The sequence below is a fragment of the Xiphophorus maculatus genome, chromosome 13, assembly GCF_002775205.1.
Source record: "Xiphophorus maculatus strain JP 163 A chromosome 13, X_maculatus-5.0-male, whole genome shotgun sequence".
Classification (NCBI taxonomy): Eukaryota; Metazoa; Chordata; class Actinopteri; order Cyprinodontiformes; family Poeciliidae; genus Xiphophorus; species Xiphophorus maculatus.
Window position 1 is genome coordinate 14,492,295 of NC_036455.1, and position 120,842 is coordinate 14,613,136.

The 120,842-nt window shown below is 44.9% G+C and overlaps 6 protein-coding genes across 10 annotated transcripts; 4 read left to right on the forward strand and 2 right to left on the reverse strand.

Moving 5' to 3' along the window:
- The first annotated feature begins 8,078 nt into the window (after positions 1-8,078).
- Positions 8,079-16,625, forward strand: LOC102218576 (PR domain zinc finger protein 1-like). 2 transcript variants are annotated; one of them, XM_014474238.2, is made up of 7 exons: positions 8,079-8,527; positions 8,648-8,956; positions 11,087-11,206; positions 12,302-12,542; positions 13,712-14,613; positions 14,704-14,832; positions 15,129-16,625. In XM_014474238.2, the coding sequence occupies exons 2-7, from the start codon at positions 8,786-8,788 to the stop codon at positions 15,702-15,704; spliced, it is 2,139 nt and encodes a 712-aa protein (XP_014329724.1). In that variant the 5' UTR covers positions 8,079-8,527; positions 8,648-8,785; the 3' UTR covers positions 15,705-16,625. The 2 variants fall into 2 exon arrangements, with proteins under 2 accessions (XP_014329724.1, XP_023200718.1); XM_023344950.1 differs by lacking the exons at positions 8,079-8,527; positions 8,648-8,956; positions 11,087-11,206 and adding an exon at positions 11,954-12,078.
- Positions 16,626-26,857: 10,232 nt separating this feature from the next.
- LOC106700112 lies at positions 26,858-56,115 on the forward strand. 2 transcript variants are annotated; one of them, XM_023344940.1, is made up of 25 exons: positions 26,858-27,069; positions 33,297-33,372; positions 34,149-34,304; positions 34,511-36,294; positions 40,568-41,489; positions 42,489-43,140; positions 43,222-43,370; positions 46,155-46,202; positions 47,424-47,542; positions 48,164-48,371; positions 49,102-49,241; positions 49,321-49,447; positions 49,517-49,552; positions 49,643-49,782; positions 49,863-49,989; positions 50,845-50,999; positions 51,074-51,200; positions 51,272-51,304; positions 51,888-52,000; positions 52,591-52,720; positions 52,792-52,931; positions 53,184-53,307; positions 53,988-54,146; positions 54,238-54,397; positions 55,639-56,115. In XM_023344940.1, exons 1-25 carry the CDS (start codon positions 26,897-26,899, stop codon positions 55,725-55,727), a joined length of 6,087 nt encoding a protein of 2,028 aa, XP_023200708.1. In that variant the 5' UTR covers positions 26,858-26,896; the 3' UTR covers positions 55,728-56,115. The 2 variants fall into 2 exon arrangements, with proteins under 2 accessions (XP_023200708.1, XP_023200707.1); XM_023344939.1 differs by having other exon boundaries at positions 26,859-27,069; positions 42,489-43,370.
- A 1,479-nt stretch (positions 56,116-57,594) lies between these two features.
- On the forward strand, positions 57,595-64,924 carry LOC102217557 (annexin A2-like). Its single transcript, XM_005813368.3, has 12 exons — positions 57,595-57,776; positions 57,847-57,943; positions 58,024-58,112; positions 59,786-59,899; positions 59,981-60,071; positions 60,140-60,219; positions 61,358-61,396; positions 61,477-61,567; positions 61,632-61,727; positions 61,807-61,862; positions 64,501-64,608; positions 64,690-64,924. The coding sequence occupies exons 1-12, from the start codon at positions 57,759-57,761 to the stop codon at positions 64,747-64,749; spliced, it is 939 nt and encodes a 312-aa protein (XP_005813425.2). The 5' UTR covers positions 57,595-57,758; the 3' UTR covers positions 64,750-64,924.
- A 7-nt stretch (positions 64,925-64,931) lies between these two features.
- On the reverse strand, positions 64,932-69,674 carry LOC111610523 (probable GPI-anchored adhesin-like protein PGA18). Its single transcript, XM_023344964.1, has 2 exons — positions 69,548-69,674; positions 64,932-65,867 (listed from the first exon to the last, which is right to left on the reverse strand). Exons 1-2 carry the CDS (start codon positions 69,614-69,616, stop codon positions 65,178-65,180), a joined length of 759 nt encoding a protein of 252 aa, XP_023200732.1. The 5' UTR covers positions 69,617-69,674; the 3' UTR covers positions 64,932-65,177.
- A 17,503-nt stretch (positions 69,675-87,177) lies between these two features.
- Positions 87,178-89,888, forward strand: LOC102218321 (mediator of RNA polymerase II transcription subunit 30-like). Its single transcript, XM_005813371.2, has 4 exons — positions 87,178-87,472; positions 87,932-88,090; positions 88,171-88,260; positions 89,586-89,888. The coding sequence occupies exons 1-4, from the start codon at positions 87,326-87,328 to the stop codon at positions 89,679-89,681; spliced, it is 492 nt and encodes a 163-aa protein (XP_005813428.1). The 5' UTR covers positions 87,178-87,325; the 3' UTR covers positions 89,682-89,888.
- Positions 89,889-91,000: 1,112 nt separating this feature from the next.
- Positions 91,001-117,739, reverse strand: LOC102217307 (exostosin-1c). 3 transcript variants are annotated; one of them, XM_023344949.1, is made up of 12 exons: positions 117,224-117,739; positions 111,270-112,421; positions 98,272-98,365; positions 96,445-96,552; positions 94,496-94,615; positions 94,277-94,409; positions 93,438-93,556; positions 93,044-93,139; positions 92,891-92,977; positions 92,666-92,826; positions 91,535-91,709; positions 91,001-91,473 (listed from the first exon to the last, which is right to left on the reverse strand). In XM_023344949.1, exons 2-12 carry the CDS (start codon positions 112,214-112,216, stop codon positions 91,288-91,290), a joined length of 2,226 nt encoding a protein of 741 aa, XP_023200717.1. In that variant the 5' UTR covers positions 112,217-112,421; positions 117,224-117,739; the 3' UTR covers positions 91,001-91,287. The 3 variants fall into 3 exon arrangements, with proteins under 3 accessions (XP_023200717.1, XP_014329726.1, XP_005813424.1); XM_005813367.2 differs by having other exon boundaries at positions 91,002-91,473; positions 91,535-91,706; positions 117,224-117,737; XM_014474240.2 differs by having other exon boundaries at positions 91,535-91,706; positions 92,891-93,139.
- Positions 117,740-120,842: the final 3,103 nt, after the last annotated feature.

Consider the following 120,842-nt stretch of genomic DNA (forward strand, 5'->3'; position numbering starts at 1 on the left):
TTTTAATTTATTTTTACATTTTATTCTAAACCAGGGTGTCCAACGCGCGGCCCGCGGGCCACCGGCGGCCCTCAGGATGGCTTTGGACGGCCTGGTTCTGGTCTTCCAGTTTGGCTGGTTTGAAAGTTATGATGAAATTTTTAAACATGATTCACATCTTAAAATGAAAACTTCAAGTTTTTTGCTTTCAGTTTAACTTCTCAGTAAAAACATCCAGGAGTTTTTACAGAACCAGAACCAGAACCAGAACCAGTTCATGTAACCAGAAAGAAAATTAACCAATCTAAAGAAATAAAATGTGGGAAATGGTTTCATGTTTTTTGTTTTTGTTTAAAATGATTCCATTTTCCTCGTCAGAAACTCGACGTTATTAAAACTTTGTGCAAACATTTAAATTTCAAAAGAAAAATACTAAACATTTTTAGTATTAGTATTTATTTTTAGCTGGAGAATTTCAGCCTCACATTTTCAGATCAAACTGATTAAATCTCCTAAATGAGTTTAGATTTTGCTGAGGCTCCTGTCAGGAGAGAACTGGCTGTTTCCCAGTTTAACCAGTAAAACTCTGGTTTCCTCCATGTTGGTCCAACGTTTCCTGGACTTTGGCCCAGAAGTTCTGATTCAATGTTTCACTATAAAAAATGATTTATCTTCAGCTGGACATAAAACCATGAACCCTGCTGACCTTTGACCCGGAGGTATTTTTATCACTGCAGGTTTTTTCCTTCCTGCTCCATTTTCTCCAGACTGCAGGCTGTGCAGCTTCATGAGTCAGCAGGAAGGCCGGTTCCGACCCGGACCGGACCTTCGGGTCGCCGCTGTCGGCTTCATGCAGGGCGGCATGGGCGGGGGGGCGGCAGAGCAAAGGAAAACAGCTTCAGAGCAGTAATCTGTCTAATCCAGGAAGCCGAGAAAACGACTGGGGGGCGAAGGGGGCGGGGCTAATTCCAACTAATTTAGTTAAGATGATTAAGTTGATGGGAAACAAGCTGCTGAAGGTTCTGGACTGGTTCTGGACTGGGTCCAGTCCATATACCTCTGAGGCCCACACTGATGACATCATCAGTCTGTTACAAGTCCATTAACCGGGTCCAATTAGACCAGAACCAGAACCAGCTTCACTCTTCAGGTGAACAGAATGAAAATATAAAAACGAGGTTTTTATTTTAAGATGGCTGCAGCTCTGCTCAGCCTGCAGCACCACCTGAAGGTCAGTTTGTGTCCAGCATGTGTGGGGTCTGCAGAGAAACTAGCTGCCCCTTTCCTGACCCTTGACCTGGAGGAAAGGTCAGCCCTGATGGTTCCAGTGGACTGGACCGGTTCTACGGGCCACCGAGAGTAAAGCTACCGTCACAAATTAAGAGCAGAAAGAAAAACGTTTTACTAACTTCTGATTTCAGCCTCAAACTAAATATTTAATTAGAAAGATAAATATTTAGTTTACAAACTACACATTTAGCTTTAAACTAAATAATATCCCTGAAGTGTGTATATATTTACACGAGTTAAACATCTGCAAACAAAATATTTAAGCTGTTAACTGTCGAGTTTAAAACTAAAACTCACTAAATTCATGTTTAACTTTTAATATTAAGCTTCAATCTAAATATTTAACTCAGAGTTCGCTAAAAACGTAGCTTTGAGCTGAATATTTAGTTAGCATGCTACCTGTTTAGCTCGCTAACTAAACCAACGGATGACTGGAGAGAAATGTTTCTCTGTGGAGAACGACGACCCTGAACTGGTGAAAGACGACCTTTTGACCTCTTGATGGGCAGCAGCAGTTGCTCCTCTCAGGTGGTTGCTGGTTGCGTTGTGCTAACACACCTGGAGGCAACAAGCTGAAGATCTAACAGCAACACGGCCTCTGATTGGCTGACCGTCTGCAGAGCCGAAAGTGGACCAGGCCAAGCTGCAGGTAGTTGGACGGTACCGGGCCCAGGCGGGTCGAGCCGGGCCCCCGCCGGCCCCGCCCGCCTGCTGCAGATGGGCTCTGATTGGCCGAGAACGGCCAGGTGATTGAGATGAGATTATCATGTCAGATTACAGCAGAGAGTCAGACGGAGTCATCTGACTGCAGCCTCACCGTTACCATGACGATTCACCTGAAAAACAAAAAGGCGAGAGAAACCAAAGGTTGAGCTTCAGAACCTCACACACACACACACACACACACACACACGCACACACACACACACACACAGAAAGGAGCTGCGTTATTTACCGCAGCAGCAGATGGTGCAGAGCAGATCATAATCCTCATTGTGTAAAATGTTTTCACAGATCTGTCGTCATGGAGATGAAATGATTCAGACATGAAACCAGGTTTGAAGCGTTTACATGGTTTAATCCAGATCTGACAGCGTTTCTGCTCTGCCGCAGCTGGAGCTGCGATAATCAATCAGAGCTGCAGTATTGATCAGTTATTGATCTGTTATCGTTGGGTGGAATCCTGCAGACAATAAAAGACCAGCAGCCAGATTAAGACAATTAGGCTCCGTTTGTTTTCCAGAGAGCAGGAGAAGCTGCAGGAGAAGGAGATTAAACCAGCAGATTTAGGTCAAAGTGATGAAGTGTGGAGGAAGGAAGGAGGCGGGGCCGGGGAAAGGGGGGGATTGGGGTCAGAGAAACCGATCGGTGAGGAAGAGGAGGAGAGAGGAAGAGTCTGATCCCTGACTGATCATCATCTTCCTCACCTGCTTCCAGGAGCTTCCTGTCTGGGGATTTTCCTGATCTGTCTAGACTCCTGAATCAGCACTCACTGTTTGTTTTTCTTTCCTCTTCCTCCTCCTCCTCCTCCTCCTGGTCAGCCTAATTAGCAGATATTTTTATTGATCTGGTGGATTTGGTGCTGAAATCCCTTCTCTGTCTGCCAGACAGATCTGGACTAAAGTCCTCATGTTGAGCTGGGGGGCGTATGGGGGGCTAATGTGGGGGCTAACCCACCTGTTAGCATCGGTTCAACAGCATGCAGATCTGCTTCCAGCCTGAAAGTTTCTGTTTTCCTCCAGAACGATGAATAGGGAAAATGATTCCTGTGATATTTTTTAGAATCTATCTGAAAAGTGTGGAGTGTATTTGGTGTAGGTTCTGACGGGCCGAGCTGGACTTCACCTGCTGCCTGGTAAAAGCAGAAGCAGTAAATGCGGCGGCTGCAGCGTTCTGCTGCCATGAAGCTTCACAGCTCAGAGTGTCAGAATCTCAGCGGCTCCCAGATTTGCTGCTGCTGCTGATAACTGTGATATTTTCACGACACGTTTAATGAAGAGGAAAAAAGTTGTTTTGTTCTCAGAGGAAGCAGCAGCTGCAGAGAAAAGGCCGGCCGCGTCAGTTTGGACCTTTGCTCTCAGAGCCACCATGATGGCTGGAAGCCGTGAAACAGAGAAGTCAGATGAAAGGCGGCGCAGCGACACGTCTCCTGCTGCAGCCTCGCATGTCTCAGAGCCGGACGATAATGCTGCTGATAAGGATGTTGCTGCTGAGGCTCTGGCTCGTCCGGCTCCTTCCTTCCTCTTCTGTGATGGCATGCAACCTAGAGGAGGTGTGAAAACGTCGGGTTATTTTGGTCTGTCACGCTCAGACTCTGAGAAACTCTGACCTGCTGCCGCTGCTGGGAATCTGAGAATCGCTTCGCCTCGGCCTGGAGCGGCGGGCCCAAACGGGACGGTTCTGAGACGGCCGCAGTTTGAAACGCGGCGACGCCTCTGCAGCAGGTGCATCACCTGCACCTGCTGCAGGGGGGGTGGGCGGAGCCTGGAGCGGGCGAAGCTTCATGAAGCTCCAGGCGCAGCGGCGGCGAAGCTAACCTCAGGCAGCAGGCCGCCTGACGCAGACGGCTAAAAATATCTGCAGAGAACACAGAAAACCTCCGCGGTTCTGAGAACGCTGCACTAATCTGAGCAGAACCGGGCCGGATCACAGCCCAGAACCCTCCAGAACCCAACAGAACCCAGTAAAACCCGGTAGAGCCCGGCAGAACCCAGTAGAACCCAGTAAAACCCAGTAGAACCCAGTAGAACCTCCCAGCAGCAGATTACTGGCTGTTGTTGTTTCACCCCCTCCAGATTAAATGTCAGATTCTGTTTGTTCCAATCTAACCTGGATTATGGCTGATTTATAGATTACATATGTTATTCCCACATATGGAAACAGGATTGCTTTCATAATCCTCAGAGGGTCGAGTCGAGTTTAAGGTGGAAATGATTTCTTTAAGGTGGAAATGCTGCAGGTTTACTGCGGCTGTAAAACCACCAGAACCTCCTCACTGGTTCTGGTTCTGGTGAATCCAAGTCTAATATTTCTGAAAGTTTCTCTTCCTTCAGCCGAGACGTTTCCACGGGAAACCAGAACGACTTTCAGGATTTTGTGTTTTCAGTGTAGAAAAATATTGGCACCCCGACCCGGCCAGCCAGAACCGGTTCTGACCTCACTGGGTCTGAAGCCACAGAGAAAGGACGACACATCTGAAAAGTGTGGCATGCATCTGTATTCAGCCCGTCAGAACTCTGAGGTTTTTCTCCACCAACTTGCCAGAATCTCAGTTGGATTCTGGACTTTGACTAGGCCATTCCTCATGAAGCTCCAGTCTCTGCAGCCTCTAAATGATTTTCTTCCTGGATTTATCTCCATCCATCTTCCCACAGCATGATGCTGCCACCACCGTGAATCACTTTTACTTTCCTTCGTTCTTCCAGGCGTAATTCTCTACGTTACGTTTCAGATAAAATGCGATAAATCGTGTTTTACGTTCAGCTCTGTTAAAAACAGACACTTTGAGGAAAACAATCAGGAAGTGATTTCCGTGCTGCTGCTCAGATAATCCAGGGTTAAATGGATCTGATGTGGAAAGCGGGTCAGGCTCGGTAAACAACGCGCCGCCGTTCCTCTGATTGATCATCCACTTCCTGTTTGCTTCAGTTAATCCTCTGGAGCCACAGCTGGAAAACAAGCAGCCGTCAGCCAATCACACGCCAGCAGCTGTGACTCAGCTGTCCGGTCCGGTCCGGTCCAGACTGGACATCAGAACAGAGAGGAAAGGCCGCTCTGTGTTTGCAGGGCCGGTCCAGTCATTTCTGGGGCCTCGGGGGCCCCGCTTCCTGTTCAGATCATCACCATGAACAACATCCCATAATGAGACAAGAGCGCCGGACCCGCAGCATCAGGCTGTAACCATGGCAACACAATACTCAATAGCTGAAGACTATTCAGTTTTACAAAAATCCTTTAAATCTTAAATGTAAAACAATTTAAAATCTTTTAATTAATCTCTGTTGAAACCTTTAAATGAAATGGAATAACTTTAATTCTCTGTAAATGGGTCAGAACTCTGTGGAGCAGGTCCGGTGGGTTTTCTCTCTTCCAACTTTGAACATCTGCAAACTTACTTATGGATTCAGGTCTGGACTTTGACTAGGCCATTCTAACCCATCCCATAATATCTCTGTCTGGATGTTCAGGGTGGTTCTCCTCCAGGGCGGTCCTGGATTTATCACCACAGCATGATGCTGCCATCACCGTGTTTCACAGTGGAGTCAGGTGAGTTCAGAGATGCTAACCGAACCTTTCCTGGTTTTCCTTTCTGTCCGTCCATAAAGATTCCTGGGCGTATTTAGGGGTATCGGTGTACAGTTGGCTCAGCAGAAATCCAAACAAGCCAGAACAAAGTTAAGGTGTGAATACTTTTGTAGCCTGGTGGTGGAAGAAGGCAGGAAGAGAAACAGGATCAGGAAGTGATTCACGGTGGGACCGGCGTCTCTGGTTCTGGTCGCCATTCCAGAACTTTTATTTCTGCTCATTTACAGGCCGACCTGCTGGTGTTTTCTTGATATCAGCCTTTCTGAATTTTTCAAGAAAAAATCATGGTTGTCATGGAAAGTTGATTTTTGCACAAAAATCACCAATTAAATGAATGAGTTTGGCGTCAAATCAACCAAGTTATTCTGAACCATAGAAATGTGTCCTGTCTGTCTCTGTGTTGCCCTGCGATGGACTGGCCACCTGTCCAGGTGACCTGTCCAGGTGACCTGTCCAGGTGACCCGCCTCGCTGGAGACACCAGCACCTCCTGACCCAACCGGACCAGCTGGAAGAAAACGGATGGATGGAAATAATAGAGATTTTCTTGATCTTGTGTTTCCTTCTGGTGGATGTTTCTCAAAATGGTTGCCGTGATTGTAAAGGAGAAAGAATCTCTTTAGCTAAACTGTTAACCAAATACAAAATTAGCAGAAGCTAACGATTAAGACGTCTGTCTCTTCTCCTCCTTCCAGTTGACGCCTGGCCAAAGAGTCTAACAGCAAATCCTCAGTTTCTGATTCTTCCACATATTTGCTACTTTAAAGTTTTTTGAACAGGAAGTGAAAAACATGATGCAACATAAAGTTCATCCAAGTCATAAACTGGGGAACATTTGGTGGCAATAACTGGTTTAAAAAGCTGAAAAACTTCAGCCATCTTGAAAAATGGCCATTATTTTGATATTCAAGCAGTTAATGGGAAACATGAAAAATATCCAGCCTGAATTTTTCAGTTTTTATTTTTGTCTCCTGGAAGCCAACCTGCTCTCTACCTCCATGGCTGAGTTGTGTTGGAGATGCTGTGGCCTGCTTCCTGCTGTCAGACTGGTTCTGTTGGTTTCGCTGGTTTTTCCTCAGGTTCTGCTCGATGTGATGTGGAAGTGACACCATGAAAACGTGTTCATGCGTTAAACATGCAGTGACATCATTAGTCATATTTGTCCACAGCCAGCTCAGTCGGTTGGTCGTCACGACAACAAGCTTTATGAAAAGCAAAGAGCAGGTGGAGGTTTCACCTGAGTGCCTGAACCTGCCACAGTTTTCCAGCAAGGCGGAGCGGCTGCTGAGCAGCTGCTTCCTTTCTCCGGCCTCAAACGGACGTCGGGTCAGAACCTCTGCATGGCAACAGGTGCTGATTTGGAGCAGACTGTTATGAAACAGCCAGGTGTGTCAGGCGGCATCATTTGGTCTCAGACGGCTTCGGTAAGCTGACCTCAGGTCTTCTCTGATCCTGCCCGCTCATCTGCTCCCCTCCCTCCATCTCGGTACGGCGAGGATTCCCTTCGCCTGTCCTGGATGTGAGTCCAGGAGCGCCGAGCGTCGGCCAACCTGCTGTCCTGGAGCGACGGCTCTTTAGCCTCTGAGCCTGAGCCCAGACTGTCTGCAAATTAGAGAAATTAGCCCAGTCGGGCGCAGGTCAGTGAAAGAGCCTAAATCCTCTCCCCCCATCACACAAACAGCTCCAGGTTTAACCCCCAACACTGTGCAGTAAATCTGGCCCTTGGAAAGCAGCAGCACCATATGGCAGCCAATTTAGCATTTCACCGGCCAAGTTTAGAACGAAGGCGAGAAGAGTACGGTCCGTTTGTAAAGTTACACAGGCAAACATTAGCAGCAATAATTTGGGTTGTTTGGCCTGTCATAAGAAAAATGGAGCTTTATTTTTCTAAGTCATATTTTACCAAGTTATTCATCCGTTTATAAAAGTCACAGTTTCAAACTAAATATTTAGCTCCAAACTAAACACTGATCTAAACATTTAGCTAGCTAGCTAAATGTTTATTTAGAAGCTAAATTTGATGGTATAACTTTACAAACGGCTCACTGAGACACACTGAGTTTAAAGTCTATCAGCGGAACATGATTCCTCACATTTATCAGTTAATGAACAGTTGATTAATAACTGCTTTAATCAAACCTGCGTTCTCACATCTTCATTACTGCTTCTGGATGTTAATGTTTGCTGAACTGGAGCAAAGATCGGAGATGCTCCTGCAGGGACGAGTCGGACCAGGAGGACCAAGCAACAAGAAAGTTGACTTTCAACATCCCACCTGGTTCAGGTTCTCCTCTGTGAACTAGACCAACATCTGGACCTGCACAGGTTCTGATCCTGCTCCAACACATTTTCCAGACTGAATTAAAGTGGACTTAGAGAGGCGTGTGTGTGTGTGTGTGTGTGTGTGTGTGTGTGTGTGTGTGTGTGTGTGTGTGTGTGTGTGTGTGTGTGTGTGTGTGTGTGTGTGTGTGTGTGAGAGGGATGTAGGTCAAGGCGATACAGTGGCAGCAGATTGCTCATTAAGTGCCAAACCAAGCAAAAGTCTCTGTTTTCCAGTGGCACCGGGCCGGCCATCTGCTCCTCCTTTATTCATTCATTAAGACGTCTTCTTTGTGTGTGTGCGTGTGCACGTGTGCACATACGTGTGGAAGCATTCATCACAACAGCCACTTGCACGACGTCACCCCGTGTTGTTGTCCAAAAGCAGCAGTAGCGTGTCAGATGGCCGCATCACGTGACCGCGGCGGCAAGTGATTGGACGGCACACGCAGCTAAAACGGTTGGCGCTGTCCCGGCTAGGGACTTTCTGGTGAGGGTGATGCAGTGACCACAGACTGAAGGAAAACCTGGACTGGCTGGAGAAGAAGCCCAAAGAGAACGGAGAGAAGGCCGAGGAGTCAGGAGATGACGTAGCCAAAGACACGATGGTCCAGCAGCTGAATGAATGTGTGACGGTGAGTCTGAAGATGTTTTACTTCAACGCATTTATGGACTTCAGTGTCAGCTGTTTCCTCTCTTTACCCTCAGGTTAGTTTTACTTTAACTCAGTCCTCTCTTCTGTTTTGCTTCTCCAGAGTTTGAGCTTTAACTATCACACCTGAAAAAGGGCCTTCCTCAATAAAACCAAAGTAGTCCTGAACCAAAGCAACCAGATCCAAACCAAAAGGCCAAAGCCTGAATCTATCACCTGACGTCTGAGAATACCTTGAAGAATGAAGCTGGAGAGCAGCCTGTCGGACATGAGCGCCTGGAGGGAGGTGGACTTTGCTCTCAACTGCACCTACATTGTTCCGGACCAGGTGTCGGACCCGAGCTTCAGCCTCCCCAAAGCCATGACCTCCATCCCACGCAACCTCACCTTTGACTACAGCGCAGACAACGAGGTAACGTGTTGAGTTTCATCCTCCATCGCATCGATGTTTCTGAGTTACATTACGCTCTGTCGACCCGACTGGGTCTGCTGAGCTCTTCACAAACATCTGTGGTCAGGTGAGGTCATGATGATTGCATTTAGCTTGCAACTAGTTCACATGATCTCAGCCACTAACACCGGAACCAAACCCATCAAGACGATCAGAACCAGCAGCGTTTTCCTCTAAATGCCCTCTCTGTCTTCAGGTAGATCGTTTCTGCTGAATGCGTCTCACCTGGGAGGCCTTTAGCTGTTCTGTGATCAGTTATGACCTCTGACCTGCCTCTCAGTCAGAAGCCCCTGAGGTGGATAGGTGTATTGGGGGCATATTGCTGTGGCTGAAGACAGATTCATTATCTTTTAAGGAAGAGGGAGCAGTGTCACACTCACTTGTTTTGTAGTCAACACTCAGTTTGTGGTTGCTGCCCCCTTCCTTTTTTATCCTCAGCAAGGCGACACTTTCTGTGCTTGTTCCTCTTTTGCAGTTCTCAGACTCTCATCTGTTCCTCCTCCGCCTGCAGCCGCCGCCGCTGCAGATAAAATCAAACTGTGGCCTCATTGAAGGTCCCTCACCTTGTTTGGTGCTTTTACAGATGTGCACCTAATAATACTTGGTGTGCACGTTTAATGCAGCGCCACTGCATGCAGCAGGAGATTCAATACTATCTCTGCCGCTGCCCAAACTGCCTTTTTTCAGTTGCACAGTTTTCCTTCCTGTTCCTGTGGTGAGCGTATCCTGCAGCCGTTCTTTAGGGAGGGACCGTGAGCCGTCTTTTGGAAATGTGCCGTAGGAAAACTACGGTCAGACTCAGAGGTGTTTGCATGAGGAAATCAGTAAAAGGCACGTGGCAGATGGAGCGTCAGCAACGGGTGGCTGTAAGATGGGCAGGAGGGGTGCTTGGGGGGGGGGGGGGGGGGGGGGAACAGGATCTGGGTAGAGGAGGATGGGGGGGGTTTAGGATAAAACCAGATGATTAACTTTCATTGGGGTAAGGAGTCCGGCCGGGCAGCTTGTGGAGACAGAGGGCCTCAGGAGGGTGATCGCGTGGGTCCACATGGGACCCCCCCCCCACCCCACTGCCACCACCGGCCCATTATTTCACCCCCTGAAAGCCTAACATGGCTGGAACAAGCGGTTGAACAGTAGCGACAGTTCAGCAGGCGAAACAACTCATTAGTCACGCAACAGCTGCCAATCACAATGTCCCTGTCAAACTGGTTCACCTTATAATAACACAGCAATACACACACACATACACGCACACACGCCCACACAGACACACACACACACCCCCGCACACACACACATAAATCAGTGGCTAATTGCCCGAAAATCAGTCACTTCTCTTGTTTCTGACCGTTTCCCTGAAAAGGATCAGAAAGGTTTGAATTTCATTTCTGGATTGTAAGTGACCAGTGTGTGTGTGTTTGTTGGATGTGTGTGTGTTTGTTGGATGTGTGTGAACAAAACGCCTTCACACTTTGTCAACAAAACAAAAACAAAATAACAATCATAGACGCAGCTTTAAAGGTGTCAACAGTCCTCACAGGTCTACTGCTACCAAGAGGACAATGATCTGTCTGGTAATGTCCTCCAGGTTATCTTGACCCGGAAACTTAGATCTCTTCCTTAAATCACTGCGTCTTCCTGAGAAACCAGGTACATTCTGATTGTACATTGACAGGTACAGACAACAAACTGTCGGGGAATCTGCTTTTACATTCTGACTCATTCCCACATGAGGGGCATTTTGAAACCTTGGATTTCCAGTTGGCAAACCACAAACTGTTGGTTGTGTTGTTTCCTTTACGTATGAAATCTCTAGAGTAACACCTGCACCTGCAGTCAGGAGGCGGCGGGTCAGAGATCAGTGGAGTAGGTCAGAGAAAGCGGTAAGTCTCCTCATTGGTTTAGCTCGTCAGGAAGGAAAGTGGGTCATGTTGAGGCTTTAATTGGAGCGGTCCGATCCGACAGAAGAGCGTCGCGGGTCACTGACCTGAGCAATGTAAACACAATCTGTAATGGATCGAACTTGTTCAGGTTTCAGTTACACAATAAACATGAGGAACGTGTCTGATAATTATTTGCTCTCTTATCCAGGTGACAGGTGTGTTCAGCAAGGAGTACATTCCTCAGGGAACTCGCTTTGGCCCCCTGCAGGGAGACCTCTACACCAAAGACAGCGTACCAAAGGAGGCCAACAGGAAGTACTTCTGGAGGGTAAGAGCATGCTGGCTATGAAACCTTCTCACGTCAGGGAAATGAGCCTGGGAAAAGTTAAGGAACCACAGGTTTTCGTCTTCCTCTCTTTCACATCACGTCTGCTTCTGTGCGTCAGTAAGAAAACAAAATTGCTTTCTCACAGATGTCTGCGGCGCTCAGGGCTTTTGGTGTAAATTTTAGAGGAAGTTTGTGAACTCTGCTTACACGTAACGATGGATTCAGTTTTAGAGTCATCAGAGTTTTACTGGCACTGGCCTCATATTTCAGTCACAAAGGAAGAGCTTATTGTTTGCTGTGACGGGGCTCGGGTCTCCACCCCCTCTCAGGATCTGAGCCTTTCTCTCTGATATCCACGGTTCTTGTATCATTCAGGAAATTTTCTCTTCTGGTTGAGTCAATTCCCAAAAGGAGTTTCTGACACCATCCTGTGTAGCTTCCTTCCTGTAAACCTGGTAGGGGTGTTCCTTCCTCCTCTCTATAGTGAAAGTCAGCGCTCCATGGAACAGATTATATTATCAGGCGTGTGTCACAGGTAAGACGTGCTGCCACAGGCATGCCCTGCAGCCGTCTGGCTGCTGGCCAGCTGCGCTGACATTTCACTTTCATCTGCTTTGTTCCACACAATCCCTCTTTTGGTGTTTCATTTCAACAATTAATGACGGATGGCGTGCTGCCTATGAATCAGAGAAACAGAGAACTGAGAAAGGAATCAAAAAGAGGCAGCGCACAACAACACAGTTAGCCCCGCCCCAAACCTTAAGGCTCAACAAAACAGAGACGCTGAGAGAAAACACTCAGAACAAGGAGCTACCAGTCAGAACCCACAGCAGACTGACAGCTGAGCAGGACATTAACTGTACATGGCAGAGGTGATTATTCTCAACCTGTTAGCTTTTCTTCTCTAATCAATTCATTTATCATTTATCAATTTATCTTATCTTAATTCAACAATCTGCAGCACAAATTTAGTTTCTCTTTAAATTGATTACATTAATTTTGTGGCTTGGTGATTATTCCAGCAGATAAAAGACTATTTGACATTCCTGTGTGTTGCCATATTTCCAACCTTTTGCTCTTCTTCTTCTGCTGCAGATTTACAGCGGCGGTCAGCTTCAACACTTCATCGACGGCTATGATGTCCAAAAGAGCAACTGGATGCGTTACGTGAACCCGGCGCGCTGCCTGGCCGAGCAGAACCTGGTGGCCTGCCAGAACGGCCGAGACGTCTACTTCTACACCATCCGGCCCGTGGAGCCCAAGCAGGAGCTGCTGGTGTGGTACAGCCAGGAGTTTGCTCAGAGACTCTGCAGCCAGCAGGGTGACCTCCGACACAGTGAGTTTCACCTCCAAACACAGCAGCTACTGCAGGGATCTGTTTACGACTGTCTGAAGGTGTACAGTTACCTCCTGATTACGGAGAACAGTGTGAGATAAGCTGGTGCTGCTGAACTTCTTTGATTTCTCTAAAGAATGACTGAATGAGAAGCAGCGAAGGACAGATGACTATCAGTTACTTTTAGTTGCGACGCAGCACAATGACTCACCAAAATCCCTTTGCTTTTTCTTATGAGAGCTGAACAAGGAGCTGATTGGTATCTTTGCAGTGAATAAACATGTTTTGTCCTCTTCAAAGCGAAAGAGGACACATAATTCTTCAATCTTATCTTTTGCGGTACTAGGACTTTTCTTCCTGTCTGGTCTCCAGCGGTCACTCACATATCTCAATTTGATGCGTCACTAGGTGTGTTGTTCAACAGTCAGAGAAATCTGAGGGTAATAACGTCCGTTCAAAGTACTTGTGTGAGTCACTCGTTTCCAGCTATTTACAGAACATCGGGAGGTGAAGTCATGCCCTCGCCATCCGGAAAGATGAGGCTGAAACTCATAATTCATGTGTCCATTCATCCAGTCAACTGAGGCAAAGAATGACTATGTCTCTATTGAGCCTTGCATCGTGCAGCTGTGATCCTCTGATAGTCTGTGAATGTTATCTCCAGAAGGTCAGGAGGTGGTTCTGGGTTAGCATCACTGCCAGGTTCAGGTCGCTGCAGGAGGAAAGTATGGTGGCCTCTCTTTGGAAATGTAAGAACCAGAAACCTTTGAGGGTTAGAGTCAGTGAGAACAGAGAGGCGATTTTCTCAAACCAGAAGAGGAAAAGAAGGAGATGTGTTTTTTTCTCTTGTGGTCAGTACGGTAATGCAGCTTACCCAGAAACAGTTTCACAAACGAAACTCAGTATTTCTGTGTTGCAGCTCATATATGACATGACACATGGACTCCCACACACCTCATCACCAACTCTCCCTCCCACAGAAAATCACTTGTACAACAGAAACCTATAAACGTTGTGTCATGTCAAAACTGAAACTACTATCATTTACCATAAGAGGGCGTGCCTGGTGTGGGCGGCTGAGCCTTACTGTATGTCTGTAAACACAAAGAGCTCAGGGATGAGTGTTCTTCAGCCTTAATCTTAACACAAATGTCATTTTCTTGTTGCAGAGCACAGCGATGAAGAGCATCCCAAACAGCATCTACCTCAACAGACATTTCTTCAGGGCAGAACGAAGGAGGAGGTGAAGGAGCAGCTTGAAGACGGTGAGGAGAAGATTGACGTGGAGATGTTGGAGAGAGACACTCCTCCTGACACGCCTGACGATCAGATCATGGACTTCAGCAGAAAGATGGACAGGGAGGAAGATCCAGAAGGCCGAGGCGTCATTCCCTCCCCTCAGCCCGACCGCAGGGAAGCCCTGCTGGGCTTGAATCACCCCTACCTATCCGACCACCACCCCTCTCTGCCTGCTCCACACCGAGGTCTCCCGCTTCACCTCCATGGCCTCTACGGCCACAGGGAGGGCCTGGTCTCCTCTTACCCGCCGCTCTACTCCCACTCCAGACATCTTCAGCCTCCTTACCAGTTCCTCCCACCGTACGGTCCTCACTATCCTCGCCTCGTCCTCCCTCCCTACTCCCCTCCCTTCCCCAGCGTCATTCCTTCACGAGGATCCCTCCGGTACAGCAGCTACCTGGGCACTGACGGAGTGCCGTACCCCCCCATCGCTCCACCCAACCTGCTCCCAGTGTCCCTGCCATACGCTCCGTCGTCTCAAGGAGGCCTGAAAGAATTAACCCCAAACGTTTCACCACCAAGAGGCGCTCCAGCCACCCCGGAGCTGTCGCCGCCTGCCAAACCTGACAGCTATCATCCCTCTCCGGAGCAGTCTCCCTCCAGCTGTGAGGAGGCCATGAACCTCAGCCTGGCTTTGAACAAGAGCAGCACAGCGCCGCGGAACGGACCCGGACACAAATCCCTGCCCTACCCCCTGAAGAAGCAGAACGGAAAGATTAAATACGAATGTAACATCTGCTCCAAAACCTTCGGACAGCTCTCCAACCTAAAGGTGACGACTCTTCCTCCACAATACAGCCGCCAAACACTTCTAGTCATCGTCAGTGAACAGTTGAACTCATAGTTGTCTTCCTACCATCAGGTCCACCTCCGAGTGCACAGCGGTGAGAGACCCTTCCAGTGTCATTTGTGCAAGAAGAGTTTCACCCAGCTGGCCCACCTCCAGAAACATCACCTGGTCCACACCGGAGAGAAGCCCCATGAATGCCAGGTACGTTAAAAACAGATTACATCAGAGCACAGTGGTGAAAGGTCAAAGACAAACACAAGCTGTGACTCACACACCTTTCAGGTAACTCAGTGTGTTTTATTTTCACTGAGGCACACCTTACATTTTCATCTCTGAGTCTCTGAGGGTGCGAGTGATTCACCAAAACTAGTCCCACCTGTTTCATACCTGAAATACGCAGGAATGAGATACTGATAGTAGAAGTAACATCAAAGCACCTTATCACCTTTCTTCCTGTTCAGTACTTGAGCCTGAACTTTCCATTTCATTTCTTCCAGGTGTGCCACAAACGCTTCAGCAGCACCAGCAACTTGAAAACACACCTGCGACTGCACTCAGGGGAGAAACCTTATCAGTGCAAATTATGCAACACCAAGTTCACCCAGTACATCCACCTGAAGCTGCACCGGCGCCTCCACAGCAGCCGCGACCGGCCCTACCGCTGCGCGCTCTGCTCACAGACCTTCTTCCACCGATTCAGCCTCTTCGTCCACCAGCGCAGCTGCTGCCTGGCTAACTCCGCCTGTCCTGTCAACGTGCACATGAAGGAGATGGTGGAGCGCTTCGACGCCAGCCAGGAGGCAGACACGCTCACAGAAACCGCCTCCACCTCTCAGGTAGGGGAAGCTGTGGAGCACTGGCTGGCCCGTACGCTGGAAGGAGAGGGGAAGGAGGACCAGAAGGAGGCCACGGTTCTGCTGAAAGCCCTGACCGCCGCCATCAACGCACCGGTAACACCCATGGTCCCGTCGGCGGTGCCAGTGTCACACCACAGCCCTACTTTGGGCTTCCAGGAGCGGGCCAGCGTGGTTCACCTCCACAGACGGCCAACAGTAAAAACGGAGGGACAGTGAGGGCAGCGTCCTGAAGATTCACCAAAAAAATGTACAAAAGACGGGCGTGGCCAAAGTCAGTGGCTGATTTTGCTACAAAGTGTCAACAAGAATTTCTCCTGATCCAAAATAAGAGCATCCCAAAGAGAGAATGATGCTCGTCCCAGAGCTGACGATAAACTGTGACGTACTTAAAAACTTTCACTCAGGTAGAAAACTGTTTGCTTTGTTGTGCTTTAACTTATTATTTCTGTGACTGGTTTTATTGATATTTATTTAGATGTTGAATTTGTTGTTTTTGTTAGTTTTTGTGTTGAGAGATTTGATAACGTTTTGTCAGTGGACGGCGTTGGATCACCTGTGAACCTGCTTATTGAGGCAGAACGGATCCACCTGGCACCACAAAGCCAATCATTTATTTATTTACGTTGAAATGGAAAAGCCATTGCCAAAATATTAATGTGTTTGTGGATCGTTATTCACATTGTTCCAGCTCCAGAGGAGGAAGGACACAGATTCAGTCTAAGCATTATTCACCTTCCTGTCAACAAACCGAATCAGAAAATAATCACGTTTGAGTAAAACTGTTATGTTACTGTAAAGGTGTGTGAACAGAAGCTGCATCCAAATCTGACTTCAGACAGCAGAACCTCACATTCAGCAATATTCACGTTTTGTAGCTGTGGAATAAAAATCTGTTTCATTTTTGAGTTTTGGTGAAAACCTCCAGAACCTTCCTGTAAAAACTCTGCTGAGTCTGAAATGTAGTTTTGTTTTTGTTTGTTTTTTTACTTTATCTTTTGTACAGACTGTTATGTAGTTTATTTTTTACAAACAGGTTATAAGATACTCAGGATTTATACATGAGAGACTATTTTGATGATACTTTTATATATTTACCTGAAGTAGCACATTAAAGATATTGTTTCTATAAAATAAACAGTTGGTGTTTGTTTTTATTGCAGTTAAAGAGTACATGTAATAACTCCTGAAGCCATATGATTAACGCAGTAAATCATAAAAAAGATAACATGTTCCAACATGCCCACACTAATAAATGATGTTACCTTTTGCACCAAGATGGCAAACAGCTGACAAAAACAGAAACTAAAAACACAGCGTACTGTACACTTAAAAACCTGATATTTATAGTTATTTATTAAATCTTTTTGTGTGAGGGCTAGGTTAAATATTTTAGTACAGAGGCAGATTGCTAACGTTGGCTAGCTGTTAGCTAGCTATGCTAGCTAGCCAGCTAACACACAGCTTACCTGTTTTTCTAAACTCCTCAGCGGCTCTGAACGCTGCAGAGTTTCTGTTTTCTTTCCTCTGGGTTTTTATATCTTTATGATTTATGTAGCTGCACTTTGTATTAGTGAAGACTTTGCGGATATCTTCCCTGTTCTCAGACGATCACCGACAGCCGTAACAAAACTACATAATTATGAGTCACGTTATTGTTCCGATTAAAGCAAAGATGGAAATGAATATATTGGACGATATTCTATCAGTTTAGTGATATTTTCACATTTATGGTTTTAGTCTTGAAATAAAATCTGGAGTCTCCAATGTTTGAAATACAGAGTACAAATTGACCTTTTGTGTTTTAATTGTTTTTATACTTAGAATCAAACATTGAAAAATATTTTATTATTTTCACGAGATTCAAAAAAAATTTTTTTAACATCCTGTACAATATTCTGTTCCAAAACAAATATCAAAATCAAATGAGGTCACATGATGTTTTATAAATGTTTGATTTTTGGTATGAGGATAAAGTCAAATATCATAAAATGTTTGCTTCTCGCCCAGACTGGTTTCACCAGGACCCCAGCATGTTTTAACAGGCCCAGGCTTTTCTGTCAGGCATATATATGGACCACCATAAGCGCGTCTGCTCCACTTCTACAAGCAGCTGCACACTTCAACGTGAACACATTGTCACTAAATGTCTCATAGACGTGTAAAAACACAAAGTTCACACTTATGAGGCCAAAGTTTGTAGCTAGAGATATTTCAGGAATTCACTTCCTCTTTAGATTCTTGAGGAAAATGTTCGTCACGCTGAATTCTCTCCTGTCAGCTGCAGAGCTGAGGCATAAATCACAAACATCGACTCGAGTTTTAAATTCAGGCTCAAGTTTCACTCCAGTCACCAAAATAAAAGACTTAAGACTAAAGTTTGACTTCAGCCCAAAGACTTGACACCTGACTTGGACTTGTGATCCGAGTCTGGAGTCTCAGTCCCAGTTTTTATTTGATGTAATGAAGAAGCTCCAGGCTGCAGCTGCTGCAGATGAACCTGATGTTAGTGGGATGCTAACGGCTCCTAGCATCCAGTTCATGCTAGCTGTAGCTTCATAATAATGACTATATGAATGTATCTTCAACTGAACGCTGCACATTTCAAAACAAAGTAAACGTATGTGACCTTTGACCTTCTCTCGCTGCTAAGCTTGCTGTTACAGTAGAAGGACATTTCAAAGTAAAAGCTCTTCCTGTTCCGCTCATTTAGAAATTCACAAACTTTCTCCAGGCGATGCTGAAAAACATTAGCTGTTAGCTGCAGCTGCAGAGGAGGAACAACCAGTTATTCAGGTAGGGGTGTGATTACTTTTTGGTTTGGATCGAGTGAAAACGGCTTTGTAAAATGTATTTTTATTTGATAATAAACATGTTTTTCAGGGTTTAAAACATCTAAATGAGGAAAGTAAAACCTTTATGAAGTAATAAATGTTTGAGGAAGGATTTTTTTCCTGCACTCTGAATTGACCTTCCACCAGATTTTATTTGTTGTGATGTCATTTCATGAGCTGATCGCTGAGTCAGCTGTTGCCATGACTCAGCTGCAGCTTTATGGACAGAAATGCTAACGAGAAGCTTCTTCTATTCATTCACTGAACTAGTTCACTTTTTCAAGTTTAATACAAGAAATGAAACCAGAATGTTCTGAATGAAACTCGGAATTGGATCTGCTTCCAAGAGACGACAGAATCGGTTTCCTGTCTGAATGTCCGGCTCTGCAGCAGCAGAAGGATCCGAACGGATCCAGGAAGTCTGGGCCGGAAGAACCGGCTGAGTTTCCTCACAGAACCATTTCACCGGTTTGCAGCAGGAGCGTTAAGTCAGAGCAAAACATTCAGTTTTGAAGCAGAAACGATTCCCCAGGGGCCGATGCGACGCAGCTTTGTCGTCCATTGCTGCTGTTAGTGGATGTTGCTTGTGCATCAGATTAATGGGCGCACCAGAAACAAGTGAATACAAAGGTTCCAAGAAGAACCTTTGTATATATAATTTCAAAAATGCAATACATTTTGTTAATAAATTTTAAAGCAGGGGTCTCAAACTCCAGTCCTCCAGGGCCGCAGTCCTGCAACTGTTAGATGAGCCTCTGCTGCAGCACCTGAACAGAATAATTAGGTCATTAAGGTTCTGGAGAACCGATCTACACAGGAGGAGGTCATTAAGGTTCTGGAGAACCTGATCTACACCAGGAAGTGATGAAGCCATTTCATTCCAGTGTTTTGTACCTGTGGCTCATCTAAAACCTGCAGGACTGTGGCCCTGGAGGCCTGGAGTTTGAGACCCCTGATTTAAAGCATTAAAATTTATATAATCATTTAATTGATTAATGTATATGTTTTAAAATGTAACATACATTTTATTTTACTTTACCTTTATTTAAAGTGAAAACAGTCCAAGAACTATGTTTGGTTAAAAGAGAAGGAATTCAGAAAACTAGTCATTTTTTCTGATGTTTAGCTAAAATCAAACTTCATTTATGTGCTGTTGTTATTCTGACATGAATCATTTTCCGAGCTTTAATCAAATGAAAATCTCATCGTCATCTGAGTAAAACCAGAAAACGGTTTTAACCATAAACACTGAATCTGACTGAATGACTGGAAGTTCTGGTTTTCTATGAGTTTTCTATTTGAACTGGATCCGTCCTGAGATGATATTTGTTGTGACCATCAGACCCGACGCAGCGCTCAAACCTTCATCTTTAAAAGCTTCTCTGTTTCCTCTGGACAGATTTGTCATCTCTGCACCTGAACAAACACGAAACTCTGAAAAATGACTAACTTTTTCACTTTGATCCCCTTTCAGTGAAACTCTCAGTCAACAAAAACCTGAAGCAAAGTTACAGTAATCATGGTTCAGGTCTTACAGTAATTCTCTCAGCCTTTCTGCCTTTTGCCAATCTTTCAGTCGTAACCACTTTCTTTTTCTTCGAGCTGAGCTCTGACAGCTCTTTCTGTAACATTTCCTCTTGTGCTGCGCTGCGGGGGAGAACCCCACAGAAAACACCTACGCAGCGCTGACCAGAATGAAAACAGCGCAGAGCTTTAATGTGACAGGAAGCTCCTGGCAGTGACGCTGCTGGAGCAGCACAGCATGTGATTCACCTGCAGTTTACCTTACAGCTAGCATGTGGCAGAGCAGACTGAAGGTCAGCTGATGACTGACGATCAGAGTCTTTATCAGATTTACAGAAATGGAGCTGATTCAGAGCAGACGGATCAGAAAGAGTCTGAATCTCTTTTCTCTCAGACACAAATAATGATTAGAACCTTCCAACTCCTGATGGAGCCAAACTAACATCAGCTAACACCAGCTAACATCAGCTAATATCAGCTAACATCAGCTAATATCAGCTAACATCAGCTAACATCAGCTAATATCAGCTAACATCAGCTAACATCAGCTAACATCAGCTAACATCAGCTAATATCAGCTAACATCAGCTAATATCAGCTAACATCAGCTAATATCAGCTAACATCAGCTAATATCAGCTAACATCAGCTAACATCAGCTAACATCAGCTAACATCAGCTAATATCAGCTAACATCAGCTAATATCAGCTAATATCAGCTAACATCAGCTAATATCAGCTAATATCAGCTAATATCAGCTAATATCAGCTAATATCAGCTAACATCAGCTAATATCAGCTAATATCAGCTAATATCAGCTAACATAAGCTAACATCAGCCCTGCGAGCGGCCGGGTCATGAAGCAGCAGTCGGGTGTAGAAAGGAACAGCGCCGGTGAAGCTACATCCACAAGTTTAACCTGAGCAGGGAGTTAACAGCCAGACCAGGCGACTGCAGCTTCATGAGGAAAAATGATCAGCTGTTTCCTCTGAACAGCTGAGCCAAGAGGAGGAGAGAGTTCAAATCCCCTTCCAACCAAAATGTGATGAAGAGATGTTTTATTGCCCAACAGTGGTGGGCACACTTCTGCTAATCTGCTAATGTGCTAATAACTAAGCTAACTTTTCATTTAGCATTTTTGCTAACTTTCAAACATTTGGTGCTCTTAACTTCCTGTGAATAATATTTCTGGATGAATCTGATTCACTTGGCTTTCAGATGAATAAAGTTTGGTGTCTGTGTTGAAGTTTTATCGACTGTTAAGAATTCAAGAAGATGTTGATGTTCATGCTCTTATTTTGAAGTGGGTTTATGCAGAAGGTCCGTTTCCTCTCCTCAGGTTCGCTCTCTTTTTTCTTTATTTCAAAGACACAAAAGTACAACTCAGACAGCAGAGAACAAGATAAACACACACAACAGGTAAAAATGATGTCAAAATTAAATCGGTGCTCGAGGTTTGCAGCTTCATATCATTTGAATTTAACTGAACACATCAGTTCTTTAGCATTAGCTACTGCAGAATCCCAGAGAGATGTAGCACTTTAGCATTAGCGGAAACAGGAATTATTGTTATTGTTATATGTATGCAAATTAAACTTTTATTCTCTCCAAAACAAAATGTATTTATTTATTAAACAGGTGGATTTTGGATAATAGTTCAGTTTTTAATGTCTTCCATCCACAGATGAATAAAAATGGAAAAGAGAAAGAAGCTGCAGCTTCAGTCTGCTGCTGCTCCATGGGGATTTTTATGCATTTATGATATTGTTTTTATTGTTTGTATTTTTAGTATGCTGTAGTTTTTGCTGACTAGTTGTCAGAGAATCCCTGAAGGCTTCTGGAGAAAAGTCATAGTGATGTCAATAAAAGTCAAATTATTGCCTTGAGAGGAAACTTTATTCCTGGTTTGGAGTTCAGCAGCTTGTGGTGGTTTTTATGGTTTTAATCAATCATATTCTGAATATGATTGACTATCGATTTGACCAACCCTAGTTATGTAATCTTAGTTCATGTTTTCAGAAGGTAAACCAGAAAATAACTGAGACATGAGGAACAAAGTCAAATAAAAAAGTTTTTCCCAAAGAAGAGCATAAAAAATGTAATGTGCAAAATTTGATTGATTAAGTTTTTCTGGCTATAAAAATATATTTGTTTCATTTCTACAGCAAACAACCAACAGAGTAGGAAAGAAAAAAACTTTTGTTTCTCTTTTTGTTTATTTATTTTTAGTTTAGCATAAACCACGAAAGACAAGTAAAAAATTCATTTTCCTAAAACTTTTCTCCTTCTTATCCGACAAAATATTTACTTTAGCACAGAACTTTTAATGTCAGGAAAAAATAAAACATGATCAGGTTTAGAAAAACCCCCATCAATAAAACTAAATAAAATAAAAACTTTTTTTCTCGTGGCCCTTCAGGGCTTCCATACATCAGAACCAGGAAAGAGTTTCAGGTTTAATGAAACGTTTTGTCTCCAGGCAGAATCAGCTCAGAGTTTTAATAATGGAAACATGAAAGCGGCGCCCCAGTTGGGTTCTAACTGGTTCCCATCAGAACCGGTCCGTTCCCAACTGGAACAACAAACACATAAGGACGTGCAGAAATCCCCTGAATTAGACGGAGCCTTCAGGCCCGTTTGCTGCTTCCTGGTTGGGTTTTCTCCCGGCCAACCAGTCGGCCCACAGCTCCTGCTGCTTCATGCAGCTCCAGGAAGTTTCCTTCCCTGCTGCGGGGCCCAGCGGGCCCCAGCGGGCCCCAGCGGGCGGCTCCACCCAGTTTCACGTTGGGAACGGATTTTCCTCCGGGGGAAATGTAAACAAGTCCAATTAGTGCCGCTCCAGCAGGAATGATTGATTTATTTCCATAAATGTTCCAGAGTTATTAAAGCTTCTGGAAACTCCGAGCGGTCCGGACGGGAAACTGAACAGAACCAGAACCAACTGAAGACCCGAAGGACGCAGGATGTTTTTGATGATGGTATTTGACAAACTATAATGTTTATTTCTATTTCATAATTCATGACTGTTTGATATTTTTAGATGTGAAGCTCTTTGAACTGGTTTGAAATTTAATAAACATTAATAAACCTGAGATCAAAAAGCTCCGTCGCCATGGAAACAAAGAGCTGAGTCAGTAAGAAATAAGATTTTAAAAAGCATAAAATAAGGTGAAAAAGCTAAACACACAATAATGAATAAAAAATGAGTTGGGAGGAGCTGCGCCTCGAAGGCGGGGCTAGGACCACCCAGACGTTTCGGACAGCTGAATGGTTGCCATGGAAACTAAAGGATTTCTCAAACATTAAAGAATCAAATCAACACTCCAAGAAAAACATTTAACAATGGAAAGAGCAGAAATGTAGATTTTACACGACACCGGCCCTTTAAGGAGAATCAAGTCTCATGGTCAAAGTTTGCAGACGGCTTTAAAAATGGAATCTCTGACCTCTGACCCCTGGAGAATCAGAGCTGAGGGAGTTCAGCTTCCAGGAAGATTCGTGTGTCAGCGCCGATCCAGGAACCGAACAGTTGGACCTCTGGGACGGGACGAGAGAGAGAGAGAGAGAGAGACAGAGAGAGAGAGAGAGAGAGAAAAGAAACGATGATGAGAAGGAAAGAGGAACAGAAATCAGAAATTAGCTGAATAATCTGGAGGAGTTTATTCCAGTCTGTCCAGCCTTTATTAATCATCTATAAAAATGTTTTTATTATTTATTTATAAAAAATGTTGTAGTGTCAAATATTGGAGAACGTTTGAAAAAAAAAAAAGATAATTACGTCTACCTATTAAAATCAAATTCATCTTAATGTAACATTATGATATTGCTCTACCTGTAGTCATGTTTTATTTAGACCATTTATGTAAATGTGTAAATATTTATTATATTCATAAATCTCTTTTTATTCATTTATTTTATTCCGTTGTTGTTTTGAGTTGAGCTGTAGGAATAAAATGTCAAATTAAATTCTTGAATTTCTCAGAAAATGATTTGATTTATTTTTTGAAACAATCCATCATGAATCATAAAGTCAAAACTTTAGTTTTATATTCAAGGCTGGAAAATAAACTGATCAAACTTTAGATTTTATTATACAGTATTACATGTATAATACATTTATATCAGATATAAACATATTTAATCAGCACAGAATCAGTTTAAATTAAATCACCTGTGAAATTTACCACAGAAAATTTACAGTAATTGTTAAAGAACCAACATTTAATTTATTTATGTTTTTAGGTCTTAAAGCAAAGAAAAATACAAAATATTTACAAAAACTCAACTGTTACATTTTCTGTTGATGTTTGTGTGAAATTATTTTATTAATATTTATTAAAATACAAATGTAAGCAAAACATTCATAAAAAAATAGAAATAAATAAAAATGTGGGGGTGACCCCCAAAAGCTGGCGCCCTGAGCGACCGCCCCTTTAAGCGTCCAGATCAGAATCATCACAATATTACGTTAAACTCAGCAGTAAAGATGTTTATGTGATAATTTGACGTTTTATTCACATTATTCCAGTTTAACTCTCAAACTGAAACAGTTTCTTTCTGAAATTTCAGATTTTAAACAGATTAAATTTATAAATTAAACTCAGTAAATCGGCTTAATTTTCTAAAATTTTGGTTTTGTTGCATTTTAAAGCTGTCTGTTTTATTACGTTAATGAATTTTAATCATTTACATTTTGCAAACAGTTTTTTATAAATATATTATTATTCTCATTGCTTTTATGATATTGTTTATGCCTGCAATGTAGTTTTGCAACAGTTGGCCCAGATTTCTGCAGAGGAACTTAAACAGGTTAATATCTCAGGATGTTTTTATTTATTTTTATAAACTTTAATTTGGTCATCAAACCTGCAGATAATCTTCAGATTTATGAAAATAAAAGAGGATTTTAAGATTAAAGAGAAAATGTTTGATGTGTTAGACTGAAGGTTTCTCCTGAATGTTCCTGTCCACAGGTGCGCATTGGCCCCGCCTCCTCCTGCGTCTTTATCCTTGTTACTTGGAATAGGCCACAATTGGAAAATCACCAACTATCAGTTTAACCTCAGAGCTTCACGCTGCTTTCTGTTTGACTTCAGCAGAAAGATGTGAGGGCGATAATGTGTGTGTGTGTGTGTGTGTGTGTGTGTGTGTGTGTGTGTGTGTTCCCTTTCAGTTTAACTTCGCTGTTACAGCATCAACTGATCCATCAGATGTTCTGCTCGCTGCAGCTGATTTCTGCTCCCGGTGGGCGCGGTTGCGGACGGGTCCAAAGGTTCGGCTGTAAACACGAACCTGCAGCTTCTTTTAATGAGAGATGATAAAACTGCCCCGGTTCTGACGATCCAAACTCCTGACCCGGTTACAGGAAGCAGCAGAAAGTTTCAGTCACCTGCAGGAAAAAACCCGATGAGTTTCTTTAGTCAGACAGAACCGGTCCGGAACTGGACCGGTTCAGACTGGGTCCAGACTGGGTCCGAACCACTGAAGAACGGGATCTAAAGGTTTTGAAAAGAAGCCAGAACCGGGTGAAAACCTGTTTATAAAGAGGTTCGAACCGGGTCAAAAACAGTTCAGAACTAGGTCCAAAATGGTCCACAAACAGCTCCGGAATAGGTCCAAACGAAGTAAAAAAAAAAAAAAAAGAGAGGTCAGAACCGGGTCCAAAACAGGTGAGAAACGGACTTGTACAGTTCGGAAACAGGCCAAACGGGCCCCATAAGGTTCTGGACCGGGTCAGAAATATTTGGTGTTCAGACATGAACAGCTGTGGTTCTGGTTCTGGTGGTTTCTTGTGTAGCTGATTGGATCATTTCTGGTCCAACATCAGAACTTATAAATATTATAAATAAACATCATCATTTAATCATAAAGCTTTAAGGTTCTGTCCTGAACCAGTTCTGGTCGGTTTGGATCTTGGTTCTGCTGAGATTCGCTGAAAGGAAACCGAATCTGAACTGACGGGGTATTTTTACCGTTTATGTGCTGCGCGCATGCGCAGGGTTTTACTCTGCGGCTGTCAGGTCATCCTGAACTGAGCGGGAAGGAGGCGCCATCTTGAGGAGGAAAAGAGTTACTGCAGCCTGATGCAGAGAGAGGGCAGAGCAGCCGACAGAGGGCGCTGTGTGACCACTCAGCAGAGTGACCCCTAGAGGGCGCTGAACCACAGCTGCAGGAATTCACTAATTAAGTAATTTGAGACAAGAGCCTGATAATTTAGTGTTTTAAAAGTGGGAATGATTTAAGGAGATCAAATCAGAATAAATAATTTCTGGCACCAACTGGAAGGAAACCAGTGAAACCAGGAATGGATTTTTTATTTTGAATTAATTATAACGAGTTTTAATGAATCATTATTTGCTTAACGTTACTTTGCACGAGTCAGATCTTATATATGTAAAAAATATATTTAGGTTATTTTATTAGGATTATGACTAGTCAGAAAAAGCTACTGTAGATGTATCTCTTAAATTAAACCTTATGGTAAATCTGACGTCATTTATATCGATCCCAATATAATTAGAAATACATTAATTAACCTACAGTCATAAAGCAGGTTCAGATATAGGAGTGTGGTGAAGCTGATTCTATGTTAAATCGGCCTGCCATACATATTCAGTTAAACTAAAACCTTTTCTGTTAGACTCGTTTGTTTATCATTTACAGACGATAAAATTATTTCAATATTTATCTTCATGATAAACCAGCAGCTGGAGAGCTAGAGTGACGTCATGCCTGTGGCGGCTCTGATTGGTGGGTTTATGCAACCTTTAAAATGAATGAATATGAAAATAAATGCAGAAGATTCTGTTGGTGGTGCGGAACCAGAGGATCCTGATCCCGGGTCTAGATCCGGGTTTTTCAACTGCAGCTGTCTCTGCCAGGTGTGTATGTGTGTGTGTGTGTGTGTGTGTGTGTGTGTGTGTGTGTGTGTGAGGGAGGGGGGGATCCGGGTGGGGGGTGTGGCCCGCACCTGAGCGTCGGTTCTGGTCAAAGAGCAGCAGCAGCAGCAGCAGCAGCAGCTGTCATCTGCAGCAGCAGCCTGAAGCAGCCGACATGGAGGAGAAGAAGAAGAAGAAGTCCTCCAGGAAGTCTCTGAGAACTCTGTTCTCCAGAACCGAACCGAGTCCGGACGAGTCTGCGCAGAAGCAGCAGGACAGGAAGAAGTTCAAGTTCCCGAAGCTGAAGATGAAAACGAAGATGGAGGCAGAGAGGCAGCAGGAGGTCCGGTAGGTTCAGCTGGTTCGGACGGGTCCAGCGCCTGTAAACATGCTAGTGACGTCACGGCGCGACGTCACTAGCATGACAGCTGCTCCTGTCAGTCACGTTAAGTTTGACAGGAAGTGATAAGCTGGCTGACAGATGATGCTATTTCCGGTTCCGGCTCTGTTTGGGTCAGATTTTACCTCAGTAAGGCTGGAGGCCTTGTCCAGCAGAACCAGAACCAGAACCAATCAGTACAGAGATTCAGATTTTTAGAGTCTGAGCGGATCTGATGGACTTGGTTCTGCTCCAGAACCGGGCCGGGTTGCCTCAGCTGGTTTCTGAAGGTCTGGAAGGTTCTAAGATGATACCAGGTCCAGACGGAGTGCGGGGTCAAAGGTTCTGAGCCGTTTGGACTCCAAACGGTTCTGAATGAAGGTCAGTTAATGGAGATGACCTTTGACCTGTGGTCTGCCCTCCATCATGGAGGCCTCAGCTGCACCTTGTGTTTGTAAAATGAAGTTCAGATCTCAGATTATCTGTAATGCCACATCACTACTCTGCCTCTACCGTGCCTCCAGGAACTTACTGAGCTTCCTCTTCATCATGATGTCGGTTCTGGAGCCGCAGGCGGCCGTCCGCTCAGCTCGCCGCCGTCCGCTCAGCTCGCCGCCGTCCGCTCATTTAATTAATTTGCGTGTTTCTTTAAGCTCAGGAAATGTTTGGAAAGCTTCAGGAAACCAGAAACACCGGTTGCCATGGTGACCCCCACCTTTGTTTGGGCGACAGAGGGCCGGTTCTGATATGTAAACATTAAATATGAGGAACCGGAACCGGGCAGAACTTCTCTGAACCCTAAACTGGGGTTTTAATAAAAATGTTGAAGTTTATTTAAAGGCTGAATCTTAAAGAGACAGAGGCCCAATTTCAAGACGTTGAATCAGGAAGTAAAATTTCTCAAAGTTATATTTCATAGGCAGCATTTTTATAACTGAAGGTAACACAGTTACTGGACTGTTTTTTAAAATGGCCGCCGTATACCTGGAAGACACAACACTGTATCTCTATTTGTATCTCTAAAATTCTCTGCATTCAATCATATTTTCAGCCGTGTTCCAAATTATTATGCAAATTGGATTTAAGTGTCGTAAAGATGAAATTTTTTGTTGTTCTATTAAATTTATAGATGGTTTTGTGTGTCAGGGCTCTTTGAATCACTATAATTAATTTCAGAGAGCTGGTTGATTAGTTTGTCTGATGAGCTCAATTAAAGGAAATCTACTGAAGAAGGATGTTCCACATTATTAAACAGGCCACAGGTTTCAATCAATATGGAAAGAGAAAGAATCTCTGCTGATGAAAATCATCAGATAGTGTAGTGCCGTATGACAAGATATGAAAACATCAGATCCATCCATCCATCCATCCATTTTCTGTTCACCCTTGTCCCTAATGGGGTCGGGAGGGTTGCTGGTGCCCATCTCCAGCTACGTTCCAGGCGAGAGGCGGGGTACACCCTGGACAGGTCGCCAGTCTGTCGCAGGGCAACACAGAGACATACAGGACAAACAACCATGCACACACACACTCACACCTAGGGAGAATTTAGAGAAAACATCAGATATTTAATGAAAACTGAAGCGTCATCGTCGTCCTGTGAAGAGATTTATGGCTGATCCAGAACAAAGATGGTTTTACAGATGAAGGCAGAATGAGGAAAGTTTCTGTTCAACACATTCATGGGATTCAGAGATCAGCTGTTAAAATGTCCTTAAAGCAGCAAACAGTTATTAGAGGATCCTCCAGAGGCTTGTGGTGCAGGAACCTACTATTGGGCCCCTAACCAGAGCTCACAAGCAGAACCGGTCCCAGTGGGCCCAGCCGGACATGAAGATTCATTTTCAAACAGACTTGTTCACTGATGACTGCTGGGCAACCCTGGATGGTCCAGATCAGGGGTCTCAAACTCCAGGCCTCAAAGGCCGCAGTCCTGCAGGTTTTAGATGAGCCACAGGTACAAAACACTGGAATGAAACGGCTTCATTTCCTCCTCCTGGGGTAGATCGGTTCTCCAGAACCTTAATGACCTAATTATTCTGTTCAGGTGCTGCAGCAGAGGCTCATCTAAAAGTTGCAGGACTGCGGCCCTCGAGGACTGGAGTTTGAGACCCCTGGTCCAGATGGACGCAGTAGTGGATTGGTGGACGGCCACCACGTCCCAACACGGCTGTGACTTCAGCAAGGAGGTGGTGGAGTCATGCTGTGGGCCAAAATCATGGGGAGGGAGAGAGAGAGAGAGAGAGAGAGAGAGAGAGAGAGCTGGTCTCTCTGAAGGTGAAAATGACCTCAGCAAAGTATCTGGACTTTCTGACTGATCACTTTCTGTCATGGTTCTGAAAGAAGAGCCGAACCTTCAGTAGCAAAATCATCTTCATCATGACAATCCACCATCTGATGCTGCCAGGAAAACCACTGTGTCATCTATATTTTGTCTATGAAATTTTCTCTGATGAATTGTGGATCTGCAGAGATTTAATCTGTTGACAGTCAGAGCTCTGAGGTTAAGCTGCAGGATTAGCTGTAATCCCGGCTCTGGGCCTTACCTGCCGGACCGCATGCAGGCGGGGTGATGCTGCGGGCTGTTCCTGTGCCGACCCCACCCTGACGGAGGAACCTGCCTCTCTGCATGCCTGCTGTTTTCGTCACAGTTTCTGTCTTCTGCTGTCAGCTGTGAGTCACTTCCTCTGGAACGTGTCGCATAAACGGACCTTAGAAAGAACTCCTCATCATCCTCACCCAGCGATGATGAAGGCCGGCAGCCAGACATCAACCTGAGGAAGATTTCTCTGGTTTGCTCAGCTCCTCTGAGTCAGATCCTTCAAAACCAAACGGATCTATAAAGGAAATCTCTTCACTTATTTACTGTTTACAGAACCAGCTGGATCCAAAACGAACCAACTGGATCCAAAACGAACCAACTGGATCCAAAACGAACCAACTGGATCCAAAACGAACCAACTGGATCCAAAACGCTTCCAGCTTGTGAATCTAAAGAGTTAAACCTGAAGCTGGGAATGTGAACAACGGTTGGTCATTAACTTTATGACCTTCAACACCTGAGATGAGACGCAAACAGTGTTATCAGAGCAGAGCGGCTGCAGGTTGCTGCAACGGCTGCAGGTTGCTGCAACGGCTGCAGGTTGCTGTGGTTTGAGTCTGCTGAAGTTGTTCTGTCCAGTTGGTCTGGTTGGTTCTGGTTCTGGCAGCTTTCATGCATCGATCCTTTAACCAGGTGGATGCTGGTTTACTTTATCCTAAAATAAATCATATTCTGTTTAAAGGTTTCAATGTTCATCTCTGTGGTTACAGAGAATAATAAAGTCCTGATACTAAAAATCTCTGGACATGAATATTTAATAGAAATAATTCTCTGAGCCGTTGTTCCTCCAATGAAGACGAAACATGTCAGGTATTTCAGAAGAGACAAAATAACTGAGAGAAACAATGAGTTTCATTTATGTATCAGATATCGGTCCGAATTTTAATATGGTTCCATCCAGTATTACTATTTCTAATAACTGCTGCAGTATTTTCCCTTTGTCTTGTACACTATATTATATGTATTTCTTTATATTTAGTTTTAATGTGAACTTTTACATCTGTTGCTGCTGTAAGACCTTCTGTTTCCAATCTGTTCCTAATAATTTAGAATATTTACTTTTAACATTAAAAGTTCACATTTTAAGTCAACATGGACAAAAATGACAAAAATCTGAAATTATATTCAATGTAGTAATAAAATAAAAAGCCCGAATATGAATCTTTAGAGTATATTTTCAAAAACACCAACATGGCGTCGTGTTTGAGTCAACGTAAAGAATCCGAACTTTTCTACGAAACGACGCCTGGAGTTTTCACCAGGCAGACAGTCAGCATCTGTTTACCGTGATCCGATCCGGTTGTGACGCAGCACGGTGGTGGACGTGTCATGCTTTGTTTCAGCCAGATAAACAGAAGGTGTTTCACTAGAAAAGGGAGGAGAATAAAGAGGATTAAATTTTAATCCTGGAAGGAAACCACAGCGCCTTCAAATAAAACGAAGCAGAAAATATTTCAAGAGAAGAAGAGAAAACGATGCTGAGACGTTTGGTGAATGTTCAGGTCATCCAAAGGCTCCCTGATGTTTGGTTTCTGCTCCAACGCATCGTCACCTTTCACCGCGCCTGCAGAGAAAACACTTTCTCTCCACAGCCACTTCCTGTTGGACGGCCTTCACTCGCTCACATTCTTTCTGCGACAGTCAGCTGGTGAAAGTTCAAACATGGAAAGTTTGTCTTTCCTGCTTGTTGACATGTAAACACTCGGCAGCGGCAACAGATCTGTGACTCGTCCTGCTCTCTGGGGACGTGTGAGGACGTGTGAGGACGTCTCAGGACGTGTGAGGACGTGTGAGGACGTCTCAGGACGTGTGAGGACGTGTGAGGACGTCTCAGGACGTGTGAGGACGTCTCAGGACGTCCAGTCTCTAGGGACTCGCAGCAGCTGCAGAATGCGGCCCTGAACACTCGTCACCTTTACAGCCGCTGCAGACAGACAGGCTGCGCCGCTGGGTGTGTACTGAGCTATAAACTGTTGGGCTTTCATCAGACTTCCTGTTTGGTGTGAAAGGAGGTAAAAGGTCAGCCTTACAGACAGAGAGAAATCCTGGACAACAGAGAAGGAACTCGGCCTGGAAGAAGATTCCCGTTTGACGATCACATGATGATTTAATGCTGCAGATGATTGAATATCTCAACAATATATATTTATCACAGACGAATACTTTTGATGTCAAATCACACATAATTGGACTCATAAAAATTATGTTTACTATATATAAGAAAAATGTATATATATATATAAAATTTCATTTTTCTAAATGGCTGCTTTTGTTGTCATGGAAAATGTTTTTTTTTTTTTTTTTACTAAATTCACTAATTAAGTGAATGTGTTTGTTAAATCATTAACTACATATTCTGGGGTTGCTGTGGTGGCGCAGGGGAAAAGCACAACCCACGTATTGAGGCCTTAGTCCTCCTGACGGTGGTCGCAGGTTCGATTCCCGGCCTGGCGACATTTGCCTCATGTCTTCCCCCCCCTCTCATTATCCTGTTTCCTGTCAAACTACTTTCAAATAAAGGCCACTAGAGCCAACAAAACCTTAAAAACAAACAAAAAACCTACATATTCTGAACTATAGAAATCATATACATATTCTTGATCATGCGTTTCCTTTTTTTGGTGGACATTTTTCAAAATGGCCACCAAGGTTGTAACAGAGAATATATGTTTGCATTAAACTCAGCAGGAGTTATTAGCCACAGCTAACCAAACAGTTGGATTCACTTAGCAGTAAGTCACTAAACACAAATGTCAGCTCCACTAAACTGCTAAACAAATAAAACATTAGCATAAGCTAAAGCTAAACCACTAAACACATAAAACATTAGCATAAGCTAAAGCTAAACCACTAAACACATAACACATTAGCATAAGCTAAAGCTAAACCACTAAACACATACAAAAATCAAAGGAAGCTGAAACCGCTAAATACATTTAAAAAAATTAGCACAACAGCTAAATGCAGCAGCTAACACAAAACTGCTTAATATATAAAAATAGCAAAAACTATAGCTAAACTGCTAAACAAAAATATTTGAAGAAACTGACAGTAAACTGTTGAACACATTAAAAAAAATTAAAATAAGCTAATGCTAAAATTAGTAGCTCAGACTGAACTGCCCAATAAAAAAAAATTAGCAGAACTCATGCTACACTGCTAAAAGATGCAAAATCTAACGTTAAACCGCTAAGTGCAAACAAAATGTGCAACAGCTAACACAAAACTGCTTAATACATTTTAAAAGATTAGCAGAAACTATCGCTAAACTGCTAAACCAAAAAATTAGAAGAAGGTAACGTTAACAAGTTGCTCAGTTTCTGATTTTGCTGCATATTAAAGATGTTTGAACACGACGACCAAAGTGGAAAACATGATGCGGCATAAAGTTCATCCAAGCCATGAAAACAGGGAACATTTTATGGCAAGAATTTATTTAAAAGGATCAAAAATGGCGGCCATCTTGAAAAACGGTTGCCACCCTGAAATTCAAGTGGCTGATGGGAAAAATTAAAAACGTTATTTTTTATGTTTGTAATCAGATTATTGCAGTAATAATCTGCATTATTCAAACCTGACGTGTTTCTTCTCCAGGACTCCAGAGGACGAAGACCGGCCGGCCTCCCTGAAGAAGGCTTCCTCTGTCTGCGCCACCGAGTCCAGGTCAAAGGTCAGCGACGCTCGTTTCCTCCTGAACCGTCCTGCTAACATGCGACAGAAACTAGAACCGTTTTCTGAGGTCCAGATGGGCTTCAGCGATGTGTTTGGGTGCAGTGGGTGTTTCCGGCGCTGAGTGGCTCAGGGGGCCTTCAGGTGACCCGGGACGAATCAGAACCATCCTGATCCAGGATGTTCTCCATCCGGGCCGAACCAAGAACTTCTCCTAGTTCTGCTGGTTTCTGTGTTTTCAGTTTGACCAGCAGAGGGCGCCAGTGCTTTGCTCTGCGGCGTCCTGCCGTTGCAGCAGAACTTCTTTTCTGGGTCAAAAGGTTCTGCAAACAGAATCAGAACAGGCTTGGTTCTGCTGGTGGCGTGTGGTTCTGTCAGTCCGGTTCTGCTCAGAACTCAGCAGTCAGGTCCAAACTCAAACGGAGCAGAGAGAGAAAACTAGAATCTGGTGGTGAAACTGCAGGTTCTGAGAACCGGGCCGGGTCAGAACTGCAAGGAGGTTCTGGTGCCTCTGGAGTTATTTCTGCATCTGGATCCATCCATCCAACCATTTACTTCTCCTCCTTCTCTCCTCTCCTCCCTCCATCCTCTCCTCCTCCTCCCTCCATCCTCTCCTCCTCATCCCTCCATCCTCTCCTCCTCATCCCTCCATCCTCTCCTCCTCATCCCTCCATCCTCTCCTCCTCATCCCTCCATCCTCTCCTCCTCATCCCTCCATCCTCTCCTCCTCCTCCCTCCATCCTCTCCTCCTCATCCCTCCATCCTCTCCTCCTCCAGGTTCGTCTCCTCAGTTACTCGGACTTGGATCTCTCGTCTCCACGTCGTTTTGCTTCGTTCTCTTTCGGCCTGAGGAAGAGGAGGAAGAGGGATGAAGAGCACCTCTCCAGGAGCGCCTTTGGTCTCCATAGCAACCAGCAGGAGGAGGAGGAGGAGGTAGCACCTTGACCCGGTCTGATGGTTCAGGTCCATCCGAACAGAACCTGTGGTTCTGAACTTTCTGAAACGATTTTACAATTTTAAAAAATCAGAAAGTTCTGGTTCTGGTCCAGAACAGCTGGTTCTGCTGGGATGGGCTCTGTGGTTCTGGTTCTGTTTCCCTCCAGATGTTTTAATCCAAACCTCTCCCTCCTCTCCCCCAGAATCCCGACTCCCGCCTGGATCTGGACCGGGCCGACCCAAAGACCCGGTTCAGTTTGTCTCAACCCGAACTCGATACCAGCGGAACCTTCGACATCCCGTCTCCCCCTCCCCCGTCCTCCAACCGGGCCGAACCGTTCTCCTTCACTGCAGGGTCATTAACCAGAACCCGACCAGAACCGGAGGAGCTTCTCTCCAACAGAACCTCCAGAACTCTGATCGCCTCCATCCCGGAGCTTCCGGTTCCGACGGCCCGAACAGAAACCCCGGCTGTTCCCGGCCTCCGGTCCAATCAGGCAGAACCAGGTGCGGACCAGAACCTCACCTCATCCACTGCATCGGGAAACGGGGACGGTTCTGATGGTCCGAGTCCGGATCCAGAACCTCTCGGTACCTCAGGACCCGGGACTGTGGTTCTGGAGCAGCGGACCGGTTCCTCCAGGTGGGACTCGGGTTCAACTCTGGGCGAACCAGAACCTGAAGAAGCTTCAACACTCTCTATGATCCCAGAACCGGAACCGAGCAGCTCCGAACCGAACCCGACGGTACCAGGTGAAGGTACCAAGCTGGACCTGAAAGTACCAGTTGAACTTTCTGAACTGGACCCAGCGGTACCCGCTGAAGGTTTTGACCCAGAACCGAATTCGACAGTCCCAGCAAAATGTTCTGATCCAGAACAGGACCCGGCGGTACCAGCTGAAAGTTCTGCACTGGACCTGATGGTACCTGCTGTCTCAGCTGCAGGTTCTGACCCTGAGTCGGACGCGGCGGTACCGCCTGCCAGCCCCGGTCCCGGTTCGGGTCGGGATTCGGTGTTCGGAACTCTATATAATTCTCTGTTTCCTCCTCGGTTCTTCCCGGTTCGGTCTCCAGGCCGGGTCCCAGAACCAGAACCGCCTGGGGTCCAGACCCTCCCTCTACTGCCACCTGACCCCGCCGCAGGTTTTTCCGGTTCTGCTGAAACCAAACCGAGCCGTGTGATTCGGGTTCGGACCGCTTCCCACAGCGGAGGCCTGGTTCCCGCTTCTCCGGTTACCGCAGCGTCTCCAGGGACGGACTCTCGGGTTTCCGGCTCTGAACCCAGACTGGTTCCGGTCGGACTGCCGATCGCAGCAGACTGCTTGCCTCCGGATCGCGGAATGAACGTTCAGGACTTCTCCGAACCTCCCGAACCGGACCGGGCTCTGAGTCCGGCCTACCTGAGCGTCGGTTCGGACGACGGCGGAGAGCTTTACTTCAGCGCCCCGGAGGAAACCCCGGAGAGCGGAGAGGAGGCGGACCTGCGGGACGGCGGGGGGGAGGTAGAGACCCCCAGAGGTCAGAGGTCAGAGGAGAAAGCAGAAACAGCCTCGGCACAGGTGAGAGTGTGGGAGGAGCCGGCGCCACCGGTTCCCCAGGTAAACAGGCTGCAGGAATGCGGCTCGGCCCCGCCCGCCGCCGGTGCGCCGGCGGAGGGAAACCAGGCCGCAGAAACCGAAGATCCCGCTCAGAAAGCCCCGAACCTGCCGGGACCGGTTCTGGTTTCTGACCCCAGGAGAACCGAGGAAACCCGAGAGGAAGAGGAGGAGGAAGAGGACGAAGAGGAGCGCACCTTCACGCGTCCTGCAGCGGAAGGGACGCCTGACGCCGCCGCCGGCCGTCCCGAGGGGGCGGAGACCAGGACGCGCCGAGTTAACGGAGCCGCCGCCACGCAGCGACAGGTGCCAGACCTGACGTCGGCTCTGGACGCACGCAGACCGCCTGGCGACCAGCATCCTGCCCGCGCCGCGGCTCACCTGGACCGCAGGTGAGTCTGATCCATTCAGCAGAGCCGAGACTGCCAGGATTTAAACATCCCGGTCCGGTTCACACTCAGGCCGGTTCTGTTAACCAGCGGGGAAACACCTAAACCTGAGCAGCAGGCCGCTTATTAGCCGCTGAAACACAAAACTGCTAAAACCCGAACATGCTGTTCTGGTCTGGGCTCAGTCTGACGAATCTGCGTTGGGTTTTGGTTTTACTGACGGTTCGTTCAGAAAATCCGGTTCTGATCCGAGATTCAGGCTGCAGGATGATTCTTCCCTTAAAACTGAAATCAGGAAAATCATTAAAAACCAAAATGTTTGTTTTGTTTCTGGTTCTGCTGCTGCTGTTCTGATCATCAGTGGAGGTAAAATGTGTTTTTCCATCATTTCGATGAAAAAGTTCTGGATTTTCCTGGAGGAGATGTGGCCCTGAAGGCAGCAGGCGTTGCTTTAGAATCTGGACTTTTTGCATCAGAAGTGTCCCGGTATCCTGGTCCAGATCATGATACTTCTCCTACCAGCTGGTTCTGGGTGGTTTTCCTGCATTTGGACCTGAACATCCTTCGCATCTTTCCGGTTTGAACTCCGTGCTGGTCCCGGGTCGGTTCCGTCTTTCGGAACATCGTAGACTTCATGGCTGCAGCTGTTCTGCTCCTACCTGCAGCTCATTTGCATGTAGTTTGGAGTAAAGCTGCGCTGAGTGACGCGCCGCTGCAGGAATGCGGCTCCGGGCGGCGGCTGTCAGGAAGACCCGCTGGTTCCCACAGCCGAACATCTGCGGCCGCGGAGCCGAGTCCGCTTTAACTACCCACTCAAACGTCTCTGTTCTCGGCCTAAAACTGAAACCTTCAGGCGGTAGGGATCACTGACGGTCCGGTAAAGTTCTGATAAATCAGTGAAAGTCATGAAATGCCCTGAGGCTGAAGCTCCAGCCGTTTATCGGCTCTGATGTTTCATGAAGCTTCTGTGTTCTGGGAGACATTTTGTTCAGAGAGTCAACAGAGAGAGCGACATCTACCTTCAGGTGAGGAGGAGGTCAGGTAGGGGACGGGATGTTCCTGGGAAGAACCGAAATGGGAATAGTAGGGGCGCCGCGGTACAGGGGGCGCCAAAACAATATCATCAAAATGACTGCTAGTCAACATTTTCTGTATTTAACAGAGAAACGACTGTAATGTGTTGAACACATCAGAAAGAACCTGAAACAGCAGGAGTGACGGAGCGATAAATCAATTTAAATCGATTTAATCACATTTGTGAAGTTTGAATTTGTTTCCTCCCCTCCTTGTGTCTCCATAGTTCCAAGAGAAGCCAGCTTTTATTTATTTGGACTTTGAATTCAGCTCAACTCTACAACTAATATTAGGGCCAGGCTGCGATTTTACTTTTTGAATTATGACAATAAAGACATAATATTAGAAGAATATGGTCGTTATATTGCCAGACATATTTTATGAGAACTTGAACACAAAAAATAGAAAATTGAAATGATGAATTTTGAGCATCTTGTTCATTTATACTTTGGTATAAGTTTTACAGATGATTCTTAATACTTAATAGAAACGATTCATATTTTAACAACATCAAATGATCAGCAGCCAGAAACAATCTTTGAAACAATCATGCAAACAACTGAGTGTTTCTGAGAAATAATAAACGCTTTATTTGACGCGGTGTGCAGAAGACTGACATGACTGTCAAGAAAGCGAAGGAGTCTTTATGAATGTCTGTTAAAACTTTGTATTATTTTGTAAATAATGACACTTTAATGGCAACTTTTAGAGCAACTTTGCATTAAAGTGTCATTACTTACCGAATGACACTTCAGTCAGACATTCATGAAGATTCCTTCGTGTTCATGTCTTATACACACTGCGTCAAATAAAGTGTTACCAAAACAACAATTCCTCAAGCTGAGCTGCTCATGGCAGATCTGTATAAATCTGTCAAAGCTTTTTTCTTTTCTGGTAAAATTGTGTTTTTATTCTGCTAATATTACTTTATTCTCATAATTAAGTAAAGATTCTCACAGTCCGCCCCTGGAACAACTCAGAATGGTTGACTGAAATAAAAGCAGTCATTTGTTTTCTAGAAAAATGAGTTAAAAATAGATTAAAATCACAAATATTCAGAAAACAGCCATATTTTATTTTTAAGTTGTATTGCCGAGCCTTATTTGTGACTAAAAAACAAAACTTTAATTGCATATAAAATAATTCAGCATTTTGACTTCAGAGGAGCAGTTTGTTTGGCAGCCACTAGATGGCAGCATTTGGTGCTGTTGCAGCCTTGAGACCGTTCAGAAACTCCTTGTGGCTGGTTTCTGTTCGGACCAGAACCGATGTTCTGGTTCTGCCTCCAAGCTGAGTGGTTCATCCATCATCTGCTTGTTTTCTGACTGATCCTGACCCTCCACCCTGTCATGGCTCCTTGCACCTGAAACAACAGCTTTATGCTTTAGCTGCCTGGATGAGGAGGAGGTATTCAGAGCCACACCTGGTCCACATTCCTCCTCACTGCAGGAGCCTCAGACCAGATCCTTCATCTTCTCATCCTCCAAACCTGCTTCACTGAAAGCGTCACAGTTCTCAGATGGCTCAGTTTGGGTTGGCTTCATGCAGCTGAAGGAGTTTCTCCACTTTTCCATCAGCTGCTGGCTTCATGGTGAAACGTCTCCAGTCCTCCAGACTCAGCAGGATCAATAAACTTCTTCTGATTCAGAAGATGATTGATGCCGCTGCCGCTCCAGCAAACAGTCCAGGCGTTAGGCGGGTTGACCTGGACAGGTCGCCAGTCTGTCGCAGGGCAACACAGAGACAGACAGGACAAACAACACACACACACACACACACACTAATTACAGTCATGTTGTTGCCGTGTGCTGGAGAACCCGGAGAGAACCCACCATGCACAGGGAGAACATGAAAACTCCATGCAGAAAGACCTCAGGTTGGGAATCGAACCCAGAACCTTCTGGCTGCAACAGTGCTACCAACTGCGCCACTGTGCAGCCCCAATTTTATCATCAATTTGGTAATTGATGAATCATTAACTGGAGAATGCAGACAGAAAAGAACACATTGAGAGCAAGTCTGATCTACCCAGAACTCCTCAGGTTGCAGTTTTAGCTTCACCTGGTTCAAATTCTGCAGAAGAAAATCTATTAAACACATTTTGCTCTCCAGTTATCAGTTAATCTAATAAATAATCCCAGATTACACTGTATTGATGCTCAGTGCAGCAGAAAGGCCTCTGCTTCTCTCATTTTATTAGGATTTTTGTTTTTCCCTGCAGATGAATCCCTGAAGGATCAGCTGCTATTGCATTTTAGGCAATAAAATGTTGATTTTTTTCTTTCATCTTTTGATGCATTTCTAGTATTGTATATAAAAACGGCTCAAGTTATTACATGAGAAATCTGCAGAACGCCCTAATTTTTAAAAATCCAATTAATCGATGAATCGTCAGAATAATTGATTAAACGGGGCTGAAAACAGAAAAAGCGTTAATGAAGATATGATGTGATCCGAGCCAACAGGAAGTAGAACCTCCTTCTGCATCACTGTGGAGGAATAAAGGTCCAATCCCTGTTCAGCTTTCTGAAGAGAAGAGGTCATGACCTTTAACCTTTAACTGAGGCTGAGATGGAGCTCTGGGGGCTCACCTGTTCAGAGAGGTGGTTCTGTTGGGAACCAGAACCACTGGAAACCAACTCCTGTTTGGTTCTGGACCCCCACCCCAAAAAACCCCACAAGAAATCTGATTTATTTTTACTTTATAATATTTTAATTTAATATGTTTTCAGTCATTTTAAAAGTTCTCATTTGGGTCAGAACCGCCAGTTCCTGCAGCTCAGTAATTTATTTATAGATTCATTTGTTTTCCAGAAGTTCTGAGTCAGAACATTTGGACCCAACACAAACTAAACAGTGTTGGTTCTGCTAGAGAAATGAAACCTGACAGGAGGAGACAGAACCTCCCACAGATCCAGTCGTGACAGTCTGAGCTCAGGTTCTGGTCCGGTTCTGTTCGGGTTCTTCCTGAGGTCCATGTGGGAGGGGTTGTTTGCTTAAAGCTTCCCGGTTCTGTCAGCTGGCTGAGTTTTGCTTATCTAACCAATCCTCCCAGCTGCTGCTCCCTGCTGGTTCTGTTCCTTGGACCGGGTCAGGATGCAGAACCCGAGCCTTATAGGAATGGTTCTGAATGGGGAACTCTGGACTAGTCTGATCATGTGACCACTGTGTCATCACTTCCTTTCTCTCTGTGTCCCTCCAGCTGCCAGCCTCCAGAACCAGAACCAGAACCAGATGACAGGATGAGTTCAGTCTACAGCAACCTGAGTACCAAGCTGACCCTGAAGAACCCGTCTCCTCCCAGAGAGGAGGAACCCAAACCCCGCTTCCACAAAGTGTCCCTGGTTACCATGGAAACCAGTAGCACGCCCGAGCCAGACAATCCGGAACCAGAGTACAAGTGGAAGAACCGTTTTCAGGGCGTGACTCAGTTTAAATCCAGCAGGGCCCCTCTCCCTGAAGACGATGAACCTTCCTCACATTTCAGCTCCTCAGACAGCTCTGTGTACCTGAGCCCCGCTGGAGGCGGGGAGTGGAGGCGGAGCCTGCTGGAGGAGGGGGAGGAGTCAGCTGCTCCTGCAGGTGAAGAGGACGAGCGGCTGAAAGGAGAGACTGAGTGGAGGAAGCCGAGGTGGGAGCTGGAGCCGCTCTCTACGTCCTCCTGCAGCACCGAAGACAACGACTCCTCCTTCTTCACCGGAGTCTTCAAGGCCACCCTGGTGGACCTGACCCCTGACCCCCCAACGTCCCCCGACGTCGACTCCCCCGTCAACGACATGGACAACCTGGTGGACACCCTGAGGAGCATGGGGCCCTCTCAGAGGCCCCGGAGCACCGGCGTGCGAGCAGCTCCTCCTCCACTGGTCTCCACCCTGTCCCCCATCAGAGAGGACTCGGTGAACCCCGTCATCTCCACCCTGTCCCCCATCAGAGAGGACTCGGGGAACCCCATCATCTCCACCCTGTCCCCCATCAGAGAGGACATGGGCAGTCCCTTTGTCCGTAGCACCCCCCAGAATACAGAGGAGCCCCAGAACCAGCTGTACACCCTGCCATTGGACCTGGGCCTGAAGAGGAACATCTCCAGAGACGCCCGCTCCCCAATGGAGCTGATGAAGAGCCAGGTACCCCATACTCTCCCTCAAACTCTATCTGCTCAGTTTATCTAGCTGAGGCTCATTTCTGATGCTTTCATCTGGTTCTGTGGGAAATATCCGAGCTTTGACTTTACAACCCGTCTTTTGTTTTCTTTGCATATGTTGCAGTTGGAATCTATTAGAAACTGCCACAATGGTAAATTTCATTGTTATGCAGCCGACCTACAAATTTACCCACCAATAAGGCCAGGATGTGGCAAGCCTCTGCTTTCTCTCCTTATTTGCATCCCTGCAATCAAACAGTGGTTGAACCAGAACTTTCTGTTCCTAATGACCAAAGAACAGAGTGGATCCTGTTTGTTGATGAAGCTGCTACTGGTCTGGGAAATTTGACTACTACTATAGTGACCACGCGAAAAACCTGAGTTGCCTTTGACAATCAAATTGCATCTATTGTCCATTCTAGACTTTTGTCTACTTTTAAGGAAGGTTAAGCCTTTCTTAAATCATTGCGACTTGGAGAAAGCTGTTAATGATTTTATTGTGTTGGTGTACCCCAGACATCTTTGAACCGCCTTGTGCAGAATGCAGTGGTTTGCCTTTCAACCAACACTTTCAGACCACTTTACACCCGTCTTGTCGTCTTTACATTGTCTTCCTTTTGTTTTAGAATCGATTTTAAGCTCTTATTTGCTTTTAAAGCCCTTGAAGGCTTTGCTCCTTCTCATTTTTCAGAGTCAAAGAGCTTTTCATCCGCATTCGGTCTCTGAGAACTGATAATCATTTCCTTCTTAGTGTTCCACGTACTAAACGCAAATGTTGGGGCGATCGCACTTTCTCCATAGCAGCACCTTGACTGTGGAACCAGAAGACATCTGACTTAATCTTTGATAAAATGATTGAAACTGATCTTGATTCCTGCTCTAGAATTCAGGAAACTTTAGATCAACAGGCGGTCGGAGTCTGGAGGTAAATGTTGGGACTGTTTCCGATCCGATCTCAGATCTTGTCCTCTTCCTTCCCCAGGAACTGACTTCCTCGCTGCACAACGGGAACGGCGCTCCTTTGTCTCCCACCACCGGCTCCCGCCTCGACAACAGTGTCCTCTTTGGCTCTTACCGCTCCTCAAACTCTGACCTGAAGCTGGAAAACGGGACCGCCCACCGGCCGCTGTTCAGCTCCCTGCCGGACACGGGAACCCTGGGAATGAGACTGAGCGAGACTGGTGAGGCGGGGCCTGTTGGGGACGCAGCGGGGTCCCGACTGGAGCGCCTCTCCTTCCTTGTCAACTCCTCTTCATCCCTGAACGGAGACGCCGGCTCCTCCAGGATCAGCCGATCGTCCTCCTTGATCCTGGGCTCTCCCACCTCCAACAGTCCCACCCGTTTGCTCAGCCCCACCGGCTCCATTGACCCTCACTGGACCCCCACCATCTCAGAGCCCCACCTGTTCAGCCAGGGGCCCGGGGTCCTACGGAGGAGCATCAGCTATGAGGGGCTATCACAGGCATCCCTGTTCAGCAGTTTGTCTGGAGGGCCACAGTTCAGCAGTTTGTCTGGAGGGCCACAATTTAGCAGTTTGTCTGGAGGGTCACAGTTCAGCAGTTTGTCTGGAGGGCCACAGTTCAGCAGTTTGTCTGGAGGGCCACAGTTCAGCAGTTTGTCTGGAGGGCCACAATTTAGCAGTTTGTCTGGAGGGCCACAGTTCAGCAGTTTGTCTGGAGGGCCACAGTTCAGCAGTTTGTCTGGAGGGCCACAATTTAGCAGTTTGTCTGGAGGGCCACAGTTTAGCAGCGTTCAGGCAGGGTCCCAATTCAACAGCGTTCCCAGAGGGTCCCAGCTCCAGAACCAGCAAGATGAACCAGACAGCAACCTGATGTCCAAGTATCGAGCCTTCCCAGACGCCTATGTGAGTACTGCAGCATGAGTGAATGTGAATTATTGGTCTGCACAGGAAAGTTAGAAGCAGGTGAAGCCTCTCTGAGTCAGATTTCAGTGAATTTCCGAAGCACGATCATTTCATTCTGCAGATTAAAACGTCCCTCAGCTCTTCACATCGCCACTCAGTGGGATGGGATCAAGTCCGTCGTTGGCTGTAAACAGTTTGTTCCCATCTGTGTTTATGACACAATTATGGAGCTTCTGTTGTGTTAAACAGAAATGTAAAAACAGGTTCCAGAAATGGCTGCAGCTTGATCCAAACTTCTTCTTCACTCCGAGCAACTCAGATGTAATTAGGCAGCTGAAGGTGTGTCTGCGTGTGGCGCACACGTCTGCACACGTCTGGGGCCAGGAAGGAACCTTCTGATCCAAAAATCATTTAACAGACAGTAATGATTACCCACCCTGACTGGAAATGTGTAGTTTCACTGCAACACAACCTGAGCAGAACCTGACCCAAAATCCGAATGTAAAACCTGAGCAGAACCTGCGCTCGGGTCAGACTAGAACTGCTCTGCAGTTGGACTCAGACAGGAGGGAGGTTCTGCTCCGTGGTTGATGGATGATCTATTCATAAAGCAGCATGTTACTGTAAAACTCTGTCAAGTCCCCAAACAAGCATAAAAATTCAGGTTGTATGTTTTTCATATTTCCCATCAGCCACTTGAACTTCAGGATGACAGCCATTTTTCAAGATGGCTGACCTTTTTGAGCCTTTGAACCAATTATTGCCATAAAATGTCACCCATTTTCATAATTTGGATGAACTTTATGTCACATTATGTTTTCCTGCTTTGGTCATCCTGTTCATACAACTTTAAAGTAATAATATGTAGCACAATCAGAAACTAAAGACTTTTCTGTTGGTGAGTCTCCCCACAGTCGTCAACTGGAAGGACATGAAGACTCGTGTCTTAACGGTTAGCCTTAGCATCCACTAACTTTTTCTTTTTCTCCGAAGAGTTTTTGCGGCGCTAGCGGCTCGTATCTTTCCGACAGTAGGCTGACAGGAAGGAGGGTGAGGAGAGGGGGGAAGACATGCGGTAACGGTCGTCGGGACCGGGAGCCGAACCCGCGACGTCCGCGACGAGGACCAAGGCCTCCAAACGTGGGGCGTGCTAACCCCCTGCGCCACCACAGCACGCCCCCTAACTTTTTTTTTTATGCATTTAGTGATTTAGCATTAGCTTCTGCTATTTTTCTATGTGATTAGAAAAATAATCACATCCCTAGTTTAGGGACTGGGAACCAGTGTGGGTTCCCAGTCACATTCATTTTTTTATGTGCTTAGTGTTAGCTTCTGCTAATTTATTTAATGCATTTTGCATTAGCTTCCAGTCATTTTTATGTTCAGCAGTGTATTGTTGGCTTCTGCTGTCTAGCTGTGGCCTTCACCATATCAAACATACATTCTCCATTATAACCATGGTAGCCATTTTGAAAAATGCCCACCAGAAGAAAAAAAAACTCTCCCTGGTTCAAAATATGTAGGCTATAATTTGACATCAGACACATTCATCTAATTTGTGATTTCAGAGCAAAAATTAATTTTCCAAATCAACCCTAGTCGGCATGCAAAATGTAAATATGGTTCCTATGGGTCCAATTGTACATAACTTGATGCCCAAAGTATTCATCAGTAATAAATGTTTGTAAATGTAGTGAAATAGTAAATTCTCCTTGTGGACCATCTTGAACTTTTCACTGACTAACGTTTTTTGTTTAAAAAACAAAAAGTAAAAATCAAACCTTGTGGGAACGTCTGTGGGTTCTTGTCTCCACATGTGAAAGATTTTCCTGAAATATTCAATTATCTGCACTCTATTATATGAAGACACTGGGAGGTTGCAGTGACATCGTTTTTATGAATGCTCTGAGGTCCCCGATGTGCAGCATGCAGCAGTGAAAGGCCGATATCAGAATGTAAAGCAGCTGCTGGGATCCTGCAGAGAGTTTCGTGCTTCAGGTCTAGATAAATATTGTCAGAGTCGTCCACACCCGCAGCAGCTATCTGCCTGATCCTGCAGAGACGCAGCCGCACCTCTCCTTCGCATTCATCCTCTGCTCTGCTCTGCTCTGCGAGGTGGAAGACGAGGTGACAGGGAGAGAATTCCTCGGAACCACGTGTCTTCATCACACCTCCGTTCGCCTAGTTCTGCTGAAGCAGCACTTTCTCTGGCCGCAGGCGGGAATAGTGCAGCTTCGCTATGCTGGTTTCAGCTCTGAAGCTGCTGCGCCGTTCCTCTGGACCCGGTCAGAATCCGAACCAGAAGCAGGTTGTGTCGTTTGGGTCCTGACGAGCGAGCCGTGAGACCGAGGAATGTGGAGGGAACTGCTCCATTGTCTGACCGTCTGTCAGTCAGCAGCTGAGATCCGGTTTTTCTACCAACATCAGCAGGTTGATTCTGATGGACGGCTCGGTCCAGGAAGCAGCTTTACAGCTTCACTTCCACTTCATGCATGAGCAGGAACGTGTTGAGCACGAAACCAGAGGAACCTCAGAGGCTGACAGATGAAAATGTCTCAGCCTCTTCAGATTAATCCAGATGAAGTCAGAGCAGCGAGAGTTGATACGGGAGCCGGGCCTCCGGGTCCGAAACCCAATCCCAATGACACCGGACCCTCTCACCTGAACAAACTGGACCCAGAAACACTCCTGCTGCTCCAGCTGAGCCTTAGGAACCTTCTTCCAGGCTCAGGCGGTTCGGATCAAACTGATGATTGATCCTGAAATATTTCTGTTTGTCTGCAGCTCACCAAGGAGAAGGAACACGGGAAGCTGAATCCGCGACCAGGAAAGGTGAGTTCCACCAGTTAGTCCAAATGGTTAGACTGGTTACAGAACAATAAAATGGTAAAGCTGATTGACAGGAAGAAAGTCAGTGGAAGGAAGACCTTCTCTGTCCCGTTCAGACTTTATCCACTAAAGAGAGACAAAATCTGCGACCAGTTCAGGCTCCCAGTCACTGAACCAGTTCAGGTTCTTTATAGAACCATCCAGCTGCTGGTTTGTGGTCTAGTTAAAGACCTCGCCTCATTATGGCCTCAGGTTGTACCCCTGGCAGTGCAGCAGGCCCACAGTATGATGCTGCCACCACCATGCTCCACAGCTGGTGCGGTGTAGTTAAAGGAACAGAGTGAGCTCCTCGTCTCCTCTGGACGCGTTTTCTTCAGGCTGCAGAAGTTTATCTGAATCTCTGGATGGTTTATGGCTCTGTTTTTAATTTATGACCCAGATTATTACAATGACGTCTGGAAACGTGGAACAAACTCGACCCAAGGTCAATCCTGATCAGAACGGTGAATACAAGATGGCCGCTTCGCAGATTCTGACTCCAGAAAACCTCCAGATAAAAACCATCAAATGTTTTCCCTGCAGACCTTTAGCTTCAGTCAGACTTTCCCACCGGGTGGAGGTGTTGGGTGGGAGGCGGGTCTTCATCAGAAGAACTGGTTCAACCAAATCATCTTCATCTGAAAACCACAGCGCTCGCAGAGCCGGGACCTGTTTCTGTTATTAAAGCATCAGGCCTGCTGGAGCATGCTGCTGCGACGCAGGCTGCTGCAGCTGAACACCAGCACAGCTGCTTCCCACCGAGTCACTTTAACTGACTCTGCTAAATAGAAGATCACATTCAGCAGCAGGTTCATGACTTCATCACGGCTACAGGACGATGATCCAAGGAACACCAGCAAGTCGGCCTTTAAATGGGCAGAAAGAAAGGATCTGGAGTGGCCTAGTCAAAGTCAGGACCTAAATCTGAGTGAGATGCTGACCTTCAACTCTCCAATGTGTGAATTAAATCAATTCAGCAATGCAGACCGGGTCAAAGGTCATCCAGGGTGACGTTAGAGAATCACTACCAGTTATTGGCAGCAGGTCGGGGATGAATACTTTTCAGGTTCTTCGTGTTTGATATTAAAGTTTTTGTCTTTTCCCAGCGCTGACGGGTCTCATAATGCCAGATCAGAACCGTCTCTGGAATATCAATGTCAGTGACCTCTGACCTCCTCTCAACAGATTTACATCTTCGACCGGCCGGGAATGTGCGGCCGCAGGATGGAGATCCGCGGAGACGTCATGGACGCCACGTCCTGGGAGCTGCAGGACACTATCTCCATCAGGGTGGTCCGAGGAGGGTGAGCCGCCACACACGGGTCCAAACGGGTTCGAACGGGTCCGACATGGGTCCAGACGTAGAGACATTTATTTGTTAACAGAAATATTTATTGATTGATTCAGTCTTGGATGAAACGGCTCTGCATCAGTTCAGGGGTCTTGGGGATGAAACTGAGGAGATTCGATTATTTGTCAGATTTTACTCGAACATCTCTTGGTTCTGAATCTATAACATTAATCTGTAATATTCTGTCATATCCAGGTTGGTATGGCGTCTGGTAATCCCAGGTGGTTCAGACAGTTATCTGGAAGATCAGGTTGACAGTCATAAAGATGATTGGCTATAATTAAACACCATCAAGCTGCTGGTCTTCCTCATTCCGGCGCCTCGTTTGGCTCCTGATTCACAAACTTCGTGCCGTGTAAACATGGAGGACGCGCCACGCCTCGTTTCTCCTGAACTGTGGGTGTGGAGCGTCCCCATGTCACTCAGCCAGGGGATTGTTCGATCCAATCCGACCTGTCACACTTCATTTTTACTCCGCCGGTTCACAGCTGATCGCTCGTTGATCCTGGAGTGATAACTGACATGTTAACCTTTGACCTCAGACACGTTCTAACAGCTGGCTGCTCTCCTGCAGGTGGGTTCTCTATGAAAAGCCCGACTTTAAAGGGGAGAAGATCGCCCTGGACGAGGGAGACGTGGAGCTCACCTGTCCCTTTAGCCCACTTGAGGAGGCGCTGCAGAACGGACAGGAAGAGGAGAAGAAGAACGGAGAAACGGAGGAGCAGAGCGAGGAGAAACCGACCCAGAAGTTCATCATCGGATCGATTCGCAGAGCGGTCAGGGTGAGACGGCTTCACTTCTCCTTCCAACACACAGACACGGAGGGGTGATGCTGTGGGCTGGGAGGACAGGCTGACTTAGAGCGCCATCTGCTGGTCATCAGGCTAAAGCTGAGCAGATAGCTGGAACATCTTCCTTTCAGACCTGTGAGGTGAGCAGCAGGGAGCTTTTATTCCCGTTTGTCCTCCTGCCGTCAGTCTGAGCCGCAGATGATCTTCATCCTTCAGTTTAAACAGAGGAAGAGGAGGAAGAGTAGGTCTGTGAGCTTCTGGTCTGATAACTCCAGTTAGTCTAGGAGCAGAACATCAGACCTGGCCCAGGCTGTGACGTGTTCTAGCACCATCTAGTGGCCCCATTGAGAACCTGCAGCCTGCAGATTTAAAGGAACTGTGACCGTCTGAACTATTGAGCTGATCGATTTGGAAGAGGATTATTTTTGTTCCACTAGGAATAAAAAAAATATTTAATCTCAGAATTACAAGTTTTCATGTCAGAATGGGAAAAAAAAATTGGAAAGCAGTTTTCATCAACCCGGTTCTACTAGAACCTTCTCAGACATTTTCCTACCTGTGGAAGGAAGGCGAAAACACTCTCCATCTTCCCTGACATCTATCAGACTTTGTTCATCTTCTCTAACCTCTGTGGGACGTTCGGTGACCTCTGTGGGACGTTCAGTGACCTCTGTGGGACGTTCGGTGACCTCTGTGGGATCTGCTTTGTGTGTCTCCTCAGGACTACAGCGTTCCAGAGATCTGTCTCTTCCCAGAGGAGAACGCGGAGGGGAAGAAGGTGGTTTTCCGGGACACGGCGGAGGACGCCAGGATCTTTGGGTTTCCCATCAAAGCCAACTCCATCATCGTGAACGCCGGGCTGTGAGTGAGCCGCCCTGAGAGGACAGGTAGGTTTCTGTCTTGTGACGGGTTCTGACCCAGATGTTGTTCCGCTCTTCAGCTGGCTGGTCTTCGCTCAGCCCTTCTTCCAGGGCGTCCCCCGCATCCTGGAGGTGGGGGGCTACTCTAACCCTGCGGCTTGGGGGGTGGAGCAGCCCTACGTGGGCTCAGTGCATCCCCTCAAAGTGGTGAGTACTCCTGCTGAAGCCCGGCCTTGTGCTGCTGACGATGATAACCTGAGCTCGGTTCTGTGACAGGGAGAACCTCGGGTGGAGAACATGAGCGAACCCAAGGTGAGAACCTGCAGCAGCATCTGGTTAGATCCTGCAGCTTCCAGCTAGCCGGCGTCCTGACTGTCCCCGTCGGTCCCCCTCTGTCCTCAGATGGTGATCTACGAGAAGCCGTACTTCTCTGGGAAGTCCAGGACCATCTCCTCCAACCTGAGGGACTTCATGAGCCGGACGGACCGCCAGCAGAACCTCTTCATGGCCAGCCTGGGCTCCCTGAAGGTCCTGGGAGGAATGTGAGTGAAGCGCTGATGGAACGTGGTAAGATCTGACCCCAAACCAGTCTGACCAGCTCTGTCCGCCTCTGCCGCTCCAGCTGGGTGGGATACGAGAAGGAGGGTTTCCGCGGTCACCAGTACCTGCTGGAGGAGGGCGAGTACCACGACTGGAGGGTGTGGGGGGGCTGCGACTCCGAGCTGCGCTCCGTCAGGATCATCCGGGCGGTAGGTCCATGTTTCCCATGTCTGCATTACGGATGTAAGTTATCGACTAATGAGTTCATCTAAAGTTTAACAATCTTACCGGTCAACTAATGACTAATTGATAAGTGACCATTTCCTTTAATTTTAACATAATTTTGTGTGAATTGTATTAAGCAGTTACTGAATAAACAGAGAATTGTGATTTTTTTTTCACATGATTAAACCTAAACGTATTTAAAATATAACAACACAGGAACCTCTTGAGTTGCTGAGTAGAAATATAAAAAGGATAAAATAATTGTACTGCCCGTGGTCGATCTTGAGTTAAAACTTTTCCCCATGAAGTGCATTAACTTACAACAGCCCTAAAAATTAGCCTTGCTTATTGATGTTACATTTTTTCCATCAGGTTTACATTTTTTCCAGTTATCTCCTCCTCTTTTCTGTCTGCCTTCATAGCAAATGAGTCGTTTCTGATGGAGTTGCTGACGCGGCGCCGCTGGATGATATTGCAGTGAAACATCAGAATGTTGTTCAGAGTTTATATTTCAAAACAGAATTGGATAAAAACTATTTTCCACTCCTTTTCTCTTTCCCCTTCTGGTGTGGCTGCCATCTTTGTTTCTGTATTAACTGGTTCGGCTTTAGAATGGCCAGCAGCTCCTGCTGGATGGAGGCCAAATTACAACACTGAGAAAAAGCGTGTAAGCAGATGTTATTATTTGAATGGAACTGATTAGTAGTTGACTAAAGGTTTATAGTATAAAAAACAACTAATCTTGATTACTTGATTGCTTGCATCCCTGGTTTCTATACGGTCGGCCATCTTAACATCTGTGTAGGAAGAGCTGCTCAGAATCCACTTCCTGTTTCCAGGACCTAGCGGACCCGGTGATGGTGATGTTCGAGCAGCCTGAGGAGGAGCAGGGCGTGACGGAGGAGAAGACCTTCGAGGTGACGGAGGCCATCCCTGACGTAGAGCTCTTCGACTATAAAACCTCCACCCGCTCTATACACGTCCTCAGCGGAGCGTAGGTTCTTCTTCTGCGGCTCCAGGCACCGAACTCGGCCGTCACCTGACTCGCCTGACTCTCTGACCCCCCAGGTGGATCGCCTACTCCCATGTGGACTTCTCAGGGAACCAATACATCCTGGAGAAAGGCTTCTACAACAACTGTGCTGACTGGGGCTCCCAGGACACCCGGGTCTGCTCGGTCCAGCCCATCTTACCGGTGAGAACCAGTCCAGCGACCCGGGTCGCTCACAGTGCCGCTGGTTTCACTCGTATGTCGTTGTGTTTCAGGCTCCAGCTGAATCCTCCGGCCCCAGAGACGAGGTGAGTGGTGGACGACGTCCATCTTCGGATCAGAACCGGGATGAGTCGCGTGTTTATGGCAGTTTTATCTCCATTTCACGAATGGATTGGTGTTAAAAGACATATTGGGAAGTAAATAAACTAAATATTTAGCTCCAATCTAAGTATTTAGTTGGGGATTGTAAACTAAATATTTAGTTAGTAAGTTGATTATCTGGGTTCAAACTACATATTTAATTTTCAAACTAAATATGTAGTCCTAAATTACATCTTTAATTAGCTTAGAGCTAAATATTGAGCTAAAATGTAAATTCACAGATAACCAGAAGTGGACTACCAAAATAAAAGCTGTTTCCTGGAAACTCGTTGTAGAGTTAGATTGCTCTATGCGACCAACTTTGTCAGTTCAAATATGAAAAGATGGAACTTTCCTCTGTGGAAATATTAATGAACTAAGCTACACATTTTCAACACAAACAAGCCTTAAAATCCTGATTTATTTAATATTTTAGTGTTCGGGCAATCTGCTCCTTTTTACAGCAACTTTCTGCTTCTTCACTCATTTCGGACTTTACAGGACCTAATCGATTCTCCTCTCCTCCAGATCATCCTCTACTCTGAACCAGACTTCCGGGGCGAATGCCTTGTGTTTCACCACAGCCAGGGGGCGCTGTCAGAAAAATTCCTCACCGGGTCATGTCGAGTGGTGAGAGGAAGGTGAGAAAGACAACAGTTAACCGGAGTATCGAGTTCAGGTCGCTGGTTCATCCCAGAGAATGAACTGGAAAAGCTAAAATTACATTTTAATAGACTAATCAATCTAAAGAGTGAAGAGCTGCAGACTCAGTGTTTCCCTCTTAAAGGGCCAGTATCATAATCTTTCAATTGTTCCCTCATCAAAAACAAACTCACTCAGCGCCTTCAGACTAGCCAGCAGCATTTAGCATTTAGCAGCAGCATTTAGCAAACTCCTGCTGAGCTCGTTATAGTATCTGCTGCTCAGAGTGACACTGGTAAAACGTTGTTAAAGGGTTAATAGAGGAGACTTTCTGGAGGCGGAGCTTCAGAAAGAGCAGGAGCTTTTAAAGAGACAGATGCCCAATTAAATTACAAATTAAATTCTTTCAAGTCATATTCAATATACAGCAATTTTATAACAGCTGAATTTAACATTCAAAATGTTAAATTCAGCACCGAATGTGCTATAAAATGGCACCTTGTGCCTGGAAAACATAATACTGGCCTTTAAAGTTCCCATTGACTGACAGTCAGTGGGAACAGCATCAAGGTGTCTCTCTGTCTTCCAGCTGGGTCCTCTGTGAGAACAAGCAGTTCTCTGGGAACATGTATGTCCTATCTGAGGAGGACTATCCCAGTCTGACCAGTATGGGCTGCCCCTCCAGCTGCTCGGTGCTCTCCATCAAGCTGGTGCCGATGGTGAGGAGCGTCTCCCGGTTAGAACCCGGCGCTCTGCCGGTCGTCCCGGTAACGTCCTCCTGTGTGTGCAGACGCTGTCGGTGCCGTCCGTGTCTCTGTTCGGACTCGAAGGTCTGGAGGGCCGGGAGATCACCACCGAGTCAGAGGTCACCAGTCTGGTCCAGGACGGCTTCAACGACCACATCCTGTCGGTCCGGGTCAACAGCGGCTGGTCAGTGTGTCGCAGTGTGTGTGTGTGTCAGGGTGTGTGTGCGCCACAGTGTGTGTATGTGTCGCAGTGTGTGTGCCGCAGTGTGTGTGTGTGCCACGGTGTGTGTGTGTCGCAGTGTGTGTGTGTGCCACGGTGTGTGTGTGTCGGGGTGTGTGTGTGTGTCGGGGTGTGTGTGTGTGTGTCGAGGTGTGTGTGTGTGTCGGGGTGTGTGTGTGTCATGCAGATCTAACCGGGTCTCTTTTTGTTGTGTAGTTGGGTTTTGTGTGAGCATAGCAACTACAGGGGGCGCCAGTTCCTCCTGGAGCCGATAGAAATCACCAACTGGCCCAAGTTCAGCTCCCTGGACCGGATCGGGTCCATGTACCCCATCAGACAGGTCAGCCCACCTCAACTCACTTTGCTTTGCTTTTCATTTCTAAAAACTGCTTTCATCAAACTGGAGAAACGTCTCTGCTTTTCACTAATAAACTGAATTTTTCACTAATTTACTATCATTAAACCCAAAAATGACCTTAACTTGCGTCTTATGGCAAACTGTTTTAACATAAAATGAGCTTCACCACACATACATTCCAGATATCTGATACTGGTTTATCATTAGACGTAGTAGTAAATTAAATTAAATCTAAATACAATCTGATTGGTATAAATGACATCAGATTTACCATTAAGTTGTACTGGGGCTTTAAGTCAAGACATCTATAAAAATGACTAACTGAAACATATATTTCAGATAACAATTAAATTATGATTAGTAATAAAGCAGATTTAAGATATCTTGCTTTTTGTTCTGGCCATTCATGATTCCAATTCTAGATATCCTGAATGTCTTTCTAGACACGATGTCTATAAAATTCAGTTGGTGCAAATTAAATTGCAGATGTCTTGAAATCAAATAATGTCAGTCAGATATTTTCAATTACTATGAAGGATAGTCAAAATGTACTTGTCATTTTTAAATATCTGGACCGTAATTACAGATAGTCAGACAAAACAGATTTTATGTTAAATCGGCTTGCCATACTCGTCTCATACCTGCACGTGTTCCTCCTGCAGAAGCGTCACTTTTTCCGAGTGAAGAACAAGGAGAGCGGTCACTTCCTGTCGGTGCAGGGCGGGGTGGAGGAGCTGAAGTCGGGTCGGGTGGTGGCGGCGGCGGAGGTGGAGCCGCCGAGCGACATCTGGTTCTACCAGGAGGGACGGATTAAAAACAAGGTGAGCGTCCTGCAGGCTCGCAAACATCGTAGATTAAATCTGTTACCTGATTTAAGACGTTCCTGAAGTCTGAATTCTGCCTCTGCTGCAGCTCTCTCCCTCCATGTGTCTGCAAGTGATGGGCAGCGTGGAACCGGCAGCCAAGGTGGTTCTGTGGAACGAGAGCCGGCAGCCGATCCAGAACTGGTCGGCGAAGATGCAGGGTCCGATCGGCAGCCTGACGTTCCCTGGAATGGTGCTGGACGTTAAAGGTGAGGGAGGAAGAGTCGGCGCTATGCAGAGTGGGTAGCAACTCGTTACATTTACTCACATTTTGAAAAAGTTACTTTTAGGAGTATTTTTACTACGCTGTACCTTTACTTGAATAATTTCATTATGAAGTATTTCTGCTCTTGAGTAAAATTTCTGGATTTTCTATCCACTGAATGAAAAACAAACATGTTTTAACCAAAAATCCACCAGACAGATGCTGGCAGTTATTGTTCAAGTTTCATCACTTTTTATTGAAAGAATTTAAAAATTTTCTTTTGCCTGATTTAGTTATTTTTTACTTATGTGAATTATTGTCATTTTGGTCCCTAAAATACCAAAATTTCCACTTAACTATATATTTTGGTCTGTCTGATGATGTAATGTTTAAATATTAAATTATTGATAATTTGATCAGTCACTTGAATAGACTTTTTACCAAATACTTTTTTACTCTTTCTTGGAGTAATTTCTTGGACGGCTGCCCTTTACTTGAGTAAAAACATGTTGAAGTATAGCTACTCTTACTTGAGTTAAATCTTTTTGTACCTCCTCTGGATCTACGGATCCAATGTCAGAGAAAGTTATTGATCGGTTTGACCAATAATTAATTTTATTTATTGCATTTTCAAACAGAAGTCTGTCTCTTTTGATGTTTCAGGTTAAGTTTGGAATAGTTTTATTTTATATCAGTCTTCAATATAATTCAACATAAACTACTCATGGGCCAAAACTTGAATTAAATTAATTAATCATTAATTACGATAATGATATGGTTTGCAACTTATATTGTAAGTTAATTTACTATATAAGGCCATAAAAATGTAGTAATTATTGAGAAAGTGGCAGATTGTTTTCCTCTTCTTGCCCTTTTTCCACTCGTGTGCCACTCGAGTGTTTGTGAATTAAGGATGAAACTTGTTAAATCTAGTGAATAAACTGATTAGTTTCCAGAATAATATGATTATTATAAAGCCTCAGTATTTTGCCATCCTGCATCAGAAGTTTTCAGGTTTGAATGTCTGGGGATCAGAGACCTTTAGTGAAAACTGGAAACCTGTACTGCAGCCTGAAAAGGTGCTGCAGGTCTGGCTGGAAGTGATCAGACGTTATTCATCTGATGTGATGAAATGTTTTCATGCTGCCAGGCGTTAAAACCTCCAGCTGGTTTGTCTTCATGTTTCCACCTCGGAGCGTTTGTCCCTCCTCGTCTTCAGCTCTGCTGTCTGTTCTCTCTCTGCAGGCGGCAGAACGTACGATAAGGAGCATGTGGTGGTGATGCCGGAGAACGACGAGAGGCCGAGTCAGCAGTGGGAGATCCAGCTGCTGTAGCCGGAAACCTGCTGCGCCTTTCTGGAGCTGCAGGTTCTCCTGAATGCACGGAGACCAGCGGACCGAATCTGAAACGGTTGACAGGCAGCAGGAGGTTCTGTTACCAAAGATACTCCCGACGTTCTGGTTGTGGTTCTACTGAGATCCTGTAAATGTTCTGCCTGGATCGCTACACATCGACCAGCAGAACAGGAATGTTGGCTCTCAGTATGTTTATATGTACATGTGTGTGGACGACACTGCGGCCGGGTTCTTCCCATGTTATTAGCCTTCTACTGTTACATTAACCTGCTTCAGCTCTGTTAATATTTGAAATGAAATGCATTCAGTTGGAAGATGTTGTACACCAGGGAAGGGTTTTAAAATGTTCAATAAACAATAAAGCGACTGTTGTTTTGTCAGTTGGTTCTGAAGGAGAGATCATCTGTCTGACTGACTTCCTGGAAAATTTAATTGAAATAGCATGATGGGTTGTGGGTTAATGTAGTCTGCATTTAGGTTAAAATATCCCGGACAAGCCCCCATTTTTTTCTTTGAGTTGCAAAATAAATTGCAACCTCGTCACTTTAAGAGAACATGAAACTCAGAAGACTTTCTTGTACAAATAATGGATTAACAATAGTGACTAATAGAAATCCTTCTGCACATCTGAACCTGTCAACACCAGCCTTTAAACTCTGGGGAGATATTTGTAAAGTTAAGTTATTTAGCCTGTTAAAAAAATTAAAAGGGGCTTCATTGTTTCACTATGTTATTCATCCACAAATAAAATATTTAGCTAAACTAAATAGCTAACAAGCTAAAAATATAGTTGAGATAAATATTTAACATATCAACTAAATATTTAACTAGCAAACATTTCAAACTGATTATTTAACTGCAAGCTAAGTATTTAGCTAGCAAGTTAAATATTTACATCCGAACTAAATATTTTACTTTATTTCTGAGTGATAAAGAAATAAAGAAACGTTATTTTTTCCCACACAGGCATGCGGATTTGTTTTGCACCATTTGCTTTGGATCATTTGGTGCAAAACTAGAAGTGTACGATTTTTTAAAGTGTGACTCAAAGAATACAATTTGTGTACTTGCACTAATTGAAGAGATGTAACTGTAGATTTTTGTCAGTCTTTCACAAATGCAAAGCAACAATTACAAAACTCCAATAGGACTTCAACTTCAGAGTTACAATGTACAAATATTTTCGCACCAAAAATACCTCCATAGGAAAGAATTGGGCTGTCCAGACTGCCATGAAAAATTGGAATATGGCTCATATGGCCAAAAAATCTGGTTTGGGTCGCATTCACCTGCTGAACGTTTCGTGTTAGTTCAAAGAAAGTAATCTGGAAGTTCAAGAGGAGAAACCTGGAAGTTTCAGAAAAGCAATCTGCACTTTTCAGGAACCTGCAAGGTTTTAAAAATAACCAAGATCTGCAAGGTAACATAGGAGATAAGCCTGTAAGTCCTGGGAATTTTACGTACGCTCTGCAGAAGGAGCCTGATGAAACAAATTGTAGAAAGTGGTCTACAATGTAGAGTTTCCTCTAAGTTAAACTACAAGCCGTTTGAAAGCAGAGAGCTGCACCTGCTCTGTTGTTTGCAGTGAAAACACCGGATCGTGTTCCTCTGCTGCTGGTGTTGGATCCGAATGGGGAAACATGGAGGCTGTGAATGTTTGACCTGCTCAGACATGAGCAGCATGCAGGCGGACGGCTCCAAACCAGGTCCTTCATTATCCAGGGACATCTGCAGCTAACGGCAGCATCACTTCCTCCTCAGAACCGGCCCGTCAGGATTCCTGTTCATCCTGGAGCGGATCGTTTTCCAGCCGGGAGTCCTCACACGGACCAATGAGCTGCTGACGCTCACAGAAAGCTGAGCTGTGATTGGTCAGGAGGTCCTGCAGCAGGTGTGTCTCAGATCCCGGACGGCAGAAAGACGTCCAGTTTCAGGTGAGAGGACACACTGACAGGAGCTGAGGCTTCAGAGAATTAAAGGTTCTGCTGCTGGTTCTGCTCAAGCTGAACCATGGATGAAAACTCCTCAGTGAGTAACACCAGAACCCGTCTGACCCGACGTGGAGACAACGTTAAGCTGTCCCTCTGTGTCTCCTCAGGACATGTTTTGGGGGACGCTCGGCACTGTCCGACCCTTCCCCAACTTCTACCCGGACCGAGACGCGGCGGACATCCAGGCGGCGCTGGAGAGGAAAGGTACGGGGCGGGTCGGAGCGGAGCGGAGTTCCCCTGACCCGCTCCGACCCGGGAGGCTGATGTTTGTGGACTTTGTTCAGACATGGCGGCGCTGGTGAGGATCCTGACCAACCGCAACAACGCCCAGAGACAAGCCGTCGCCCAGAGCTTCCAGGACAAAACCAAGCAGGTACGAAGACAGGAAGTGGAGCGGGAAGGTTCCCAAAAGTTCAGGGGAAGGAAGTAAACCAAGCATCACATCACAGAGCAGCGAAAGAAATACAGGAATGTTCCCTGAAATGCACAAAGTAAACGTATTTGTCCTACTTAACTTAATAAATCAATTAATCACATGATAAATTAAAACAAGCTCAATAATTTCCATTTGCTAGATTTATCGATTTCTTTTTTTCTCTTCCTACCAAAAAATGGATGATAAAAGCTTTCAGTCAGTCTGTTTATTTCTTTAGAATATTGAAAAGGTCTTATAGTTCCAGTTTAAATGTTCATTATAATTTGAAAATGTGTTCTTGCATTATTATCCCATTTCCATTATGTTACTGGAAAATGGTCTCAATATTATCATTTATCTCAATAACTTCTGGGACAATTTATCGTCCAGCAGAATGTGTTACCATGACAGGTTTAAGTTTATTATGTTTTGCTTTATTTCTGTCACTTCCTGGAGCATTTTGACTCGCCGCTTGTGATTGGTTCTTTTTCATCCAAGGACTGGATGCTGATTGGATGAAACGGCAGCATTGGCCTTCGCTTTAAGTTGTGAATGCAGTTGCTCTTGTGTTGGGAACATATTTTACATATAAAAGGTATGAGATTTTTGGCCTTCTCTGTGTTCCATACATGAGGAAGTGTCAGAGTGTGAGATATAAAAGCTCAACAACTTAAATAGTTTGTTTACATTGATATATGCACTCACATCAGTTTCACTCAACGCTCAGATTAGTGGAACAAAGAAAGGATTCAAGTTTTAGAGCAAAACTGCATGAAAAGTGAAAATATTAACCATCTCAAGTGAAAAGTGTTAAAACACACGGTGTGAAACCTAGGAAGAGAGGTGTGAATGAATGAATGAATGAATGAATGAATGAATGAATGAATGAATAATGGAGGAGGGAGCCTCCCTGTTACTCAACATGTCTCTCCGGGTCGCTGCTGTACTTTGATCCCTGCACTTTACGTTTGCTGATCAAACATGAGTGAACACACCTGTGTTTGCAGAAGGAGCTCAGCGCCGACAGCCAGCCGGGTATTTAACCGCCAACCTTCCCGTTCTGTGGCTTCCTCTCTCATCACGTCCGTCCTGATGTCTGAGCTCCTCCCTGCAGCGTTAAAGCTGAGGCCAGAAGCTCTGCAGGCCGGACGACAGGCTGCCGAGTCCTACGGGACAAAACTGAAAACAATCAGTTTTAATCTTTCATTCTGATCATTCTAATTCCATAAACAAAATCCTGCAGATTTTTCATTTAAGCTCATCTTATACACAATTAAAATTACCTTTTTAATGTTTTTATTTTACTATTTTATTTTTTAACTTTTGTAATTTAGTTACACTGCTTTTACTAACAATAACTTTTTCTTATTTGTTTCTATTTACATGGAAATAATATTTTTTAATATTTACATTTTTATTTGATTAATTTTTTTCTTTCTGGAATTTACTTTTATTACTGATTTACTTTTTAATATTTTTTTCCCATTCATTTTAATGTTTTAAATTATCCTGGGACTAACCTTGCTCTCTGGAGAATGACCTTCTGACCCTTTGGTGAGCCAGAACCCGGGCCTGGTTCTGGAGACCCAGTGAGCTGCTGAGGGCCTTCCGGTGTTTCTGTGCTGCTGCAGGATCTGAGCGGCGCTCTGAAGAAGGTTCTGTCCGGAGACCTGGAGGAGCTGCTGCTGCAGCTGGTGATGCCGCCGGAGCAGCTGGAAGCCCAGCGGCTGAAGGCGGCCATGGCGGTGAGCCTCCGGGTCCGGTCGGGAGTTGACCCGCACCGTCTGGGTTCTCATGCGGTACTCATCCGGTCCATGTGTCTGCAGGGTCTGGGCACCGATGAGGAAACTCTGCTGGAGATCTTGTGTTGCCGCTCCAGGAAGACGCTGCAGGAAGTGGCTGCCGTCTACAGGCAGAGTGAGTCTCTGGGCCTTCCTGATGGAATCGGGCCCGGTTCGGTTCTGATGCTGGTTCTCTGGTTTCAGTGTATAAGAAGGATCTGGAGAAGGAGCTGAAAGCAGAAACCAGTGGAGACTTCGCCCGGCTGGTTGTGGCTCTGCTGAATGTAAATTTTTTGAGTTTTTCTAACTTTAGACTGGAAACAGGAAACCTGCTCAATATCATCAATTAGTAGTTAATGTAAAGCCGCCATTTTCTTCAAATCCAGTGTTTTCAAACGGACGACCGTCTTTCCAAAAAGGACTAAAGTTTTCAGAATTTGCTGAATAAAAAAAAATAATTAAATGTTAACATTATTTTGTGTCAGCTGTATTAAATACTGACTGCATAAACCATCTCTGACCGTTTCTGTATCCCGGTCAGAGATGGCGCCGCCATCTTTGTTTCTGCTTAAAGATGAGCAGCGGCGCCCTCTGCTGGATGGCGCGCGTTTCGGCATGGTGGCCAAAATGTCAGGACGGAAGCAAACTCTGGGAAAAACATCATTTCAATGGCAAAAACTGTTTTATGTTTTGATTGTTTACCTGATAAAAAAAACAACCTAAACAATCAACATGTTAATAAAATAATTAAGACTTAAAACAAACAAAAAAAGGTTTGCCAGATTTAAGAAAACAGTAAACCATAAACTACATTGTTCATCTCCTTTATTTTTTTTTTTTGGCTCATTCTTGCTTAAACTGGACCAGTTTATTAAATGACCTGCATTTCAGTGAAGTCACTGGATGTTCTTTTACCTTTTTAAACTATTGAAATAAATGTAATCAAAAGCAAGAACCTGGATGAATACTTTGTTATGCACCTTATCTGGTATCAGTGAAAACTTCATCTCAACATTGTTCTTAAATCTGCATCAGCTGCCTGAACTGTGATGAACCAGAACTATTCTAAGGGCCGCAAATGGCCCCCAGCCTGCACTTTGGACACCCCTGGTTTAAGCAAATGTCATTAGTTAGGCCATCTAATTTTAATATAACAAACCATTAATCGACAATTAATCGTAAGTATTTTAATAGTTTGCATTCCTACTGAATATTATTTAACACTGAAGATTTCCTCCAAGATTCTGTTGTGGGAAAAAAAATCTTCTGGTTAATTTAGAGCAAATTGTTTTCTGGATTTTAGTGCAAAGACACTTACAGCCCACCTTTAGTTGGAATTAATCTGAATAATGTGCATAAAACTGGTTTAGTCCCAGCAGGAAGATGAAGCGTGTCGTTTTGTCCTCCATTTTGTCCCAACAGAAAGCCGTTACTGCAGGCTCTGTCCAGAGAGACGTTCAGGTATTTTCTGCTCCTCATGCAGTCCGGATCATTTCCACTCCATCTGCCTGAGCTCCAGCTCTGCTCTGCTACGTTCCCAGGCTCTCGCTGCGTCTCTCAGTGGGAAGAAAGCAGAAGCCGGACCTTGGATCAACATCCTGACGTCCAGGGACTCGAATCACCTGGATAAAGGTGAGTGTGTGACCTGCTGCGGCCTGCAGGTGGAGCTGAGACGCTCACTGTGAACGTCTGGCAGTGCTGATGGAGCTGGAGCTGGAGACGGGGCAGACGGTGGATCAGCTGCTGGAGAAACACTTCTCAGGAGACTTCCGGCTTGGCCTGAGAGTTTTAGGTGAGTCCCAGGTTAGAGGTTTCCTGATTGTTGGGCTGATTGATCGGTTCCTCATGGTTCTGTTTTTGTGGTGGAACAGTTCAGTGCATCCAGAACCCCCAGGTCTACCTCGCCCAGAGACTGCTCACCATGAAGGTGAGACCATGACTGGTCAACACCCACACACGGCCCAGTGATGAGGGCAAAGGGCACATCTTAACCAAAAGTGAAACAGACACACCCACAGTTTATGTTGAAGTGAGACCTCTTGTTTATACACCAGCTTTGATTTTGTAACATTTTCTATTTTCTGAGCCTGTGAAACATTTAGTGTTTAAGAAGATGTATCAAACCCTTTATATGTAAGGACAGGTTAAATATTAACACATTGCCTAGTGTATCATTTGTACCAGAAAAAACAAATGTTTCTTCTGTCTTCATGTTATTTTGTAATTATGCTATTTATGTGTATTAATGTGTTTCATTTTAGTCTTTAAAATATCACACTTTGCACAAAACCTTTCTTTCTGTCCAATCACATCAATGTAAAATATTAAATCAGGTTTTCTAAACAGTAAAACTATTTAGTAAAAAGTACTTAAGCAGCCTTTTTACTAAATACTGCTTTACTTTTACTTGAGTAATATCTTAGATGATAACTTTTTACTCTTAATGGGCTAAAAAATTGTTAAAGTAGTGATACTCTGACTGGAGTAAAATCTTTGACTCCTCTGCCTTCCACTTCAACTTGGCCAAAATCAGGAAAACTTTATTAGCATGTATAGCTAACACTTAGCCCTGCGAAAAACGTAAGGCCGTTACCATGGTCACTAGCATTTTCTTCCTTTCAAAATCCCCTATTTAAACACTGCTGAGCTGGACTACCATTAGTTATTATCTAGTGACATAACCTACCTATATCTGCCTTCATCTAGAGCTGATGAATGTTCCAGAAGATGCGCTCATTAGAGGAGACGTCCTCAGCTGGGGGTCGGAGTTAGCTAGCTGCGCTTCGGCTGTTCACTGTTCCGACATAACGGCACAGTGATAAAGGTCAAAGTATCACAAAAGACCACCCGAACACTTGGACGACCAGAACTAGCAACCCGTTTTCCAATTTGAATCGCTTTGGTACCGGTTCGGGCCACTGAAAACCGATGTTCTTCTTCGCGCTAACTCGTTTCTTTACGCCTGCGCAGACCCAAGTAACGTCCTCCAAGGCCAGGAAACAAAGATTTTACTCAGGAAAGAGCAACACTACTTCTACATAATTTCACACAGGTAGGTAGTGCTGAAAAACTGACCATAACACCTGACTAAATATTTAAAAAATATATGTAATCAGACAGACAAAAATATAAAATAATGTACACATTCTGGAATTTTAAAGACTAAAACCTAGCATTTTTACAAAATACTACATCCAGGAAGAAAAACGTAAATAATAATAATAATCTTATGACACCAACACTTGCAGGAGGTCGTGTTTATGTGTTTGAACAGGGCCAAAAAACATCCCAGTGATAATTCTATATATTCATGTCATCAGATGGCAAAACTGAAAATAAAATTAGAACAACAAAGCTGGTGTACAAACAGGATGTCTCACTTCAACATAAACTGTGTGCCTGTTTGTGGTGTTTGTGGTGCAGTGTTTTTTTTCCATCAGTAAAATTTACTGACAGAAGGTAGAAAAGGTGTTCAGAAATCGTAGTGATACTACTACTAATAATATTACTCAAGCAAAAGTAAAAAAAGAACTGTGCAGTACTGCAAAAAAAATTAATAAATTACATGTAGCGGAGTAAATGTAACCCGTTACTACTCGCCTCTGCTCTCCAGTGTAGTTTAATATAAGTTAAGTTATATAAAATCAATGAAGAAGTGCATAATTATGTCTTTCAGTCTCAAAATTTTACTTTCAAAGTTGAAGTTGTTATTTTGCATCTCAAAATTATGACTTTAAATTTCGTAATTATGACTTTCTGTTGGGCTTTTTTTTTCCATGGAAACTGGCTTCTATATAACATTCACAGACAGGGCATTTAAAACATTTAAAACTCCTCAAACGGTGACAGTGTGTGTGGACCTCTAGGGGGCGCCACAAATTACCAGTTTATGCAACGCCTGCGATTCTTCTGTGTTTGTTTTAGTGCTGACGACAGAAATCTAAAGAAAACATCTTAGATAAATGTGTAGATGAATCGATCTGATCCTGTGGGAACTGGGTCGGGTCACGACCCGCTCAGGTACAGTAACATGACCAGGACTAATTCTGCTGATTCATTTTAACCTCCAGAAATCAGGCGGATGCTTTCAGGCCAGCAGCTGGCAGTAATATTTTTAGAGACATGAATATTTCAGAGTGACTGCAGCTGCTTCCAAAATGTTCCATGAAGATTCAATAATTCTGTAAATTAAAACCTGACGTGTGAGAGGCGACTTACTGCTGTAATGATTGTAAATCGGACTGATCTCAGCGGACTGCAGGTAAAAGATTAACCCTTTAATTCATGTTTCTGGATTCAGTTGTTTAAAAATTAATTCGTTTTTATTTTAGTAAGTACATCGTCTGACAGCTGCAGGTTTTGATTTGTCACGTCTTTTATTAAACTAAAATGAGGCAAAAGGTGAGCGAATTTGCTCCCTCACCTTCTTCAAATCAGAAGAAATTGATGTCAGTCAATCATGTTGCTGCAGTCAGTCAGGTTGCTGCAGTCATGTTGCTGCAGTCAGTCAGGTTGCTGCAGTCAGGTTGCTGTCCGGATGGATCCCTGACGTTTTCCCTCTGCAGACGTCGCTGGTTCAGGGCATCATGGTGTCCCATAGCGAGGAGGACCTGCTGCCAATCCGCGCGGCGTTCCTCAGGCTCAGCGGATCGTCTCTCTACTCCACTCTGCAGGTTGGACTCATGTTGCTGCATCACCTGCGCTGCATCACCTGCAACCTTTACTGACCTGATTGTTCTCTGATTGTCCCTCAGAAACATTTTAAAGGGGAGCAGCTGCTGGCTCTGCAGGCCGTCTGTCGGTCTGAAGATTAAACTGAACCGCCTCTCCAGGAACCTGTTTATCCCTATTTCACATCTTGTTTTCATATTAATGACGTTTCTGACTTTCATCTGTAACTTATTAACTTTTACCACTTTGTGCTGCTGGAACACTGTGGTCCTTTGTTTGAAGACAGAACTCATTAAAACTTTAACATGCAAACAAAGAGCAGGACTGGCAGTGTGAGCTTCTTTTATTTACTCTAAACTGAGCAGAACCATCAGAACAAGCATTAATATGTGAGCATGTACACTTAAACACAAGCTGACAGAAATACTCTCATCAATCAATTCAGAATGATAAAAATCTAATCTTTAAACCCTTATTTTAACCAAAAGCCCCTTTACAAGATAAAGAACAAATCATATCTGTGGTTCTTCTTCTGACTTTTCATGAAATTTGGTTTAATGAGGTTTGAGGTTCACAGGAAGAACAAGTAGAGCAGGAGAGGAGCTGCAGAAAGCAGCAGGGAAGCTCTGAAGCCACAACATCCGCTTGGTGAGGTTCTGGTGGTGGTTCTGGTGGTGGTTCTGGTGGCTGAGCTGGATGATGGTGAAGAGGAGGATGGGGGTTTTGATGCAGAGGTGGATGGGGTTGTTGATGAAGCAGTGGATGGGGTTGTTGATGAAGCAGTGGATGGGGTTGTTGATGCAGAGGTGGATGGGGGTTTTGATGAAGCAGTGGATGGGGTTGTTGATGAAGCAGTGGATGGGGTTGTTGATGCAGAGGTGGATGGGGGTTTTGATGAAGCAGTGGATGGGGTTGTTGATGAAGCAGTGGATGGGGTTGTTGATGAAGCAGTGGATGGGGTTGTTGATGAAGCAGTGGATGGGGTTGTTGATGAAGCAGTGGATGGGGTTGTTGATGAAGCAGTGGATGGGGGTTTTGATGAAGCAGTGGATGGGGTTGTTGATGAAGCAGTGGATGGGGTTGTTGATGAATCAGTGGATGGGGTTGTTGGTGAAGCAGTGGATGGGGTTGTTGGTGAAGCAGTTGATGGGGTTGTTGATGAAGCAGTGGATGGGGTTGTTGATGAATCAGTGGATGGGGTTGTTGGTGAAGTAGTTGATAAAGTCATTGTTGTAGTTGTTGCTTCAGATGTTGTGCTCACCTGCAGAGAGAATTGGTTTGATCAGTGAATGTCACACAGATGTTGAACTAGCAGAATACCCAGATGTTAGTCATTTAGAAAAAAAGGTAAACATGAAGCCCCAAATATATCCGTTAGTTAAACCCGTCAGTTGGTGCTGCTGAAGGTTCTGGAGTGTTTGAAGGTCGTCTGACTTCCTCATAGTGGTCACCATTGAGTCCAGCTGACACCATTAATGGACTGAGCTGCTGTCAAAACTAAAATTCAGACATGTTGGAAACATTTTCTGGAGACATTCCAGCAGATTCCAACATCTCCTGTTCAAACAAATCCACCAAAGCCGAAGTTATCAGATGGAGCTCCACTTTGCCAAGATCCTAAAGAAGATCCGATTTGTCCTCCAACTAGTGTCTGGTAAGATCCTGAGAAGTTTAAAGCTTCTGTTTGGCTTTCTTCTGATATCATTCAGTAATGAAACTAGTCCGCAGCAATATTTGACTCAATGAGGAAGTAAGAAACATTTTGATTGTTTGCTTTGAAGATAATAAAAATGAATAAAATAATAATTATAGAAGAGGAGTCATAGACAAGCCAACGGTCCCTCAGCCTGTCTGGACCTGAAGCGGTTCTCTGACAGAGCACCTTGCTGTCAGGTTTTCAGGAAAAAAACTTAAATGTTTGGTTTCAGATCAGCGGATCAGGCTGTGTGAAGGACTGGTCAGTCTGAAACTCACCTGGCTGAGTTCTGGAACATTGTTAAAGCCATCTGGTGATAAACGGCTGAGGACCAGCCAATGACAGCCTTTCTACTGACTGGGAATATTATATCAGATTCCTGCTCTGAGCGGAGTTCCTCAAGGCTCTGTTCTTGGGTCCACTCTTGTCAACGTCTGCTCCCACTTATAATACAGCAATTTTGCCATGGAGAGTGCAGTTAAAAGGTATTTACCCCCTTACACACTCTTGGTTCTGTTATTATGATGAAATATTTCACAATGGCAAACAAAGATGACCTGATTACAAAAGATACGGATTTTAAATGATGAATTCATTAAGTAAAAGAAAATGCATCCAAACCAAGTGGAAACGCCATGGCTAAGACGCGAAAGCTTCTCCGTTGATTAGTACGGTGAACAGATACCTGCAGAAGCAACCAGAAGAAAACCAGAGTCGACGTCTTCATGGTTCCAAAAACCCGGAGAAGTTCACGTGAAAGCTTCGGTGGGACCTGAACTGAGACGAAGAGAGGAACCTCTGCTTTTATACGATGAGGTCTCAGAGGGAGGAGAGTGGATGACCTGAATATGGAACCAGGAAGCTGTTTGAAACAAGACCTCCACCTCTGCATGCTGACAGTAAAATCAGAGTTCAGGAGATTATTGACCAATGAAACTGTTGAACAGAAACAGGTTCATCTTGAGTTTCTCCATAAAACTCAGTCAACAGCTCATTTTTATCGGTTTATAGTTTCTGAAAATATTTGCCCCTCCTTGTGATATTGAGAAAGAGTTTAATTTTTATCCTGTGCTAATCCAGCATGATGTTTGCATCATGGTGCCTGAAGGTGAAAGAGGTGATTCATTCCTTCAGGTGGATCATTGACCGCCTGGAGAACTGAAGACCACGAGCTTCCTTAAAACGTGAGTCAGCTGCTGGGTCTAAAATGTAACCGGGTATTAAATATGGTCCACAGCTGGAGGGCTTCATGCCTCATAACACACACTCTGTTAATAATAGCAAACAGACACAGAACAAATGTCCGGTTCTGTAGAATATGGGCCAAAAATCTAAAAATACTTCCAGAACCAGAAACTGCCAGAACCGCGATTATCAGTAATTATTATTATCAGTTGATACAATTTGAATGAAGGTCAGAGACCCCATGATTGATGAGTTGGTTCTGAATCCCAGCCTGGTGGTTCTGGTATCATCTGGTACCACCAGACCCACCAGAATAAGCTCAGAGATTGATGTTCTGTTCAACATCTGTTCAGAGTCTCCAGGAAATCACTCCTCAGTTTTATAAACACTTTTATTATTCCTCATGAAACCCAGAATGAGGTTCTGTGTCCTGGTTCCCCTGGAGGTCTGGTACTTCCCACTATCGCCACATGCTTGCTCATGACCAGCTGGTGCTGTGATTTCTCTCCTTAACTGAAATATTATGCTAATAGGAGCGAATTTGACTGATAACTGGAGCTACAGAAGGAAACTGGGCCGGAGACTCAACCTCCTGTCAGTGTTGTAGCTCTGCCAGCAGGGGGCGACAGCGTTCCAACAGATCTCTGAACAGTCCAGATAGTTTAAAGTAATTGAAAGAACGTGACGCATCCTGTCACCGCTGACGGCCGCTCACCTGTCCAGGTGTGGCCCCGCCCCTACCTGATGGGGCAGCTGACTCATGGTGGGTCTCAGCAGGTCCTGCTGCTTCCTGCCGACACGCCACTTAAACGTTTGCTCAGATTTTCACAAACTCTGCTCACTTCTTCAATATTTAACTTTACCGCAGAAGAAAATTTCCCGTTTTACAGAAAACAGAACTCCTTCCTGTTCCTGTGGCAGGTCAAAGGTCAACTAAATTCACTGACAGAAAACTGGTGGTTAGAAATAACTTAATCTACCAACACATTCAGAGATTCAATAACTATTAGCAATAAATAATACAAACTGTAGCACGTTAGACAAAATAACCAAACCACAGAATAAATGTGACATTTACTGATAAAATGATGCAACGCGAGAAACATGGAGAGATTTACTGCTAATCTGATCTGCAGCTCAGATGAAAAAAAGAATAGCATTTTGATCTTTAATTGTGTTTAAGTTACAAAAACTATATAATTAATTTAAAAAGTCAGCAGTTATAAAGAAATATAATAGAGTCACTGAATGATTCATTGTTTTCACTCTCTGGCTGTTTGGGCGCCGTTTGTAAAGTTAGTTAAAAATTAATCGAATCATTTAGCTTGTCAAAAAAGAATAAAACATAGGTTAATGTTTCAAAGTCATATTTTCACAATATTATTCATTAATTTATAAATGATAAATGTCACAGTTTGAAACTGTTGTACAGAACCTTGTAGAATACAATAAAGTCAGTCTAAGTCTAAGACAGATGTTCCCCTGATACTCCATGTTCCCCTGATGTTCCCAGATTATCCCTGATGTCCCCTGATGTTCCCAGATGTTCCCAGATGTTCCCCTGATGTTCCCAGATGTCCCCTGATGTCCCCTGATGTTCCCAGATGTTCCCAGATGTCCCCTGATGTTCCCAGATGTCCCCTGATGTTCCCAGATGTTCCCAGATGTCCCCTGATGTTCCCAGATGTCCCCTGATGTTCCCAGATGTTCCCAGATGTTCCCCTGATGTTCCAGCAGCAACAATCGATGGCTGTGATTGGCTACAGGATGGAAACCTTGTTGATCTGAAGCTCGGCTGGTTAAAAATACATTTTCTGCTCATTATTTAGGATTGAATTATATCCAAGTTTCCTTTCTCAGATTAAAAAACAGTTGAAAGCTGAATCATTTTAGAAACAATCTTTTAGTTGTATTTTCTATCATAAACTCAATCTTTTTGTGAGTGGAAAACCAAACAAGCACTTTTAAAAAGAGCCATTCTGCAGCCTACAGGTTCGGTGTGAGATGCTGCAGCAGTGAATGTGTTTGTGCTGCAGGTGGGAGCTGTGTCGGTGTTTTACCTGCGCTGAGCTCATCCAGCAGAGCCTGGCGCCCAGCAGGGCCAGAGGCAGCAGCTCCCACAGCTTCATGTTGACCGTCGATGCTAACGCTCCGTCTTCCTGCCCGACGCGCCACAAATGGGGGAAATTTTCCAGATGGCAGCTTTTTATGGCGCGGCGTTCACCTGATACCTGTTTCCATTCAGGGAGGTCTCAGTCTCCTCCCCACCAAATGCAAAACGTCCTGCAGGGCCGGAAGAAATCCATCACACCTGGGCTCACCTGGAGCCGCCACCTCCTCTAAAGGAAAATATTTTATTGGAAAATAAAGACGTGCAGCACAACGACAGACCCAGAAACCAACATACAGTTTTACTGCCGGGCTGAAGAGATAGTTTCGGTTTTAAATACGATTATAAAGTCAGAATATCACAAGAATAAATTATTTATGAGAACGTTTATTGAAAAACCTGTTAACAATGAAAAAGATTGAAGTTGAGGATAGTTTGGTATCGATTTTACAAATAAGGAAATTCCAGCTACAAGAAAGTGCAAACAGTGAAAGAAATATTTACAATAATATTTATTTTATAAGTAAAGAAAATATAATAAAAAATAAGGACATTTTTCATCTTTTATCAGCTACTTTCAGGGTTTATTATTAAAATGGAACATTTTAATCAGAAATAATTTATCGCCAAAATAAGCAACATTTTAAATTCAGCATTAGATGAATAAACAGGCCTGAGCTCAGTAACAGTTTTATAGTTTTTATCTTTGCTCAGGTTCTGGAGCAAAGCGTCGCTGAGTTCAGTCTGAAAGGAGGAACTGGTCATCAAAACGGATTTAAACTCAAATCAGGAAAACTGAATCGAAGCTGTGAAATCCTGGAAAAATCTGATTTTAATGTTTGATAATTGGGCCGAGCGGCTGAATGATGTCAGACTGAATATTTTACACCCAGAACATAAATCCTGTCTGATTAATCTGGACCAGGTTTGATTTTAAAGTGAAACATCTGAAATGTTTCTGGATTAAAGACAAATTTACAGATTTTCTGAGGTAACCTTTAATAATGCGGGAGCTGCGTTCCCTTCGTGTGAAATCTGTTTGAATGTGGATATTCCTGATGTTTTGTGGACGTTTTTCCAGGCTGTTTAATCCTGAATGTCCTCAGCACAAAGAACACCGGCTGGATTTGCATGTGTTGATCTGCAAATAAAAGCTGTTTTCCTTTTAAAATCAGGATGTAAATCAGGATCAGGGTTTAGTTTTCCATCAGCTGCAGCGAAGCGAAGCGGAGCGGCGGGTTGGACTTTCGGTTCAGGACAAACACGAGCAGAACCGGTTAACGTTTTATTGCTCATAAAAACAAAAGTTCCGATGATTTCTGACGGTTTATATTGGATCAGAGCAGAGCTCAGCGCCTGCAGCACGTCACCGCTGAACCCAGAGAAAGTCCAGGTTCAGGTGTGAGCGGCGCGCTGCAGCAGCATGCAGGCCGCAGCCAGCAGCAGCTGCTGCAGCCTGCGGCCTGCAGACACGCAGCCCGACCCCGCCGTGGGGGGGGCAGAGGTCAGGGGCGTCGTACCGCCGCTGCTGCCTGGGGGGCTCTGGCTGGGAGCCGCCGTGATCCGGGTCGTCGCAGACGGCTGGAGGTCCGTCTGGGGGGCGGCGGTGTTGGAGGGGTGGGTGGAGGAGGCGGGTGGGGTGCTTTTGGGGTCGCTGCCGCCACCGGGGGGGCCGTCACTGCTAGGGGGGCTCCGGCTGGGAGCCGCCGTGATCCGGGTCGTCGCAGACGGCTGGAGGTCCGTCTGGGGGGCGGTGGTGTTGGAGGGGTGGGTGGAGGAGGCGGGTGGGGCTCTGGTGGGGTCGCTGCTGCCGCCGGGGGGCGTACCGGTCTCCGAGGGGGGGGGCGACCAGCTGGTCGCATTAGTCCCTGTGATGGTTGAGGTGAGGGTGGTCGCCATGACGACAGTGGAGGAGCTGTAGCTGGAGGAGGTGGTGTCCTGAGCCTGCAGGGGGAGGAGAGGCGGAGTGAGAACCGACCTGCACCTGGAACACCTGGAACCACACCTGGAACACCTGGAACAACACCTGGAACACCTGGAACAACACCTGGAACACTTGGAACAACACCTGGAACAACACCTGGAACAACACTTGGAACACCTGGAACACCTGGAACCACACCTGGAACACCTGGAACAACACCTGGAACATTTGGAACAACACCTGGAACACTTGGAAAACCTGAAACAACACCTGGAACACTTGGAACACCTGGAACAACACCTGGAACACTTGGAACACCTGGAACACTTGGAACACCTGGAACACCTGGAACACTTGGAACACCTGGAACAACACCTGGAACCACACCTGGAACCCCACCTGGAACACCTGGAACAACACTTGGAACACCTGGAACACCTGGAACAACACCTGGAACACCTGGAACAACACCTGGAACAACACCTGGAACACTTGGAACAACACTTGGAACAACACCTGGAACAACACCTGGAACAACACCTGGAACACCTGGAACACCTGGAACCACACCTGGAACACCTGGAACAACACCTGGAACATTTGGAACAACACCTGGAACACTTGGAACACCTGGAACACCTGGAACACTTGGAACACCTGGAACACCTGGAACACTTGGAACACCTGGAACAACACCTGGAACACTTGGAACACCTGGAACACCTGGAACACTTGGAACACCTGGAACACCTGGAACACTTGGAACACCTGGAACAACACCTGGAACCACACCTGGAACCCCACCTGGAACACCTGGAACAACACTTGGAACACCTGGAACACCTGGAACAACACTTGGAACAACACCTGGAACACCTGGAACAACACCTGGAACACCTGGAACACCTGGAACATTGCAGTTCCAAGATCTGACAACTATAATAATCTGGAACAAACTTCCAGAAAACTGCAAAACTGCCAAAACAACATTTAGTTATAGATACATATTTAGTCTGTTAAATAAATATTTTAGTTTGGTAACTAAATAATGAAATCAGCTGAATTGGTCAAATGTTTCTCTCCTGTCTCATAATCAGGTTCTGTGTCGTGTTTTGTGCTGAAATGTTCTAAACAAATAAACTCGACTTGATTTGGATCAGAACCAGAGAACAAACAGAGCTTCCTGTCTGAGCCTTCAGGTAATGACCTCTGTGCGTGTGTGTGTGTGTGTGTGTGTGTGTGTGTGTGTGTGTGTGTGTGTGTGTGTGTGTGTGTGTGTGTGTGTGTGTGTGTGTGTGTGTGTGTGCGTGTGTGCGTGTGTGTGTAATAAATGTGATATTCTGGTTTATGGATCAGAAATGTTTCCTCTGCTGTGTTTAGTTTTTCCTCTCAGTTCTTCTGTTTCCACTCTGAACACTTTTTCTCTTTCTATTTACTTTAAATGTCAAAAAGTAAAAAATAAGACATTCTGGATTGAAACATAATTTTTAGTTTTCTATAGGAATATGTTTTTCCTTGAAAGAGAGAATAAAAAATATACGGAAAGTTTTTTTTTTCTTGCGTTTTTCTATTGCATGTTTTTCTCTATAAAACATTTATGTCTGTCATTTCAAAAAGCCAACAGGAAAATGTTCCACAAGGAGAAAAACAACTTTTAGATATTTTAATATATAAAAGTGTTGTAGCTCTGCCAGCAGGGGGCGACAGCGTTCCAACAGATCTCTGAACAGTCCAGATAGTTTAAAGCAGGCATGTCCAAAGTCCGGCCCGGGGGCCAATCACGGCCCGCGGTCAGATTTCATACGGCCCGCAGCTTCGGTCTTATAATGTATTATTTATGGCCCGCCTGCACCGTGAAACAGAATAAATAAATCATAAAACTTGAAACTGTAATTCCTCCTTTCACCAAATGGTGGCAGCACCACTTTAATACTATCAGTCTCTGCCTCCGTGCAGCGAACCGCTCTCCACTCATTTCTGCCATGGCCACTGCAAAGAAAACCAGTTTACAGTGAAGGCCGCCGCTTTCAAGAGAGATGGGAATTATAATACTTCAATGAAAATCAAGCCAATTGTGCTTGTCTAATTTGTAATGAGACGGTTGCCTTGTCTAAGGATTTCAACGTAAAGAGACACTACCAGACTAAACATGCTAACACATACAACAAGCTAACAGGAAGTGACCGTGCTGAAAAACTGAAGCAGCTCCAAGCTGCCCTGGCATCACAACAGCGATTTCTTTGGGCCTGTGAGTCAAAAGAAAATACCAAAGAAGCTATGAAGTTAATGTTAATAGCTAAACATGGCAAACCTTCTACTGAAGGTACATTTATCAAAGACTGAGTTATGAAAATGGTGGAGAACATTTTGCCCTGAGAAGAAGCAAGATTTTGAGAAAAATGTTTGCCTGGCAGTAACAGTGTGGCACTGAGAGCTGAGGACATGAAACTGAGTGTTTTGAACGGCAACGTCTGTCACTATCAGCAGTGAAGAGCCAAAAAACATTTATGCACCTGGATTTATGGCACTTATTTTTATTAAACTCTTGAGTAAGATTTGGTTATGAACCTGTAGATATTGTAAATGACAAGAGCAAAATTCACTTGTTTTAAGATTTAATAATAACAGACAACTTTGCATTACTTATAACTCCTGTTTAAAATGTTCTTGAGGCAAAGATATTTTTAAACTCATGTAAATTTAAGGTATTTCATACAGTTTGTTCAATGTTATCTGACTCTCCAGATATGAATGAAAGGCAGAATTTGTGTTTTTAGAGTTGTTCTCATTTGCCTGAGTGGCTTATATTTGGTTATTTTGTCATTTGAAAAATAAAGATAATTGTGACAATGAAAATTGTTTTATAACGGTGTGTGAAACTTTTGTAGATAAAAAATGTCCGAACAAACTATTGGCCCCCGGGCATCTTGACTTTATCAAATCTGGCCCTCTTTGCAAAAAGTTTGGACACCCCTGGTTTAAAGTAATTGAAAGAACGTGACGCATCCTGTCACCGCTGACGGCCGCTCACCTGTCCAGGTGTGGCCCCGCCCCTACCTGATGGGGCAGCTGACTCATGGTGGGTCTCAGCAGGTCCTGCTGCTTCCTGCCGACACGCCACTTAAACGTTTGCTCAGATTTTCACAAACTCTGCTCACTTCTTCAATATTTAACTTTACCGCAGAAGAAAATTTCCCGTTTTACAGAAAACAGAACTCCTTCCTGTTCCTGTGGCAGGTCAAAGGTCAACTAAATTCACTGACAGAAAACTGGTGGTTAGAAATAACTTAATCTACCAACACATTCAGAGATTCAATAACTATTAGCAATAAATAATACAAACTGTAGCACGTTAGACAAAATAACCAAACCACAGAATAAATGTGACATTTACTGATAAAATGATGCAACGCGAGAAACATGGAGAGATTTACTGCTAATCTGATCTGCAGCTCAGATGAAAAAAAGAATAGCATTTTGATCTTTAATTGTGTTTAAGTTACAAAAACTATATAATTAATTTAAAAAGTCAGCAGTTATAAAGAAATATAATAGAGTCACTGAATGATTCATTGTTTTCACTCTCTGGCTGTTTGGGCGCCGTTTGTAAAGTTAGTTAAAAATTAATCGAATCATTTAGCTTGTCAAAAAAGAATAAAACATAGGTTAATGTTTCAAAGTCATATTTTCACAATATTATTCATTAATTTATAAATGATAAATGTCACAGTTTGAAACTGTTGTACAGAACCTTGTAGACAGACGGACTGGAGTTAAAGCGGACTAAACAGGACTGATGGGAATATAACCTAAATGGGACGCAGCCCTTTCATGGTTCCTGCTTGTTCGAAATGTGACTGATGGGGTTAACCGGTTCCGGTTCGGACAAGTTTGGACCGAATCAGACAGCAATTACCTCCAGCGTTCGGGTTGAAGGACCCGGATCAGAGCGCCAGCAGGTAACTTTAACCTCACCTGTTACCTGACGTCACCATTAGTCCATCTATAATACAGCTAAATATTTAGCAATCTAGCTAAATATGTTGCTACCTAAATATTTAAATAGAAAGCTAAATAAATAGTTTGGTGCTACATATTTAACTTTATTAAGTATTTGAAGTTAAATAGATTAGCTTGAGACTAAATATTTAGCTCCAAACTAAATATATACTTACCAGGCTATATGTTTAATTTGAAGATAAATATTAAATTAGCGAGCTAGCTATTTAGTTAGGAAGTTAAGCGTTTATTTGAAGATAATATGTAGTTTGCTAAATAATTATTAAGTTTTCCAGCGTTTGAAGCTGAATATTTAGCTCCACGCTAAGTTTGTATTTACCAAATTAAATATTTAGTTTTAAGATAAAAAAAATTAGCTCAAGGTTAAATATTTAGTTAGCGAGCTTAATATTTAGCTTAAGGCCAAGTATTTAGCATTCTAGCTAAATATTTAGTGTAGAACAAAATTTTTATTTTGAAACTGACTTATTAATGAATGTATATGATGATGTATGAACTCCCACTTATTTGTTTATTTATGCTTTAATGAAAGACTGACTAACCCAAATGATTGTTATTTTGTGATTGTATAGCTTTACAAACGACACAGCCACCAGGGGTCGCTGTCGCTCTGATTGAAACAACAGGCAGGTTTTTCCCCGTATAGCTGAAGCCCAGCAAACCTCGGACTTTAAATTAAAACATTTAATTAATGTTCAGAACCAGGAATGATGTGATGATGATGTGGAGGACAGTTCATGTTCTGATTGACGTTGTGTTCAGGTGCTGCAGGAACTTAGTGTTTCTCATTTGTCTTTGCCACATAACAGTACAGTTAGGTACAGAATCAACAGCGGGCAAAGATTTCTTCTTTTTTATCTTTATTTATTCAGCCTTTACCTTAAAATATTGTATCCATGTCATAAATATAGATTCACAGATTACAGAAAACATTTTCTATGAGTGATCAGCTTAATTTCACATATTTACTGAGAGTTTATACATAACAGGCTTACAACCCAACACTAACTGCTACCATGTGACTCATTTAACAAGTTGAAGCTTCATTAGTTAAATATGATTTTAATCAAAGGAAACTACAGAATAAAACAACAGCAGGTGATGGAGGCGACAGGAGGAACTCCACCTGCTGCTGCTGCGTACCTGAGACCTCAGGTGGACAGAAGCTCTGACCTACTGCTGATTAGCCTTAATCTGTCCTAAACGCAGGGCTGGGCAATAATCAATAACCTCATATACCGCGATAGACACGTCATCAATATCAACATATGTAACACGTGATAGAATATTCAATAATTTCACTGAAGTCCGCACGGCATTCTGGGAGATGTAGGCAGAGGAAAGGGCTTAGCCTCTCAACCTCTCACGGCCAGCTTAGCTAGGTTGGTGGCATCAACTGATTCACTCACTCTTTGGTTACCTAGCAACAATCTGCTGCGTAAGAAGCATTTTCAAATCCCTTCCACCTCGGTTGCCTAGCAACAACCTGTTGAGTACCTTGCGCAGCAGCAGTTTCAGGTTTTGTAACCGTTCCTCATAACAGTTGAAAAATAAAAACCAATGGCGTTAAGTGAAAACCGGATAAAACAGGAAGGATCACGCCACCAGTTTGGCAATATTTTAGATATTTTTTAAAAATCCATAATTATTGATATTGACTAATATGAAATGCTTCTATGTTGATACATTTTTCAGCTTTCTCGTCCAGCCCTACCTAAACAATTAGCCTAGCAGCTCCAGGTGAGCTGGACCATGATGGAGCAGAGCAGCAGCCCAATGGAGGAGAAGCTGCTGCCTCCACCTGCTGAGTTTCCCTTCTGATTTTGGGTTGTGGTGCCGCTGCTCCCACTGCTGGTGCTGTTGGTGCCGCCGCTGGTGTCGGTGCAGTTGGTGGTGCTGATGGTGCCGCTGGCATCTTTGCTGGTGACAGGAGGGGTGGTGGTGCTCCATGCAGAGGTGGTGTTTCCTGTCATCGCTGCAGCTGAAGTATTTACTTTCTGATGGAGGACAGAGACAGACTTAGGACGCCATTTTGACGTGATTTCAGAGCAGACGCACTCAGCGTGTCCTTATAAAGACATTTGACCCAAGTACAGGCTTAAAAGCGGAGATGTCCCCTGATGTTCCCAGATGTTCCCAGATGTCCCCTGATGTTCCCAGATGTCCCCTGATGTTCCCAGATGTTCCCCTGATGTTCCAGCAGCAACAATCGATGGCTGTGATTGGCTACAGGATGGAAACCTTGTTGATCTGAAGCTCGGCTGGTTAAAAATACATTTTCTGCTCATTATTTAGGATTGAATTATATCCAAGTTTCCTTTCTCAGATTAAAAAACAGTTGAAAGCTGAATCATTTTAGAAACAATCTTTTAGTTGTATTTTCTATCATAAACTCAATCTTTTTGTGAGTGGAAAACCAAACAAGCACTTTTAAAAAGAGCCATTCTGCAGCCTACAGGTTCGGTGTGAGATGCTGCAGCAGTGAATGTGTTTGTGCTGCAGGTGGGAGCTGTGTCGGTGTTTTACCTGCGCTGAGCTCATCCAGCAGAGCCTGGCGCCCAGCAGGGCCAGAGGCAGCAGCTCCCACAGCTTCATGTTGACCGTCGATGCTAACGCTCCGTCTTCCTGCCCGACGCGCCACAAATGGGGGAAATTTTCCAGATGGCAGCTTTTTATGGCGCGGCGTTCACCTGATACCTGTTTCCATTCAGGGAGGTCTCAGTCTCCTCCCCACCAAATGCAAAACGTCCTGCAGGGCCGGAAGAAATCCATCACACCTGGGCTCACCTGGAGCCGCCACCTCCTCTAAAGGAAAATATTTTATTGGAAAATAAAGACGTGCAGCACAACGACAGACCCAGAAACCAACATACAGTTTTACTGCCGGGCTGAAGAGATAGTTTCGGTTTTAAATACGATTATAAAGTCAGAATATCACAAGAATAAATTATTTATGAGAACGTTTATTGAAAAACCTGTTAACAATGAAAAAGATTGAAGTTGAGGATAGTTTGGTATCGATTTTACAAATAAGGAAATTCCAGCTACAAGAAAGTGCAAACAGTGAAAGAAATATTTACAATAATATTTATTTTATAAGTAAAGAAAATATAATAAAAAATAAGGACATTTTTCATCTTTTATCAGCTACTTTCAGGGTTTATTATTAAAATGGAACATTTTAATCAGAAATAATTTATCGCCAAAATAAGCAACATTTTAAATTCAGCATTAGATGAATAAACAGGCCTGAGCTCAGTAACAGTTTTATAGTTTTTATCTTTGCTCAGGTTCTGGAGCAAAGCGTCGCTGAGTTCAGTCTGAAAGGAGGAACTGGTCATCAAAACGGATTTAAACTCAAATCAGGAAAACTGAATCGAAGCTGTGAAATCCTGGAAAAATCTGATTTTAATGTTTGATAATTGGGCCGAGCGGCTGAATGATGTCAGACTGAATATTTTACACCCAGAACATAAATCCTGTCTGATTAATCTGGACCAGGTTTGATTTTAAAGTGAAACATCTGAAATGTTTCTGGATTAAAGACAAATTTACAGATTTTCTGAGGTAACCTTTAATAATGCGGGAGCTGCGTTCCCTTCGTGTGAAATCTGTTTGAATGTGGATATTCCTGATGTTTTGTGGACGTTTTTCCAGGCTGTTTAATCCTGAATGTCCTCAGCACAAAGAACACCGGCTGGATTTGCATGTGTTGATCTGCAAATAAAAGCTGTTTTCCTTTTAAAATCAGGATGTAAATCAGGATCAGGGTTTAGTTTTCCATCAGCTGCAGCGAAGCGAAGCGGAGCGGCGGGTTGGACTTTCGGTTCAGGACAAACACGAGCAGAACCGGTTAACGTTTTATTGCTCATAAAAACAAAAGTTCCGATGATTTCTGACGGTTTATATTGGATCAGAGCAGAGCTCAGCGCCTGCAGCACGTCACCGCTGAACCCAGAGAAAGTCCAGGTTCAGGTGTGAGCGGCGCGCTGCAGCAGCATGCAGGCCGCAGCCAGCAGCAGCTGCTGCAGCCTGCGGCCTGCAGACACGCAGCCCGACCCCGCCGTGGGGGGGGCAGAGGTCAGGGGCGTCGTACCGCCGCTGCTGCCTGGGGGGCTCTGGCTGGGAGCCGCCGTGATCCGGGTCGTCGCAGACGGCTGGAGGTCCGTCTGGGGGGCGGCGGTGTTGGAGGGGTGGGTGGAGGAGGCGGGTGGGGTGCTTTTGGGGTCGCTGCCGCCACCGGGGGGGCCGTCACTGCTAGGGGGGCTCCGGCTGGGAGCCGCCGTGATCCGGGTCGTCGCAGACGGCTGGAGGTCCGTCTGGGGGGCGGTGGTGTTGGAGGGGTGGGTGGAGGAGGCGGGTGGGGCTCTGGTGGGGCCGTCACTGCTAGGGGGGTTCTGGCTGGGAGCCGCCGTGATCCGGGTCGTCGCAGACAGCTGGAGGTCCGTCTGGGGGGCGGTGGTATTGGAGGGGTGGGTGGAGGAGGAGGGTGGGGCTCTGGTGGGGTCGCTGCTGCCGCCGGGGGGCGTACCGGTCTCCGAGGGGGGGGGCGACCAGCTGGTCGCATTAGTCCCTGTGATGGTTGAGGTGAGGGTGGTCGCCATGACGACAGTGGAGGAGCTGTAGCTGGAGGAGGTGGTGTCCTGAGCCTGCAGGGGGAGGAGAGGCGGAGTGAGAACCGACCTGCACCTGGAACACCTGGAACCACACCTGGAACACCTGGAACAACACCTGGAACACCTGGAACAACACCTGGAACAACACTTGGAACAACACCTGGAACAACACTTGGAACACCTGGAACACCTGGAACCACACCTGGAACACCTGGAACAACACCTGGAACATTTGGAACAACACCTGGAACACTTGGAAAACCTGAAACAACACCTGGAACACTTGGAACACCTGGAACAACACCTGGAACACTTGGAACACCTGGAACACTTGGAACACCTGGAACACTTGGAACACCTGGAACAACACCTGGAACCACACCTGGAACCCCACCTGGAACACCTGGAACAACACTTGGAACACCTGGAACACCTGGAACAACACTTGGAACAACACCTGGAACACCTGGAACAACACCTGGAACACCTGGAACACCTGGAACATTGCAGTTCCAAGATCTGACAACTATAATAATCTGGAACAAACTTCCAGAAAACTGCAAAACTGCCAAAACAACATTTAGTTATAGATACATATTTAGTCTGTTAAATAAATATTTTAGTTTGGTAACTAAATAATGAAATCAGCTGAATTGGTCAAATGTTTCTCTCCTGTCTCATAATCAGGTTCTGTGTCGTGTTTTGTGCTGAAATGTTCTAAACAAATAAACTCGACTTGATTTGGATCAGAACCAGAGAACAAACAGAGCTTCCTGTCTGAGCCTTCAGGTAATGACCTCTGTGTGTGTGTGTGTGTGTGTGTGTGTGCGTGTGTGTGTGTGTGTGTGTGTATGCAAAGGAGCAGCATCATCTGTTCCATGACCACATTAAGGGACTTTGCATGCGGCTGCCGTCGCTGATCTGCGTTTCCTGCAGACGTCATCCTGTCTTTGCTTCAATCTCAGTTTCTGCTTCGTGTTTTTCCTCCAGATCTCCTCCTGCTGCCCTGCAGGAGCGTCTCCGGCCCGATCACAGCTCTTCTACGGCGGGGCCACCCTGGGCCACGTCGGGCCCCGTGTTGGGTGCCAATTAGTCAGCAGTCAAAATGTAGCAAGTAACACAAATAAATCGCCACAGGACTCGTTCCTGTCTGATTTATTCCAACTGGTCTGTTTTACAGCGTATGATCAGCCTGTCTGATGGTGTGTGATTTTATACACTGCAAAAACAAAATGATCTTTGGTCTAGTTTCTAGTGCCAATATTTTAGTTAACTTGAAATAAGTCAGAACTAATTTATGAGTAACTTCTTAGCGAGATATGGCAGCTTGTTCAGTTCCTTAATATTTCATTATTCCTTAACATCGATTAATAAAAAAGTTCTTCCTCACTCAGACTCATCTGACGTTTCCCAGCCGATCAAAACATACAGAATAAAACCAGTACCCTCCTCCACCAGCAGGTGTCAGGCTTTTTCCTGCTCAACCAGAACCTGAACATGACCTCTGACCCTGCAGGCCCTGGACTGTCTCCATTTGCTCTGCAGCTCAGTTTATCTTTCATCACTGAATCTTCATTAATGTTCCAGTTATTCCAGTAAAACTGAGCCAAACCGTCGTTTTCCCATGATGCCTCTGTGAAACGCCATCATGGCTCCAGTTCATGTTAATCTGCTGGACAGTTATCTTACCAGAACCAGAACCAGCTGCAGCTTCCTTCTCTGATCTGATCGGGTTTATTTCCCGGCTGAAGCAGAACCTTCCCAGAGGCCAGCGGGTTGTTCACTGGTTCTACTGGTTCTGATTACTGGTTCCGCCTGATTGGATCTGGGATCTGTTACTGACTCGATCCAACCCATCGATAACTTTACTGTTTGTAACTAAATATTTAATTTGAAGTTAAACATCTGTTGGTTTATCTGCTTGTTAACTAAATATTTTGTTTAAAGTTTTTTTAACTAATTTTTTATTGTGACATTTATAACTGAATGGATAAAATGGTTAAAATCTGATTTTGAAAAATGAACTTTTGTTGTTATGAAAAACTGAATAACTAAAATTGTTGCTGTTGATTTTTTACAGTGTAGCTTCATAAACTCAAACTGGTTATATCAGAGTCACGTTCTGATCTGCGACCGTCTACCGGTGACGGTCCAGTTAAAGTCCAGGCTACGCCCACCAGAACCGGGCTGTGGGCAGGCTAACGGACCCGGTCACAGCCGACCCGTCAGAACCTGAAACCAGAAAACCCGGAGCAGCTGCAGCCGGCGCTGCATGGAAATCTGCATTTGAATGTCGCCATGCTTAAGCCGCTGAACCAAATGTCTGTTCTGGTTCCTGCGGGCCGGCCCGTTCTGCTTCCTTACCTGAGTGCAGCTCAGGAACATGACGACCAGAACCAGCACCTGGGTTCTCTCCATCCTGCCTGGGTCGTCCGTTTGTCTGTCCCCTCCTCCCGGTCTGCCGTTTTATACCTGAGCGGCGCCGCGGCGAGGCGATAACAGCTGATAACACAGACTCAACTTCCTGCAGGAGAAACGACCCAGAACTCTGGTTCTGTTCATGAAACAGAACCTCGCACTTCTGACCCGATTCAGACTGAACCATGAAACCTCTGAACCCCTTAAATACAGATTCACATGGACCCAGAAGGCAGATGTGAATAAAAACAGGCAGAAACGAAACATTCAGAGAGAAAAAGCAGGAAAAACGTTCAGCTGCAAAATAACAAAATAATATTAAATATTGTTCCTGGAAACGACAGGATGAGGATGAGGCCGACAAACTCCTGGAATAGAATACAATAATATAGAATAAAATAAAATAGAATAACATTAAATTAAATTAAATTAAATTAAATAGAAACTGCCTTTTCTCTCCTGCAAAGGGGAACGCATGTAGCCTCTTTATCAGGTATGAATATTCACATAATAAAGCTCTTAATGACTTAAAAACAATGTATGAAAAATAAGATAAGCAATAATAGTAATAACAATATTATAATTATTATTGGTATAATGTATTATTGATCAGTTTTTCTGCACAGTTAATAGAAATAAGAATATCAGACTCAAAGGGAAATGTGAGTCGGATCAGTTTTACCAAAATGTACATAAAATCTAAATTATGTTTTTATTTTTTACATGTTTGAAGTAAATAAAGGTTTGAATTTGTAAACTGTTAAACTAGGATGACTGTTTATCTGGAGCTGCAGGGAAATTAACTGAATGTTGTGGTTTTATTTTCCTGATTGATGTTTTAATTTATGGATCATAAATGTGATGTTTTAATTTATGGATCATAAATGTGATATTCTGGTTTATGAAATGTTTCCTCTGCTGTGTTTAGTTTTTCCTCTCAGTTCTTCTGTTTCCACTCTGAACACTTTTTCTCTTTCTATTTACTTTAAATGTCAAAAAGTTTAAAAAAAAATAAGACATTCTGGATTGAAACATAAATTTTTGTTTTCTTGAGGAATATGTTTTTCCTTGAAAGAGAGAATTAAAAAAATGATTAACTTTTTTTTCTTGCGTTTTTCTATTGCATATTTTTCTCTATAAAACATTTATGTCTGTCATTTCAAAAAGCCAACAGGAAAATGTTCCACAAGGAGAAAAACAACTTTTAGATATTTTAAATTTTGTTTTGTTTTGTTTTTACTCAAGACTTTTAAAGTAAAAAAGAAGATTTGACCAGACAGCAAACTGTCTTTCCTCCACCAAACTTTCTCTCCCAGGTAGAGAGAAAGTTTGACCCGGCTTGAATCAGTCTCGCTTCAGTTAAACGCTTCGTAAGGAAACCAGCAGAGGAGACGATAAATCAGCTGAAACTGGGAGGAAACCACAGAAACCAGCAGCTATGAGCTGATAACAGGTCCTGGTCAGACTGATGGTTTTATCGGCTTTTCTTTTCCAATTTGAGGCCAAACTGGAAATTTATCTGGGGAACAATTTTAAACCTTAAAAATGAATAAACAGCTTCCTGCCTGCTGCCCCTGCAGGGTTTGTCTGAGGCCGGAGCTCCAGGTCAGGCTGTGCGGGCCTCGCCTAAAGGTCAGAGGTCACAGAAACAGAAAGGTTGGGAGGAGAAGAGCCAGTTGGTTGTTCTGCTCCGGGAGACAAGCTGCTCTTTGTGGCGTTTATCAGCTGCTGCGTTTTTCCTGCTGCAGCGCAGATAACGCTGCAGGACGCAGGGAGCCCAGTCCGCCCTGCAGCGCACTGGTTTCACTGGTTTAGTTGCCATGGTAACACTAAACAGAGCAGAGAGGAAGCAGCAGCCATTTTCATTTAATCAGTTTGAACACCACAGTAGTCTTTTCCAGCGTCCAATCAGATCGCTTAGCAGCAGAAATTAAATCCAGTGGGATCATACTCTTCGCACGTACGGCGCTGACGTCATATCCACATGGGTAAAATGCGGCTTCTTGCTTCCGCTTTGAGTTACCATGGCAGCTAGAAAAGACAAAGTCGTATTTCAGACGCAAACAAAACAATACTATGAACATTATTGTCTTCCTAATATAAAGGGATTTTAAGTTTTCATGAATTTCCAAACAGTCCTGAATTAAGAAGATGGTGGCTTGTAAATATCCGTCGCTACCAGTTAAAGCTAACGCAGCACAGCAAAGTTTACAGCCTTCACTTCACTCCGGATCAACTTGTTCAGCCTAAAGCAGAAGGTAAAGGAGCCTCCTGTGTTATTTCCATGGAATCACTTCTGTATTCAGCCTGAAAGAGTTTATGGGAACCAGAGAGCAGACCAGAACCAGACAGCCGAGCTACTGATCCGCCTGTACACACTGCTGGAAACACCGTCCTGCTTCACTAGAAACATGCAAAGGTAATAAATCGAAGTAACACGGAGACCTTAAGGAACTCGACCATGTTTTTATAAAAGCAACAACTTTGAACCTGAACAGTCAGCTGACCTCTGACACCAGAGCTGCTCTACTGTTAAGCTATGGGCTCGTTGTGTTTCCTCTCTGCGGAAGCAAAAAGCCCGAACCGTTAAATCCCCGTTACTTGGCCTCTGTTCAACACAACGACAATAAATAAGGTAAAAACATTGTCCTTTACAACAGATTCAAATGTTTAGGACTTAAATGGCACATTTTGATGAGAAAAATGTCAGAGAATATTGCGAGATAAGCTAAAGCTAATGTTAGCCACAAAGTTTAAAGACAGTAAAACTCACCTTAGTATCAGTGAACGTATAACGAGGCGAACATCTTAAAATCTTTCTCCAGCTTATTGTTGGAGCTTCGGGTCGATGTTCATCATTAATTGTTACCTTGGACAAGCACCGAGTGTAAAATGACATTTTCAGCAGACCGGAAGCGACCGAGCCACGTCACGCCAAACGCGGAAACTGACGTGCAAAGATCCTGCTGTTAGCGGACGTGCGTCAGATTTACGGTCGTACCAGAAACACACTAATACAAAGGTTCCAGGTCGGCCATGAAAAATTCAACTGATTGTGTTCATTTTTGACATGTTAAAGTCTTTGTAATTAATTTAACGCAGTAGCGTCCCAGTGCTGACAGAAAGATTTTATGTGGTGAAAACCAACAAGCATGTGGCGACAGTGTGCAGGAACAACTCCTTTGTTTTCAGTTGGGTCTGTTTTCTGTTTTTATCAGTGAAGCATGTCAACCTGCCTGTTCCTGAAACGTTGTAATAAACTCAACTTCTGCATTTGGTCCTAAACAGTTTGGTCTGGCTTGGTTGGAGCTCACTTTATGAATACAGTATGTGGGTCTGAATGAATCATTGTAATTATATAACCCAAAAAACAAACAAATAACACAGTAAAATATAACAAATAACATAAACCAGCTGCAGGAGATCTCCTCTAAGTTAAGAGGTTTTATAGTTTAAATGTTAAGTTCAGTTTTTTTAACCAGATAAATGAATAAAACCAACCAAATGCATATAAATATTGATTTGAGTAATCTAGTAATTAAAAGAATTAAAAACCAATGTGAATCTATACAGTAAATGGTGTAATTGTAAATATGACTGACGTGTTATTATGTTGACTTGTTTTCTTCCTCCTATAATAACCTGGCCTGATGATGATGATGATGATGATGATGATGATGATGATGATGATGATGATGATGATGATGATGTAATCAGCAGTAATGACTCGGATGTCCTTCATATCGCCTAGGAAACCGGCGCTCATGCAAACGCAGCTGATATTTACATGCTGGGTAGAATCTTCCTGATCCGCTGTGATGCTGCTGGATAAGATTCACCAACATCCTTCATCACTTCATTCATCGCTTCTTTCCTGACGTTGTGCAGATTTTCAATCAAACATTTCAGAGTTAAAAGTTACATTTGGTTGTTTTTAATTTAGCCAAAGCTTTTATTCTTGCATTTTAAACTTTAATAATGATCATAAACAGGTTCAATGAAGAACCAGGTTAAAGCAAGTTAATAAGTGACAAGTAACATATTTCCAACAAACTAAACATTTAGTTTACTGACTATATATTTTTGTCCCAACTAAACATTTAGCTTTGATCTAAATATTTACCATTTTAACTTGTTAGCTAAATATTTAGTTTGAAACTGTGACATGTACAACAAGCTGAAAATGTTCTTTTGAAAAATTAACCCATTTTTTTATTTTATGACAAATTTAATAAATTTTAATTATTAAATTAAACATTTTATTATTTTTAGGGTAATAAAAACGGCATCCCATAATTTGAAACAAAAACACCCATTAATTATTCTAGCTAATCATAAACTTTATTATAAACAGGTTTCACACAGGTTAGAAAAATAAACAGATTAAAATCTGGATGTCTGTCGCCCTCTGGTGGAGAGAGTCCAGCATTCAGCTTCCGGTAGGATTTAATGTGAGACCAGAGGAATAAATTTATTACATTCATTTTGTATTTAGATGAGACAAACTTTGTTTCTTCACCTGGCTTGGTGACGTCATCCCCCGTGAGCTGGCTGTAATGACCAGGTTCCACCAGCAGAGGGCAGTGTGTGGATTTGAGGCTCCCCACCAGCAGCCGGAAGTGACGCAACGAGCGCGCGGTGAGCAGAGTGGAGGATCGGTGGGTTTAAATGAGCAGAGGAGCGTCTGGTATCAAACATCAGCCGCCCAGAGGTTAATCAGGCCCCCGCGGTCACTTCCTGCCCCGGCCTGATGGCGGCGCCGCCCCAGCAGCAGCAGCCTCCGCCCGGGGCGCTCCGGGAGATCTCCCCGGTGTTCCTCTGCAGGATCGGCCAGGAGACCGTGCAGGACATCGTCACGCGCACCATGGAGATCTTCCAGATCACGCGCGCCACGCAGGTGAGAGGCCGCAGGTGTGTCCGGGTGGGGGCAGGATTACCGGGGTTCTGGAGAACCTTAAACCCGACCTTAGCACGTTTCAGGTCCGGGGAGGTTCGGAGGTACCTCGGTGATGCAGAATCTCCTCTGGGTTTTATTTCTGGCGGAGTGAACGGAACCGGTAGAGAAACGGAACCGGTAGAGAAACGGAACCAGGGGTGTACACAGACATTTTGGGGTCGGGTTCTCCAGTGGATAGAAGGACACCTTGTGGTTCTAATGGAACTGCTGACGGGTTTTTAAAAAGCGTTCTGTTTTTATTTTATTTTTGCCAGTTTATTTGAAGATAAATATTTTTATCTTTGATTTGATCTTTAATTTAAAAATAAAAACAGACTGTCCAGCTTAAATGGGAAAAAAAATCTTCCTGACTGGTCCAGCTCTGGTTCTGGTTCTGACATCTCCCTGTGTGTGACCCAGCTCCCTAACGGAGTGACCCAGAGCCACGCCGTGTACCAGGACCGGTTCGGGAAGCTGCAGGAACACCTGCGGCAGCTCGCCCTGCTCTTCAGGAAGCTGCGGCTGCTGTATGAGCGCTGCGTGGAGATGACCTCTGACCTCCAGGAGTCGCCGACGGAGGTGAGGGCCGAGCCGGACCCGGGTTCTAACAGCGGTATCCGTTAGGATCCGATCCGATCCGTGTGGTTGTGTGTGTTCAGCTCGTCCCGTACGCCGGAGAGGAGCTGGTTCCGGTCCGATCGGAGCCCTGCAGCCCGGCCGTCATCCAGGAGCGCCAGGAGGTTCTGGAGGTGATAGAAGCCCAGTTATCCACTGTTCACCGGTTCTGATCCGTCTGAGTTCTGGACGGGTTCTGGTTCTGTTCATGTTAGCGACCCAACATCAACCTTCAGCCTCTCACAACAAACGATTCTGGACGCTAAAATGTCCCAGAAATGATTGTGATCAATGATAATATTGTCATTTTGAAACCATTTAAAACAAATATAAAATGTGATAATATAATACTGTATTATTATTTATAATATTAACAATGGCATAATAATGCAAGATCAAGAAAACTTTCATTTCTAAGGAAAATTTAACACTGGAGCCAGAAAACATTTAAAATGTCCAAAATAAAAGAAAACAAATGAATGGATTATGAAGTTTCTGTAACCAAAATTATATGTAAACAATAATAATCATAATAATCATAATCATTCAGCTTCGACGGGGAAAACAGGCTAAAGGGGCAGGAAGTGCAGACTAACTACTTACTGGGTGTCAAATGTTTGCAGCGTTTCTCAGAGCGGTGGCTTTTCACTGATATTGAATTGAATTAATTGATTGTTTATTGATTATTGTGACAGTGAATTAGCCGATGGGCTCCAGCGTGTTGACGGCTTCCAGAGAGGATCTGAAGTCCAGATTCCTCTTTAGTGTCCAGGTCAGGTCCCTGCAGACGCCTCCGGGGGGCAGCACTGCCTCATCTGCAAACCGTCAACTGGTTCAGAGAACAGAGGCAGGTTATCGATTATCAATCTGAAGGTGATTGATCTTATGATGGACAGTTCTCCATGAGCCCTGACAACCGACCCGCTCAGCGCCAATAACGGCGCCGAATTGAATCATGTGGCGCCTTTTCTCCGTTATTCCCTCTGCTTTGCCTTCGTAGCACATCAGTAGTTTTTGGTTGAGGAGTTGCTGCTTCTCAGCAACATGAAGGTGGAACTTCAGAACTTTGTTCAGTTTTTATATTTCTAAACAGAACCGCATGAAGAACATTTTACATCCCACACCGGACTCTGATTGGACCGTTTCTCTTTCTCGTCCCGTTATGGCCGCCATCTTTGATTCTGCATCAACTGGTTCCTCTGCTTGATGATAACCAGCGGCGCCCCCTGCTGGATAGCGACAGCACTGAAACGGGTCTGAGCGGGCGTAGTTAAAGAATCAATCAACAATTTATCATCAGTCGATTAATTGTTTTTGTAATTTTGTATGTTCTTATCAAAATGGACATCAGTGAGTCGACCTGGATAACCATCGGCCAAATAATAAAGAACATAGTTCAGGTGGTTCTGGTTCTGTTGGTTTGGACCCTGGTCTGACCCAGATGTTCTGTTTCCCACAGAAAGTCCGTCAGAAGAACCAGGAGATGAAGTTTCTGATGGACCAGATGAGGAACCTGCTGTGGGACGTCAACGCCATGCTGACCCTCAGGAAGTGATGAAGATGCATGACCTCCTCCTCCTCTTCCTCAGGCAGCTAGTGACTCGGTTTGTTCAGGTGTTTCAGAGCTGGCTGCACTTCCTGCTGGCCTCCAGCAGGGGGCGCCAGTCTCTCCTGTCTTTGTTTCCTCACTGGGAGGCATCTCGCGGTGTTTTTGTAAACTGACGTGCTTTTGTATGAAATAAACCTTTTTTTAACATGTTGAGTGTTTGTTCCGTGGTTCCCGTTAATCCCAGCAGGATTCCCGTTAATCCCAGCAGGATTCCCGTTAATCCCAGCAGGATTCCCGTTAATCCCAGCAGGATTCCCAGGACCAGAGCCGCTCCGGCCCCGGGTGGAGCTCGTTTTCCCGGCCGTGTTGATCCGTGTTTCCTCCCACGCCGCAGCAAGTCGAGGACTCGTTCAGTCTGATTCACAACAATAACACAAAGCTGACTTCCGGCCCGAACCCACCAAACCCGAACCGAACCCAGATTCATCAATCAAGGTGCATTGTGGGTTTTCAGAACCACCATGGTGGCATCGCGTCCTTGAAAATTGGAGCTGAACCTGTTTTTTTTGTTTGATAAATTAAACTCAGTGGGTCGTTTCAACAATAATAATTTTAATATAATTAATTTCATTATTTAATGTGACACTGACGTGGGCTACTGTTTGTAAAGTTAGTCAAAGAATTCATGTAAAATTTTGGGTTATTTAGTTTTCAATTTCATTCATTCAGTTTTCATTCATTGTTGATTTTAAACTAATTTCAAGGTGAATATTCAGTTTATAGATAGGAAATCTAAATATTCAGCCTACAACACATATTTAGCTAACTAAATAATTAGTTCCAAGCTAAATGTTTAGTTTACAAATTATTAGGCTAAATGTTTAGTTTGTAGCCAACTATTCAGAGCTAAGTATTTAGCTTCAAATTAAATATTTAATTTGTTAATGAAATGGATCGAAACTAATAATTTAATGTAAAACACGGTAAATAAATGAGGGTTTTTCTCTCTGACGCCCTGAATGACCCCGATTATTGCTGTTAATTCAAAAACTGGCCTCAGATCTGGATCTGAGGCCAGTTTATGAATCCAGATTCAACCCAGATTCATAAACTGGCCTCAGATCCAGTTTATGAACTGAACCCTCTAGAACCCGGCTGAGCTTCGTATTCCAAGAAGCTGTTTGCTTGTTTTGATCTAATCACAGATTGTGCAGAAATAAAGACATTTTTATCTGTTTATCCTGAGAGGCTTCTTATTGGACTCTGGTTAGAACCAGAACCCGAACACTTCCTGTTCTGTTTGGAACAGAAACCCAGATCACAAAACCGGACCTGCATTTAGAACCGCTTTATTGGTTCTGATAGAAATCATTTTATTGTTTGACAACATTTCCCTGTGAAATAATCAGTTCATTATTATCAACGGCTCCTGCAAAGTTCTGCTGTGGGCTGAGCAGAACCGGTACCGGTCCCTCTGGCGTTCTGTCACCGTCCATCAGAGAAAGTCTTTCACCGTCCACAAGGACTCCTCTATCCATCCAAAACCGCCAGGACCGGTCCGCATGGAGGACTGGACCTGTGCTCATCAGGTCGGTCCGGTCCGGTCCGGCGGCTACGCCCGCTCCAGGTCCTTGTACTTCTTCCGGAGGACGGACACCTGGTCCTTGAAGAGGACGGGGTCCAGGCGGAGCTGGGAGTGGACCAGCGGCATGTAGCCGAACCAGCTGGCGAACGTGTTGACGCACTCCTGCCTCTGGGTGAAGTGCTCCGGGTTGGCCCAGGGGGCGCTCTTCGTGCCCTGGGGGGACGGGACGCGTCAGAGACATTCAGACAACCTGTCCACGTTCAGGAGGACGTACCTGAGGAGGCGGGACTTCCTTGTACTGCTTCCTCTGAGCCACTTTAACAGGCGGCAGGTGAGTCGCCGCCGACACCAGGAAGTTCATCAGGATGTCCTCGCAGTTGGACGTCCGGTCCACCAGCGTCCGCAGGGACTGGGGCAGGTAGTGGGAGAACAGGAAGTTGTAGTACCTGCTGGGTCACGCCCACAGGAAGTCAGAGCATTAATAAAAACTAGAGACGGGATTAAAATGTTTCATGGAATTAACAACAGAGTCTGGATTTAATATTAATTTAATTGTCAAAATAAGCAACATTTTAATTCAAAAACCATTTTTGCAGCTAAATAATTGAATAAATAGACACATAAGATAAAAAATGAAAAAAATATCGTTTTTAATGTTATCCAGGTTCTTCAACCATCAGATTGGAGCTTTCATGGATCTTCTCCAGAAATGTGGACGCTAGCTTAGCTGCTACATGTTTAGCATTGAGATGTTAATTTAGGCTACCATTGTTTCACGGATGAGCTAACTCCTTTTAGCACAACTTGAACACAACAACAGCCTTTTCCAGCGTCCAATCAGATCATTTAGAACCAGAAACTTAGCAGGTCAATAAAACTTTTCTGAAGAATATTTAACTCTGGAACCAGAAACGCATCAGGTTCTGGAAATCAACTTTGCATGGAAATAAAGGTGATGAATTGCATTAAAATTGCAATTAGTAAATGAAAATTAACACAGTGAAGTCCCAGCATTAAATAAAACATGATGTGTTTAATATTCATATAATCAGACTTAAATCTTTTGAAATAATTCTGATGTTCATGTCCATCAGAAATAGAGATGATTTTTAGGGTCAAGATTTGAATCAGAAATGATTTTAAAGTCAGAAAAAAGAGGAAAAGAGTAAGCAAATCAAATATTTATCTAAAACAATTTCACTCAGTTTATATTTAGCCAAAAATAGATTTATGCATCCTGAACAAACTGTGTTCAGTATCAGGTTAGCTTGTCTGCGTAATGCAAAGCAAACATTTAAAAATCGATTTTTGAATCCATTCAGGATCCTCAGGACCAGAAATCGATTTCTGTCTGTCCAGAATGGTTCCGGTTCCGATCGGACCCAGACCGTCTGATGAAGCGGACCTGTGGTAGAAGGCGGCGCCGGTCAAGACGATGGAGTACTCATTGGTCCATTTGGACGTGTAGCCCCAGGCGTGTTTCAGCGGGTCCCAGAAGTGGCTCCGGGGCGGATAGCCGACGATCCGGTCCGGGAAGCTGCGCCACACCAGGAAGGCGAAGTTCACCTGCAGAGAGGAGGCTGTCAGGCTGGGAGTGTGTGTGAGAGTGTGTGTGTCCAACTCCTCACACCTCGCTGGTCAGCAGCACCGTGTCCTCGTCCAGGCTCAGCACCGCCTCCGTTTCTATGGCAACGTGAGGCAGGAAGCGGCTGGTGGTCTGAGAGGAGAAGAGCTGGTGAGACGCAGCTGTGAAACAAACAGGAAGTGACATCACGGCTCTCACCTTCCTCCTGCTGTCCGTGACGACGAGGGGGACGGGCATGGGCGGCCATTTGCTGCGGCTGGGCGGCGGCTTCTCGCTGTTCCACAGGATGATGATCTGGAAGCAGAGACCGGATCAGCACCAGAACCTCTAGAACCCGGCTGAGGTCCAGCTGGGACTGGTTCAGGATTCACTCTGGAGGAGGAACCAGTTCCAGAACCGATTCTGACCAACTGGATCCGATCATCAGAGGATGAATGGAGATCTGCTGATCTTCTCAGGGCGACCCACAGGGGGCGCCGTCTGAGAAACTGTTCAGTTATTTATCCTGAGCTTCATTCTCAGTTACTGTCACCATGTTGTTCATTAATTCAACAAACATTAGCCCACTCTTTAGCCGGGTCCGTTTCTTTACCTGTGAGCAGTACTTGGACCTGGAGACCACCTGGAGCAGCTTCATGATTGGCTGAGACTGGGAGACGAGTGGCGAGACGGCGTGGATGACGGCGGTGAACTCGTGGCCAGGACTGACACCTGGTGCGGTCCAGAACAGAGAAGACGGATCAGTGGGTCCGAACCAATCGGAACCAACTAATGAGCCAACAACAGGCTGGGTCAGGGTCAGAACCACAGCTAAAAGTGCTTCAAAAGTCTTTTATTCATATATCTACAATTAACGCCTTAAAATGTCTAAAATTCATTTTAAAAAGTAAGTTGGCTTTAAACGCAGGACTCAGAATTTGGTCTAGCTGGACCAAATTCATAGAATACCTGATATTTAATGATATTTAATCATATTTAATCATATTTAATGATATTTAATCATATTTAATAATATTTAATCTCATATAATCTATGTTTTTTTTTCTCGTGGGATTTTTCTGCCAAGCAAAAGTTTGAGTCACACCAGAAATCTTTATTTCATTCTGTGACTCCCTGCTAATACCCATGCTAGCTCGCTAGTTAGCTTGTTTGTGTCTATCGTGGGTAAGTGAAATTTTATCAGTTGGATGAAGTTTGAACATTTCTTTAGTCTTAAATTTCTTTTGATAAAAGTCTTAAGCTTGAGTTGCTGAAACCTGCAGACCCGGCAGTCCAAACCGCTCAGGTTCTCCTCCCAAAAGCAGAACCAACATTAACCTTCAATCCAAAAATAACTTTGTTTTAGGAAGTGAAACTGAAAGAGGGCCGTGGTTTGAGGAGGTTCCAGGCCCGGTTCCCTGGTCCCGGCCCGGTTCCCAAGTGTGTGCGTACCGAGTCCCAGGTAGTAGAAGGGGAAGTGCGCCAGGTGAGTGGAGAACTCTGGGAGAACCAGCAGGCCTCCTGGCAGGGAGTTCCACATGTATCTGTTCCTGGAGACGTGGGAGAAGACCCGGTCCTTGATGATCTGAGCAGAAACAGGAAGTAGTTTTATCTCAGCAGGAAGCCCTACATCAGACCCAGCAGAACCAGCCCGGATGACTCTGGACTCACTTCCAGGGTGGTGAGGACAATCTTGTCCACAGAGGAAAAGTAGGCGTCCCACAACATCTGGGTCCGCTGACGGAGCTGCAGGACTCGCTTGTTAGGTACGGCGCGCACGGTGGACGGCACCTGGAGACGGCAGGAGGAGAAGGAGAGTCAGAGGAAGACTCTCTGTCTTTCAGACATGTTCAGGGTGGACAGGAGCGCCGACACCAGAACCAGAACCTGGACCCAGGGCTGAACATGGAGGCTAATTTAGATGGATTCTGCCTTCAGGAAGATAATTAGATCTCTGTCCCCACGAAACATCGGACTCGGCGCCGGCTCCGGTTCTGTTTGGATAATTCGAGCTTCATTAGAGGAACCCGTTGATTTCCTGTCCGCTCCGAGGCTCGCAGGAAGTTTGGCTCAGCACTAATCTGAGGGTTCTGGTTCTGAAGAAAATGTTTCTACTCTTTATTGAATTAGAAAAAGAGACTTTTTAAACTCATTTTAAATATTTTTTTATTTTGCGTTGCACGCCTTGACTAAACGATCGTACCGATTAGCCATAAAATGCTAACAGACTCTTGTCTGAATAATTAGCGTTAATTCACCGAACGCCTTATTAAAAATCTTACCCAGGTCTGACACCTTAACACATTCTGTTGAAATTATTGATACAAATGATAATGTCATTTTCAGACCATTTTTACCAAATATAATAATAATGGCACAAGAATGTGAGAACATCCAATAAAACTTTAGTTTCTAAAGAGTATTTCAGCATTTTAAATAAAACAAAACAACAATAATGAAAATGGATTATGAAGTCTCTGTAACCAAAATTGTATTTAAAACGATAATCAGCTCAGACTGGGAAAACAGGCTAACGGGGCAGTTAGCGCTAACTAGCTGCTACGTAGCAGCTGTCAAAGGTTTGCGGTGTTTTTCAAAATGGCGGCTTTTATTACAGGAGACTGTTTCTTTAATGCTTGTTGTCTAAATGGAAATGATCAATTTAATTGATCTTGGCATTAATTGATTTATTGATTGCTTACTGTTACAGAGTTGGTCCTACAGTTTAATGACAACGTTTCTTTTTTTTCAAAATAACTTCAGATATTATCACTAAAATAGTTAACTGTCTTTTGAGCAACTTTTCTGGGCTCCTGTGAAAGTTGATCAATATTTCTGATGGGAAACAAACTGGCTCTGATGCCATGCACCATAAAATTGTACAAATTGGAATTATGAAAATAAATTTGCTTAATGTAACACACCGAATTTGATTATAGATAAATAAATAAAATAAAGATACATTTTTACGCTGGGGTTTTTTTTGGTTTGGTTGGTTTTTTGGTTTATTTTGTAAAACTGCAGAGAAATTTAACGAGTCACATGATGAACAACAGGATGTTACTACTGGCAGAAAAGAAGAAGACAGGAAGTGGTAGGAGGCTGATGGCGCGGCATGATTTTTAGTGACTGAACAAACTTTATTCTTTTGTATTACTGTAAAACTGTGTTTTATCAACATTATCTGAATATTGAAAAAGTTTTGTGAACATTTGTTCTAACTCGTCTCTTTTTTCAGACCCATTCCTGTTTTGTCTGATTCCTGAAACTCAACTGAATGAGGTTCAGAGTCTGATCTTTATTTTCATTGGTTAACAAGAAACCAATCAGAAACAAGCGTCACTTAAATGTCAAACTATCTGACTGATTATTGATTTAATCCCAGAAGCATGTCAAGTCTGTTCCAGTGGACATTTAATCTGAGGGGTTCAACTTCTACAGGCGGGTTTGTTTTAATCTCAGTCAACTTTGATTGAACCAGCAAACCTTGGCTCCCACTCTGCAGAAGTGTGTGTAGGCGTGTGTGTGTGTGTGTGTGTGTGTGTGTGTGTGTGTGTGTGTGTGTGTGTGGGTGGGTGGGTGTGTGTGTGTGTGTGTGTGTGTGTGTGTGTGTGTGTTACCTGCAGCAGCAGCCGCTCGTCTCCCTCGATGACGGCCTGGTTCCACTGGATGACATCAGAGAAGGGAAGCTCCCAGCCGTTACTGAGCAGGACGGGGATGCAGGCCGCCTGGACACACACACACACACGCACACACGCACACACGCACACACGCACACGCACACACACCCACCCACCCACACACACGCACACACGCACACACGCACACACACACACACACACACACACACACACAGTTTGGGTGAGGCCAGCTTTCCTCTGCAGTGACTTAGTGGGAGCTGAGACCGACTCTGAGGCTAAAGCAGAACAGAACCGGTCTGGTTCTGGAGTTCCCGTCCTCTGAGTTCTGCGGACCGGACCTTGCTGTTCCCCATGAGCCCAGCAGGGGGCAGCAGCAGCGACTGGAAGGGAAAACCTGCTGCTGGAGGGAATTAGGATGCAGCTGGGATGAACCGGGTTCTGTGGTTCTGGACTTGTTTCAGCGAGGCTCCGTGAGGGGAGATCCAAACACCCTGGAGCTGGGGGAAAGTTTCTGACCACAGCTCTACTCTGGGTCCGACTGGCACCGAACCCAACACGCCAGGCTGGACCCTGAAAGGGTGACAGGAAGTAGAAACAGAGGCTTCCTGCTGCTGACTGGTCGGTTCTCTGGAACCGGGCCCAGTGTTTCCAGAACCGTCTGGGTCCATGTTGCAGGGCAGAACTATGTGCCTCAGACGGCCCCGTCTGCCCGGCCGGAACATGATGGACGACTTAATGGACCGTCTGAGGCTAAGGGGCTGAAAGCGGGCCGGGCCGAGTCAGAACCGGAGCACTCAGCAGGAAACAGGAAACACTCAGACGGATCAATGCACTAACTCAGCTGCTTCCTGTCGGCCCGGTCCGATAAACCCAGAGATAATTCAGTAAAATCTCCACATACAAGAACCCGACCTGGTTCAGACGGCGCTTAATTTAAAAATTTAATTAAATTAAAAACATTAGCGACTTAAAACTTCAACATATCATCAGGGAAAATTTATTTCTGCACTAAATTGTCCATCATTTATCTCTGGTGTCAAATCATATAATAGACATAATATTTACTCAATTTTTCTGATTACTCAAGATGGCCGCCATGGTTGTCAAGGGAAATTTATTGTTGTTATAAAATAGCCAATTAAATAAATGTTTTTGGTATCAAATCATAAACTACACATTTGGAACCATAGAAATCATATTTTATTTTCTTGATCTTCTTTTCGTGATGGACATTTTTCAAAATGGCTGCCATTGTGTAGAATAAATGTTTACACTGAAATCATCAGGAGTTATTAGCCACAGATAACCAAAATGTTATGATCATTAGCCACAACAACCTAAACAACAATCTTAGCTCTGCTAGTGCTAAAACACTAAACACATTAAGAAATTAGCAGAAGCTAACGCTAACCATTAAGACGTCTGTCTCTCAGCTCCTTCCTGTTGACGTTTGGTTTGAGACTCACTGACAACAAAGTCCTCAGTTTCAGGTTTTGCTCCATGTTACTATTTTAAAGTTGTGTGATCAGGATGACTAAAGTGTCAAACATGATGTGACATAAAGATCATCTGTCATAAAAACTGGCAACATTTTATGGCAATAATTGGCTAAAAGGTTCAAAACGGCGGCCATCTTGAAAAATGGACTCCACAAATCTGATCTTTATGAAGAACAAATGTTTCCTATAAACTATGTAGGGACAGTAAACATGTGGGAGAGGAGACCAGAACAGAAGCACAGTGGTGGCAGCATCATGCTGTGGGATCACGGATGGAGGGAAGAAAACTGACGAGCCGATCCGTTACCTGCAGCGACTCCAGGAAGCGGAAAGAGCCGAGGCGGCGGCCCCGAGGAACCAGGCAGAAGGTGGAGTTATGGAGCAACTCCTGGTAGTCGAACCTGCAACACAGGAGCAACATGGAGGAGCTCAGCAACATGAAGGAGCAACGTGGAGCAGCAACATGGAGCTCAGCAACATTGAGCTCAGCAACATGAAGGAGCAACATGAAGGAGCTCAGCAACGCAGCAGAACATCTGAAAATTGTGATCCATCATTCTAAGAGCTGCTGCTCAGAGCGACGCCGGTAGAAACATTAAAGGGTTAACGGAGGAGCCATGTTGGGACGACTTCCTGGAGGCGGAGCTTCAGACAGAGCAGGAGCTTCTTAAAGAGACAGAGGCCCAATTTCAAGGCGTTAAATTAGGAAGCAAAATGTAAGTAATTTTTTAAAATATGAAATGTTTTTATAACTGAATGTCAGTGAACCGATCCGGACCAGAACCTCACAGAACCGGGCTGAGATGGTCAGACTGAAGGATAATTCAGTTAAAAACAGCAGAAATTCTGTTTTTAACTGAATTATCCAGATCCAGAAATATGTCTGGGTCCAAATGGCGAGTCGCTCAGTAAATCCAGTTCTGCAGCTGCCAGTCAGAGGAAGAAAGAATCCAGGAACCGGGTCAGAACCGAGACCACCCCCTCTTCCTCCTCCTCCTCAGCGCCGCTCCGGCGTGCAGCTTGTTGTTTCTGGACGGCTGCATGGTGAACACAAATACCCGGACCGCAGCCCAGCCTGTCATTAGAGGGCCACGGCCCGACCCGGCCCAGCCCGTTAGCAGAACCTTCTCGGTTCCGCCTTGCATTAAACACAGAGCGGTGTAATCTGAACATGACCCCGCGGCAGCTGATCCGCTAACACCGGTTCTCCTGCCTCCATCAGGTGAAGAGAAACGGCAGATTTGTGTTTTTAATCAGGAGTTACATAAAATGTTTCAGCTTTAATTCGGATTAAACCACATTAATAAAACATCAGGCTGGTTCCTCTGCAAGGATTTAACTCATCTGCCACGAATCCAGCCGACCTGCAGAACCACAGGCCTCATCTGGGCTCTGCAGGGGATTTTATACCGGCGGCCATTTGTAAAGTTAAAAATATCAGCAATAATCTGGATTATTTAGTCCATAAGAGAAAAAATAGGAGTTAGTTCATTTTTCAAAATCTCATTTTCACCAGTTTGCAGCTAAGTTCCAAACTAAATATTTAGATCACAGCTAGCAAGGTTAGAGATTAAATGTTTAGCTTCAACCCAAATATTTAATTTGAAGCTAGCTAGTTAGCTTCAAACTAAATATTTAGCCAGCTAACTAAATATGTTGTTTGTAAACCAAATATCCACCTTGTGTACTCGGTATTTAGCTTGTTAGCTAAACATTTAGATCAAAACTAGCTAATTTTTTAGCTAACAAAACAAAACATTTAGCTACCTAACTAAACATTTAGTTTGTGAACTAAATATTTAGTTTCTAAGCTCAGTATTTAGTTTGATAGCTAGATATTTAGCTCTGAACTAGCTATATTTTTAGTTTTCAGCCTAAACATTTAGTTTTTTAATTTATATGTAGCTAACTAAATACTGAATATGTTAATTCAATATTTAGCTTCACACTAAATGTTTAGTTTGAAACAGTGTGTAACTGAACGACCAGTGAAAGGTGAGCTGCTTCCTTTTCTCTCAGGTTATTTCTGATGTTTTCTGGCCGTTTTGTTTGATGCTAAGTTTAGCAGCAGGAGCTCAGCTGGACATGACGGGAATCCGTGTCCTGTTGTCCTGCAGCGACCTGGACCCGCCCACCGGTTCTGATTGGACACAATAATCAGATGTTACTGGGGGAATGGGCCCATCAGAACCAGCCAGGTCAGGCCCCCAGGTGCGCCGCCTCCTTTCAGTCTGAACAACGGGCAGGTTGGCGCCGATCCGTTAGCGCTGACCCGCCTGCCGGGGCCCATTCAGGGCCCCACAAAGGCACCGGCCCTCGTCAAACACTCCGACCCAAAACAACACGGCTTCATGGAGCAGCTTTACACATCCAGCGTAACACCGGGACCGCTGAGGCCGACCAGAACCAGAACCCATGTCTGTGTGTGCGTTTGTTTCTAATACCTTGTGGGGACCATTTTCCTGACATATAGTACGTTGTGGGGACCGAAGCCTGGTGTGTGTGTGTGTGTGTGTGTGTGTGCGTGCGTGTGTGTGTGTGTGTGTGTGTGTGTGTGTGTGTGTGTGTGTGTGTGTGTGTGTGTGTGCGTGTGTGTGTGTGTGTGTGAGACATGGAGCAGCCTGACCCCTGGTTATCTGTGAGGCGTTTCTGGAATGTTGGGAGTTTCTCATGAATCTCCGTCTCTCTGTGTGTCTCCAGCTGGAAAGTTTGGGAAGGCGTTTGGGTCACGCTGGACATGACCTTTGACACCGGGGTGTAAACTCCTGCTGGACCCCGGCCCGGCGGAACTCCGTCCCTCCGCTTTAATCCCAGCTGAGCCTGCTGGCGGCAGAGCTTCATTCCCAGCTGGCTCCTCGGAATAGAAACGGCAGCGATGGAGACCAGGACGCCCCTCCCCAACCTGCTGCTGAGGACATGGACACAGGGGACACGTCCCCCTCCGATGGACTTGCCATCATCTTCATCAGCATCAGACTGAATTGAAGGCTGGTAGTTCAGTTGACCCGGTTCTGCTGCGGTTCTTCCAGAGTCAAACCAACCAAACGATGTCAGAAACTTTTATAGTTTCAGGCTGAAGGAACATTTTGGTCTCTACTAAATCAACTCGTCTATTTTTCTTTAATTATGCTTCTGAACTACAAACAGCCTGAAATGTGACCAAAGACTGAAGAATCGTAGTAAATAAAAACTTTTTTTGGATTTCTACAACTGGGAAACTTTTCATCCTGTAAAGTCGAAACGTTCAAACAGCTTCAACCTTCATTAGGATGAACAAAGAAAATCACAACAAAGAGCAAAAAGAAAGATTTTCATGTCAGGTTGTTTAGATGTTTGTTAAACGGAACAGTTTTCCTGGCGTGTCGGCGTCTAACTGGTACCGTTTGGTAACTGGACCCGTCAGAACGTCTCAGTGTCTGCAGCTGGAAGACGCAGCAGAGATCTTTTATCCTGAAGAGGAACCACTCTGCAGTGAAACATGACACCAGCAGTCCGCTGCACAGAGGCGCTGGTTGAGCTCCGGAACCGGGTCGGGCCGATCCGCCCTGAGCGGCGCCGGGGAGAGGGACACAGAGCAGGCAGTGTGCTGGGCCTGGCCCGGGTCCAGAAACTCTCCAGAACATTCCTGAGAGAGACGGACGCCTGGCAGCCAGAGGGTTCTGGTAAACAAGCTGAACAACAGCTGAGAGCAGGAGGAGGCCCGGTTCTGGAGCAGGACAACCCGATCCAGCAATTTACACAAAATTAATGCTCAGAGAACGGAACGATTAATCGGTTATTCTGACGATTAATCGTTTATTCTGACGATTAATCGGTTATTCTGACGAAAAACTGCAGATTCTTCATCAAAGCCTTTTTGCACAATATTAGAAATACATAAAAATGCAAGTAAACAAATTATTTGTTTTAAATAATAAAATAAACATTTTATTTAGTGAACCTTTGATCACCTGCAGCTAAAAAATCCAAACATCATCATCCTGTGAAAATCTCAGGCCTTCCTGCTGGACATCAACACAGATCTAATCTGGTGATTAATCTCTTAGATTAGCAGATTATTAACTGGATGCAAAAGGTGATTAAGGGATGTGCTGTGGTGGCGCAGGGGTTAAGCACAACCCACATAAGGAGGCCTTGGTCCTCGACGTGGCTGTCGCAGGTTCGATTCCCGGCCTGGTGACCTTTGCCGCATGTCTTCCCCCTTCTCTCATTACCCACTTTCCTGTCAGTTAACTATCAAATAAAGGCCACTAGAGCCAATAAAAAAACCTTTAAAAAAAAAACAAAAAAAAAAAAAAAAAGGTGATTAATATGAGATTTTTACAGAATCTGAGTCAGGAGAAGCTGAACCCGCCTGTACTGAAGTTCTGGACAGAGACGTTTCTTTTACATCTTATGTGCAAAATGTTTTCATTTTTCTTCAGTTTTGGATTTCTGCAAATGGCCTTTTTTTTTTACAGGTAGTTAATTAATTGATTACTAAATTAGTTGACAATTATATTAAAAATCAATTAATTGTCTCTGTTGTTGTTCTGATCACCAGTCTGGAGCAGCAACACGTTGGTTCGCTCTGAACCGGCGCAGAAGCTCGCTAATGGGAGGCTGCACCTTTACGGTTGCAGCGGCGCGGCGCCGGCTCCTGACTGAAGCTGGTTTCTATTGATCTTCTGACGCCTCGGAGGCGAGAGAGAGCTGCAGGAGAATGTGCAGCTCTGCTGAGCGATCTGCTGCTTAAAGAGCCCAAACCTCCACTGGAATAAAAGCAGAGCTGCAGGAGACGTCCAGATTTTAAATCTGAATCAGCTGCTGCTAATCTGAGCTAACCTGCTAAAACCTGCTAAAACCTGCTAAAACCTGAGCTAACCTGTTAAAACCTGCTAACCTGCTAAAACCTGAGCTAACCTGCTAACCTGCTAAAACCTGAGCTAACCTGCTAAAACCTGCTAAAACCTGAGCTAACCTGCTAAAACCTGAGCTAACCTGCTAAAACCTGCTAAAACCTGAGCTAACCTGTTAAAACCTGCTAACCTGCTAAAACCTGAGCTAACCTGCTAAAACCTGAGCTAACCTGCTAAAACCTGCTAAAACCTGAGCTAACCTGCTAAAACCTGAGCTAACCTGCTAAAACCTGAGCTAACCTGGTAAAACCTGAGCTAACCTGCTAAAACCTGAGCTAACCTGCTAAAACCTGCTAAAACCTGAGCTAACCTGCTAAAACCTGAGCTAACCTGCTAAAACCTGAGCTAACCTGGTAAAACCTGAGCTAACCTGCTAAAACCTGAGCTAACCTGGTAAAACCTGAGCTAACCTACTAAAACCTGCTAACCTGCTAAAACCTAAGCTAACCTGCTAACCTACTAAAACCTGCTAACCTGCTAAAACCTGCTAACCAGATAAAACTCGAGGTCTGAGCAACACGTCTTCGTTTCTGCTTTTCTGTTTCCCTGTTTGTGTCTGACGGCCTCAGCTCTCTGCAGCCGGCTGGTTCTGGAATGATTCTTATTGGGCCGGCGCTGCTGGGGCGTGACATCATCATCACAGCTGCCCTCTGATTGGAGGAAAACCCACAGCTACAACACAGATTATGAAATGAATATACAGCGGCTAAAATCAGAACTAATATTTTATAGAAAACATGTTTTTAAAGGCTGTTGACACCAGATGTGGGTAAAAACTCAAGCAATCCAAATTAAGAATTTGAGTTTTATGCAATAATATGAAAAGATGCAGGGAAAAAGTATTGAACACAAGCAGACAGAGAAATCTATCAGCAGCTGCGTTTCCATCACAAATGTGAGTAAGTCTTTGGTAATTTTCTAGCCATGTCAAAAAACACAATTTGACAATTTAAGTGTTTAATAAACAATTAAAAACCATGTGAGAATAAATCTGTTTGAGCTATAAGTCATTAAAACCTTTCAGCGCCATCGTCAACCAACCACTTCCTGTTTCCTTTTCCTTTGGGGTTTGCGCCAGCGGCAACATCCGCTGGCTGATCATGTGACTCGTGATGCAAAGAATGTTTTCCATTAAGCAAATTTAATTTTAAAAAATCTAATTGGACCATCATATGCAATTTCACATTGTTCTTTCAGCAAATGGCCTTGTTAAGAGTCCCTAAGCTCCGGTTAACCCGATTATTTAATTAGTTTGCAGTTACTTCAGTAATCGATTAATCACAATTAATTCAACTAATTGTTTCATCCCCACTGGAATCCAAATGAAAATCTATGTAAAGAACTAAAAATCTGAGTTCAAAGAAGATTTAAAGTCGGTTTGTGAGGAAGAATGAAGCTGCCGTTACCAAAAAGCTTTGCTACAAATAGCAACACTCTGTTATTTATATTATCACACATAAGTTCATTTCTGAACTCATTTGTTTTGGTTTACTAACAAACACCTGGTGAAAATATCAGAAATGTTTTTACTTTGAACATTTTGACGTGTTGAATACTTATTTTCCTCTGCCGGTTTGTTTCTCAGAAGCTCACACATGCTCTCTAAACAAAGCGCTCCCACTTTTAGCTCTGGCAGCCGGCCTCAGCCCACACACACACACACACACACACAGAGGCAGCACCAGAACCAGAACCAGAACCAGGCGTGAAGTCAATTAGACACGCAGAGGAGAAAGGGAGCGTCTTTCCGCTGCGACACAATCAGCTACTGCAGCTCTGGAGAGAGAAGCTTTCTGCATCGCTAAACACACACACACACACCCACACACACACACACACACACACACTCCGGCCTGCATCCAAGCCGAGGAGCAGCCAGTATAAACCAGCCGATAAAATGAACAAACATGGAGTCAGTTTGCAGGAATCCTCAGGAAACCATGAAACGGTTCTGATCAAGAGATCCAGATGACCCAACCGGATCCAGCCAGACCCAACTGGACTCAACCGGACCAACCAGATCTAACCGGACCCAACCGGACCTAACCGGACGGGTCCAAACCAACCAGACAGTTTAAACAAAGTATTCCAGCCGTTTGATCGTCATATTTCATGGAAATACTGAAGAATATGAAGTGGTGTGTTTACAGGAGAGCTGCAGTTGCCATGGCGACCCCGCGGCTCATTTCATCCAATCAGAGGAAACATGTTGAAGATTTAAAAACCTGACTTTGTAGCCCAAGCTCTGAAGCTGCAGCTAACATTTACTAACCAATTATTCTGATGATTAATCAATTAAGTGGATAGAAAATCTCCCACATTCTGCAGATTTTATATTTAATCACCTAAACTTATTTTATTCCATATTGGAAATGCATCAGACATTAAAATAATAATAATAATAATGAAAATGTTTTAAATAATAAAATCAACATTTTGTTGCCTAAAAGTCAATAACAGCTTTTCTTTCGAGAACATTTGATCATTTGTAGCAAAAGATGAATCTGCAGCTAAAAACATCAACATGAGAAAAGTTCAGCTGATCATCAATACATCTGATCTGGTGATTAATTTATTGATTAACTGCAATACAATCAGCTACTGCAGCTCTGGTCAGGATTAACCGGCTGATAATTAAAGTGTTGAATAAATTTCTCTCCAGAACCTGAATCAGGTGGAGCTGAAAGAGATCTGGGTCCAACAGATTTACAGACAAAGAAGATTTTTGATCTTAAATGCAAAATGTTAATATTTTCTACATTTCTGGCTTCAATGCCGACTGGCTGAGTTGTTCGTTCAGAAAATGTTTCTTTGAAGTCTATATAATCCAGTTAACGATTAATCAGTTACTAAGTTAGTAGATGATTATTTCATTAACCGATTAATTGCGATTAATCACTTCAGTCCTATTATAATGATTTAATCGGTTCAGCTTCAGATGGAAAGTTTGCAGCCTGCTGCATGAGGCCAAGATAGTAGCGGAGGTTAGCTAAGGTTAGCGAAAGTTAGCAAAGGTTAGCGGAGGTTAGCAAACATTAGCGAATGTTCTGGAGGTTCGTCCAGAACCTCCAGTCTGGTTCTGATCTCCATCTGGTCGCTTTGTTCTTTGACCCAATTTCACTGAAAGAATGAAATACATTTGTTGCTTCAATTAAAGCCATAAAATCTCTGACTAACTGTAATAATTCGGACTGAAGCAGCATAATCCTCCGGATTATTGTGGATTATCTGTTTGTGATGCTGCTGTTAGACTGCATCCTGTTTCCTTCACTCTGAGCTCAGATCATCCTGTCAGTTTGATCCCAGTTAAGACATATCAAACTTTTACTCCTGACTCCTCATTGGGACCCTGAAGCCAGTTTCCATGACAACCACTGTGATGGTTAGGGACTAACTGACTGAATAAAGTCTGACTGTGGATGTTTTCTGGTGAAAACTCCTCAGCAACTCTTCATGTCATGATAAACAGGTTTTTGGTGTATTTAAACGTTTTACTGCTCAGCCTCAGAGCTGCAGAGAAAAAACTTCAGCTCCAGTAAATCCTGCCGCTTCCGTCTCCGGTTGTGTTTCCGTCTCTGCAGGGAGAAGCCGGCGGCAGCTGCAGCTCCTTTTCTCGCCGTATTCCACTGAAATGTGCCGTTTATGTTATATTTTTGTGGTTTCTCAGACATTGTTGGCGTTGGGTGCAGCAGGGCGGCGACACGCTGCGCTGCGTTTGATGCGTGTGTGCGGCCGCACTGGTGTTTCTGGGCAAGGATCCCGTCCAGATTCCAGGTTCTGGAAGGGTTAGAACCGGCTGCTGATGTGGCGTCTTTAACAGAACCGGGTCAGAAACGCTGCCGGGACGCTGGCAGGTCCAGAACCAGAAACACACAATCGGAGAAACATGTTCTACAGCTCTGAGCCGGATCAGGACAAATATGATTGGATACGTAATCAATTAGTAAACCAAATATTGATCATAGCTGGTTAAATATTTAGCTTACTGAAAATGTTTAGCATGATGCTAAATATTCAGTAAGGAGCTTGATGTTGACTTAGCTAGCAAAACATTTAGCTTGCTAACAAAGTGTTCAGGATTAATATACTAAATACATTTAGTTAATATACTATTTACTACTATACTAAATAATATAATATTTAGTTAATAAACTAAATACTTTGTCAGTAATCTAAATACTCAAATCTAAATATTTAGATTATAGCTAAATACTTTGCTTCAACCTACATATTTTGTAAAACAAATATTTAGCTTAGCTATCATAATACTTGCTAAGTGTTTAGACAGGATCTAAATATTCAGCTTCAAGCTTAATATTCTGTTGCTATGCTAAATATTTAGCTAAATCGTGCTTCAAACTAAATATTTATCTTGCTAACTATATATTTAATTTGAAACAGCAACATTTATAGATGAGTGAACAACATGGTGAAAATATGACTGAAAAATTAACTCCTGTATTTTTCTTTAACAGGCTAAATAATCCAAATTATTGCTGATAATTTCTGACTTTACAAACAGCACTCCATGCGCTCAGCAGTAAAGTTGTTTATTGAACTGCAACAAATAGAGGAGAAAACGGCTCCTGATGTTTTTGTCTAACTGGTGACCGTCTCCACCCAGAGGGGAGCACTGTTGCATGATGGGAGATAAAACAGAGGCGATGAAGGCAGAGCAGCGAGGAATCAAAGAGGCAGCAGCGGGACTCCAGGGGAGGTGAGATCCTCTAATTAAACAACAACACACGAGCAGCGAGTGTGACTGAACTGCCCAAGTCCTCAGAGCTCCCTGCTGAGCTCCAACAACACGCAGCATCCAATTACTGCTGAGCATCAGATCCCTGAAACTGGATCTGAGGGGTTCATTAGAGCAGCTCGCACCGCAAATATCCGACTGGATGGTCGTTAGCAGCGACCAGCGCAGCTGGAGGTCCGGTTCCGACCGGTTCCGACCGCACACATCAAACTGGTGGCACCAGGGAGCGCCGGAGAACGCTCTGATCGGTCCAAATGGAACCAGTGCAGAACTACTTACAGAACTTTGGATCCATTTGGATCAACCGCCCATTTTTACAGCCTTTACTGAAAAGAAATTATCATTTTTATGAGGTTTCTTTTACTGGTGTGTTTTTGGCCCAAATGACTTGCCATACAGATTAACACTGCAAAAACACAGAATCTTACCAAGTCATTTTTATCTAGTTTGTAGTGTAAACATTTTAGTGAACTATCTAACTTGTAAAAGTAATTTTTATCAATATATAGAAACTTAAGTCAATAATTCTTTAATATTGGTGAAAAGTTCCAGTTTCAGATTATTTCACTTATAATATGGAAAAATGTTTTAACTGAAATAAAGTGGAACTTTTTCATCAATATTAAGGAATTATTGACTTAAAACAAGCTCAGATTTATTACTTTAAAGATTTTAAGATTACTAACATATTTACACTAGCATGAAGACAAAAGTTATTTTGTCAGATTTCATGTCTGAACAGCAGAACCAGCCGGTCCGTCGGTACCAGACCAGGTCTGATCAGAATCGCTGGCGGCTCCAGGTCCGAGGCTGACAGCTGATTGGTCCGTTACCCAGGTGAAGCGGAACAGCCAATCAGAGGGCTGCGGTAAGCGGCTCAGAACGGGAGGCTTCACTTCCAGAGGGAGCGAAGAGGAAGCAGCTGGTGATGAAGGCCTGACGCCTGACCTCACTTCCTCCCGTTTCTGGGGAAACGCTCAGGTTTCCTCCTGACCGTCAGTCGGAACATTCTTCGTCTCAGAGCGGCCATGTTGAAATCTGCCTTTGATCTCCTGCGGAGGCCCGTTTATACCGCTGGTGATGAAACCGACCTGACGTTGTCATGACGACGCTTTTATCATTTCGCGTTATAAACAGGAACAGAAATCCTCCCTGGCTCTGATCAGGTTAGCTCCCAGCGCTAGCCTGACGCTCATCAGCACCAGGCTAGCGCTGGAGCTTTTAAAGATTTATTCCAACTGTTCTGTGTTGTAAAATCATGGGGGGGAAAATGGTGGACGTCTGTTTCCAGCTGAGATCTGCAGAAACAGGAGGAAACGTCAGAGAGCCGAGGCCCGCAGGGCGCCGGCGGGAAATAATCGGAGTTATTTAGCCTCTTAGAACCGACAGAAACCAGGAATTATTCCTAAAAGTCTGACTTCTACTCGTTTACAAATGTCACAGTTCAAAAGAAATATTCAGTTAGCCAGCTAAATAGGTAGCTAAAAATAATAATATTCTTTATTTTGTACAATTATTTTTATATTATCATTTATTATTGTATTTTTATTTGTTAGCGAACTAAACATTTAGCTTTCAACTAAATATTCTGCCAGAGCTAAATGCTCTATTTATTTATAATGAGAAATTAAATATGTATTCATTTTTATATAACTAAATATTTAGATTGGATCTAAATATTAGCTAACTACCTCTTTAGCCCTGAGCTAAATTTGTATCTTGCTGCTGGTTTGTGGGTCAGAGGTCACTGGGAACCTGCTAACCGCCGTGCTAACCGCCATGCTAACCGCCGTGCTAACCGCCGTGCTAACCGCCAGGCTGTCCAGGTTAAAGCAGAGACTGAGGAACGGAGAGGAAGTTGTGTTTCATCATCAGCCGCTGGTTTGTGGGTTCAGCAGCGTTTGTAGCTGAATGTTCAGATCATCCATCAGAGCGAAACCTGCAGGCGAGACGTTTCTGGAGCAACGCAGAGAATCTGAATCCTCCGAATGTTTCCCATTCATCAGGAAGAGGCCGCCATCTTTAAAGCTCAGCTTCATGAGTTATTCATCATCCTCTGCAGCGCTATCTGGGGCGCGCACACACACACACACATACACACACACACACTCTAACACACACAGAGAAACAAGGCAAACAGGAATCTAAAATTCTCCAGCATCCATCCATCCATCTGAAGGTCAAATCCGGGTCAGAACCTCCACCAGAATCTGATGTTTTATAATCATTCAGCCCATGAATTGCCCCCCACCGGGTAAATCCCAGTTTAGCCCCGTTACCCCCCGCCGTTAATACCCGATCCAGGAAGTTGTTCGGTTCGGTTCCCCTGCAGGGAGGAAGTGCCGCTGAGCAGCAGCCAATCAGAGCGCTCCGCTCACATCAAAGCTGCTGATATTAAATGGTTTTTCCTCTGGTCGGAGGAGCCTGGTGGTTCTGACCCGGTTTCTCTGAGTCGCTGGGCCCGGTCTAATCGTTGGAACGCTTCCTCTGCTAAGTGAGGATCCAGGGGTCAGAGGTCGCTGAGGTGTAACTAGCGGAGCTGCAGGTTTCCACTCCAGCAGATCCAGACAAAGAGTCGCGGCGGCTGCAGGGATTCCTGCTGTGATCGCATAAAGAGACTCGTCAACAGGGGGCGCTGCTGGGGGGCCACCGGGGGCCACAAGGGGCACTACAGGCAGCGCTGCTGGGGGGCCCCAGGGGGCCACATTGGCCTCATTATATTTAGTATTTTTCAGTCTGCAGCGTTTCTGTTTCTGACTTTCTCAATTTTTCCCTCTGATTTGCAGAATCTCATCGTTATAACTCTATGATTATCAGTCATAACCAGGCTGAGCAGAACCGAGCAGAACTGTGTCATGGATCTGAGCTGGTCGGGTTCTGTTGCTGCTCCTGCTGGTTCTGGACGTGTCGGGTCACCGGTGGTTCCGGTCCCTTCAGGTTAATCTGCTGGCAGCAGCTGCAGCCACTCATTAGCCTGAAGGGACCCAGTAAGAACCTCAGGCTGCACTGCGGGTCACTGGGACAGAACCAGAACCAGAACCAGGAGGAAGCTCTCCATGTTCATCCTCCATGTTTAATAAATCCACATCCTGTGAAAACCACTAATGATGGTCACTTGATGAATGGACTGGTGTCGGTTCTGGTTCTGATCCAGTTGATCACAATACTCTCTTAGAATGGCCTGGACATGTGGGTATCAGAGGAACAGAACTGGTTCCCATCTGTCCCACAGATCCCAGTTTGTTCATGTGGGTCAGGACCGGTTCTTTGATCAGAATTATGAAGTTAAATGGAATCATTTCAGATTTATTACAGTTTTCAACACTCAAAGATGCTTTACCATATTCATATTTATACACATAAATATGATTCCTATTGTAGAAATCAGCATGTGATAAATGTTCATGTTACTAACATGTTAATAATCTGTTATTAATCTACAGAATATTGTCAAAATTAGAAACATCCTGTCCAGGAGTGATGCTGGAAAACCAACCCCGCCCACGTAGCCATAACCCCGCCCACAGTTCCACAATCCCGCCCACTACCCCAGGCCCCGCCCCTAGCCCGGTCCCCGCCCCTACCCCAGTCCCCGCCCACTACACCAGTCCCCGCCCCTACCCCAGGCCCCGCCCCTAGCCCTGCCCTTACCTCTCATACTCCAGGTTATCATGGTCACATCGGGCGTCCTTGTGTTTCTCCCAGTCCTTCCCGTGGCGGCAGGTCGTCAGGGAAACGATGTCCTTCCCGTTGTGGATGTGATGCAGCGCGTTGCGGGTGTCGGAGCCGATGCCCGTCAGGTAGCGCTTCCCCTTGAACATGAGCAGGTACTTCCTGCGCGGCGGCGTGGTGTTCCTGAGCAGCCAGCCACGCTCGCCGCCTTTCTGCGGGTGATCTCTGGAGAAGAGCGGGATGGAGACGTCGAAGCCGGGCCGGAAGTGCTCCGTGTTCAGGCTGGCCTTGGCCAGGATGGCCTGGCCCACGTTGAAGCCCAGGTCCTCCGTGTAGTTGGGCCAGGTGCCGGAGTACAGGTTGAAGATGAGGTGGTTCCGCCCATCGTTCCAGGACGGGAAACTGCGGATGCGTTCATCCATGTTGGGGACGAACTGACCCGACAGCTGGTCCCGGTCCAGAGTGTCTATCCCCAGGACGAACAGGCAGGCCTCACGGGGGTCCGGCGTGTAGTAGCGCGACTCGGCGATGGAGGTCAGGATCTTCCTGTAGCTCTCCGACACGCGGTCGCCTTTCTCCGCCGGGTAGATGTAGACCCGGAAGCCTTCCCGCCCTCGGCGCCGGCACCGCGAGAAGTCGAAGCATGTGTCCATGCGGCAGCGGCTGTCCCTGTAGACGGTGGACCAGGCCTGCCGCCGTTGCCGTGGCGACTCGGCCGAGCCCGGGTCGGTCTGCAGCTCGTCCAGGTGGGCGTAGCGGGGCAGGTAGGCCCGGTCGGTCCAGTTGGGCCAGGGTCGCAGGACGTCCGAGCGGTGGTGCGTCAGCAGGCGCAGCAGGCGCAGCTGGACGCCGCCGCCGCAGTAGAACAGAACCAGCCAGCAGCAGGCGCACAGGCCCAGCAGGACATACTTCTTACGCGCCTGCATGGGGGCTCAGGCCCCCCACCGGGCCGGGGCGGGGCGGTCCGGACTCTAACAGCGGGGTCTGGGCCGGGGCGCTAACATGACAACCGTTGAGCCAGAACGATCCGATCTGAGGTTCTGATCCGCTCCTGCAGCCGTCCGTCCAGCCGCGCTCTGGCTGATGAAGGCCAGCTCCTCGCTCCGCCTCATGCTGACGGCGCGGCGCCACCTGGACAGGAGAGCAAACAGACCACATTACTGCACAACAAGGCTGCTGCTGTGTGCCTCCGCGGGCCGGGCCGGGCCGGGCCGCAGGCTGGACCCGCTCCAGCAGCAGAACTGGAACCACTTTGATTCTCTAATAGGATCCAGTTTGATTCAAACATCATAAACCAGAGCCTGCTGCCGGCAGGGCAACCAAACCACGACTGACACCACCCTCTGATAGAGGTGGAGCAACTTCCTGAGCAATTTCACCTTGATTTGTTAAAACATGTATTTACAAATACCAATATTTAGTTTGAAGCAGAGTTAATTAAATATTTAGCTTGTAACTAAAGATTTAGATCCAAGCTAAATATTTAGTTAGCTTAACCAAATAACCAAAGCTGCTGCTGCTGCTAACTTTTCACTGTAACTTTACCAGCAGCCCATAGTGAACATCAGTCGATAAAAGCCATGGAAACGGCTGGTTGCTAGGAAACGATGCGTGATGTCATCAACTGTATATGAATACAAACATTGTTTTCGTGTTCTGAAGTAAACATCCTCATCAGTTTAAATGTTGATGAGGATGGAGCAGCTCTGCAGGAGGCCTAAAACCTCAGCAGAGGTCATATCTGTCAGGGGTCAAAGGTCAGCGGGTCAGAACCAGAACCGACTGAACAGAGTGTACCACCCGGTCTTCAGAAACAACAGAAAACATAAGAAATAAAATGAGATATTTCAGAATTAGGTCCAACAAACGGAACCCCGATGGGTCCAAACAGGAAACAGGAAGGGAGGAAGTGGGACCGTCACACTGGGCCCCAGTTTACCGTTTAAAACCAGAAGAACCGGGTCGCTGTTGGCCAGAACAGAACCAGGTCTCTGTGAGTTTCAACGCTTCTTCTACGGTTCTTTATTTACACAAACTTTCCCCCCATTAACTGTGTGTGTGTGATCAGAACCAGAGAACAAACAGAGCTTCCTGTCTGAGCCTTCAGGTAATGACCTCTGCGCGTGTGTGTGTGTGTGTGTGTGTGTGTGTGTGTGTGTGTGTGTGTGTGTGTGTGTGTGTGGGTGTGGGTGTGTGTGTGTGTGGGTGTCTGCGTGTGTGTGTGTGTGTGTGTGTGTGTGTGTGTGTGTGTGTGTGTGTGGGTGTGTGTGTGTGTGTGGGTGTGTGCGTGTGTGTGTGTGTGTGGGTGTGTGTGTGTGTGGGTGTGTGTGTGTGTGTAGCTCCCCTCCTGCCAGCAGTCACACAAAGGCGGCTTTCAGGCCTCACCTTCCCATTCCTCCTACCTGCCCGGCCCGCTGGCGGCTCCACAAACAGAACTGGGTCGATAGGCGCCAGCAGAGAACACTCAGGTTTAACGGTCGACCCAATTCTACTGACCAACATTCTGACCCGGCTTCAGACCGCAGAACCAGAACATCTGGAATGTGGAGCAACAAGCTTCCATTCAGAACCACCAGGACTTTCCGGGGTTCAGTTCTAGAGGTTCTACAGGACAAACTGGGTCTTAGCAGATTCTACAGAGTTCTGGTTAAAGATGGAACCAACATGGATCAAAGGTCCAGTCACCTGTTCAACGTTGCTTCAGTCCAAATAGGTTCTGCTCAGCTCTGCTGTGTCTGGTTCCTCCATCTTGGTTTCCTCCATCTTGGTTTCCTCCATCTTGGTTTCCTCCATCTTGGATTCCTCCATCTTGGTTTCCTCCATCTTGGATTCCTCCATCTTGGTTTCCTCCATCTTGGATTCCTCCATCTTGGTTTCCTCCATCTTGGTTTCCTCCATCTTGGATTCCTCCATCTTGGTTTCCTCCATCTTGGATTCCTCCATCTTGGATTCCTCCATCTTGGATTCCTCCATCTTGGATTCCTCCATCTTGGTTTCCTCCATCTTGGATTCCTCCATCTTGGTTTCCTCCATCTTGGATTCCTCCATCTTGGATTCCTCCATCTTGGATTCCTCCATCTAGGTTTCCTCCATCTTGGTTTCCTCCATCTTGGTTTCCTCCATCTTGGATTCCTCCATCTTGGATTCCTCCATCTTGGTTTCCTCCATCTTGGATTCCTCCATCTTGGTTTCCTCCATCTTGGTTTCCTCCATCTTGGTTTCCTCCATCTAGGTTTCCTCCATCTTGGTTTCCTCCATCTTGGTTTCCTCCATCTTGGATTCCTCCATCTAGGTTTCCTCCATCTTGGATTCCTCCATCTTGGATTCCTCCATCTTGGATTCCTCCATCTAGGTTTCCTCCATCTTGGTTTCCTCCATCTTGGTTTCCTCCATCTTGGTTTCCTCCATCTAGGTTTCCTCCATCTTGGTTTCCTCCATCTTGGATTCCTCCATCTAGGTTTCCTCCATCTTGGTTTCCTCCATCTAGGTTTCCTCCATCTAGGTTTACTCCATCTTGGATTCCTCCATCTTGGATTCCTCCATCTTGGATTCCTCCATCTTGGTTTCCTCCATCTTGGTTTCCTCCATCTAGGTTTCCTCCATCTAGGTTTCCTCCATCTTGGATTCCTCCATCTTGGTTTTCTCCATCTTGGATTCCTCCATCTTGGTTTCCTCCATCTTGGTTTCCTCCATCTTGGTTTCCTCCATCTTGGATTCCTCCATCTAGGTTTCCTCCATCTTGGTTTCCTCCATCTTGGTTTCCTCCATCTTGGTTTCCTCCATCTTGGTTTCCTCCTTGGTTTTCATCCTCCATCCGTTCCCGTCTGCTAACCTCAGCCTCTTGGGAATAATATTTCTCTTCAGATGATTTGGGAATGACCTTTGACCTCTCACCTGCTTCTCTAAGGTCATTGCTGATGTCCTTCCATCGCGTCGCTGTGCTAACACCCTGGAGCTCCAGATATCGCTGTTTTTCCACTCACAGATTTTCTATTTCAGCTTCATGTTGATTCATGAATTTATCAGAATTCCCGCTGAAGGAAACCATCTGGTGTCTCCATCCCGTCCTCACATTCATGAGTCTCAGAAAGACCCGAGCGGCACGTTGTGCTGCTGCTCCAAAGGCTTCTGGATCAGCTTCTTTTGGACACTGGTTCTGGTTCTGGGTGAAGTCGGGTTAGAGTCCGTTTCCACCTCATCAATAATTCCTGCTGCAGCTGAAGAATTGATTTTCCTCCCTGCTGTTCTCCGCCTCCAGAGAATCGTTTGACTGGGTTTCAGTAATCAGATTACAGAGTCGGCCCAGGTGAAAACCTCAAGGACTTACAGGTTCTGGTCTCAGACAGGCAGCCTGGTACCCCGAGCAGAACCGGGTCAGAACCACATCACTCCTAATGATGACTCAAAACAGAAACTCTGATTTTAAACATGGAGTACCACAAGGATCGGTCCTTGGACCCATTTTTTCTCATGACATCCCATCATACTCCCCTCCAGGCTTTATTTGCCCCCCTCCAGGCTAAGCATAATTTATTTATTTAATCTAAAGTTTTTAGGCAACAGTGACAGTAAAGACAGTTTATGCTAGCTTTATAGTTGGCGCTTGCCCTCACGCTATTATTTTGAAATTATGCTGCCTGCTTGTACAAAGTTTTTTACCACAAGACCATGGCCTGGTGATCAGGACCAAAGCTGAAAACTGATGTGACATAAAGTTCATCCAAGTCATGGAAATGGGAAACATTTTATGGCAAGAATTGGTTTAAAAAGATCAACAACGGCGGCCATCTTGAAAAATGACCTTCCTGAAATTCAAGTGGCTGATAGGAATTTTTATGCTTGTATCAACAGTAAGGATTCTTACAGCAAAACGCTGATGGAGGCCAGTGTGTGTGTGTGTGTGTGTGTGTGTGTGCGTGTGTGTGTGTGTGTGTATTTTCTCTGGCTGCAGCAGATTAGTTCAGTTCAGATGAAAACACAGAGCTTGTGGTGAGGTGAGCGGCTCAGAGGAGCTAAAATTAAACGGGGACTCTGTCATTACAGCCCGACTGTTTGGACCGGTTCTGGTTGAATCGGGTCTGTTTGGACGGGTTCTGGATGGGCCGGTTCTGTATGTTTTCCATCCTGCTGTAAATGGGCCGAGCTCCATTATTTTAGATCAGGGCGTGAAAACTGTGCAGGTGGCGTCTGGTCCGGTCCGGTCCGGTCCGGTGATGGCAGCATCATGCTGGGGGCTGTGTGAAGGTGGAGAACCAGAGTCGGATCCAACTGGTTCTGGATTGGTTTTAGGATACATCCAACTGGACCGGTTCTGAACAGGCCCGGTTCCGGTCCAAAGACCTCAGATTCAGACCTCAGAGGTTCTAATTAAATGTTTTTATTTTCATCCAGAACCAGAGCTTCAGACCCGGATCAGATGTCCAGAACCAGAACCTCCTCAGGACCTGGAACATCAGGAAGAGATCCAGTTCATCAGAACCGGTTCTGATCCGCAGCTCTAACCTGAAAAAATCAATTTTTTCTCCTGGTCATTAAAGGCACCATCAGCCAGCACCTTTCTGGACCCGGTCAGGTTCAGTTCATCTTAAAGACCCGGTTCAGAAGGAACAGAACCACCTGGTCCTTGGCACCATTTTCTGGACCTGATGGCAACCTCAGTCCGCGGTGAGCAGAACCTCCAGAATCAGAACCTCCCGCCTCTAAGCTTCCCTTTAAAGTCCTGAAAAGTTCTGTTCTGGTCGGTCTGGATCCGTCAGAGCAGGAACCTGAGGAGGACCAGCATGCACTGGGGCCCACCGCGCGCTGTGTCAGAACCTCAGAACCTCAGGTGAGATGGACCGGACCTCAACAGACCAGAACCTCTCAGATCTGACACCACATTGGACCGGACCTCAACAGAACCGCAGCATTTAACCCGACAGAGCATGTCTTACCCGTGCCTGGTCCCGGTCCGAACTGTCCACCGATTAGCCGGTTTTCCTTTCCGAACCGGGGGTTTCGAGGAGGTTCTGAGGTCCAGAACCAGCGGAATTAAAACTCCCTGATAAACCGGGCCCGGCTCTCCAGGTCCTTCCGGCCCGGTTCGGTCCGGTCCGGTCCACCTCTCCTCACCGTCTCCGTTCAGCCTCCATCACCTGCTGACAAAGGTGCGCTGCTGGGCGCGCGCGCTGTGTTGTTGCTGCGGGTAGGAAGCAGCGAATCCGAACCGGAACCGAACCGATCAGCGCAGACAGGTCTGATCCGCGTGCACAGGAGCGCGAGCCTCCTCTTCCTCCTCTAGGATGAGAGTCCTCGCGTGCGTGGGCCGTGCTCCATCCTCATCCTCAGCCCCCGCTCTGACCCGCCCCCCCGGCCGCAGCTGATTGGTTCAGAGCAACACGCAACATCTGGACGTGACCTGCGCAACTGGAGGGTCACGCGCGGCCGTGGAGGGACGCGGAGACGCGTGACGGCGGCTCCTTTAAAGGAGGAGGAGGAGTCAGGAGGAAGAGCTCCGCGGCTCGACAGCGCCGCTCTGTGGTCATGAGACGTCAGCAGCTGCAGAGGAAATTTCTAAAAAACAAAGAAACAAAATTATTATTATTATAGAAAATCAATATACTGTAAATAAACAGAGAACATATGGAAATCCATTTCTGCCATGAAAGACAAAATAAAAGCCCAACAGGAAGTCATAATTTTAATTTTCAAAGTTATAATTCTGAGATTCAAAATCCTAATTTTGATATGGAGTCATAATTTAACTTTCAGTCAATTTTGGAGATATGAATTTTGAGAATTAAAATGATAATTTTGAAATTAAAAGTCAATTTTGACTTTTGAAGTCAGTTTGGATATTCAAAGTCGCCATTTTCATTTTAAGTCATTTTTGGATAATTTTGAGACTTAAAGTCATTTTAGTTTTTCATTCATAATTGAGAATCAGACATAATTTAACTTTCAAAATGATTTTGATACAAATTAAGAAATTCAAAGTCAAGATCATTGACTTCATCATACAAGTTTCTTTAGAGAAACACTGATTATCATAATTCCCTTTGTTCTCAAAATTATGACAGAAAGTTCATTTATTTTTGTAATTCTGACTTTAAATCTCGCAATTGAGGTTTCCTGTCAGGCCTTTATTTATTGTTTTTTGGCAGGAATGGGCTTCCATAGACAAAGTAAACCAAGTCAACTCAACACTGGGCTTGAGTCATTTTATCATCAGAGACTAAATTTAGATAAACTTATATTTTCTTAAACAGGTTAGTAACTGGAAATAGTTCTGGGAAAATTATTAACAGACTGATCTGGACTAAAACCGATCTGGACCTGAGGTCGGGTTTTATTTCCTGCTAATCCTGCGTGAGCCGGACATGCCGAGAGGAGAACCGGAACCGGAACTGACCCGGAAACACCTGAAGATCCGCCGGAGGGAGCTGGAGAGTTGAAGAGGAAAATGACTGTTTCCTTTCTGATTGACCCCAAAACATAACAATTCTTTAATTATAATTAACATTTTATAAACATTTAACTTTTTATTAGTTAGAAAAATAATAAATCTAGAAACTTGTTTATCATCTGAACCTGAGAAACAGTAAAATGAGAAAAAGAGAAGCAGCGCCACCTGGTGGCTGAAATTACATCATTAGGGGAAATAAGAACACAGCAACTTTATGGGCTTAAAATACCAATTTATTACTTTGCACATGAACACAAGATTTCCCTGCAGGCTAAAAAAAATTAACATGTCACATAATATTAATAATAATAATTATAACAAGTGAATGGCCAACAGAACCCTTCACTCAGAAGTTTAACAACCCCCCCAACAGGAACCAAAGAGGTAAAAACAAAATGAAATGCACAATACAGAAAATTACAAATCCATCGAGATATAAACAGATATCAAAGTGAGAGGAATTGAAAATAATTCATGCTCTCCTGTTAAAACGGGCCACAGAACCAGGGAGCCTCTTTAAAAAGGTTAAAAACCGGACCTGGCGCTGTGCCGGCGCCTCTGGACCGCAAAGAGGAGGGACTCAGAGTCGCCATGGCAACAGGAGGTCCCTGTTCCCCGGCTGACCCGGCCCGGAGGAGCGGGCCGGCTCTTTAACGGGTCCACGTTTGATCAAAGTACCTCGTTTGGATCTGAACACAACGCAAAGAGCCGGCGCCGTCCACCGCCCCGTGATCCACAGAGGAGCCTCAGAAACAGCGAGACGGGACAATATTGCTAGGCTAAAAACATTTACCCCAAACTTTAGATCTTTTCTTATAATAAATATGATTGAAAAAGGTTTTAATAGTTTTTTAAAGGACGAAACTCCAGCATGCAGGCGAGCAAATCTACAACGAGTTAAAGGAAACGGTCTAAACTACGACGACGTCAACGCAGGTTGACGCCGTCGAATAGGCGTCAACGTTGCCGGCCGAACGCATACGCCGATACTAAACGCGCGGAAGCCGGCAATGGCCTGCTGACGCCACTGAATGCACGTCCCCACTGATTGACACGAGCAAAGAAAACAAACCAAGCTTCAGAAAATAATAATCAGTTACAGAAGAGGAGATTCATTATCGCTTCGTTTGATCGAGGTTCATATTGCTCTGGGAGTGATCATAAGCCCCGCCCCCCCACCGCGCCGCGCCAGTGTGCACGCCGCCAACAGGAAGGTGCTCAAACTCATTCATAGTAAACCTGCAGCTTTACGGGCGGTTTATTACAAAAGGGTTTCTGCTGAGCGCCGCCACCTGAATGAGGCGTGCACGCCGGCCACTCCTGCCTCACACCACCAGGGGGCTCCACTGTCATCAACGCAGTGCTAGTTTAGTCCAGTGTTAAAAAATAAAAACACGAAGCCAACTCCGCCCAGATTTGGCGGTGCGTTTGCTCCGGTGAAGTCGTTTCAGATCCCTCTTGATTGTCTCCATCGATCCGATCGGAAGCTGCTACACTGAACCAATCACATGAGAGGAAGCATGAATCCACCCTCCTCCTCCTCGGCCTGAACCAGAATGCTACAAATAAAGATTAAACCCGCCGCCGGCCGTCCGCCGTAAAAGTTCATCACAACAGTAACATCGACAACAATAAACAACAACAACGACGACATCGAGGGTAAACTACGAGCTCTAAACAACAACCACCAAACGCTTTATATTAAACTTTACAAATCTGCTTCGTTGGATGTAGAAATGCATAAAGAGACTGATAGAGCGGCCTCGGGTCAGTGCAATGAGGAGGCCGCCAACAAACCCGGCCGGCAGCGCCACCTTCAGCTCCCACCCCCCTGCTACACCCCCACAGATTCCCTCCGCTGCCTCCAGGAGGCGCTGCTCTGCAGGTGTAAATATATGCTTATATGTCCTGTATGTGTGAATATAAAAACGAGTCATCTGAGGCATTTACAGCAGTTCTCTCCTAGTTTCCCTTTACAGTTCAGTGGCCTGCCATCAAACACACACTCATACACCACCGACACACACACACACACACACACACACACACACACACACACACACACACAGATGAGGGGAAGCATGGACACACAGGTCACCTCGCTTGTA

Excerpts from the sequence above, each read along its gene's own strand:
- LOC102218576 (XM_014474238.2), top strand. The coding sequence starts at position 8,786 with ATGAAGCTGGAGAGCAGCCTGTCGGACATGAGCGCCTGGAGGGAGGTG. Across the intron at positions 11,207-12,301 it reads ACAGGAAGTACTTCTGGAGG|ATTTACAGCGGCGGTCAGCT; the intron begins GTAAGAGCATGC and ends CTTCTGCTGCAG. Across the intron at positions 12,543-13,711 it reads GCAGGGTGACCTCCGACACA|AGCACAGCGATGAAGAGCAT; the intron begins GTGAGTTTCACC and ends TTCTTGTTGCAG.
- LOC106700112 (XM_023344939.1), top strand. The coding sequence starts at position 26,897 with ATGGAGGAGAAGAAGAAGAAGAAGTCCTCCAGGAAGTCTCTGAGAACT. Across the intron at positions 33,373-34,148 it reads CCACCGAGTCCAGGTCAAAG|GTTCGTCTCCTCAGTTACTC; the intron begins GTCAGCGACGCT and ends CTCCTCCTCCAG. Across the intron at positions 51,201-51,271 it reads CGGTCCAGCCCATCTTACCG|GCTCCAGCTGAATCCTCCGG; the intron begins GTGAGAACCAGT and ends GTTGTGTTTCAG.
- LOC102217557 (XM_005813368.3), top strand. Across the intron at positions 61,397-61,476 it reads CTGTCCAGAGAGACGTTCAG|GCTCTCGCTGCGTCTCTCAG; the intron begins GTATTTTCTGCT and ends CTACGTTCCCAG. Across the intron at positions 61,568-61,631 it reads CTCGAATCACCTGGATAAAG|TGCTGATGGAGCTGGAGCTG; the intron begins GTGAGTGTGTGA and ends AACGTCTGGCAG.
- LOC111610523 (XM_023344964.1), bottom strand. The coding sequence starts at position 69,616 with ATGAAGCTGTGGGAGCTGCTGCCTCTGGCCCTGCTGGGCGCCAGGCTC. Across the intron at positions 65,868-69,547 it reads GCTGGATGAGCTCAGCGCAG|GTGAGCACAACATCTGAAGC; the intron begins GTAAAACACCGA and ends TTCTCTCTGCAG.
- LOC102218321 (XM_005813371.2), top strand. The coding sequence starts at position 87,326 with ATGGCGGCGCCGCCCCAGCAGCAGCAGCCTCCGCCCGGGGCGCTCCGG. Across the intron at positions 87,473-87,931 it reads AGATCACGCGCGCCACGCAG|CTCCCTAACGGAGTGACCCA; the intron begins GTGAGAGGCCGC and ends TGTGTGACCCAG. Across the intron at positions 88,261-89,585 it reads AGCGCCAGGAGGTTCTGGAG|AAAGTCCGTCAGAAGAACCA; the intron begins GTGATAGAAGCC and ends TGTTTCCCACAG.
- LOC102217307 (XM_014474240.2), bottom strand. The coding sequence starts at position 112,216 with ATGCAGGCGCGTAAGAAGTATGTCCTGCTGGGCCTGTGCGCCTGCTGC. Across the intron at positions 96,553-98,271 it reads GCTTCCTGGAGTCGCTGCAG|GCGGCCTGCATCCCCGTCCT; the intron begins GTAACGGATCGG and ends GTGTGTGTCCAG. Across the intron at positions 91,474-91,534 it reads AGGAAGTCCCGCCTCCTCAG|GGCACGAAGAGCGCCCCCTG; the intron begins GTACGTCCTCCT and ends CCGTCCCCCCAG.